Here is a 112,762-nt window from a genome sequence, read left to right as displayed (position 1 = left end):
ATGCCTGCCAGCCTGATCGAAGCCTAACTGCTCCCCTGCTGGCCCAGTTGCCCCAACTGCCCTCCCCTGCTGGCCTAGTCACCCCTAACTGTACTCCCCTGCAGGCCTGGTCACCCCCAAGTGTCCTCCCCTGCTGGCCTGGTTCCCCTCAACTGCCCTCCCCTGCAGAGCTGGACCCCCAACTGCCCTCCCCTGAAGGCCTGGTCACCCCTAACTGCCCTCCCCTGCTGGCCACCTTGTGTCCACATGGAAGCGGCCATCTTGTGTGTTGGAGTGATGGTCAATTTGCATATTACTCTTTTATTAGATAGGATGTATATTACAAAATAGAAACAGACTCATTGATCAGACTGATGATTGATAGAGGGGAAGGAGAGGTGTTGAAAAAGGTGAAGGGATTAAGAACTACAGGTTGGCAGTCACAAAATAGTTACAGGGATGTAAAGTATAGTATAGAGAATATAGTCAATAATATTGTAATAACTATGTATGGTGTCAGATGGGTACTTGAAATATCAAGAGGTTACTTTGTAAAGTATATAATTGTCTAACCATTATGCTGTACATCTGAAACTACTACTGCAAAAAAAATGTCATCTCATTATTTTGCCTATGTCCAATTAATCAAGGTGTTATTCAGTATCTACTATGGGCTTTACATCCATGAAATAAGTTTTACTAATGTACGAGAACAGATTTAGTTGAGGCTTTGTTGTGACTGTTACTTGTACTTTATGTGCTATTTTTCAGAGATATGCTTTACATATTCACTCAATTAATTTAATATTTCTATCTTACTTGAAACTAAAATTTCCCTCATCAATGAAAAAGAAGAGGCAAAAGTCAAAAATAGAAAAGAGAGATTTAGTGTTGATCCAGGCATGAGTCTAGTAACCTCTTTTTCACAAAGATAGCAGGGGAGATTAGCAAGTGTAGAAATGAAAAATAATAAAGTTAAATCTTCAATGTTAACAGAGTTCTTATAAAGCAAACTAACGAAAGGCAACAACAACATAAAAGGTGGCAAATGGCTTAATACCAAGAATTAGGCCCCATCTCTCAGTGACTCAGCTCCTTCCTACTGGTTCCTACTTAGCCTTCCCAGGAATATTTCATTCTTTCACTTACTCCTTTACCTTCCATTCCCAACTTGCACTTCCTCAGGTGGCTCTTTGTAGGAAAACAATAGGGTTTAGTACTTCACACTAAGTGGTGAATGGTTGATAGGCTTAATCCCTCTTGTGCATTTCACACCAAATTTGGAATTCACTATAAGGAATGGCCCCTCAAACTACATTTCTCCCTCTCCCAGAGAACAGGGTGTTGGGCAGAAAAGGAGCAGGGGCTTAAGAAGTACAAACTTCCAGTTATAATGTAAATCATGGGGATATACTGTAAAGCAGGGGTCCTCAAACTATGGCCCGTGGGCCACATGCGGCCTGCCAAAAGCATTTATCCAGCCCGTCGGGTGTTTTTGCCGCAGCTGCCTGTTGCTTAGCAGCCAACTCATCCTGGGCCCGCAGTGCGCATGTGTGGAATGTGCGCCACACTCTCCGACTCCCCTCCTTCTCTCTGTCTCTCGACTCCTCCTCTCAGTCTCGGGTGTGATCAGACAAGTCACGAGCTTGCCTGTGCAGAGCCTGCTGCTGCTTGAGGACCGAGGTAAGAACAAGTTAGGATTTATTTTTTTTGAAGTTAGGAGGTCTATTTTTTTAAATTTATTTTGCAGTTAGTAGGGCCTTTTTTTTTTTTTTTTTTTTAAGTTAGGAGAGCTTTTTTCCAGAATGAAACATCTGAAATCTCCAACCAGATCTAGACTAACTGATGCACACTTGCATCGCTTGTTACAACTAGCAGTGACAAATATGGAACCGGACATTGACCATCTCATTAGCCAAAAGCAGGCCCATAGTTCCCATTGAAATACTGGTAAGTTTGTTGATTTAACTTTACTCGTTCTTCATTTTAAATATTGTATTTGTTCCCATTTTGTTTTTTTACTTCAAAATAAGATGTGTGTAGTGTGCATAGAAATTTGTTCATAGTTTTTTTTTTAAAACTATAGTCCGGCCCTCCAACGGTCTGAGGGACAGTGAACTGGCCCCCTGTTTAAAAAGTTTGAGGACCCCTGCTGTAAAGCATAGGGAATAAAGTTAGTAATAATCATAATCACTATCTATGGTGACAAATGGTTACTAGGCTTATTGTGTTGATCACTTTGTAAGGTAAGTTAATGTTGAATCACTATGTTGTACACCTGAAGCTAATATTATATTGTATGTCAACTATAATTTAAAAAATAAAGTTGAATGATAGCTTTAGGTCATTCCACTCCAATAAAACTATTATAAAATTTAAAAGAAAAGAACAGGGAACTGAGAAGTCCAGGAAGTTCAGAAAGGCAGTGTGCAGGTGTTCCTCTCAACTCTTCATTGTTCTCTAAAGCAACTTTATCATTGAGCAGAAGAAACTGTGCTGGGCTGTCCTTGCAGACTCAGCAGCACCCCCACCTTCCCCTTGGAAGGGGAAATACACGATGTCCTAAAATCCCTTGCCAGCAGTCCCAGTTATGATTCCCCAGCAAGAGGCACCTGCCTGATGTTTGCCAGGTGGGAGAGAAGCAGGCCCCCATTCATCCCTGGCAGGAGGGCGGGGGATCAGGTAGGTGGCCGTTTCTTGTTAGTCCCACTCTCAAATGTGAGGGGAGCTCTTCCAGGAGAGCTCCTGCCACCCTCACTTCCTTGCTGTTAGCTTCCTGAGATCCTCTCACTCCCAGTTTTCCTGGAAGCCAGTGGGGTTTTGTTGACCTTCACTTCCCTAGCCTTTAGGATGGTTTTGGAAATTCTGACCCCTCCCTGTTTTCTGTTTTCCTGATAGAACTCTAGTTGACATGAACACTTTTGCTGATTTGCTCATTCTTTGCTGTCCTGAAAGTGAGATAGTTTTCCCTGACCAAGAATGTAAACCAGTGATGACCCAGGATGTATTTTAAATTTATAATAAAGCCTATTTCTTGGTCTTCCCTAATCATTTTATATACTCTTCTTGAAATCTCCTGCACCCCCTCCTTAAAAAAAAAATCAATGAAACAAGTGAAAGCACCATTATACTTAGTTAAATTTTTTCATTTATTAGAGCTGCTATTGTTGTTTTGGTGTCTTTCTTTATACTGGAATTGTGACAAAGGGCCATCAGTTTTACAGAAAGTGAAGAAAGGTAGGAAGGTTGCTTTAATTTTCCCCAAACCTGACCAGAGGGAAAATTCACACATCCTTCAAGTTTATGAAACAGGCGTCGAATCCTTATTAAAATGGCCAGTAGAAGAAGGTCATCCCCGTTCACGTATTGGAGAACTGGAATCTCCTCAGGTTTCATCAGCTGTTCAGCAAAGGGAAAGAGAAGGGAAGCTGAGGACCTGGAGTGGGAAGGTGCCTGTGGAACCAAGGAGGTGGGGAGGCTGGTGGCGACACTAATTTGGGGTTGGATTCCCTAGAGTCTAATTATCTATAAACAGGGGCAGGGTGTTATTCTGACCTGGACGAGAAATGGAATGCTGTGGAGTCTTGAGAGACTCAAGAAGTCCAGAGCAAACAGAATTTGGATACTTTCAAATGCTTGCAATTTATTCAAATAATTTGACCAGCATATACCGAGGGGAGCACAAAGATGCTGCAACCCAGTTCCTTCCCTGGGAAACACCAAGTTGGGGAGAGCATTGTGAGCGCTGGCCTGGAGGCTTGGAGGACACTGAGGGCAGCCCTCCTCAGAGGAGGGAGCACCCCAGTGGGGTTTTCAAGAAGGACTGGGATGACTACAACTCCTTTCCTTCTCCTAAAGGTGCCCTTCTTCCAGGAGGCCATTCCACATTAACCTCTCTCTGGCCCTTCCTTGGCCTCTGCTCTCCCCACTCCCCACAGCCTTTGGTGATTCAGGCTGGTGTCTCTGTGCAGCTGCAGGGAAGGCGAATGGGTCTGCTCCACAGCCTTGCAGGAGGAGCTTCCAGGCTGCAGCTCCCCGGGGGTGGGGGTTCAGTGGGCAGGCTAAACAGAAGCTCAATCACTACCCTCTGCCAAATGAGTGACCACTTACCTGCAAAGGCCCCAGAACTCACAGTATTATTCTGCATTTTCATCCCTCCCCCCATGAAATAAAAGGAAGGAGGAGAGGAAGAGAGGGAGGAAGGAGTATGAGGTGGGTGAGTAACAAGAATTGATCAGCGTTTTTAACTTCCCTTCAATTCCAAGTCTCATAGAGAACAAATCAATAATGGTTCTAGAAAATAAGAAAAACTTTTCATCAGCAGAAATAACCATGAGGAATTCCTAAACATAAAAAAGCAGATGGGACCATATCCAGAGTGGTAAATGACCAACTGAAATCACTAACCCAAAACACACCCTTTCTGAGCTCCAAGTCAACAGAAATGAGAAGCAGGAGGGGTCCTGAGGTAAATGTGAGGATGTCAGTCGAGAGGTAGCCCTCGCCCTCTCCTCTGTGTTGAGCCCCACTTGGGGCTGAGAGCCTAGTCTTTGACCCCTCAGCAGCACAAACCACTTATCCACAGTTATCAGAAGCAAACTTCAATGAGCAGAACATGCAGAAAAGCAGGGATTCTCAAACACTGCCAGGAGCTGGTCCATCCTTGCTGTTTCAAAGGACCTGGCATATATGGCATACTGTTCTTAATATGTTTGCTCACCTTCTTGGCACTATGTGTTTTAACCAAGGTCTCTGAGAAAGGTTGTTTCCCCAGGTAGAGATTTTCCCTTGAAGTTAGGGAGGGAATAAAACCCCTTAAATAAGTGCCAGGCGGGTAGTTAATCACTTTAACTATGAACAATAATGCTTAAGCTACATAATCTTTACTCCCTGGAATGGAGATAAGAAACGCCCTAACCTTTGGAATAGAGATTGATAGGATTGGAATCAACTGGTATAAATACAGATGTAACAAGACAACAGGACACAGAACCTAGACACAGAACCTAGAGACAGAACCTAGTGAGAGAACATGGCAAAAGATCCTGGACAGAACCTGGCTACAGAACCTGGCTGAAGAACCTGGCTACAGAACCTGGCGACCAAACCTGGCTGGAGAACATGGCTACAGAACCTGGCTAGAACATGGCAAGAGAACCTGACTAGAACCTGGTGACTGAACCTGGCTGGAGAACCTGGACAGAACTTGGCTGGAGAACCTAGCGAGGGAACATGGCTACAGAACCTTGCTGGAGAACCCAGAGAACCTAGCAAGAGAACATGGACACAGAACTTGGCTGGAGATTGTGGCTAGAGATCCTGGCAAGGCTGCTGATCAACTGAACACTGTCTCCGTGTCATTCCTTCTTCGCCGACTCTGTCCACACCTTTGGGGAACCCTGGACCTGCTGGGGTTGGACCCCAGCAAAACACAAAAATGAACACACACCAAGAATCACCAAACACCTGAGGAAATTCAAGGCCACGACAGAGAGGCTCCAGGTTTACCTGTCAGAGATGCTTGTATTCAAGAACATAGAATTAGGAGCCAGAGGGAGATTATATATAAACTAGAGGCCTGGTGCACAAAAATTTGTGCACTCAGGAAGGGGGGGAGGTCCCCTCAGCCCAGTCTCTACCCTCTTGCAGTCTGGGACCCCTCAGGGAATGTCCACCTGCTGGCTTAGGCCACTCCCCATGGGATTGGGCCTAAGCTGGCAGTTAGACATTCCTCTGGCAGCCCAGGAGCCCTCGGGGGATGTCCAATTGACAGTGGGGAGCAGGCCTAAGCTGCAGTCGAATATCCTTAGCTCTGCTGAGGAGGCAGGAGAGGCTCCCACCACCACTGCTGTACTGGCAGTCATCAGCCTGGCTTGTAGCTAAGCAGAGCTCCCCCTGTGGGAGTGCACTGACCACCAGGGGGCATCTCCTGCATTGAGTGTCTGTCCCCTGGTGGTCAGTGTGTGTCATAGTGACCAGTCATTCCCAGTCATTCTGCTGTTAGGGTCAATTTGCATATCACCCTTTTATTATATAGGATTAGAATATATATATATAGCTAATATTTTCTGAAGGACTTGAGAGTATTGTTATCAAGGAAAATAAATAACTAGAGAACCTGGAAGTTAATTCTATTTATATAAAAAAATATAGTTAACAGTTTTAGAGTAACCATTAAAATAGAATGTATTAAAAGATTGATTTTGTTAGGTTGAGGAAAGCAACAAAATCCATGTCAATGCTATTTACAAGAGACACATCCACCTCAAAACTAGGTTAAAAGGATGAAAGTCTAAGGATGAAAACAATGCACCAAGCAGATGCTAACTAAAGAAAGCAGGTGTAGCAATCTAACATTAGATGGAATAGTGTTTAAGCCAAAGACCACTTAAAGAGAAATTGTGAATAATACTCTGATCTTAAAATATTTGTCAAAAAAGCCCCCTCCAACACCCCTCACTGATACACTGAGTCACATAATGGGCATAGCTGAAGAGCAAATAAGTGATGTGGAAGCTGGCACAAGGGTGAGGGGCACAACTCACCAGGAACAGTGTCAACATCTTTAATTTCATAACCATAAAGTTTCAAGATATACAAAGAAAAATTTGGTAGAAATAGTAGGAAAAATATGCCCTGGCCAGTGTGGCTCAACTGGTTGGGCATTGTTCCATGCATAAAAAGGTTGCTGGTTCAATTCCAGGTCAGGGCACATGCCTAGGTTTCGGGCTCAATCCCTGGTAACATCATTGGTGGAATCATTAATGATGAGAGAGAATCATTGATTGGCTGCTTCCTGCATGCCCCCTACTGGGGATGGAGTTCGCAACCTGGGCATGTGCCCTTGACTAGGATTGAACCTGGGACTCTTCAGGCCACTTTAGAGCACTACATATTAGAACTTGTGGCATAGGGCCAAAGAGGCATTCAGAGTGCCAGGGTGGAGGTGGGGATGGGGAGCTGTTGGTTAGATAGGGTGGGTCAGAAACCTGAAGGAAGTGAGACAGCAGCTATGTGCTAAATGTGGGAGCAACATTTTAGGCTGAAGGAATAGCAAGTGCAAAAGCTCTGTGGCAGGCACATGCCTGGGATTGTCTAGGAACAGCAAAAAGGAGCAGGTGAGTGAGAAGGGGCATCTATCTATATAAAGGCCTAAGCGATCATTACGACTAAATGACTGGAACGACCAGCTGACCAGTCGCTATGACGCTCACTGACCACCAGGGGGCAGACACTCAGTGCAGGAGCTGCCCCCTGGTAGTCAGTGTGCTCCCATAGCCAACTTGCCACAGCCCCTCCCCCTGGTCAGCCCCCCAGTTGGCCCTGATTGGGGGGGGGGCGGCCAGCCAACCTCCTGCAGCCCCTCTCCCTGGCTGGCCAACTTCACATGGTCCTCCCCCCCATGCTGGCTGGCCCTCTGATAGGACTCGATTGCTGAGGGACCCCACCTGTGCATGAATTCGTGCATCGGGCCTCTAGTATTAAAACAAAAAGTCAGGTCAGGTACAGTATTTTATAGGACCTTGGCTTACTCTGAGCAAGATTAGAAGCCACTGGATAGTTTTGACCAGACTTATGTTTTCAAAGTATCACTCCAACTATTGTATTGGAATAGACTTTAGGAAGACCAGAAGCAGGGAGATTCATTAGGAGGCTACTATAATAATCAAAGCAAGAGATAGATTAGATATGAGAGGCAGACAAGAGAGATAGATTGGAGGATGTGAGAAGTCTTAGAGTCTGGACATAGGGTTTATAGGACTTGCAGATAATAGATGTGGGGCTATAAAACAGAAAGGAGGGTAACTAGTTCAAAGTCTTTGACCTGAGTAAATGCGTTGCCTTTTTTTGGAAATGGAGAAGACGGAGGGTAGAGTGAGCTTTCAAGTCTAATTTTGCAAAGTAAAGTATTTAATGTTCTCTTAGGCACCCAAATAGAGGTGCAGGTTTGGAATCAGAGATATGCTAATGTCAAGTTCATGGGAGATCCCCTTGGAGATAAAACAAAAGGGCTATCAGCATGTTGGAGATATTTAAGGACAGCAGACTCAAAGAAATCAAAAGACACTCAAGGCAAACCCTGGAAACCCTCAATATTTGGGGGAAAAGGAAGCAAAGACAGTCAACAAAGAAAAATGAGAAGGAAACAAAATCAAGGGAGAATAGTGACCTGGAAGCAATGGAAGACAAAGTTAGCAACAGTGAATTGCTGAGAGGTCATTAGATTTTGCATAAGTTAACTAGAGTACATAGGAAATATTATAAATACAATTTAAAAATAAAATGGACAAGTATGCCGGGAAATGCAGGCATGGAAAAACCTTTAGTATTTGTTAATTGGAAAACAAAAATGAATTGAAGCCCTAACACTATAATTGTATAGTTTAATCCAATTTTTATTTTAAAAGATGTATGTATGTATGTATAGATCCAAGATAGCAGCTGATGGGATGGCAGGCTGCAAGATAGTGTATGAGTGAGAGAGCAAAAGGAGAGTGTGTGGATCTGCAGGGAGTGTCAATATTTGTGAGTGAGGGGCAGTTATATTCCACAGGACTGTTGGGGACTGGTGGACCAGGCTCCCCTGGCCGGGCAGCCTCTACTACTGCTGAAATCTTTTCCAGAGCAGCCAGCTTTATCACAGAGACTGCGCTATCTTAAAGGAGAGAGTGGCTGTGATCAGAAGCCCAGCCTTGCCTTCAATTGGGGAGACCTCGGATACCTCCCGGCACTCTACAACCACAACGCCCAGGGACTAGCTGCCTCAGCTGTGAACCCACGAACACTGAGCCTCCAGCCTCCCTGGCCACAGGTGCCTAAAATGTTTGTCCAGGGGGAGACAAGGTGATGGCTGAATATGCAGATGGGTCCTGCACCTTCTCACACAGCAGATAGAAGGAACAGTTGAATTGAATAACACCCACCTGGAATTAGTGAATTAAACGCAGCTGGTGAGGCAATCCATGGACAGAAAGGTCAGAGATTGCCTAGAGCAGTGGTTCTCAACCTTGGCTGAACATTAGAATCATCTGGAAATCTTTTTAAAATCCTGATCTCTGGGGCTCATCCTCTGGAAATTCTGTTTCTTTGTTATGGGGTGGGGCCACAACATTAGTAACAACTAATGTAACATTAGAAACATCTGCATAATAGGGGTGCCAGAAGAAGAGGACATGGAGCAATGATTAGAAAAACTACAATGATTAGAAGAAATACAGTGGGGCCTTGACTTACAAGTTTAATTCATTCCGTGATGGAGCTCGTAACTCAAATTACTCATATGTCAAATCAAAAGTGAACAAGTGAGACACGTGATGCTGGGCTGATGTTGTAGCATTCACTGTGATGTTTGCTGTGCCAACTAGTGGTGGGGTATCTGAAGCTGGCTCATAACCCAAATTTTAGCTCGCAACTCAAAGCAAAAAATTGGCCAAGAGATGGCTCGTATCTCAAAAAACTCGTTAGTCGGGACACTTGTAAGTGAAGGCCCCACTGTAATGACAGAAAACTTACCTGATATTGGAAGAAAAAACTCACACAAGTCCAAGAAGCTCACAGAGTCCCAAACAAGACGAACCCAAAAAAGCCAACACTAAGACACATTATAATTAAATTGGCAAGCACCAGCGACAAAGCAAGAATCTTAAAGGCTGCCAGGGAGACACATAGTTACTTACAAGGGATCTCCCATCAGACTACCAACTGATTTCTCAACAGAAACACATCAGGCCAGAAGGGAATGGAATGAAATATACAAAGTGATGCAAAGCAAGGGTCTGAATCCAAGAATACTGTACCCAGCAAGGCTATCAATTAAAGTTGGGGGTGAAATCAGGAGCTTCACAGACAAAAAAGGACTAAGGGAGTTTATTACTACCAAACCAGCAATGCAAGAAATCATAAAGGGTCTGCTGTAAAAAGAAGAAATAGGAAGGGAAGAAGGAACACAGGCATAAAAAAATAAAAATGGCGACAAGCAAGTACTTATCAATAATAACTTTAAATGTAAGTGGATTAAATGCCCCAATCAAAATACATAGGGTAGCTGAATGGGTAAGAAAACATGACCCCAATATCTGCTGTCTACAGAAGACCCACATCAGAACAAAAGACTCACACAGACTGATGGTGAAAGGATAAAAAAAGGTTTTCTGGTGAATGTAAATGAAAAAAAAAAGCTGGGGTAGCAATACTTATACCTGACAAATTAAACCCCAAAGTGAAGGCTATCATAAGAGATAAGGAAGGCCACTTCATAATATTAAAGGGAGCAATTCACCAAGAAGATATAACTCTGGTAAACATATATGCACCCAATACAGGAGCACCCAAATACATAAAAAAACTTCTGGAGATATCAAGGGAGTGATTGACAGCAATACAGTCATAGTAGGGGACTTTAATACCCCACTAACACCATTGAACAAATCCTCTAAACAAAAAATCAGCAAAGAAAAAGAAATCCTAAAAGACTCACTAGATCAGATAGACTTAATTGACATCTTCAGAACATTACACCCCAAAGCCACAGAATATACATTCTTCTCAAGTGCACATCGGACATTTTTCAAAGATAGACCACATGTTGGGACACATGCAAAGTCTCTTCAAATTCAAGAAGACAGAAATCATATCTTCTCAGATCACAATGGCATAAAATTAGAAATCAACTACAATAAAAATAATGGAAAAAATCAAACACCTGGAGGCTAAATAGCATGCTATTAAACAATGATTGGGTTACCAAAGAGATCAAAGAAGAAATAAAAAGCATTGTGGCAACAAATGACAATGAAAACACAACAATCCGAAATCAATGGGACACAGTGAAAGCAGTCTTGAGAGGGAAGTTCATAGCTCTACAGGCCTACCTCAAAAAACAAGGAAAAATGGTAATAAATGATCTAATCCTACAACTCATAGAGTTAGAAAGAGAGCAACAAGAAAAGCCCAGTGTAAGCAGAAGGAAGAAAACAATAAAGATCAGACCAGAAATAAATGACATTGAGACCAAAAAAAACAATACAAAAGATCAACAAAACCAAGAGCTGGTTCTTTGAAAGGATAAACAAGATTGATGAACCTCTAGCCAGGCTCACCAAGAAGCAAAGAGAGAGGACCCAAATAAACAAAATCAGAAATGAAAGAGGTGAAGTAACAACCGATCCCACAGAAATACAAAGGATTATGAAAAAATACTATGAACAACTCTATTCCAACAAAATGGACAACGTAGATGAAATGGACAAATTCTTAGAAAAATACAAGCTCCCAAAACTCAATCAGGAAGAATAAAAATACCTGAGTAGGCCGATAACTACAGAAGAAATTGAATCAGTGATCAAAAATCTTCCAACAAACAAAAGCCCTGGCCCGGACAGCTTTACAGGAGAGTTCTACCAAACATTCAAAGAACTAAAACCTATCCTCCTCAGACTATTCCAAAAAATTAAAGAGGAAGGCACACTTCCAAGTTCTTTCTATGAAGCCAACATTACCCTAATTACAAAACCAGATAAAGACACCACAAAAATAGAGAACTGCAGGCCGATATCTTTGATGAACATAGATGCTAAAATCCTCAACAAAATTCTAGCAAATCGGATTCAGCATTAAATTAGAAAGATCATACATCATGACCAAGTGGGATTTATTTCAGGGATGCAAGGATGGTACAATAGCTACAAATCAATAAATATGATACATCACATAAACTAATTGAGAGACAAAAATCACATAATTATACCAACTGACGCTGAAAAAGCATTTGACAAAATCCAATACCCTTTATGATAAAAACTCTCAGCAAAGTAGGAATAGAGGGATCATATCTCAACATAATAAAAGCCTTATATGACAAATCTACAGCCAACATCATACTCAATGGGAAAAAAATAAACTCATTTCCCCTAAGAATGGGAACAAGACAGGGATGCCCTCTTTCACCATTCCTGTTTGACATAGTACTGGAAGTGCTAGCCATAGCAATCAGACAAGAAGATAAAATAAAAGGCATCCAAATTGCAAAAGAAGAAGTAAAACTGTTCCTTATTTGCAGATGACATGATACTATATATAGAAAACCCCAAAGACTCCATAAAAAAACTACTAGACCTAATAAATGAATTTGGCAATGTAGCAGGATACAAAATTAACACCGAGAAACCTATGGCCTTTTTATACACCAAAAATAAACTCACAGAAAGTGAAATTAAAAAAACAAGCCCATTTACCATTGCACCAGAAAAATTAAGATACGTAGGAATAAACTTAACTAAGGAGGTAAAAGACCTGTACTCGGAAAACTACAGGACATTGAAAACAGAGATAGAGGAAGACATAAACAAATGGAAGAACATACCATGTTCATAGATTGGTAGAATCAACATCATTAAAATGTCCATACTACTCAAAGCAATCTACAGATTCAATGCAATCCCCATTAAGATAGCAATGACACATTTCAAAGAGCAAGAAAAAACTTTCCAAAAATTCATCTAGAATAGAAAAAGACCCCAAATAGCCATAGCAAACTGGAGAAAGAAGAACAAAGTTGGAGGGATCACAGTGCCAGATATCAAGCTATATTACTAAGCCATGGTTCTCAAAACTGCCTGATACTGGCACAAGAACAGATATATAAGACCAATTGAACAGAACAGAGAACCCAGAAATCGACTCAAGCCATTATGCTTAATTAATATTTGACAAAGGAGGCAAGAGCATACAATGGTGTCAAGACAGTCTTTTCAATAAATGGTGCCGGGAAATTAAATCAGATACATGCAAAAAAAAAAAAAAGAAACTAGAACATCAACTTACACCACATACAAAAACAAACTCAAAATGGCTAAAGGACTTAAATGTAAGACTGGAAACTATAAAAATCCCACAAGACTTCATAGGCAGCAAAATAGCAGACATATGTCATAGCAATATCTTTACCGACACATCTCCTAGGGCAATGTAGACGAAGGAGAAAATAAACAAATGGGACTACATCAAAATAAAAAGCTTCTGCACAACAAAAGAAACCAACAACAAAACAGCAAGAAAGCCCACTGTATGGGAGAACATATTTGCCAATGATATTTCAGATAAGGGTTTAATCTCCAAAATTTACAGAGAACTCATACAACTTAACAAAAGGAAGATAAATTCTCTGATCAAAAAATGGGCAAAGGACCTAAATAGACACTTTTTGAAAGAGGACATACAGAAGGCTGAGAGACATATGAAAACTTACTGAAAGTCACTAATCATCTAAGAGATGCAAATCAAAACAATAATGAGATACCATCTCACACCTGTCAGATGATAGTCATTATCATCAACAAATCAACAAATGACAAGTTCTGGTGAGGATGTGGAGAAAAAGGAACCCTCATGCACTGCTGGTGGGAATGCAGAGTGGTGCAGCCACTGTGGAAGACAGTATGGTGTTTCCTCCAAAAGTTAACAATGGAACTCCCATTTGACCCAGTAATCCTACTTCTAGGTCTATATCTCAAGAAACCAGAAACACCAATCAGAAAGGACATATGCACCCCTATGTTCATAGCAGCATAATTTACAATAGCTAAGATTTGGAAACAACCTAAGTGCCCATCAGCAGATGAGTGTATTAAAAAACTGTGGTACATCTACACAATGGAATACTATGCCACTATAAAAAAGAAGGAACTTTTACCATTTGCAACAGCATGGATAGACCTGGAGAGCATTATGCTAAGTGAAATAAGAGATCAACTAAAGGACTTGTATGCATGCATATAAGCATAACCAGTGGACATAAGACATTGGGGGATGGGGGAGACTAGGGGACTGTCTAGGGCGGGGGATAAAATGGACACATATGTAATACCCTTTGTAATACTTTAAGCAATAAATTAAAAAAAAAAGAAAGAAATAAGCAGGTCACAGAAAGATAAATATCACATGATCTCACTTAAATGTGGGATATAATGATCAACATAACATGATGAACAAAAATATACCCAGAGACAAATGGCAGGGTAGGTGGGGGTGTTAGAGACCAACCAAAGGACTTGTATGCATGCATATTAGCATAACCAATGGACACAGATACTAGGGCGGTGGGGACTTGCCTGGGATGGGAATGGCTGGGTGGTGCAGGGGCGGAGGCAGAGGGGGGCCAATCAGGGAAAAAGGAGACATATGTAAAACTTTAGACAATAAATTTTATATATACATATATATGTGTATGTGTGTGTGTGTGTGTGTGTGTGTATGTATGATGTATGTAAGTAATTTGTAAATGCATAGAAAAGAGAAATACACACCAAATTTTGGGTGATGGTTACCTTTGGGAAAGGGATTAGAATAGAAGAAAGGATAAAAGGAAAATCTAATTTTTAAACTTTGATTTTTCTATATTATTTGAATCTTCAAATATGAGAATGTATTCACATATTCCATTTGTATTTTTAAAAAAATCCAAAGAAAAGGTGATCATGAGGACAAAGAGAAAAGTAAAAACTTTAACAGTGAATTCTTTCTTTTGCATCAAAGTGACTGCTTTTCTGATTAAAATTCCTTTCTAAAGAGGGAGAGGAGAGAGAGTGAGCACATTTTGCACATTTTATTTTGGTAAATATAATGTACCGAATGTACAAGGCTATATTGTAAATTTCTATGTCTGGAGCCTGAACAGCTGCTTGCAGTAGCTAGACTGGTTGAATGCAGCTAGAATAATTCACAGCAATTGTAGACGCTCCCTTTATGTTGGATGAATCTGAAGTCTCCCTTCTGTTTGCTTTTATGACATGTTTCTGCCTGTGCTGAATATTGAGGTCATACTTCCACTTAATTAAAAGTATAAACTTTAGCCAAACCAGTTTGGCTCAGTGGATAGAGCGTCGGCCTGCGGACTGAAAGGTCCCAGGTTCGATTCTGGTCAAGAGCATGTACCTTGGTTGCGGGCACATCCCAAGTAGGAGGTGTGCAGGAGGCAGCTGGTCTATGTTTCTCTCTCATCAATGTTTCTAATTCTCTATCCCTCTCCCTTCCTCTCTGTAAAAAATCAATAGAATATATTTTTTAAAAAAAGTATAAACTTTAGAGGTTGAAGACACCTTAGAAGTTGGAGCAGTGTTTTCCTTTAATAATTGATGAAACAAAGGTCAGAGTTAAAGGAACTTTTTCAAAGCCACACAGTATATATGCTACATAAGTATATAGACACACAGATCTGTATCTATTTCTACACCTGTGTATATATTTCAGCTTTATTGAAGTTTAACTGTTAAACTCTACATCTATCTTGAGCTGTCACTGACTGACGCCAAGCACAATGCTTAGTATCTTACATTCTCACTGAATCTTCACAACAATTGATATGGTAGGAATTATTATCCCCATTTTATGGATGAGGTGTGGAGGACAGACTGCCCCATGATGTGACTGCTGCCAGACCCATGAGCTAGATGTGGGCCAGACAGTGATGGCGAACCTATGACACGCAAACTCATTTTTTTGGTTGATTTTTCTTTGTTAAATGGCATTTAAATATATAAAATAAATATCAAAAATATAAGTCTTTGTTTTACTATGGTTGCAAATATCAAAACATTTCTATATGTGACACGGCACCAGAGTTAAGTTAGGGTTTTTCAAAATGCTGACACGCCGAGCTCAAAAGGTTCTCCATCACTGCTCTAAACACTCAGGGAGTGACTGTAATAGACACTTTCCTTCTGACATAAACAGTATCTCTGCCTTAAGCCCCATGGTGTGCGGGTTCTGGAATGACCCTTGTCCTGACCTGGGCACGCAGGTAAGGTATTTCCCTTTACCTGGGATGGGTCTGGGGCCAGTGCCCCATCCCTCCTGCCTTGTTCTGTTAGTTCTTTGGTGCCTGTCAAGCAGTCTGGAGGATACCCACTTCATCTGCCCAAGATGTAAGTTTCCTTTAATAAACTCTGTTAATTGCCAGACTGGAGTGGCCTGCCTCTTTCTTCAGCCTTTCCCTGTCCATCACTTATGAAGGTACTAGTAGATTTCCAGTCTTGGGGCTTTCCCCTGGGACTGTGTGTGCCAATATGAGGGAACTGAAGTTCAAGTTCACCTACTTAGCTAAATGGCAGAGTTGAGTTTTGAAACTACATCAAATGTAACCTGAAGTCCATGTTCTTAACTATTGCACTGTATTGCCAGTTACTGAGAGTGCTTCTGGGCCATGCCCTGGGCGGGATAGAGGAATCAGTAAAATACTAGAGACTCTGCAATTCAGGAGCTCCCCATCCCATAGGAAGTGCAGCCAGGAGGGCAATTAAAGGAGCACAGTTCAGCAAGCATAGAGACAGAGGTGAGTACAGCCCAGAGAAGGACATGACTGACCCTCACTCAGCCAAGGGCTAGGCAGTATGGAAGTGTCTCCAAGGAGAAGGGGCTGATGCTTGGTCTTGAAATTGTTAGAATCCAGGTCTCCTGACTTAGCTCAGGGCTTTTTACTAGAGCAGCGGTTCTCAACCTGTGGGTCGCGACCCCTTTGGCAGTGGAATGACCCTTTCACAGGGGTCGCCTAAGACCATCCTGCATATCAGATATTTACATTACGATTCATAACAGTAGCAACATTACAGTTATGAAGTAGCAACGAAAATAATTTTATGGTTGGTTCACAACAAGAGGAACTGTATTTAAAGGGCCAGAAGATTGAGAGCCACTGTACTAGAGCAAAGAGAGAAGCAAATGCAATCCTAAAACCAAACTCCCAAAGCAGCACTATGCATGCACTCACAGAGGAAATACTCAGTAAAGGTTGCTTGGATCCAAGTCTGAACTAGAAGCAATTTCGGAGGATGAAGAAACAATTAATAAGACTCCCCCAACTCCATTTGAAACTTTCACCTCTTGTTTTTTCATTGAATTCCAAAATTCTTAGTGGACAGTAGATTACACACAAGTATAATCCTATATACTAAAAGGCTAATATGCAAATTATTCCCTTGACCAAGAGTTCAACTGGGAGTTCAAACAGTGGGCGGGGCTGGCCCCCCAACCACCTGCAATCCCTCCCCCTGGCCGGCCCGGCCCAATCGACCTTGATCGGGGCAGGCTGGCCAGACCCCACCCATGCACGAATTCATCCACTGGCTCTCTAGTTTATCAATAATAACACTAACAAAAGTTATTTTACTCTTACGATTTAACTGTTTTTAAAAATGTACCTACCTGTACTTTGGTTCCGACATTGATTCTTGCCTGCTGGCCCATTGCTAGGAAAGTGATTGAAATCTTGTCTTGTTCTAAGATGCGAACTCCAACATAATGGTTCAAAGCCAGAAAGACGGGTTTAAATGAAACAACGGGCGAGGAAGTGACAGAACTTGACCAATTCCAGGCTCTTACTCTATTGCCAGCTTGATCTGAATATTGACCTCCAAAGACATTGATGTAAACCCTGGGCAGGAAGGAAATTAATAATCACAAACAGAAACATTATAATTCAACTCTGAAATTTGACCTGACATTTTCAAACCAAGGGAAGTAGTAGTTTATGCTAGCCAATAGCATATAAATGATGGAAAAATCCCAGGTGATCCTAGGAGTGATAAGACTGTGACTGAATGCTATACTAATATGAAGTACTGGGTTTAATTCAAGACATACTAATATACCAAAATGGGTCAAACGATGGAACCAAGATGGTAAAGAAATCTGGAAAATGATGTGCTGGAAGAAAGATGAAGTAGAAGGTTTAATCTGGACAAGAAGAAATACAGGGGAGCAGGCTATACCTGAAAACCAGGAGAAGACCAGTGCTTAGATTTTCCTCATGGCAAAATGAAGACTGGAGGTGTAAATTTTGAGGACGGCCAAATTGACCTCAGTACAAGAGAGCTGTTTTCTAACAGCATCTGGCACCTGGAAGCCAGGAGTCTGAGGAGGCCTCTCTCCAGGGTTGGGGTGGGCAGGAGAGCTCAGGGGATATCTCTGAGGCACTGTGGAAGAGAAGAGCTCTGTGACAGAGCAGAAGGTGAACTTAGACCAGCCAGGCTCCCCAGTCTCTTAGCGCAATCACTAATGCACATTTTACTACACACATACAAATTTAGCTATGCACAGTCTGAAAGCTAGTGGCACTAATGATGTCCATTCTACTCAGTTAACTCCTTCTCATGCTCTCTCACCTTCTTCCAAATTGGATCTCCATCTCTTCCTTGAGGAGACAGAATATATAGAGTTCTGGGTGCTTAGAAAGTTGGCTTAATTTGATAATGAATTATTTCTTTAAAAACCAGATGAATTGGCCATGAAGGCCCCCCAAGTAAAGTCTCTAACATCTTATTTCCCCAGTATTGATTAGTGGCAGTAATGTAATAGCAAAAGAACAAATGAGAAATTGAGATTATTATCTTATTGTGTCTGGAAAGTAGGATACAAAATTATCCATATAAATTATTTATTTAATAAACATTCTTGAATCTAGACCATGTACAGATACATACTATGTAATGACAAAGATTCAGGGTGTGCCTTCAAGCATCTTCAGTCCAATAGGGGAGATGGGCTTGTTTCACAAGAGGCAGTGAGAAGGGGTTAAGAGTGTATCAAGGAATCATGTCAGAGGGCCCAGGAGTTGAACTGGTGGGTCAGAGGGCTTCACTGGCAAGGGAAAAGTCCTAGAAACTAATGAATACCTGGTGATAATTAATATCGTGCCCCACCAAACATAATATAGAGTTGCTGCTGAACCCTGAAGGATAAGTAGAAATTCCCCAATATACATGAGGATAACGCATTGATTACTGTCTTGGACTGAAAACACAAATAGCTTTCTGTGTCCTAACTCTCTCAAGTTCTGACAGTGTCCAAGCTTTGTCAATTATTGGCAGAATGTCTCAAGATGAGACTGTTATACCTTTAAATAATTTAAAGGGATGGAATATCTCTTTCTGAAAACCTCAAAAAGTTTAAATTGTATTTGATGTTAGAATCTGAATTTCACTTGCTCAGGTTAAATGAAGTAAGATAAAGTCAGAGTATAGAGTACATGAGTTAGTAAATCAAAATGGGATCAGGATCTTAATTGCTCTAGAGATTTTGTTTGCATGCTATTGTTGTTAGTTGTGGCTATAGAAAGCTTACTTAGTTAGAAACATAGGATGTCCCAAAAAATGTATAAACATACTTTGAATAATTATAAAGGTGGTGTTTATTAAAATACATTTAATTTTCAAAATTGAGCTATCAGCTGTTAAAGTGTGTATACATTTTGGGGGACACCCTCTATATCTCAGACAATAACAGTGCATTGTAGCACCTGTCCATTGTAAATTATTTCCATAAGTGAAGCAGTATAATATTATTAGGGCATAAGCTCTAGAGCAGTGGTTCTCAACCTTGGCTGCACATTAGAATCACCTGGGAATCTTTTTAAAATTCTGATTTCTGGGCCTTATCCTCTGGAAATTCTGTTTCTTTGTTACTAATTTTGTGGCCTTACTCCATAACAAAGAAACAGAATTTCCGGAGGATGAGGCCCAGAAATCAGGATTTTAAAAAGATTCCCAGGTGATTCTAATGTGCAGACAAGGTTGAGAACCACTGCTCTAGAGATACTGTCTGAGTTCATATTCCATATCCCTAATGCAATTTATATAGATTTTTTTATAACATTGAAATTGTATACTTAATATTTTCTTTTCATTTATAGAAAGGATATGATGAAAAAAATTAAAAAACAAAATGAAAATAACATTAAAAAAGAAAAAGATATTAAAAGAAGAAAAAAGAAAGGAGCAAACAAAAAGAATATGATGAGCTTTGTTTTACAAAGTTGCCTAAGATTTTTCCAGAGAAGTATATGGAAAGGCATAAATCAAATAGTTCTATGAGTTGAACATTACTATCTAAAGACCATTAACTTAAATAAATTTTCTTAAAGCCATTTTTATCATTTAAAAGAAAAAAATAAAACTTCTAGTTATTAGATGAGTAAGTTCTGGGGTCTAATGTATAGCATAGTAATTATATTGAATAATGCTATGTTATATATTTAAAAGTTGGTAACAAAGTATGTCTTCAGTGTTCTCAACACACACAAAAAAGGTAATTAGGTGGAATGATGCATGTGTTAACTAATGATATGGTGGTAATCATTTTGAAATTTTTAACTATAGCAAACAAATAAGGTTGTACACCTTCAACTTACACAATGTTGTATGTCAATTATATCTCAATAAAGTTGGAAAAAATAAAAGGAAAAATAAAATTTCACAAACCCAGAAAGCACAATGGCAGCAGGAGGAAACTAGAAGCCTACCAGACATTTCCATTGGGATGATAGCAGGAACTTCGGCCAGAAGAGTCCAGTACTGCCAGGATCGCAGGGTTAGTGGGTATGTCTTCTTGGACTATACAAGTGAAACCATGGATCTTGTTGGGCACTCGGATGATGGCTAGGTTTCCAGATGGGTAGCTGAGATCAGATAAGGTAATTGTTTTAATGGTCCCTGGCTATACTGTGAATAAATTCAATTTATGAGAAAGACCTTTAAAATGGAAAGCATTCCCCAAAACAGGAGACACTGTTTTCATTTAAAAATGTTATGCGTTTTATGTGAATCAAATCTATATATATAAAAGCCTAAGCGACCTTTATGACAGAACAACCTGAACAACCAGAACGACCAGAATGACTGGTCACTATGATACGTACTGGCCACCAGGGGGCAGACGCTCAATGCAGGGGTGGGTGGTGGCAGACGCGGCCCCCCTTTCCCAGGGGGGCAGAGGGCCAGCTCCCTCCTTGGGGCTGGCAGCCAACCTCCCACATCCCTCCCCCTGACCCTCCTTGTCAGGGTTCTTGTTCCAGCATTAAGAAGAGTTCAGAAGGAGAAACCAAGATGGCGGCATAGGTAAACACCGGAAATTGCTGCCTCGCACAACCACTTCTAAAATACAACTAAAAGACAAAACGGACATTATTCAGAACCACAGGAAGGCTCGCTGAGTGGAAATTCTACAACTAGAAGGAAAGAGAAAAGCACACTGAGTCTCAGAGGAAGTGCAGAAGTAAAGTGCAGAGGTACGGAGACGCATGTGGAAAGGGCTGTCAACTGAGGATATGGTTGTCTTTTTCAATTGGGAGGGAGTCTCAAGCTCCTGACTGCTCTGAACTTCAGTTCTGGGCGAGTCTCTGGGGACCCAGACTCATACAGGGAGCAACTGGACTGTCTGGCATCGGTCAGAACTCGAGGGCAGCTTTCTCTCAGAGGTGTTCGCAGCGATTACCGGGACACTGAGATGCAGGGCCTCTTAGGGTAGGACTGAGGAGCAGCCATAGCTGCTTGCTCGGTCCTGTTGATTCCCTGAGACCCCACATCACCCAAGCTGTGGCAGAGGCTTTTGCATATGAAAGGCCTGGCCCTTTACAATCTGAAAATTACCTAACAAACTGCAGCTGGGTCAGAGAGACCCAGAACTTCCAAAAGAAGGCCCAAGGCCCCACAGCAGCTTGCATTGATTCACAGCTGGGCCTCATCTGGGCACCTCCAAACCCCAAACAAAGAAGAAGAATCTGCAGATCTCTTCGTAGCTCCTGCTGGGTAGCCTCAGGCACAGGCTAAATTAGCACCTCTTTAGATCCAAGAGCCAGTGTACTGAGTGGTCAGAGTGGGACCATCCAGATTACAACTCCTCAGAGCCATAAGGGCACACTCAGGGGGCAGACTCAATGAGCACCAAAGCCCCACTGAAGCAAGTCTTGCCCCAGAGGGGTGTCTCCAGCACAGAAGTTCTCCCACTGTAGACACAGCTGATTCTCACTGCCAATTGTCCTGGAGGTCAATTCCTCCCAGTGATTCCTACAACAATCAAGGCATAACTACAACAAGACTGTTCACAAAGACCACAAGGGGGTGCACCAAGAGTGTCCACCTCAGGTAACTGGGGAGGCTGAGCCACTGGGCCCTATAGGGCACCTAGCACACAAAACCACTCTACCAACACAGGGAAGCATAAAAAATGCAGAGACAAAGAAACAGGACACAAATGACAGAAATGGAGGAAAGCAAACTACTGGATATAGAGTTTAAAAACCACACTTTTAAGGTTTTTCAAGAACTTTCTAGAAACTGCCGATAAATTTAGTAAGACCCTCAAAAAGTCTGGTGAGACCGCTGATAAATTTAGTGAGACCCTCAAGAAATCTAGTGAGACCCTTGAGGTTATGAAAAAGGAACAACTAGAAATTAAGCATACACTGACTGAAATAAAGGATATTATGCAGAGTTCCAACAGCAGACTAGAGGATCGCAAGAATCAAGTCAAAGATTTGAAATACGAAGAAGCAAAAAACACCCAACCGGAGAGAAACTAAGATGGCGGCATAGATAAACACTGGGAAATAGTCGCCTCCCACAGCAATTGAAAATTATCCCAAAGGACGGAGCAAACATCGTCCAGAAAAACAGGAAGGCTGGCTGAGTGTAATTTCTACAACTAGAAGACAAGAAAAGCACGCTGAGAGCCAGAGGAGCTGCGGAGGCTGAGTGCAGAGGTACGGCGGCGGCTCGCGCGCGCGGAAAGGGGGTGGCACCTGAGGACGCGGCTGTCTTTTTGAATCACAAGCTCCCGGCTGCTCTGATCTCCGGTTCTGGGAAGTCTCTGGGGACCCAGGACACATACGGGGAGAGGCTGCTCTGTCAGGCGGCAGCGGGCGAACTTGAGGGCGGATTTCCCTCAGAGGTGCTTGCAGCCATTACCGGGACACTGAGACGCGCGACTCCGGGCGCGGAGAATCAGCCATTGCTTCTTTCTGCGCCCTTTGACTCCCTGAGACCCCGCCCCACCCAGGCTGCGGCAGAGGCTTTTACATGTGAATGCCCCGGCCCTTTGCAACCTGATAATTACCTAACTGCAGCCGAGCCAGCCAGACCCGGAACTTCCAAGAGAAGGCCCAAGGCCCCGCAGCGGCTTGCATTGCTTCACAGCTGAGCCTCTTCGTGGCCTGGCTGTGAGGCCTCAGGCAGGGGCTGAATTAGCACCTCCTTAGATCCAGGAGCCACTGTACCCAGTGGTCAGAGGGGGACCATTCTCCCACTTTAGACACAGCTGCTTCCCACAGCCAATTGGCCTGGAGGTCAATTCCTCCCAGTGATCCTACATCAACCAAGGCACCAAGAGTACACCAAGAGTGTCCACCCCAGGTAACTGGGGAGGCTGAGCTACTGGGCCCTACAGGACACCTGGTGCGCAGGGCCACTCTATCAACACAGGGAAGCAGCCAAAATGCGGAGACAAAGAAACAGGTCACAATTGTCAGAAACGGAGGAGGACAGACGACTGGATATAGAGTTCAAGGCCACGTTTATAAGGTTTTTCAAGAATTTTATGGAAACCGCCGATAAATTTAATGAATCCCTCAAGGAGTATAGTGAGACCATGGAGGACATGAAAAAGGACCAACTAGAAATTAAGCATACACTGACTGAAATAAAGAATATTTTACAGAGATCCAACAGCAGACAAGAGGATCCCAAGAATCAAGTCAAAGATTTGAAATACAAAGAAACAAAAAATACCCAACCGAAAAAGAAAAGAGAAAAGAGATTAAAAAAGTATGAAGATAGTGTAAGGAACCTCTGGGACAACTTCAAGCGTACCAACATCAGAATTATAGGGGTACCAGAAGGAGAGAGAGGGCAAGATATTGAAAACCTTTTTGAAGAAATAATGACAGAAAACTTCCCCCACCTGGTGAAAGAAATGGACCTACAAGTCCAAGAAGCGCAGAGAACCCCAAACAAAAGGAATCCAAATAGGACCACACCAAGACACATCATAATTAAAATGCCAAGAGCAAAAGAGAAAGAGAGAATCTTAAAAGCAGCAAGAGAAAGACAGTCAGTTACCTACAAGGGAGTACCCATCCGACTGTCAGCTGATTTCTCAACAGAAACCATGCAGGCCAGAAGAGAGTGGCAAGAAATATTCAAAGTGATGAATACCAAGAACCTACAACCAAGATTACTTTATCCAGCAAAGTTATCATTCAGAATTGAAGGTCAGATAAAGAGCTTCACAGATAAGGAAAAGCTAAAGGAGTTCATCACCACCAAACCAGCATTATATGAAATGCTGAAAGGTATTCTTTAAGAAGAGGAAGAAGAAAAAGGAACTCTTACCATTTGCCACAGCATCGAAGGAACTGGAGAGCGGATAAATACCACAAGATCTCACTTATTTGTGGAATATAATGAACAACATAAACTGATGAACAAGGACTGATCCAGAGATGGAGAGGCTTTGACTGGACTGTGGGGCCTTGGAGGGAAGGTAGGGGAGGGTGGGGGCAAGGGGGAAGGATCAACCAAAGGACTTATATGCAAGCATATAGGACTAACCAATGGACACGGACAACGGGGGGGTGAGGGGATGAGCGGGGGGCGGGGGGGTAGAGGGTACACATATGTAATATCTTAATCAATAAAAAAAAACAAAAAAACAAACAAACAAAAAAAAAACACCCAACCGGAAAAGCAAAATGAAAAAAGAGTCCAAAAATACCAAGATAGTGTAAGGAGCCTCTGGGACAGCTTCAAGCACACCAACATCCGAATTATAGGGGTGCCAGAAGAAGCGAGAGAGCAAGATATTGAAAACCTATTTGAAGAAAGAATGACAGAAAACTTCCCCTACCTGGTGAAAGAAATAGACTTACAAGTCCAGGAAGCGCAGAGAACCCCAAACAAAAGGAACCCAAAGAGGAACACACCAAGACACATCATAATTAAAATGCCAAGAGCAAAAGACAAAGAGAGAATCTTAAAAGCAGCAAGAGAAAGAAACTCAGTTACCTACACAGGAGTACCCATACGTCTGTCAGCTGATTTCTCAACAGAAGCTTTGCAGGCCAGAAGGGAGTGGCAAGAAATATTCAAAGTGATGAATGTCAAGAACCTACAACCAAGATTACTTTATCCAGCAAAGCTATCATTCAGAATTGAAGGTCAGAGAAAGAGCTTCACTGATAATAAAAAGCTAAAGGAGTTCATCACCACCAAACCAGTGTTATATGAAATGCTGAAAGGTATCCTTTAAGAAGAGGAAGAAGAAGAAAAAGGTAAAGATACAAATTATGAACAACAAATACACATCTATCAACAAGTGAATCTAAAAATCAAGTGAATCAGTAATCTGATGAACAGAACAAACTGGTGAATATAATAGAATCAGGGGCATAGGAAGGGAGTGGACTGACTATTCTCGGGGGGGGGGGAGTGGTTTAGGGGGTGCGGGAAGAGACTGGTCAAAAATTGTACACCTATGGATGAGGACCGTGTGTGTGTGGGGTGCGGGGGAAGAGGGGGGTAAGGGCAGAGGGTGGGATGGGAACCGGGTGGAGGGGAGAAATGGGGGAAAAAAGGAGGAACTGTGGGAAACTGTTTATTGCCTTCACTATCTGATAAGCATAGACAGAGAACTCCCCGAAACCCCCCGAAGGTTGGGTGCCTTTGAAGCCCTAGCAAAGGTCTGAGCTAGGCGCCACCTCTGTTTGTCCAGACAGTGGTAGCTGAAACTACTCCCCCATTTATTATTATGTAAATCCTTGCTGATGGGCTAGTCTGCTTGTTACTAGGGGGTCACCTGCCTAAGGGCTATGCTATAGGTGCATCCCAGATCAATAAAAGCTTGGTGAGGCCTGAGCACAGGGGAAGTCCTTTGGGACTTGCTGCCTGGTCCCCCAATATTGCAAAATTATCTCGTGTCTTTTTCTCTCATTTGTTGTGCGGCTCCTCTTTCAGATACCGAACCCTACTCCACGCAGAACGTGGAGGGAGTCTTACTCAACAAGGAACAACTGTAATAATCTGAACAATAAAGAAAAAAAAGAAGAGTTCAGCAATCTGGAGAAGGCTGTGCGTAGATTAAATAGGAGTCCAGAGATGAAGCATAATTTTGAAAGGCATTTGGGGGTCAGAGGAGCCTAGTTTAAAGGAAACTAAGATCTAAGATCTTCTCGTCTCAGACCCCATGCTTTTTATTAATACAAATTGTCCTTAGATGAGGCAGAGATATACACTTCAAAGTGTCAGGGTTTCACATACAGTGGCATTGTCAGAATGGAAGAATTAGCCTATGGCTGTTCAGGTGTTTGGCCAGTAGGAGGCAATAACATGTAGATTAAGATGCCCTGAGCTGTCTGGCAGCCAAAAATCATTTTTATGTATTCTATTCAGGTTTGGGGAAATGTCTTTAGCCATTCCCAGGTTCAGCCCTGCTGTCATGCTGGAATTGGTTCCCAGCACCTCTCCTCCTCCCCTCCCCCCAAGGCCCTGATCAGCCCTCTGTGGTGGCTGTTGGTCCCTCCCCCCAGCCAAAGTCCTGGTCCCTCCCTGGAGTTGGTAGGTCCTGATCACCCCATCAGGCAGGCCCCAGGCTGGGACGGGAACCGGGTGTGAGTGGCAGGGGATATGAGTGGTGAGGGGAACCTAATCAGTCCTGATCGCTGGCCAGGCCTAGGGATCCCACCAGTTCAAGTGTTTCATGCACTAGGCCTCTAGTATATTTATAAGACACAAAAAAACCTCAACATAATACTAGAAAATAGAATCTGGCATCACATAAAAAGGATTATGTACCACGACAAAATGGAGTTTTCCCCAAAATGCAAGGTTGGTTTAATATTTGAAAATCAATTAATGAAATGTACAATATTGATATAATAAAGAGCAAGTAATAAAACCCAATAATGAGTATTTTCCCTTTAAGATCAGGAACTAAAATATCTACTCTCCCCACTTCTACTCAACATTGCAATGGAGGTTTTTTTTGTTTTTGTTTTTTTGCAGAACAAGGCTTCAGCTGGCAAAAGAAGCTGGAAGAGGTTGGGAAGAAACAAGCAATTGCAAATATAAAATCGCGGAGACACTGGAGGGTGGACAGGTCACGTCCAGGAAGGATGTGATGCTGTGGAATGCGCTGAAGGATGGGGCGGGGCGGGGCCCAGCGGGCCTCCACATAGTTGGCCCGAAGCATCCCCGGGTCACCAGTGCGCTCCACGGCCCCCGTACATCCAGCTGTCATGGATCTGCCGCACACTGACGATGCTGTCCCCATCCTGGAAGGAGACCTCATCCTCGTCTGAGGCGCTGTAGTCTTAGAGGGCGCGGTACCGCTTCCCGCCTCACCTGGGGCGCTGGGATGTGTGGAGACTAGGGCTGCAGGCTCCTTGTAGCCACCAAAGAATGGGGCCACCTGCTGCTGCTGGGGCTGCTGGTAAACTGGGGCGCTGGTCGGGATGTGATGAGGCTGCTGCTCCTGGGGTCTCCAGGAGCTGGTGCTGTCCTGGGAATCTCGCTGGGGCTCCAAGCCCTCACCCCCACTGGGGCCCATGCGGCTCTTCTCAAACTTCGTGGTATTTTATATTACTGATCTGGTTCTGGTTCTTCTTGATTCTCTGGAGTCCGGGTGTGCCTGCCACCACGCTGAAGCCCTTGCCCTTGTTCTTCTCGAACTCCTCCTTGTAGCACACCTGACTCTGGAGCTCGCTCTGTTGTTTGAGGCGGAGATTTTCAGGGGTGTCAGCCACCATGGTGAAGGACTGCTTGGGCTAGTGTGCTTTGCAGTAGGACTTCTTGTAGCCCCTGCAGTTCCTTACGTTGAGTGTCATCTTGCAGGTCTCGCAATGGAAGCATGCTTTATGCCAGAACTTATCCAGACAGTTCACCTTCTCCGTGGAGTACACCATCTTGCTGCACCGGGCGCAATTGGAGTTCATGGCTCCGGAAAAGGGTTGGGGCGGGGACGCCAGGAGCTCGTGCGCGCTCTCTCTCCCCGGAGCTAGCTGGCGGGAGACGGGCCGCGGCTGCAAATACACAGGCGGCGATTGCTGCAGGAGCCAGCGAACTGGCCTCCGCCTCCGCCCGCCTTCCCCGAACAAACACAGCAGGGAGGACCGGGGCGGGGGGGGGGGGGGGGGGCGGGTTCCGGGCAGGGGTGTGGGGCGTGGGGGGCATGTCTAGGTGAGTCCTGAGGGCTCCTGGGGCCCGGATGCTCCTAAGCTGGAGGCGCCCTGGAGAGACGCTGGCTGTGCCCAGAGCCCTTCCCGCATGGGAGGCGTCTCGGAGCCGGTGTGGCGGAACATCTGGGGCAGCCTGGCTGCGGGAGGCGGGCAAACCTCTCGCCTCCGTTGATGGTGGGGATGGAACACTCCTGAACCGACTCACCACATTCGGGGACTTTCCTTTGTACCCATCGCTACTTGGCATGAACCTACGGACGGAATGGGAACCCCTTGTCCTACACTTACATTAGCCTCCCTTCCCCCTCATATCCTTTCCCACTTTTGTGGGTGCACTGGAGGTTTTAGGGAAATTTTATCGAAGAGAAGAAATGAAAGGCATTTAAATTGGTAATGGAAGATGTAAAATGATCCCTATATTCAGAAGACATGTTCTTACATAGAGAAAATCCCGAAGAATCTATAAAACAATATAGTAGAATTATTGAGTTCAACAGGGTTGTCGGCTACAAGATCAATATATAAAAATAAATTGTATAATTCTGTTCTAGCAGTGAACATTCTGAAAGTGAAATTAAGAAAATAATTCCAGCCAGTGTGACTCAGTGGTTGAACGTGGATCTATGAACCAGGAGGTTATGGTTTGATTACTGGTCAGGGCATATGCCTGAGTAACAGGATGATCCCCAGTAAGGGGCTTGCAGGAGACAGCCCATCAATGATTCTCTCTCATCACTGATGTTTTTCTCTCTCGCTCTCGCTCTCCCTTCCTCTCTAAAATCAATAAATATGTATTTTAAAAATTCAATTTATAATAGCACCAAAAGGCATCAAATATACTGAGGATAATTCACTAACTGTTGATATTTATTCCTATCTAAACTGACCAGAAGTTCAGAGATGATGTAAATACAAGATTGATACTGAATCATTTTGAAAACCAGCCATAGTCTTTACGAGTTAGCAATTAAAGGCAGGGCATGAAGTGATAATTAATAATAAAAGTTGGGGAAGTTATTTTAAATTTATTGGTACAATTAAATAAAACCTACACTCTTTCTCATAGGGTCTAAGGAACTAAAACTTTATCGCACTTCCTATGCCATGAAAGTAATTTTTCTGGTTTATTATTGAGCTTTGACTAAACATTTAAGAAACTATACTAAAAACTACTTTCTCCTGCAAAGTGAGGCCCTGATTCACCAAAATTCCTCCACATTTCATAGGGCTTTTTTGTTGGTTTGTTTTTGCTTTCCTCAAGATACTAAATAGCCTCTATTTCAAAATACCAAAGGGCCTGGCCATCAGGCAGATGTTCACATGACCAACAACTTACTATTCCATAAAATGAATATTGAATTTTTGTATTAAAAAATAACATGGTGCTCATGGATGTGTAAGCTGCTACACATTTTCTTGGGGGCAAAATCTATCAAAGCTTTAAAATGTCCATAAGTTCTTACCCAGAATTTGTACCACTAGGTATTTAATTCAAGAAAATAAGTGATAAGTATGAAAGGAAATATGCACAAAGCTGTTCATTTAGGTACTGTATATAATAGCAAAAAATTGTGAAACCACCTTTGTTTGGTAATAGGGGACAGGTTAAATGAATTATAGTACATTCTATAATGAAATACCATGTGGTTATAAAATGGTGTTAAAATTCTATATTTATTGCAGTTTATATACTCATAACATTATCTATTGTGTAATATATGTGAAGGGGGAAAGTTATAAAATATGAAATATAGTGGAAGAACTGATTTTTTAAACAGTATATGCCCACAGGGAAAAATATGAAATGAAAAATAAAAAGATGTTAACAGCGTTTCTTTGGTTGGTAGAATTTGGGGGTAATATCTGTTTTAAAAATATTTTTCTATGTACTTTTTCTTTTTTTTTTAATTAAATCTTTATTGTTCAGATTATTACATTTGTTCCTCTTTTTTCCCCCCATAACTCCCCTCCACCCAGTTCCCACCCCACCCTCCTCCCTCTCCCCACCCACTGTCCTCATCCATAGGTGCAAGATTTTTGTCCAGTCTCTTCCTGCAACCCCGACACCCCTTTCCCCCCTTAGAATAGTCAGTCCACTCCCTTTCTATGCCCCTGATTCTATTATAATCACCAGTTTATTCTGTTCATCAGATTATTCACTTGATTTTCAGATTCACTTGTTGATAGATGTGTATTTGTTGTTCAAAATTTGTATCTTTACCTTTTTCTTCTTCTTCCTCTTCTTAAAGGATACCTTTCAGCATTTCATATAATACTGGTGTGGTGGTGATGAACTCCTTTAGCTTTTCCTTATCTGTGAAGCTCTTTATCTGACCTTCAATTCTGAATGATAGCTTTGCTGGATAAAGTAATCTTGGTTGTAGGTTCTTGGCATTCATCACTTTGAATATTTCTTGCCACTCCCTTCTGGCCTGCAAAGTTTCTGTTGAGAAATCAGCTGATATTCGTATGCGTACTCCCATGTAGGTAACTTACTTTCTTTCTCTTGCTGCTTTTAAGATTCTCTCTTTGTCTTTTGCTCTTGGCATTTTAATGATGATGTGTCTTGGTGTGGTCCTCTTTGGATTCCTTTTGTTTGGGGTTCTCTTCGCTTCCTGGACTTGTAAGTCTATTTCTTTGACCAGGTAGGGGAAGTTTTCTGTCATTCTTTCTTCAAATAGGTTTTCAATATCTTGCTCTCTCTCTTCTTCTGGCACCCCTATAATTCGGATGTTGGTACACTTGAAGCTGTCCCAGAGGCTCCTTACGCTATCTTCGTATTTTTGGATTCTTTTTTCATTTTGCTTTTCTGGTTGGGTGTTTTTTGCTTCTTCATATTTCAAATCGTTGACTTGATTCTTGCAATCCTCTAGTCTGCTGTTGCAAGTCTGTATAATATTCTTTATTTCAATCAGTGTATGCTTAATTTCTAGTTGGTTCTTTATCACAACATCAAGGGTCTCATTAGATTTCTGGTAGATCTCATTAAGTTTATCAGCAGTTTCTAGAAAATCCTTGAAAAACCTTGAAAGTGTGGTTTTGAACTCTATATCCAGTAGTTTGCTTTCCTCCATTTCTGTCATTTGTGTACTTTTTCTTTGTCTCCGCATTTTTTATGCTTCCCTGTGTTGATACAGTGGCTTTCTGTGCTAAGTGACCTCTAGGGCCCAGTGGTTCAGCCTCCCCAATTACCTGAGGAGGACACTCTTGGTTCACCCCCTTGTGGTCTTTGTGCACAGTCTTGTTGAAGTTAAGCCTTGATTGTTGTAGGTATCACTGGGAGGAATTGGCCTCCAGGGCAATTGGCTGTGAGAATTAGCAGTGTCTACAGTGGGAGAACTTCTGTGCTGGAGACACCCCTCTGGGGCAAGACTTGGTTCAATGGGGCTTTGGTGCTCACTGAGTCTGAGCCCTGAGTGTGTCCTTTATGTTTCCACAGAGCTGCAAACTGGATGGTCCCACTCTGACCTCTGGGCTTCCTGGCTCCTGGATCTCTAGGGAGGTGCTAATCTAGCCTTTGCCTGAGGCTATCCAGCAAAAGCCTCCCTGCAGGGCTTGGGTGGGGCGGGTCCCACGGGATCAACAGGGTGGGGCTAGCAATTAAGGCTGCTCTCAGTCCTGCCCTCAGAGGCTTTGCTTCTCAATGTCCTGGTAATCACTGCAAGCCCCTCGAAGAGAAAGCTGCCCTCGAGTTCCGACCGCTGCCAGACAGTCCCGCTTCTCCCGTATGAGTTTGGGTCCCTAGAGACTTGCCGGGAACTGGATCTCAGAACCTGAGACTCCCTTCTGATTGAAAATGACAACCGCGCCCTCAGCCGCCAGCCCGCTTCTCATGCACCTCCACACCTTAGTATTTTACTTCCGCACTGCGCCTCCTCTGAGTCTCGGTATGCTTTTCTCTTTCCTTCTAGTTGTAGAATTTCCACTCAGCCAGCCTTCCTGTGGTTCTTGGTGATGTCCGTTCTGTCTTTTAGTTGTATTTTTGAAGTGGTTGTGCGAGATAGCAATCTCTAGTGTTTACCTATGCCGCCATCTTGGTTTCCCCCCCCCATGTACTTTTTCTTTACCTATCTTTTTGTAAAGAAATAAAGCTAATAAAAGTAACTTGTTGCTATACCTTAACCCAGTGGTTGGAAAACAGTGGCTCGCGAGCCACATGCGGCTCTTTGGCCCCTTGAGTGTGGGTCTTTCATAAAATACCACATGCGAGCACGCACATACAGTGCAACTGAAACTTCATGGCCTATTCGCAGAAGTCGGTATTTTGTGGAAGAGCCACACTCAAGGGGCCAAAGAGCCATGGCTCACGAGCTGCAGTTTGCCGAGTCGAAGTTTCCTGACCACTGCCCTAACTGGTTTGACTCAGTGGAAAGAGCGTCAGCCTGTGGACTCAAGGGTCCCAGGTTCGATTCCGGTCAAGAGCATGTACCTTGGTTGCAGGCACATCCCCAGTAGGGAGTGTGCAGGAGGCAGCTGATCGATGTTTCTCTCTCATCGATGTTTCTAACTGTCTATCCCTCTCCCTTCCTCTTTGTAAAAAATCAATAAAATATATTAAAATAAAAATAAAAAGCATCATTCTCCCCTTTTAAAAAAAAAAAAAGTAACTTGTTGCTAAAAAGGATACAATATTTGCGTTGTCCCATCTGGAAATGAAGTTAGAAACTTGCTCCCATGTTTATAGTGCTTCTCCATGAGCTCATTCATCACGATCTATAAACCACAGGAGATAAAACAACACTTAACTGTTAATTGTTTCACATGGAACGCATTTAAGTGTGACATCCTTTGCTTGTTAGAGAATGATACAAACCATTTCTTAATTTAACTTTTTGGTCCTGCATCTGACAAAACACTTGTGGAGTATGGGAAGATGAAGAGAGAAATATGGGGAGGGGGAAAGAAATACAGGGAGCTCTTACTTTATCTCTAAGTTTAACTCTTTTATAGGTAACTAGAGGCCCAGTGCACAAAAATTTGTGCACTCGGGGGGGGGGGGTCCCCTCAGCCCGGCCTGTGCCCTCTCACAGTCTGGGACCCCTCGTTGGATGACCACCTGCTGGCTTAGGCCCACTCTCCGGGGGATTGGGCCTAAGCTGGCAATCAGACATCCCTCTGGCAGCCCGGGAGCCCTTGGGGGATGTCCACTTGCCAGCAGGGAGCAGGCCTAGCCTGCAGTCGGACATCCTTAGCGCTGCTGAGGAGGCAGGAGAGGCTCCCACCACCACCGCTGTACTGGCAGCCATCAGCCTGGCTTGTGGCTGAGCAGAGCTCCCCCTGTGGGAGCGCACTGACCACCAGAGGGCATCTCCTGCATTGAGCATCTGCCCCCTGGTGGTCAGTGTGTGTCATAGTGACCAGTCATTCCCAGTCCTTCTGCTGTTAGTGTCAGTTTGCATATTAATTACCCTTTTACTATATAGGATAGAGGCCTGGTGCACGGATGGGGGCTGGCTGGTTTGCCCTGAAGGGTGTCCCGGATCAGAGTGGGGGTCCTGCTAGGTTGCCTGGCCAGCCTGAGTGAGGGGCTGATGGCTGTTTGCAGGCTGGTCAAGCCCCCCCCAGTGGGGACCCTCACCCCATGGAGGTTTGGCCAGCCTGGGTGGGGGGCTGATGGCTGTTTTCAGGATGGCCACACCCCCTTTAGGGTGGGGGGTTTCCACTGGGTTGCCTGGCCAGTCTGGGTGAGGGGCTAAGGACCGTTTTCAAGCTGGCCAAACTCCCGGGGGACGGAAGCTCCCAGCCTTTCCTTTTTTTCTTTTTTTTTTTAAATTCTGAGATTTATTTACCGTCTATAATTGAAACTTTGTTGCCTTCAGTGGAGCTCAGACACGGCCAGGACGGGCGGGGAGCTTGGCTTCCTCCATCACTGGAGCAACCAAGCCTCCTGCTCGCTCCAGCTTCGTGGCCACAGCCCGGCTGAAAGCAGGTATCTGAGGTTTATTTATCTTCTATAATTGAAGCTTTGTTGCCTTCAGTGGAGCTCAGAGCCAGCTGAGGCAGGTGGGAAGCTTGGCTTCCTCCATCACTGGAGCAACCAAGCCTCCTGCTCACTCCAGCTCCGTGGCTGTCGGTCGCCATCTTGGTTGGGTTAATTTTCATATAGTCGCTCTGATTGGCTGGTGGGTGTGGCTTAAGCTGTAGCAAAGGTATGGTCAATTGCATGTTTTCCTTTTATTAGATTAGATACTTGATAGGGATATAAATTTGTCCCCAAGAATATTTTATAATAAAATAAAAGATTCAAAAAAAATAAATAAAAGATTCAATTTGATTCTACTTATTCCTAATCTTGAACTGTGATAAAATGGATACAGGGATTCCTAGGGGTTCCTGGACAGCGTGGCTCAGTGGTTGAGCTTTGACCCAGCAACCAAGAGATCACTGGTTGGATTCCATCAGAGCACATGCCCAGGTTGTGGGCTCAATCCCAAGTAGGGGGTATGCAGGAGGCAGTTGATTGACATTATTTCTCTATCATCAATGTTTCTCTCTTTCTATCCCTCTCCCTTCCTCTCTCTCTAAAAATCAATAAAAAGCTTTAAAGACAAAGAATTCCTAGGGTAAAACAGTGAAACAACCTAAATTTTATCTAAATATTGCTATTTTTTAGAAGACAATACATTTTTCATTCTTAAAAATATGAAATATATTCATATAGTTGTTAAAAAATGCTATTTTGTTAATCAGTAATTATAAATGCCCCTGTTATCACCGCCTGAGTCAAGAAAGCACAGTGCTGATACCTAGAAGCCCTCAGAGCATCTATCCCAAAGCTAATATCCTTCCTAGACATAATCACGAGTCCTAATTTCTAAACAATATAGTGTAATTTTACCATTTTAAATTTTACAGAAATGGAATCATACATTATATATTTTTATTGTTTTATTTTTTTTGTCAACATTGATACATGTCCCAGTATGTAGCTGTAGTCCAATAACTTTCATTTGTATATTATAAACAATGACACTGTGAATATTCTTATGTATGTATACTGGTACCCAGTTCCTTTCAGAGGAGGAATTGCAAATCCCAAGATATGTCTGTCTTCTAGTTTACTAGATAATGCAAAAATGATTTCCAAGTTGTACCAATTTACATTCTTACCAAAGGCAAATAATAGCATTGTTGCTCTATATATTTTCCAATACAGTATTATCAGACTTAAGTTTTTTAATATATTTTTTTGCCAATATGATAGGTATGCACTGATCCCCAATTGTAGTTTTAATTTTCCTTTCCCATGTTACTAATGAGGTTAAACTCCTTATATATGTTTATAGATCATTTGAATTTTTTCCTTTGAGAAGTATGCAAATTTTTGGGCCCATTTTCTATTAGATGGACTTTTTTCATGTCTTTTTACATTTAGGATATAAACCTTTTGTATGTCACATGTGCTGCAAATAACTATCACTTCTTGGCTTGTCTTTCATAACTTTAATTTTTTAATAAGACTTTTTTAGCATTTTCTTTTTTAAAAATAAATCTTTATTGTTCAGATTATTACAGATGTTTCTCTCCCCCCCCCCCCCCATAGCTCCCCTCCACCTGGTTCCCACTCCACCCCATGCCCTTACCCTCGCCACTGTCCTCATCCTTCGGTGTAAGCTTTTTGTCCAATCTCTTCCTGCACCCCTAACACCCCTTTCCCCCTGAGAATTGTCAGTCCACTGCCTTTCTTTTCTAAAAAAATATATTTTATTGATTTTTTACAGAGAGGAAGGGAGAGAGATAGAGTCAGAAACATTGATGAGAGAGAAACATTGATCAGCTGCCTCCTGCACACTCCCTACTGGGGATATGCCTGCAACCAAGGTACATGCCCTTGACCGGAATCGAACCTGGGACCTTTCAGTCCGTAGGCCGATGCTCTATCCACTGAGCCAAACTGCTTACGGCAGTCCACTCCCTTTCTATGCCCCTGCTTCAATTATATTTACCAGTTTATTCTGTTCATCAGATTTTTTTTTAATTAAATCTTTATTGTTCAGATTATTACATTTGTTCCTCTTTTTTCCCCCCATAACTCCCCTCCTCCCAGTTCCCGCCCCACTATCCGCCCTCACTCCCCACCCACTGTCCTCATCCATAGGTGCACGATTTTTGTCCAGTCTCTTCCCGCATCTCCCACACCCCTTTCCCCCCCAAGAATAGTCAGTCCATTCCCTTTCTATGTCCCTGATTCTATTATAATCACCAGTTCATTCTGTTCATCGAATTATTTATTCACTTGATTCTTAGATTCACTTGTTGATAGATGCATATTTGTTGTTCATAATTTGTATCTTTACCTTTTTCTTCCTCTTCCTCTTCTTAAAGGATACCTTTCAGCATTTCATATAATCCTGTTTTGGTGGTGATGAACTCCTTTAGCTTTTCCTTATCTGTGAAGCTCTTTATCTAACCTTCAATTCTGAATGATAGCTTTGCTGGATAAAGTAATCTTGGTTGTAGGTTCTTGGTATTCATCACTTTGAATATTTCTTGCCACTCCCTTCTGGCCTGCAAAGTTTCTGTTGAGAAATCAGCTGACAGTCGTATGGGTATTCCCTTGTAGGTAACTGAGTTTCTTTCTCTTACTGTTTTTAAGATTCTCTCTTTATCTTTTGCTCTTGGCATTTTAATTATGATGTGTCTTGGTGTGGTCCTCTTTGGGTTCGTTTTGTTCGGGGTTCTCTTCGCTTCTTGGACCTGTAAGTCCATTTCTTTCACCAGGTGAGGGAAGTTTTCTGTCATTCTTTCTTCAAATAGGTTTTCAATATCTTGCTCTCTCTCATCTTCTGGCACCCCTAAAATTCTGATGTTGGTACGCCTGAAGCTGTCCCAGAGGCTCCTTACACTATCCTCGCATTTTTGGATTCTTTTTTCATTTTGCTTTTCCGGTTGGGTGTTTTTTGCTTCCTCGCATTTCAAATCATTGACTTGATTCTTGCGCTCCTCTGGTCTGCTGTCGGGAGTTTGTATAATATTCTTTATTTCAGTCAGTGTATGCTTAATTTCTAGTTGGTTCCCCAATATAACATCGAGGGTCTCATTAGTTTTCTTGTAGATCTCATTAAGTTTATCAGCGGCTTCTAAACAGTTCTTGAGAGACCTTAAAAGTGTGGTTCTGAACTCTAGATCTTCCATTGACAATTTTGTCCTGTTTCTTTGTCTCCGCATTTTGTTATGCTTCCTTGGTGCACCCCCTAGTGGTCTTTGTTCGTGGTTTTATAGTTAAATCTTGATTGTTGTAGCTAATTCCAGGGAGGGTTTGACCTCCAGGCCAAGTGGCTATGAGAATCAGCTGTGTCAGCAGTGAGAGAACTTCTGTCCTCTAGGGAGGTGCTAATCTGGCGTTTGCCTGAGGCTACCCGGCAAATGCCTGTGTGCAGGGCTTGGGCGGGGCGGGTCGCACAGGATCAACAGGGTGGACCGGAGAGAGCAGTTATGGCGGCTCTCAGTCCTGTCCCCAGGGGCTCTGCCTCTCTGAGTCCCAGCACCCGCTGCAAAGCTCGGAGAGAAAGCTGCACTCGCTCTGACCGAAACCAGGCAGTCCCGCTTCTCCCGTTTGAGTCTGGGTCCCTAAAGACTCGCCCGGATCTGGAGCTCAGAGTCTGCGACTCCCTCCTGATTGAAAACGCCAACCGCGCCCTCCGCCGCCAGCCCGCTCCGCGCACTCCGCACCTCAGAATTTGACTTCAGCACTGCGCCTCCTCTGAGTGTCCGTATGCATTTCTCTTTCCTCCTAGTTGTAGGACTTCCACTCAGCCAGCATTCCAGTGGTTCTGGGTGATGTCCGTTCCTTCTTTTAGTTTCACTTTTGAAGTAGTTGTTCAAAGCAGCAAACTCCAGCGTTAACCTATGCCGCCATCTTGGTTCTCCCAGATTTTTTTATTGACTTAATTTTTAGATTCACTTGTTGATAGATATGTATTTGTTATCACTTTGTTGTTCATAATTTTTATCTTTACCTTTTTCTTCTTCTTCCTCTTCTTAAAGAATACCCCTCAGCATTTCATATAATCCTGGTTGGGTGGTGATGAACTCCTTTAGCTTTTTCTTGTCTGTGAAGCTCTTTTTCTGACCTTCAATTCTACATGATAGCTTTTCTGGGTAGAGTAATCTTGGTTGTAGGTTCTTGCTATTCATCACTTTGAATATTTCTTGCCACTCCCTTCTGGCCTGCATAGTTTCTGTTGAGAAATCAGCTGACAGTCGTATGGGTACTCCCTTATAGGTAACTAACTGTTTTTCTCTTGCTGCTTTTAAGATTCTCTCTTTGTCTTTTGCTCTTGGCATTTTAATTATGATGTGTCTTGGTGTGGTCCTATTTGGATTCCTCTTATTTGGGGTCCTCTTCGCTTCCTGGGTTTGTAAGTCTATTTCTTTCATCAGGTAGGGGAAGTTTTCTGTCATTATTTCTTCTAATAGGCTTTCAATATCTTGCTCTCTCTCTTCTTCTGGCACCCCTATAATTCGGATGTTGGTACGTTTGAAGTTGTCCCAGAGGCTCCTTACACTATCTTCATATTTTGGATTCTTTTTTCTTTTTTCTTTTCCAGTTGGGTGTTTTTTGCTTCTTCGTATTTCAAATCTTTGACTTGATTCTTGGGAGTCTCTAGTCTGCTGTTGGATCTCTGTATATTATTCTTTTTTAAAAATTAAATCTTTATTGTTCAGATTATTACAGTTGTTCCTCTTTTTTCCCCCCATAGCTCCCCTCCACCCGGTTCCCCCATCTCCCCTCGGCACTCACCCTGACTTCACTGTCCTCATCCATAGGCGCACGGTTTTTGTCTAGTCTCTTCCCTCATCCCCCACACCGCTTTTCCCCCCAAGAATAGTCAGTCCACTCCCTTTCTATGCCCCTGATTCTATTATAATCACCAGTTTATTCTGTTCCTCAGATTATTTATTCACTTGATTTTTAGATTCACTTGTTAATAGATGTGTATTTGCTGTACATAATTTTTATCTTTACCTTTTACTTCTTCTTCCTCTTCTTAAAGGATACCTTTCAGCATTTCATATAATACTGGTGTGGTGGTGATGAACCCCTTTAGCTTTTCTTACCTGTGAAGCTCTTCATCTGACCTTCAATTCTGAATGACAGCTTTGCTGAATAAAGTAATCTTGGTTGTAGGTTCTTGGCATTCATCACTTTGAATATTTCTTGCCACTCCCTTCTGGCCTGCAAAGTTTCTGTTGAGAAATCAGCTGACAGTCATATGGGTACTCCCTTGTAGGTAACTGACTGTCTTTCTCTTGCTGCTTTTAAGATTCTCTCTTTGTCTTTTGCTCTTGGCATTTTAATTATGATGTGTCTTGGTGTGGTCCTCTTTGGGTTCGTTTTGTTCGGGGTTCTCTTCGCTTCCTGGATTTGTAAGTCTATTTCTTTTTTTTTTTATTGCTTAAAGTATTACAAAGGGTATTACATATGTGTCCATTTTATCCCCCCGCCCTAGACAGTCCCCCAGCCTCCCCTATCCCCCAGTGTCTTATGTCCATTGGTTATGCTTATATGCATGCATACAAGTCCTTAGGTTCATCTCTTACCCCCCTACCTCCTGCCCCCCAACCCTCCCCGGCCTTCCCGCTGCAGTTTGACAATCTGTTTGAGGCAGCTCTGCCTCTGTATCTATTATTGTTCAAAAGTTTATAATGGTCTCTATTATCCATGAATGAGTGAGATCATGTGGTATTTTTCCTTCATTGACTGGCTTATTTCACTTAGCATAATGCTCTCCAGTTCCATCCATGACGTTGCAAATGGTAAGAGTTCCTTCCTTTTTAGAGCAGCATAGTATTCCATCGTGTAGATGTACCACAGCTTTCTAATCCATTCATCTACTGATGGGCACTTAGGCTGTTTCCAGATCTTAGCTATGGTGAATTGTGCTGCTATGAACATAGGGGTGCATATATCCTTTCTGATAGGTGTTTCTGGTTTCTTGGGATATATTCCTAGAAGTGGGATCACAGGGTCAAATGGGAGTTCCATTTTCAGTTTTTTAAGGAAACGCCATACTGTCTTCCATAGTGGCTGCACCAGTCTGCATTCCCACCAGCAGTGCACAAGTGTTCCTTTTTCTCCACATCCTCTCCAGCACTTGTCGTTTGTTGATTTGTTGATGATAGCCAGTCTGACAGGTGTGAGATGGTACCTCATTGTTGTTTTGATTTGCATCTCTCGGATGATTAGTGACTTTGAGCATGTTTTCATATGTCTCTTGGCTTTCTGAATGTCCTCTTTTGAAAGGTGTCTATTTAGGTCCTTTGCCCATTTTTTGATTGGATTGTTTATCTTCCTTTTGTTAAGTTGTATGAGTTCCCTATAAATTTTGGAGATTAGGCCCTTATCAGATATGACATTGGCAAATATGTTTTCCCACATAGTGGGTTTTCTCGTTGTTTTGTTGATGGTTTCTTTTGCTGTGCAGAAGCTTTTTATTTTGATGTAGTCCCATTTGTTCATTTTCTCTTTAGTTTCAAGTGCCCTAGGAGCTGTATCAGTGAAGAAATTGCTTCGGCATATGTCTGAGATTTTGTTGTCTTTGGATTCTTCTAGAATTTTTATGGTTTCCTGTCGTACATTTAAGTCCTTTATCCATTTTGAGTTTATTTTTGTGTATGGTGTAAGTTGGTGGTCTAGTTTCATTTTCTTGCATATATCTGTCCAATTTTCCCAACACCATTTATTAAAGAGACTATCTTGGCTCCATTGAATGTTCTTGCCTCCTTTGTCAAATATTAATTGAGCATATTGGTTCGGGCCAATTTCTGGGCTCTCTATTCTATTCCATTGATCTATATGCCTATTCTTGTGCCAGTACCAGGCTGTTTTGAGAACAGTGGCTTTGTAATACAACTTGATATCTGGTATTGAGATCCCACCTACTTTGTTCTTTTTCAGGATTGCTGCAGCTATTCGGGGTCTTTTTTTATTCCAGATGAATTTTTGGAGAGTTCGTTCTAGATCTCTGAAGTATGCCGTTGGTATTTTAATGGGAAGTGCGTTGAATTTATAGATTGCTTTGGGTAGTATGGACATTTTAATGATGTTGATTCTACCAATCCATGAACACGGTATGTTCTTCCATCTGTTTATGTCTTCCTCTATATCTTTTTTCAACGTCCTGTAGTTTTCTGAGTAGAGGTCTTTTACCTCTTTAGTTAAGTTTATTCCTAGGTAGCTTAATTTTTTTGGTGCGATGGTAAATGGGATTGTTTTTATAATCTCTCTTTCTGAAAGTTCACTATTGGTGTATAGAAATGCCTCAGATTTCTTGGGGTTAATTTTGTATCCTGCTACATTGCCAAATTCATGTATTAAGTCTAGTAGCTTTTTGATGGAGTCTCTAGGGTTTTGTATGTATAATATCATGTCGTCTGCAAATAAGGACAGTTTTACTTCCTCTTTTCCAATTTGGATGCCTTTTATTTCTTCTTCTTGCCTTATTGCAATGGCTAACACTTCCAGTACTATGTTGAACAGGAGTGGTGAGAGGGGGCATCCCTGTCTTGTTCCTGTTCTTAGGGGAAATGGTGTTAGTTTTTGTCCATTGAGTATGATGTTGGCTGTGGGCCTGTCATATATGGCTTTTATTATGTTAAGGTATGATCCATCTACTCCCACCTTGCTGAGAGTTTTTATCAAAAATGGGTGTTGAATTTTGTCAAATGCTTTTTCTGCATCAATTGATATGACCATGTGGTTTTTTTCTTTCAGTTTGTTTATGTGATGTATCACGTTTATTGATTTGCGGATATTGTACCATCCTTGCATCCCTGGGATAAATCCTACTTGGTCATGGTGTATGATCTTTCTGATGTACTGCTGGATCCGATTTGCTAAGATTTTGTTGAGGATTTTGGCATCTATGTTCATGAGGGATATTGGCCTGTAATTCTCTTTCATTGTGTTGTCTTTACCTGGTTTTGGTATTAGGGTGATGCTGGCTTCATAGAATGAGCTTGGAAGTGTTCCTTCCTCTTGAATTTTTTGTAGTAGTCTGAGGAGGATAGGTTTTAGTTCTTCCTTGAATGTTTGGTAAAACTCCCCTGTGAAGCCGTCTGGTCCTGGGCTTTTGTTTGCTGGAAGCTTTTTGATGACTGCTTCAATTTCTTCCATAGTTATTGGCCTGTTGAGATTTTTAGATTCTTCCTGATTGAGTTTTGGAATGTTGTATTTTTCTAGGAATTTGTCCATTTCCTCCAGGTTGTCTAGTTTGCTGGAGTAGAGCTGACCATAGTATTTTTTAACAATCATTTGTATTTCTGTGGGGTCTGTTGTTATTTCGCCTCTATCGTTTCTGATTTTGTTTATTTGGGTCCTCTCTCTTTGCTTCTTGGTGAGTCTGGCTAGAGGTTTGTCAATTTTGTTTATCCTTTCAAAGAACCAGCTCTTGGTTTCATTGATTTTCTGTATTGTTTTTTTGGTCTCTATGTCATTTATTTCTGCTTTAATCTTTATTATCTCCTTCCTTCTGCTCACTCTGGGGTTTTCTTGTTGCTCTCTTTCTAATTCTTTGAGTTGTAGAGTTAGCTGATTTACTACGATTTTTTCTTGTTTTTTGAGATAGGCCTGTAGAGCTATAAACTTCCCTCTCAGGACTGCTTTCATTGTGTCCCATAGGTTTTGGATTGTTGTGTTTTCATTGTCATTAGTTTCCAGGATGTTTTGAATTTCTTCTTTGATTTCATTGGTAATCCAATCAATATTTAATAGCATGCTATTCAGCTTCCAGGTGTTTGAGTATTTTGGGTTGTTTTTATTGTAGTTTATTTCTAAAATTATGCCATCGTGGTCTGAGAAGATGCTTTTTATGATTTCAATCTTCTTGAATTTGGGGATACTTTGCTTGTGACCCAATATATGGTCTATTTTTGAATATGTGTCATGAGCACTGGAGTAGAATGTATATTCCGTGGCACTGGGGTGAAGTGTTCTGAAGATGTCTATTAAGTCCATCTGATCTAGTGAGTCATTTAGGATTGCTGTATCTTTGCTGATTGTTTGTCTAGAGGACTTATCCAGTGCTGTCAGTGGTGTATTAAAGTCCCCTACTATGATTGTATTGTTGTTGATCTCTCCTTTGATATCTTCCAGGAGTTTTTTTATGAATTTGGGTGCTCCTGCATTGGGTGCATATATGTTTACCAGGGTTATATCTTCTTGTTGAATTGATCCCTTTAGTATTATGAAGTGGCCTTCCTTATCTCTTGTTATGGCCTTCACTTTGAGGTCTATTTTGTCCGATATAAGTATTGCTACCCCAGCTTTCTTTTCCTTTCCATTTGCCTGAAAGATATTTTTCCATCCTTTCACTTTCAGTCTGTGTGAGTCCCTTCTAATGATGTGGGTTTCTTGTAGACAGCAGATGTATGGGTCATGTTTTTTTATCCATTCAGCCACTCGATGTCTTTTGTTTGGAGCATTTAGTCCGTTTACGTTTAAAGTTATTATTGAAAGGTACTTATTTGTAGCCATTTCTTTTTTTGTGTGTGTGGCTGTTTTCTTTCTGAGCTTTTTATTATTTTTATACCAGTCCCTTTAGCATTCCTTGCATTGCTGGCTTGGTGGTGATAAACTCCCTTAGCCTTTTTTTGTCTGTGAAGCTTCTTATTTCCCCTTCAAGTTTGAATGATACCCTTGCTGGATAGAGTATTCTTGGATTCAGTCCTTTGCTTTGCATCACTTTGTAAATTTCTGTCCATTCTTTTCTGGCCTGATGTGTTTCTGTTGAGAAATCATTTGACAATCTAATGGGAGATCCCTTGTATGTAACTTTCCGTCTCTCTCTTGCAGCCTGTAAGATTCTCTCTTTGTCCTGAACATTTGCCATGGTAATTATGATGTGTCTTGGTGTGGGTCTTTTCGGGTTCACCTTGTTTGGGACTCTCTGGGCTTGTGTGACTTTTTTCTTCCCCACCTCAGGGAAGTTTTCTGATATTATTTCTTCGAATAGGTTTTCTAATCCTTGTTCATCCTTCTGTTGTTCTGGTACCCCTATTATTCGTATGTTGTTTCGTTTCATGTTGTCCCAAAGCTCCCTTAGGCTCTCCTCCTGTCTTTTAATTTTTTTCTCCAATTGCAGTACATTTTGGGTGTGTTTTGCTTCCTTGTCTTCTAATTCACTAATTCGGTCCTCCGCTTCTCCTAGTCTACTGTTGATACTTTCAATGGAGTTTTTCATTGCAGCTATATCACTCTTCATTTCTTCTTGGGTCTTACTTAAGTTGTTGATTTTTTCATCTGTTTCTTCTAGCTTCTTCCATATGTTATCGATTTTTTCATCTGTTTCTTCTTGCTTCTTGCAGAGGATGTCGATTTTTTCCTCCATCCGGTTTATGCACTCTAGGACCCTTATTCTGAATTCTTTGTCTGTCATGTTGCATGCCTCTGTATTACTTAGCTGCTTTTCTGGAGAGTCCTCCTTCTCTTTCCTTTGGGGGTTTCTTTGTCTACCCATGTTTGATCTCACTGACATATCTAGACGTTGAGTCGTTCAGTGGTTGCTCCCTTGGTGGCAGTGACTCCTTGGTCTGTGGTTGCTCTTCGGGCAGTTGCGGTAGCAGCTGCTCTTCAGTTGGCAGCAGCTCCTCTGGTGTGTGCTGTTCACAGCTGATGTGGCTCTTCTGGCTGGTGGGGCGAGGCTTCACATACAGCTGCTGTTCCTCAGCAGAGGGTGTGGTGCTCTGGAGGTTGCTGTAGCTTTGATCTGCTTTCCAGGGGAGTTCTGCTCTTCCCGGCTGCAAACTGTCTCACCAGCTGAGCAATTTCGCCAATTCAGGGTGGATGCTATTAGTTTCAGCTGCTCTCTCCATTTGCTCCGGGACAGGACCTGGGACGCGTCTGCCTATATCGCCGCCATCTTGTCTCCTCCTGCTGTAAGTCTATTTCTTTGACCAGGTAGGGGAAGTTTTCTGTCATTCTTTCTTCAAATAGGTTTTCAATATCTTGCTCTCTCGCTTCTTCTGGCACCCCTATAATTCGGATGTTGGTACACTTGAAGCTGTCCCAGAGGCTCCTTACACTATCTTCGTATTTTTGGATTCTTTTTTCATTTTGCTTTTCTGGTTGGGTGTTTTTTGCTTCTTCGTATTTCAAATCTTTGACTTGATTCTTGGGATCCTCTAGTCTGCTGTTGGAACTCTGCATAATATCCTTTATTTCAGTCAGTGTATGCTTAATTTCTAGTTGGTCCTTTTTCATAACCTCGAGGGTCTCATTAGATTTTTTGAGGGTCTCACTACATTTATCGGCGGTCTCCTAGACTTTTTGAGGGTCTTACTAAATTTATTGGTGGTTTCTAGAAAGTTCTTGAAAAACCTTAAAAGTGTGGTTTTGAACTCTATATCCAAAATTTTGCTTTCCTCCATTTCTGTCATTTGTGTCCTGTTTCTTTGTCTCTGCATTTTTTTTATACCTCCCTGTGTTGATAGAGTGGCTTTTTGTGCTAGGTGTCCTATAGGGCCCAGTGGCTCAGCCTTCCCAATTACTTGAGGTGAACACTCTTGGTGCACCCCTTTGTGGGCTTTGTGCACAGCCTTTTTGTAGTTAAGCCCTGATTGTTGTAGGTATCACTGGGAGCAATTGACCTCCAGGCCAATTGGCTATGAGAATTAGCTGTGTCTACAGTGGGAGAACTGTGCTGAAGACACCCTTATGGGGCAAGACTTGCTTCAGTGGGGCTTTGGTGCTCATTGAGTCTGCCCCCTGTGTCCCTTATGGATCTGAGGAGTTGTAATCTGGTATCTGACCACTGGGTAAACTGGCTCCTGGATCTCCAAGGAGGTTCAAATTCAGCCACTGCATGAGTCCATCCAGCAGGAGCTACAGCTACATCTGCAGATTTCTCCTCTTTGTTTGGGGTTTGGAAGTTTGGGAGCTCTCTGACCCAGCTGCTGGTTGTTAGGTTAGGCTGTGAAAGGACAGCCGATTCATATGCAAAAGCTGCTGGGCACAGCTTGGGTGGGGTTGTAAATTGGGTGAGGCAGGGTCTCAGGGAATCTCCAGGGCGGAGCAAACAGTGATGGCTATTAGTCAGCTGTCTCCGTGTCTCCTGGTCTCCGGGTCTCTGCGTCCCCGAGTCCTGTGCCCCCAGAATATCAATGATCCCTGGGAGCAGCTCTGTGAGAAAGCCACCCTCGATTTCTGACCCAATGCCAGACAGTCCAGTTTCTCCCTGTAGGAGTCTGGGTCCCCAGAGTCTCGCCGGAAACTGGAGTTCAGAGCAGTCAGGAGGTTGTATCTCCCTTCCGATTGAAAAAAACAGTGCACCCAGTTGCCAGCCTGTTTCACTTGCCCCCATACCTCTGCTCTTGGTGCCTCCGCACCTCCTACCCAGTCTCAATTCACTTTTTTTCTTTCCTTCTAGTTGTAGAAATTCCACTCAGCCAGCTTTCCCATGGTTCTGGATGATAGCCGTTTTGTCTTGTCTTTTAGTTGTAGTTTTAGTGTGGTTGTCCAGGGCAGCACATACTGGTGTATACCTTATGCTGCCATCTTGGTTCTCATTAATAAGATTTTGAGAGAGAGAGAGAGAGAGAGAGAGAGAGAGAGAGAGAGAGAGAGAGAGAAACTCTTATGTGAGAGCAAAAAATTGGTTGGCTGCTTCCTACATGCCCCTCACTGGGTATGGAGCCCACAACCCTGGCCTGTGCCCTGGCCAGGAATCCAACCAACAACTTTTCAGTGCAAGGGACAATGCCCAACCAACTGAGCTATACTGGCCAGGGCCACACCTTTAATTTTAATTTATTAAATCTTTTATGGAGCCCTGACCTGTTTGGCTCAGTGGATAGGGCATCGGCCTGGGGACTAAAGGGTCCTGGGTTTGGTTCCACTCAAGGGCATGTACCTTGGTTGCAGGCACATCCCCAGTAGGGGGTGTGCAGGAGGCAGCTAGTTGATGTTTCTCTCTCATCAGTGTTTCTAACTCTCTATCCCTCTCCCTTCCTCTTTGTAAAAAAATCAATGAAATATATTTTTTAAAATCTTTTATAGATTTTTAGTAAATCTTTCCCTAATATAAGGTAATGTAACTATTCTCCTATATAAAGAAAATCTTTGCAGTTTTGAATTTCACATTTAGGTCTTTAATCCACTTGGAATTGATTTTTACATCTGATGTGAGGTTGTGGTTCCAATTTCACTAAAAAACTATGGATACCTGACTGTCCCAGTGCTGTTTTAAAAACTTTCCTATCTCCATTATTAAGCAGTACCACTGCTGTTATAAATCAGACATTTATGTATGTGTGAGTCTGTTCTGGACTATTTATTCTTTGTTTATCTTGCCATAACATTACACTGTCTTGATCACTATATTTTATAACTAGAGGCCCAATGCATGAAATTTGTGCACAGGGGGCAGGGGCATGTTCCTCAGCCTGGCCTGCACTCTCTAGCAATCCAGGACCCCTCACTCCTAACTGCCTGCCTGCTTGCTCCTTATCACTTGGCTTGCCACTCCTTAGCGCTGCTGCGGAGGCGGGAGAGGCTCCGGTTACCTCCATTGTACCTCCCAGCCTGGCAAGGGTCCTGTCACCGCTGCTGTGGTGGTCAGTGCATGTGATAGTGACCAGTCATTCCACCTTTTGGTTGATTTTTATATTAGCCTTTTAGTATATAGAATAGGTCTTAATTATCTGGTAGACTATGTTTCCATACTTCCCAGCATTCTTCTCAAGAATGTCTTGCCACCGAAACCGGTTTGGCTCAGTGGATAGAGCATCGGCCTGTGGACTGAAAGGTCCCAGGTTCGATTCCGGTCAAGGGCATGTACCTTGGTTGCGGGCACATCCCCAGTAGGAGATGTGCAGGAGGCAGCTGATCGATGTTTCTCTCTCTTCGATGTTTCTAACTCTCTATCTCCCTTCCTCTCTGTAAAACATCAATAAAATATATTTTTTAAAAAATCCATCACCTTAAAAAAAAAAAAAAAGAATGTCTTGCCTATTCTAGATTATTTATATTTCCATGTAAATATTAGAATCAACTTGCCAATACTGCTTTTCCCCCCACATATGCAAATATACCATCCTGTTAGAATTTGAAATTTGGGAAGAATGCCATATTTAAACTATTTAATCTTCCATTCCATGAACAAATTTGTTAAATGGGATGTTCAAATATTCTACTGTATTATTGCTCCTTTTTAGTCTAATAGTCCTCTCAATTATGTGAGTAATAGGTTAAAGCATCCCATTAGATTATGAATTAAAATATTTTTATTTCTATGAAATTTTCTTTTATATATTTTGAAACTATATTAATATGGGAAAATATTTTGTAATGTTATATCTTCATGGTAGATTAAAATTATTATGATTCTTAAGTGATCCTCTTTATCTCTAGTAATGCTCATTAGTATTTTCACAATATATTAATTTTACTTATTTATATTTAATCTTTTTCTATCCTTATATGTTAAATATATTTTTTACTGATTTCAGAGAGGAAGGGAGAGGGAGAGAGATAGAAACATCAATAATGAGAGAGAATTATTGATCAACTGCCTCCTACATGCCCCCTACTGGGGACTGAGTCTGCAACCCGAGCATGTGCTCTGACTAGAAAACGAACAGTGACCTCCTGGTTCATAGGTTGTTGCTCAACCACTGAGCCACACCAGCTGGGCTGTATTCATATATTTTAAATGTGTCTTTTATAAACAGTATATGGTTGACTTTTTATTTTTTAACTAGAGGCCCAGTGCACGAAATTTGTGCACAGATAGGGTCCCTAGGCCTGGCTGGCAATCAGGGCCGATCTGTGGGGTGACTGGCAGGATGATTGGGGGGCCCCTGCTGGCACCCACCTTGATCAGCCTGGCACCATTTTTGGGGCCACTGCTCACACCTGCCTTGGCTGGCCTGGGGCCTGCAGGCTGGGGGCAGCTCCTCCGTTGAGCATTTGCCCCCTGGTGATCAGTGCACATCATAGCAACCAGTCATTCTGCAGTTCCTTCCATTGTTCAGTCAATTAAGATATTAGGCTTTTATTATATAGATTGGCAGTCTTTGTCTATTAACTGGGATATTTAGTCTATTTACATATAATATAATTGCTGACATTCCTTGATGTTTTCCACCTGCTTTTTTCTTCTCTTATTCTTTCTTGTTTTTTGGGGTATTTCAAATAAATTGTTCTATTTTTTGTTCAACCTCTACTAGCTGGGAGGTTATACTCTCTGCTTTTGTTGTTTTTTAAATGTCTGGCAACTCTAGACATTTCATCAAGCAAACTTAAATTTATCAAAGTCTGAAAGTTGAGCTATGTATTTGTCACTGCAAAGTGTGTAGTATTTACAAAAAAAAAAATCACCTTGCTTGGGATTTATTTGGTTTCTTAATTCTGTGGGTCAGTCTCTTTTATCAGTTCTGAAAAGATTGCCTATTATCTTTTCAAATACTACCTCTGCCTGATTATCTTTCTCCTCTCCTTCTGGGATTTTGAATAAATACATTTTAGGCCCCTCATTTTATTTTCACATCGTACACTCTCTTCTGTTTTCCTTACTTTTTTTGTCCCCATGATGAATTTTGTTATTATCTTTAACTCTCTTTTAAGTTTTCAATTTCAGTTGTTTTGTTTTCATCTCTGTAAGTTTATTTTTTCTTTTCAAACTTGTTATGTCACTTTATAGTATTCTGTTCCCTTCAAATATCTTGAAGTCAATCTTTTATTTTTATAATCATAGATTATTTCAATTTCCAAAGTCTTTGCAGGCCTTTTCTTATTAGATATTATTTCTCTGGATTTTTTAAAAAATTAAATCTTTATTGTTCAGATTATTACAGTTGTTCCTCTTTTTCCCCCCCATAGCTCCCCTCCGCCTGGTTCCCACCCCACCCTCTGCCCTTACTCCCCCTCCCCTACTGTCCTCATCCATAGGTATACAATTTTTGTCTAGTCTCTTCCTGCACCCCCACAACCCTTTCTTCCCTGAGAATAGTCAGTCCACTCCCTTTCTATGACCCTGATTCTATTATATTCACCACTTTATTCTGGTCATCAGATTATTTATTCACTTGATTTTTAGATTCACTTGTTGATAGATGTTTATTTGTTGTTCATAATTTGTATCTTTACCTTTTCCTTCTTTCTATTCTTAAAGGATACCTTTCAGCATTTCATATAATACTGGTGTGGTGGTGATAAACTCCTTTAGCTTTTCCTTATCTGTGAAGCTCTTTATCTGACCTTCAGTTCTGAATGATAGCTTTGCTGGGTAAAGTAATCTTGGTTGTAGGTTCTTGGCATTCATCACTTTGAATATTTCTTGCCACTCCCTTCTGGCCTGCAAAGTTCCTGTTGAGAAATCAGCTGACAGTCCTATGGGTACTCCCTTGTAGGTAACAAACTGTTTTTCTCTTGCTGCTTTTAAGATTCTCTCTTCGTCTTTTACTCTTGGCATTTTAATGATGATGTGTCTTGGTGTGGTCCTCTTCGGATTCCTTTTGTTTGGTGTTCTCTGTGCTTCCTGGACTTGTAAGTCTATTTCTTTGATCAGGTAGGGGAAGTTTTCTGTCATTCTTTCTTCAAATAGGTTTTCAATATCTTGCTCTCTCTCTCTTCTTCTGGCACCCCTATAATTCGGATGCTGGTATGCTTGAAGTTGCCCCAGAGGCTCCTTACACTATGTTCATATTTTTGGATTCTTTTTTCTGTTTTTCCAGTTGGGTGTTTTTTGCTTCTTCGTATTTCAAATCTTTGACTTGATTCTTGGGATCCTCTAGTCTGCTGTTGGAACTCTGTATAATATTCTTTATTTCAGTCAGTGTATATTAATTTCTAGTTGGTCCTTTTTCAAAACCTCAAGGGTCTCACTAGATTGCTTGAGGGTTCTCACTGAATTTATTGGTGGTTTCTAGAAAATTCTTGAAAAACCTTATAAATGTGGTTTTGAACTCTATAGCCAGTAGTTTGCTTTCCTCCATTTCTGTCATTTGTGACCTGTTTTTTGTCTCCGCATTTTTTTATGCTTCCCTGTGTTGATAGAGTGGCTTTGTGTGCTAGGTGTCCTATAGGGCCCAGTGGTTCAGCCTCCCCAATTACCTGAGGTGGACACACTTGGTGCACCCATTTGTGGGCTTTGTGCAAAGTCTTGTAGTTAAGCCTTGATTGTTGTAGGTATCACTGGAAGGAATTGACCTCCAGGCCAATTGGCTGTGAGAATCAAGCTGTGTCTACAGTGGGAGAACTTCTGTGCTGGAGACATCCTTCTGGGGCAAGACTTGCTTCAATGGGGCTTCAGTGCTCACTGAGTCTGCCCCCTGAGTGTGTCCCTTATGGATCTGAGGAGTTGTAATCTGGATGGTCCCACTCTGACCACTCGGTACACTGGCTCTTGCATCTCTAAGGAGGTGCTAATTTAGCCTCTGACTGAGGCTACCCAGCAGGAGCAATAGAGAGATCTGCAGATTCATCTTCTTTGTTTGGGGTTTGGAGGTGCCCAGATGAGGCCCAGCTGTGAAGCAATGCAAGCTGCTGTGGGGCCTTGGGCCTTCTTTTGGAAGTTCTGGGTCTCTCTGACCCAGCTGCAGTTTGTTAGGTAATTTTCAGATTGCAAAGGGCCAGGCCTTTCATATGCAAAAGCCTCTGCCACAGCTTGGGTGGGGTGGGGTCTTAGGGGATCAACAGGGCAGAGCAAGCAGCTATGGCTGCTCCTCAGTCCTACCCTAAGAGGCCCCGCATCTCAGTGTCCCGGTAATCACTGCAAGTACCTTTGAGAGAAAGCCGCCCTCGAGTTCCACCCACTGCCAGACAGTCCTGTTTCCCCCCTTATGAATCTGGGTCCCCAGAGACTCGCCCGGAACTGGAGTTCAGAGCAGTCAGGAGCTTGAGACTCCCTCCCAATTGAAAAAGACAACAGTGTCCTCAGTTGCCAGCCCTTTCCACATGCGGCTCCGTACCTCTGCACTTTGCTTCCGCACCTCCTCTGAGTCTCAGTGTGCTTTTCTCTTTCCTTCTGGTTGTAAAATTTCCACTCAGCCAGCCTTCCTGTGGTTCTGGATGATGTCCGTTTTGTCTTTTAGTTGTATTTTTGAAGTGATTGTGTGAGGCAGCAATTTCCTGTGTTTACCTATGCCGCCATCTTGGTTTCTGGTCTGGATTTTTTTTATTGTGGTGTTGTTTTCTAGTGTCCTTGTTTCTTTCACATGTGTGCTTGTAATTAAACTTGAAAGATAATTTATAGGAGTAATTTGATGGCTGGATGAGTAATATTCCTCCAGATAGTTTTTGTATTTGATTTTGTCAGCTACTTCAGTTCACTGCCACCCCTTCAATTCTATGTCACCCAAGAGAAACAAACCTCATCTCATAATTTAATTTCTAGGAATCTATTCTTAGGAATTATACTTACATAAGAAACAAATGTAGCCCTAACCAGTTTGGCCCAGTGGATAGAGCATCAGCCTGTGGATTCAAGGGTCCCAGGTTCGATTCTGGTCAAGGGCATGTACCTTGGTTGTGGGCACATCCCCAGTAGGGAGTGTGCAGGAGGCAGCTGATCAATGTTTCTCTCTCATCGATGTTTCTAACTCTCTATCCCTCTCCCTTCCTCTCTGTTAAAAAAAATCAATAAAATATATTAAAAAAATAAATAAACGTATACACAAAGATATTCAAAGCAATGTTATTTTGTATAACAAAAAACTGTTGATAATCTGTATGTCCAATGCGAGGGGAATGTTTAGATAAATTATATGAAAAAGCACATAGATATTAAAAAATAATGTTAATATAAGTCACACAATATCATGGTAAATATTTTTTATAATTGAGTTTAAAAGGAGGTAAAAATTACATATCTCTCTATATAAAAGCCTAAGTGACCGAATGACCAGTTGACTGGTCACTATAACGTGCAGTGACCACCAGGGGGGCAGACACTCAATGCAGGAGCTGCCCCTGGTGGTCAGTGTGCTCCCACAGCCATCCTACTGTGGCCAGCCAACCTCCCACAGTCCCTCCTCTTAGCTGGCCAGCCCCTATTGGCCCCTATCAGGACTGGGTGAGATGGCCCCAATCGGCTCTGATCACCAGCCAGGCTGAGGGACCCCACCCATGCACGAAATTGTGCACTGGGCCTCTAGTATAATATAATTATAAGTATGTTAACAAACACCAATGCATAAAATTGTCCACAATGGGTATTGTCTAACAGAACTTTTGGTGACCATAAAAATGTTCTATATCTGCCCTGCAATTTGGTAGCAATTAGTTACACACAGCTATTTAATACTTGACATGTGGCTAGTATAACTAAAGAACTACAGTTTAGCCCTGGCTGGATGCTCAGTGGTTACAGCGTCAGCCTACAGACTGAAGGGTCCAGGGAGCACCTATAGGAGGCAACCAATCAATGTATCTCTCTTACATCAATGTTCCTCTCTCTCTCTGTCTCTCCTCTATTTTCCATTCTCTCTAAAAAAATCAATGGAAAAAATATCCTCAGGTGAGGATTAACAACAGTAACAAAAGAGAATAACAGCTTAAATTCTATTTAATTTTAATTATTTTAAATTTAGCTGTATGTAATAGTATGCAATATAGGCTATTGCAGGTCTAGAAAATATTGAAATATTAATGATCTCTTTTGGAAGTGGTTGAGAGTTTTAGTGTCTTTTCCCCTTTCTATTTAGTCTTCAAAGGGTTCCAAATGTTCCTTAATGTACAATTTACATTTACATTTTAAAGTAAAAAGGTTTCAACCAAACTAGTCCCCCATAAAACATATATAAAGTATTGTTGTAAAGTCTAGTAGAAGTTAAAATGTCAAGGCTATACCAATTACTTTTTTACAAAAATACATTTTTTTTTATTGAGAGGGGAAGGGAGAGCGAGAGAGAGATAGAAATGTCAATGATGAGAGAGAATTATTGATCAGCTGCCTCCTGCATACACCCACTGGGGATCCAGCCCAAAACATGGGCATGTACCCTGACCAGGAATCAAATCATCACCTTCTATTTCATAGATTGATGCTCAACCATTGAGCCATGCCAGCCAGGCTATACCAATTCTTTTTGACACATAATTAAATGTGCCATGTACATAAGCTGCCATATTCATCATGATAGCTTTTATACTTTTAGGTAAAACTATTTTTTAAAGAGTAGCAAGAAAAAATTACAAGCTAATTACCTTTCCACATGCTGTCCTAGAATCACAACTAGTGATGGACATGTTTCTTTTATCTAGTTCAAAATCAAATAGTTTGTCATCAACTATCTTTTTTTCTGGAATATCCACAGAAAGTTGATAAGAAATTGTTTTACAGTGCTTTGGCTCTAAAAGGAAAAGAATAAAAAAGAAAAAGAATCACATGAAGTACATATATGTTTTAAATTTTCCAAAACCTGTATACTAAAATGAATTTTAAACTATTGCAAATGCATTGCTTCATCAGGCATATTTTAATGGAATAAAAATGAGAACCTTAAATAAATTAAAGTGAGGAACCTTCCTTTGTTAAAAAAAAAAATGAGACCATTTATTCCTTTGTTAAAAAAAGAAAAATGAGAATTGCTTTGGGATCCAGCACCTTGATCTGGAAGCAAAAATGGTGGCCGAACAGGCAGCAGTGTCCTGCACCTCCTCCTAGGGACAGGCCAGGAAAGCAATTAAATCATAGAATATCCACCCTGAATTAACAAATTAGACACAGCTGAGTAGACAGTTTTCAATAAGGAAGGGGAGAGGATGACTAAAGAACACCACTTGCCAGCCATGACCCATGTGGAACCACCACTGTGCCCAGGCAGTAAATGGTGCAGTACCTCCTGGCAGTTCCCCAAATCTCTGCAGGGAGTGCGGGCTGTCAGAGTGAGCTCCCACACCAGGCCTCCTCACCAGCTTCCTGGGACTGAGTATCCTAGGATCTGGCTTCAAGATCCTGCAGTGAGTGCAAGCCAGAGGGAATCCTATGTCTCACCCCTTCCCTAGACCCCAGAATCATGCCGCTAGCCTGAACCATAGCCACCTGGCACCCGCTCCACCCCCAGCCCCGGGACCTGCTGTTGGGGTGACCCGGAGGAACACAGAGCATGACCCAGTCCAGACCACAGGGGAGTTATGTCTCTCCGACCCAGAGAAATCTGCCCCCACTCCAACCAGTCCTTCCAGGGACATCCAGAGCAACCCAATGCACATCTCGCCCTGGGTGACAGGGGAGAATGGACTGAGCAACCCAGGGCAACCCAACCTCCTTCTACACTGAGGAGGGGTGAACTGGAGCAACCTAGCATGCACCCCACTCAGACCATACAGGAGCTCAGACTGTGTGACCCAGAGGAGCCCATACCGATTTCCCCCCAGTCCCTGGGACAGTTATGCAGGGACTACCTGGAGCAACCAAGCACATGCCTCACTCTGAGCCATAGGAAAGCACTGCAGAAGCAACTTGGAGCAAGCCAGTGTGCCTACTCAGGAGCCACAGGACAGCGCTGCAAGTGTGCCACCTGAGGGACCTAGGATGCCACCACGCCATGGGTGCTGGAGCCACACAGCAAATTGCATGCCAGAAAGCTCTAGGTCTTCACAGGGAGTTGCACATCAGAGGAACTGTGCACATGCTCCCACTACCCCAAGCATCTAAAGCAGACAACTGAGCCCTAGCCAGTTTGGATCATTGGATAGGGTGTCAGCCTATGGACCAAAGGGTCCTGGGTTTGATTCCAGTAAAGGGCACATACCTCAGTTGCAAGCTCCTCCCTGGCCTGGGCCCTGGCTGGAGCTCGTGCAGGAGGAAACAAATAGATGTGTTTCTCTCACATCAGTATTTCTCTCTGTCTTTCCCTCTCTCTTCTGTTCTCTAAAGATCAATGGAAAAATATCCTCAGGTGAGGATTTAAAAAAAAAACCCAAAGCAGACAACTGAGGAACCAGACCCGTGGGAGAAGGGAATACAACTCAGAGCAGAGACAATAAAGGTGTGAAATTCAAGGCAGACCCAGCCTCTGGGTTAACGATTTCTGGACCATTGCCCTAATAAGATCTTTAACCTCTCAAATCCAAAGCAGAATTCCTAGGACCCGAGATGGCGGCATAGGTTAATGCCGGAGATTGCTGCCTTGAACAATCAAATCAAAACACACCTAAAAGACGGAACGGACATCATCCAGAACCACAGGAAGGCTGGCTGAGTGGAAATACTACAACTAGGAGGAAAGAGAATATCATACCCAGACTCAGAGGAGGCGCAGTGCTGAAGTGAAATACTCAGGTACAGAGTGCGCGCAGAGCGGGCTGGCAGCGGAGGGCGCGGTTGGTGCTTTCAATCGGGAGGGAGTCTCAGATTCTGAGCTCCAGATCCAGGCAAGTCTCTAGGGACCCAGACTCAAATGGGAGAAGCGGGACTGTCTGGCTTCAGTCGGAACTCGAAGGCAGCTTTCTCTCTGAGGTTTGCAGCGGTTGCTGGGACTCTGTGAGGCAGAGCCCCTAGGGACGGAACTGAGAGCCGCCGTAACTGCTCTCTCCAGCCCACCCTGTTGATCCTGAGCCCGAGCGACCCACCCGCCCCGTCCAAGCCCAGCACAGAGCCATTTGCCAGATAGCCTCAGGCAAAGGCTAGATTAGCACCTCCCTAGAGGACAGAAGTTTTCCCACTGCAGACACAGCTGATTCTCACAGCCAGCTGGCCTGGAGGTCAAATACCCCTTGTATTAACTACAAAAATCAAGGCTTAACTACAGGAAGACTGCACACAAAGACCACTAGGGGGGGCACCAAGAAAGCATAAAAAAAGGGGAGACAAAGAAACAGGACAAAACTGTCAATGGAGGATATTGAGTTCAGAACCACACTTTTAAGGTCTCTCAAGAGCTGTCTAGAAGCCGCTGATAAACTTAATGAGATCCTCAACAAATCTAATGAGACCCTCGATGTTAAGATAAAGAACCAACTAGAAATTAAACATACACGGACTGAAATAACGAATATTATACAGACTCCCAACAGCAGACCAGAGGAGTGCAAGAATCAAGGCAAAGATTTGGAATGCGAAGAAGCTAAAAACACCCAACTGGAAAAGCAAAATGAAAAAATCCGAAAATACGAATATAGTGTAAGGAGTCTCTTGGACAGCTTCAAGCGTACCAACATCAGAATTATAGGGGTGCCAGAAGATGAGAGAGAGCAAGATATTGAAAACCTATTTGAAGAAAGAATGACAGAAAACTTCCCCCACCTGGTGAAAGAAATAGACTTACAAGTCCAGGAAGCACAGAGAACCCCAAACAAAAGGAATCCAAAGAGGACCACACCAAGACACATCATCATTAAAATGCCAAGAGCAAAAGAAAAAGAGAGACTCCTAAGAGCAGCAAGAGAAAGAAAGTCAGTTACCTACACAGGAGTACCCATACGACTGTCAGCTGATTTCTCAACAGAAACTTTGCAGGCCAGAAGGGAATGGCAAGAAATATTCAAAGTGATGAATAACAAGAACCTACAACCAAGATTACTTTATCCAGCAAAGCTATCATTCAGAACTGAAGGTCAGATAAAGAGCTTCACAGATAAGGAAAAGCTAAAGGAGTTCATCACCACCACACCAGTATTATATGAAATGCTGAAAGGTATCCTTTAAGAAGAGGAGGAAGAAGAAAAAGGTAAAGATACAAATTATGAAGAACAAACATGCATCTATCAACAAGTGAATCTAAGAACCAAGTGAATAAATAATCTGGTGATCATAATAGAATCAGGGACATAGAAAGGGAATGGACTGACTATTCTTGCGGGGGGTGGGGGGGCGGAGAAGTGGTGTGGGAGATGCGGGAAGAGACTGGACAAAAATCGTGCACCTATGGATGAGGACAGTGGGTGGGGAGTGAGGGCGGAGGGTGGGGCGGGAACTGGGAGGAGGAGAGTTATGGGGGGGGAAAAGAGGAACAAATGTAATAATCTGAACAATAAAGATTTAATTAAGAATCTTAAAAAAACCCCACAAAAACAAAGCAGGGTTCCCAGGGCCAAAAAGAGACAGCAAAAATGGGGAGGCAAAGAAACAACCCCCTAGGGAAAAAAAGGACTTGCCAGAAAAAGAAATGAAACAGAGGCATGCAATATGTCAGAAAAAGAATTCAGAGTAAGGGTCATAGTTCATAAACCGGAAGGATGAAAGGATCAACAACTTATGTAAGAATCAGGAGGAAATCAAAACTGATATAGTTACAATAAAAAACATGATGGAGGTTTCAACAATAGATAGAAGAAACAGAAGACCGAATTTGTGAGTTAAAAGATAGGGCAACAAAACACACCCAATCTGAACAGCAATTGGAGAAAAACATTAGAAAGCAGGAGGAGAGCGTAAGAAAGCTTTGGGACAACATGAAACTAAGTAACATACATATAAAAGGGGTACCAGCAGTACAAGAGGAGGAGCAAGGATTAGAAAACGTATTTGAAGAAATAATGACAAAAAATTTCCCTGAACCCTAACCAGTTTGGCTCAATGGATAGAGCATCGGCCTGCAGACTCAAGGGTCCCAGGTTCGATTCTGGTCAAGGGCATGTACCTTGGTTGCAGACACATACCAAGTAGGGAGTGTGCAGGAGGCAGCTGATCAATGTTTCCCTATCATTGATGTTTCTAACTGTCTATCCCTCTCCCATCCTCTCTGTAAGAAATCAATAAAATATATTTAAAAAAAACAACAAAGAAACTTCCCTGATTTGGGGAAGAAAAAAGGTACACAATCACAATAAGTCCCAAACAAAATGAACACCAAAAGACCCACACCAAGACACATAGTACTTACAATGGCAAACGTAAATGACAAAGAGCGAATCTTAAAGGCTGCCAGAGAGAGACAGAAAGTTATTTATAAGGGATCTCCCATTAGACTATCAACTGATTTCTCAACAGAAACACTTCAGGCCAAAAGGGAATGGAATAAAATATATAAAGTGATGCAAAGCAAGGGACTGAATTCAAGAATACTATACCCAGCAAGGCTATCATTCAAAACTGAAGGTGAAATAAGGAGATTCATAGACAAAACAAGGCTAAGGGAGTTTATTACCACCAAGCCAGAAATGCAAGAAATGCTAAAGGGACTGCTGTAAAAAGAAGAAATAGGAAGGGAAGAAGGAACACAGGCATAAAGAATAAAAATGGCAACAAACAAGTATCTATCAATAATAACCTTAAATGTAAATAGATTAAATGGTCCAATCAATAGACATAGGGTAGCTGAATGGATAAGAAAACATGACCCATATATATGCTGTCTATAAGAGACCTACCTCAGAACAAAGAACTCACACAGTTAGTGAAGGGATGGAAAACATTTTTTCAGGCGAATGGACATGAAAAAGAAGCTGGGGTAGCAATACTTATATCTGACAAAATAGAATTCAACGTTAAGGCCATAACAAGAGATAAGGAAGGCTACTTCATAATACTAAAGGGATCAATACAACAAGAGGATATATCTCTGGTAAACATATATGCACCCAATGCAGGAGCACCCAAATACATTAAAAAAAAAAAAAAACTTCTGGAAGATATCAAGGGAGAGATCAACAGCAATACAGTCATAGTAGGGGAATTTAATACCCTGTTGACATCACTGGATAAATCCTCTAGACAAAAAATCAGCAAAGAAACAGCAATCCTAAATGACTCACTAGATCAGATGGACTAAACCGACATCTTCAGAACATTTCACCCTGAAGCTACAGAATATGCATTCTTCTCAAGTGCACATGGGACATTTTCAAAAATAGACCACATATTGGGACACAGGCAAATTCTCTTCAAATTCAAGGAGATAGAAATCATATCAAGCATCTTATCAGATCTCAATGGCATAATATTAGAAATAAACTATAATAAAAACAATAAAAAAATTCAAACACTTGGAGGCTAAATATCATGCTATTAAACAATGATTGCATTACCAAAGAGATCAAAGAAGAAATAAAAAAAAACAGCCTGGAAACAAATGACAATGAAAACAAAACTATCCAAAATATGGAACATAATGAAAGCAGTCCCAAAAGGGAAGTTCATAGCATTACTGGCCTACCTCAAAAAACAAGAAAAACTGGTAATAAATTATCTAACTCTACAACTTAAAGAATAAGAAAGAGCAACAAGAAAAGCCCAGAGTGAGCAGAAGGAAGGAAATAAAGATCAGAGTGGAAATAAATGACATAGAGACCAAAAACAAACAAACAAACAAAAAGCCCCAAAACAAAAAAAAAACACACAACAATACAAAAGATCAATGAAACCAAGAGATGCTTCTTTGAAAATATAAACAAGATTGATGAATCTCTAGTGAGTCTCACCAAGAAGTAAAGAGAGAGGATCCAAATAAACAAAATCAGAAATGAAAGAGGCAAAATAACAACAGATCCCACAGAAATACAAAGGATTTTAAACAAAAATAATATGAACAACTCTATTCCAACAAACTGGTCAACCTAGAAGAAATGGACATATTCCTAGAAAAATATTACCTCGAAAACTCAATCAGGAAGAATAAAAAAATCTGAATAGGTCGATAACTATGTAGGAAGTTGAATCAGTCATCAAAAAATGTTCAGTGAACAAAAGCCCTGGGCCAAAGGGCTTCACAGGGGAGTTTTACCAAATATTCAAAGAAGAACTGAAACCTATCCTCCTCAGACTAGTCCAGAAAATTCAAAAGAAAGGAAGACTTCCAAGCTCTTTCTATGAAGGCAGTAATAAATACCCTAATCACAAAACCAGATAAAGACACTACAAAGAAAGAGAATTACAGGCCAATATCTCTGATGAACATAGATGCTAAAATCCTAGCAAACCAGATCCAGCATTACATTAGAAAGATCATATACCATGACCAAGTGGGATTTATTCCATGGATGCAAGGCTGATACAATACCTATAAATCAATAAACGTGATACATCACATAAAAAATTAGAGATAAAAATCACATAATCACATCAATTGATGCAGAAAAAGCATTTGACATAATCTAATACCCTTTATGATAAAAACTCTCAGCAAAGTGGGAATAGAGGGATCATACCTCAACATAATAAAAGCCTTATATGACCAACCTACAGCCAACATCATACTCAATGGGCAAAAATTAAAACCATTTCCCCTAAGAATGGGAACAAGACAGGGATGCCCACTTTCACCATTCCTGTTTGACATAGTACTGGAAGTGCTAGCCATAGCAATCAGACAAGAAGAAGAAATAAAATGCACCCACATTGGAAAAGAAGAAGTAAAACTCTCATTATTTGCAGATGACATGATATTATACATAGAAAACCCCCAAAGACTCCATAAAAAAAAAAAACTACTAGATTTAATATATGAATTTGGCATTGTAGCATGATACAAAATTAACATTGAGAAATTTATAGCCTTTTTATACACCAATAATGAACTCATGGAAAGAGAAACAAACAAAGAAAAAATCCCATTTACCATTCCAACAAAAAAATTATGATACCCTGGAATACACTTAACTAAGGTGGTAAAAGACCTCTACTTAGAAAACTACAGGACATTAAAAAAGATATAAAAGAAGACATTAACAAATGGAAGAATATACTGTGTTGGGGAGAAACTAAGATGGCGGCATAGATAAACACTGGGAAATTGCCGCCTCCCACAACAATTGAAAAATACCGCAAAGGACAGAGCAGACATCATCCAGAACAACAGGAAGGCTGGCTGAGTGTAAATTCTACAACTAGAAGGAAAGAAAAGCACGCTGAGAGCCAGAGGAGCTGCGAAGGTGAAGTGCAGAGGTACGGCAGCTTGCGCGCGCGTGGAAAGGGGGTGGCACCTGAGGATGCGGCTGTCTTTTTGAATCACAAGCTCCCAACTGCTCTGAACTCTGGTTCCGGCAAGTCTCTGGGGACCCAGGACTCATACGGGGAGAAGCTGGTCTGTCGGGCAGCGGGCGAACTTGAGGGCGGCTTTCCCTCAGAGGTGCTTGCAGCCGTTACTGGACACTGAGACGCGCGACTCCGGGTGGAGAATCAGCCATAGCTGCTTTCTCCACCCTTTGATTCCCTGAGACTGCGCCCCACCCAGGCTGCGGCAGAGGTTTTTGCATGTGAATGTACCTAACTGCAGCCGAGCCAGGCAGACCCGGAACTTCCAAGAGAAGGCCCAAGGCCCCGCAGCAGCTTGCATTGCTTCACAGCTGAGCCTCTTCGTGGCTCCTGCTGTGTGGCCTCAGGCAGAGGCTGAATTAGCACCTCCTTAGATCCAGGAGCCACTGTACTCAGTGGTCAGAGGGGGACCATCCAGATTGCAACTCCTCAGATCCATAAGGGACACACTCAGGATGCAGACTCAGTGAGCACCAAAGCCCCACTGAAGCAAGTCTTGCCCCAGAAGGGTGTCTTCAGCACAGAAGTTCTCCCACTGTAGACACAGCTGATTCTCATAGCCAGTTGGCCTGGAGGTCAATTCCTCCCAGTGATCCTACAACAACCAAGGCACCAAGAGTGCACCAAGAGTGTCCACCCCAGGTAACTGGGGAGGCTGAGACACTGGGCCCTACAGGACACCTGGCGCGCAGGGCCACTCTATCAACACAGGGAAACAGCCAAAATGCGGAGACAAAGAAACAGGTCACAAATGGCAGAAATGGAGAAAAGCAAACAACTGGATATAGAGTTCAAGGCCACGTTTATAAGGTTTTTCAAGAATTTTATGGAAACCGCCGATAAATTTAATGAATCCCTCAATAAGTATAGTGAGACCATGGAGGACATGCAAAAGGACCAACTAGAAATTAAGCATACACTGACTGAAATAAAGAATAATTTACAGAGATCCAACAGCAGACAAGAGGATCCCAAGAATCAAGTCAAAGATTTGAAATACAAAGAAACAAAAAATACCCAACCGAAAAAGAAAAAAGAAAAGAGATTCCAAAAATATGAAGATAGTGTAAGGAACCTCTGGGACAACTTCAAGCGTACCAACATCAGAATTATAGGGGTACCAGAAGGAGAGAGAGGGCAAGATATTGAAAACCTTTTTGAAGAAATAATGACAGAAAACTTCCCCTACCTGGTGAAAGAAATGGACTTACAAGTCCAGGAAGAGCAGAGGATCCCAAACAAAAGGAATCCAAAGAGGACCACACCAAGACACATCATAATTAAAATGCCAAGAGCAAAAGATAAAGAGAGAATCTTAAAAGCAGCAAGAGAAAGACAATCAGTTACCTACAAGGGAGTACCCTTCCGACTGTCAGCTGATTTCTCAACAGAAACCATGCAGGCCAGAAGAGAGTGGCAAGAAATATTCAAAGTGATGAATAGCAAGAACCTGCAACCAAGATTACTTTATCCAGCAAAGCTATCATTCAGAATAGAAGGTCAGATAAAGAGCTTCACGGATAAGAAAAAGCTAAAGGAGTTCATCGCCACCAAACCAGCATTATATGAAATGGTGAAAGGTATTCTGTAAGAAGAGGAAGAAGAAAAAGGAACTCTTACCATTTGCCACAGCATGGATGGAACTGGAGAGCGGATAAATACCACAGGATCTCACTCATTTGTGGAATATAATGAACAACATAAACTGATGAACAAGGACTGATCCAGAGACGGAGAGGCATTGACTGGACTGTTGGGCCTTTGAGGGAAGGTAGGGGAGGGTGGGGGTAAGGGGGAAGGATCAACCAAAGGACTTATATGCAAGCATATAGGCCTAACCAATGGACATGGACAACGGGGAGGGGGGGTGGGTTGAGGGCATTAGCGGGGGGCTGGGGGGGTAGAGGGTAACGTGGGGACAAGGACACATATGTAATATCTTAATCAATAAAAAATATATATATATAAAAAAGAATATACTGTGTTCATGGATTGGTAGAATCAACATGATTAAAATGTCCATACTACCCAAAGCAATCTATAGATTCAACGCAGCCCCAACTAAGATACCAATGGTATATTTTACAGACCTGGAACAAACTCTCCAAAAATTCATAGGAATAAAAAAAGACCTCAATTAGCTGCAGCAATCCTGAGAAAGAAGGACAAAGTTGTCGGGATCACAATCCAGATATCAAGCTATATTACAGAGCCACTGTTCTCTAAACTGCCTGCTACTGGCACAAGAATAGAAATATAGACCAATGGAACTGAATACAGAACCCAGAAATTGACCCAAGCCATTATGCTTGATTAATATTTGACAAAGGAGGCAAGAGCATACAATGGAGTTAAGACAGTCTCTTCAATAAATGATGTTGGGAAAATTGGACAGATACATGCAAAAATGAAATTAGACCACCAACTAACACCATACACAAAAATAAGCTCAAAATGGATAAAGGACTTAAACGTAAGGCAGTAAACCATAAAAATCTTAGAAGAATACATATGCAGCCAAATATCAGACATATGTCGTAGCAACATCTATACCGATACAGCTCCTAGAGCAGTTATGGTGAACCTATGACATGCATGTCAGAGGTGACATGCAAACTCATTTTTTTGGTTGATTTTTCTTTGTTAAATGGCATTTAAATATATAAAATAAATATCAAAAATATAAATCTTTGTTTTACTATGGTTGCAAAGATCAAAAAATTTCTATATGTGACATGGCACCAGAGTTAAGTTAGGGTTTTTCAAAATGCTGACACACCGAGCTCAAAAGGTTCGCCATCACTGTCCCAGGGGTGGGCAAACTTTTTGACTTGAGGGCCACAATGGGTTCTTAAACTGGACCGGAGGGCCGGAACAAAAGCATGGATGGAGTGTTTGTGTGAACTAATATAAATTCAAAGTAAACATCATTCGGCCCGTTTGAAATGAATAAAACTAAAAAAAAAAAAAAAAGACTGTACCTTTTTATGTAATGATGCTTACTTTGAATTTATATTAGTTCACACAAACACTCCATCCATGCTTTTGTTCCGGCCCTCTGGTCCAGTTTAAGAACCCATTGTGGCCCTCGAGTCAAAAAGTTTGCCCACCCCTGCTCTAGAGCAATGGGAACTAAGGAGAAAATAAACAAATGGGGCTACATTGAAATAAAAAGCTTCTGCACAGCAACAGAAACCATCAACAAAACAATAAGAAAGTCCACTGTATGGGAGAACATATTTGCCAATGTTATCTCTGATAAAAGCCTAAACTTCAAAATTTCTAGGGAATGCATACATCTTGACAAAAAGAAGATAAACAATCCAATAAAAAAAAATGGGCAAAGGACTTAAATAGACACTTTTCGATAGTGGACATACAGAAGGCCAAGAGACATAAGAAAATATGCTCAAAGTCACTAATCATCTGAGAGATGCAAATCAAAATGGCAATGAGATACCATCTCCCACTTGTTAGAATGGCTATCATCAACAAATTGACGAAAGACAAGTGCTGGTGAGGATGTGGAAAACAAGAAACACTCACGCACTGCTAATGGAAATGCAGACTCATGCAGCCACTGTGGAAAACAGTATGGAGTTTCCTCAAAAAATTAAAAATGGAACTTCCAATTGACCCCGTAATCCTACTTCTAGGAATATATGCCAAGAAATCAGAAACACCAATCAGAAAGGACATATACATCTGTTCATAGCAGCACAATTTATAATAGCTAAGATTTGGAAACACCCTAAGTGCCCATCAGCAGATGAGTGGATCGAAAAACTGTGGTACATCTACACAATGGAATACTACACTGCTATAAAAAGGAAGGAACTCCTACCATGTGCAATAGCATGGATGGTCCTGGAGAGCATTATGCTAAGCGAAATAAGTTAGTCAGAGAAAGATAAATATCACATAATCTCACTCATTTGTGGATTATAATGAACAATATAAACTGATGAACAAAAACAGATCCAGAGACAAAGAAGCATCGATCAGATGCTCAAACCTCAGTGGGAAGATAGGGTAAGGTGGGGGTAAGGGGGAGAGATCAACCAAAGGACTTGTATGCATTCATGTAAGCATAACCAATAGACATAGACACCGGGGGGCGGGGGATGAGGGCATGAATGGGAGTGGGGTGGGGGGGGGCAATCGGGAGATAAGGATACATATGTAATACCTTAATCAATAAAGAAAAAAAGTATTGAATTGTACATTTAAAACAGGTGAATTTTATGTATATAACTTATACCTCAAATAAATATGTAATATAATGTTGAATATTTCAGTTATGAAAGTCTTTGTATTAGAAAAAATAGATTCCATTTATTAAACATTGTCTTTCTGTGTTTGAAAGCCAAAATAAATAAATAAATAACAGTTTTAAATCTACACAATGAAATATTACGCTGCTTTAAAAAAGAAAACACTCTTACCATTGGCAACAGCATGAATGAACCATTATTCTAAGTGAAATAAGCCAGCCAGAGAAAGATAAATATCACATGACCTCACTCATTTGTAGAATATAATAAACAACATAAACTGATGAATAAAAATAGATCCAGAGGCAGAGAAGCATCAAACAGACAGTCAAACTTCAGAGGAAGGCAGGGGTGGTGTGTGTGTGTGTGTGTGTGTGTGTGTGTAAGAGATCAACCAAAGGACTTGTATACATGCATATGAGCATAAGCAATGGGCACAGACACTAAGGGGGGTGAGGGCATGTGCTGGGGGGGGTGGGAGTGGTCCGGGAGAGGTCAATGAAGGAAGTAAATAAATAAATAAATAAATAATAAATTAAAAAGACAGAAAAATGTTCATTTTCATTAAGTGCAATTTTCTGGCCTTAGACTCAGTAGAAACCAGTTGACTATCAAGGAACTTTATACTAGAGATTTAGTTTAAAAAACAAAAACAAAAATATATTTTCTCTATCTTCTCAATAGCACTGAGTGGTAGAGGAGGAGCCTAATGCTTGTAAAGATTAAGTGATTTACCCCAAAGCAGACAGCCTCTAAGTAGAAAAGCAAGGATATAAATTCAGAGCTTGTGATTCTAACATCAGTACTCCTTCAACAGTCCCGGCTCTTTAACTATACTGGCCAAGTGACTGATGGAACCTATGAAGAAATAAATCTGTTTTATTTTTGACAGATTTTCCATACCCCAGCTTGAAAACAAAATGGAATATGTGCTTAATAAAACAAAAGACACTGAACCCAAAAGCTCTTTGCAGTTATCTGTAACATGCTCTATAGATGTTGCTAATTCACTTCAATCAATAACAACTAGATGAAGACTAAAAACTTCAAAAGCCGGATGACTTGAAACACCAGCTTTTCTGAGCCATTTTGACTAATGCATCGACTGAACTGAAAACTTTAAATACGGTTTTTTAAGTATGCCAGTTTTGCCCTGGATAGTTTGGCTCAGTGGATAGAGCATCAGCCTGTGGACTTAAGGGCCCCTGCTTAGATTCTGGTCAAGGGCACATACCTCGGTTGCAGGCTCAATTCCTGGCCCTGGGAGGGACACATGTAGGAGGCAACCAATTGATGTGACACACATCAATGTTTCTCTTCCTGTCTATCTCTCCCACTCCTTTCCACTATCTCTAAAAAAAAAGTCAATGGAAAAATATCCTTGGGTGAGGATTAATAAAATAAAAAAAATATGCCAGTTTTAGCTTTTGGTCAAACATATGAGCTTTCTGATGTACGATTGATCTATAATAGGAGCACTGATGAACTCACCTTCTTCAGAGAAACTAGTACGTTCATTTGTTTTTATTTCCCAATTTTTGGCTACTTGTTGCTCCTGTTTTCTGCAAACAAACAAACAAAAATCCATAAATCTAATGTTTCAAGCTGTAAAAAGCACATGACAAATTGTAACTGTTTCAATGTCATCCCTTGTAATTTTAATCTGTTATTACTTGTGAGTCTATATATTTAATCAAAGCACATGGACCTCCATTTTGTTTAGTGGACCAATTTCTCCAAAATAGGAATTCTGAATTGTCCTGAGAATCTGGGTAAGGTTTTATTTTTAAAATCAGTGAGTTCACTGAGTTTCTGGGAGCTCCTGAATCTCATAACATCCACCAGGTTTTGTAATAGGTTTGCTTTGGCCAATTTTATTTCTTCATTGGGAATATATCTTCAAACTTCCGTATTTTGAAAAACAAGGTTCATTTTACAAAGAGCTCTCTAAGTGGACTTATCTGAGTTTCAATATCCAAGGCTCAATGTTACCTCTGCAGGGCCTTTTCCTTTGCTCTGAATTTCTCCATCTCAGTGCCGTGGGATGCATGAGGGTCGATACAGATGAATTCTTCTTTAGAGCTTTGGATTTTTTGTTTTTCCTCATAAATGTAATCAACCAGATTTTGGAAAGAACTACAACAGATGGCCTAAAAACAAAGAGGTCATTTTCTTCTCTTTAGTTCTGGGTGAAGATAATTAGAGAGGGTAAAAACCAAAAATGGCTAATGGAGTTTGAATTACAATCTATCATAACACTTTCTGGTAAAAATTTTATTGAGATATAATTCATATACCAGACAATTGACCCATTTAAAGTGTGCAATTCAATGGTTTTTAGTGTATACAGAGTTGTGTAACTATCACCACCATCAAATTTAGGACATGAAACCTGTACCCATTGACACTTTACTTCCTATCCTCCTCTCCTCTCAGCCTATGGCAACCACTGATCTATTTTCTGTCTCTATTATTGCCTGTTCTGTACAATTCATATACATGGAATCATATAATATGCAGTACTTTCTGTCTGGCTTCTTTCACTGAGCATAATGTTTTCATCTATGTTGTAGCACGTATTAGTACTTCAATTCTTATGACTGGATAATATTTGATTTTATGAATACACCACATTTATTTGCCCATTCATCAGTTGAAGGGCATTGGATTATTTTCACCTTTTGGCTGTTATAAATAATGCTGTTATGAACATTTGTGTACAAGTTTTTGTGTGGACATGTATTGTCAATTTTCTTGGGTATGTACCTAGGAATGGATTTGTATGTTATATGGTAAATGTGTGTGTAACTTTTGAGAAACTACCCAACTTTTTCCCAACACAGATGCACCATTTTATATTCCCCTTTAATAGTGTATGAGGGTTCAAGTTACTCTACCTCCTTGCCAGCACTTGTTATTATCTGTCTTTTTTATTAATGCCATCCTAGTGGATGTGGAATGGTATCCCATTGTGTTTATGATTTGTATTTCCCCGACTGGTAACACATAATTTTAAAGAATGGCAATGCAAGGGGAAAATGCAGGAGAAAATACTACATATATTTAAAAATGGTATTTAAAATAACACCATTTCCTTAGTAAACCTGCTTTAGAACTTACTTGTTTTATTGGTTCAGAGCTACCGTTGTCAGAATAAATATCCACAGCAGAAAGAAATGTTCTTAGGTCACTCCCACAAAATTCACACGTCAGCAATATCTCATCCTCTTCTCCCTTGAGAGAGGGGAAAAATGAAGACCTGCCCACAAGCAGCAGCAGGGGCCAGGGCTCTGGGCAGGCCAGCAAGTGCCCATTAGAACGGCAGGAGTATGGAGATGTGCAAAGCTACCTGAGAGCTCCTGTCAGACACCCTGGAGTCTCTCAGGAATAGCTGGGGGGAAACTTTCAAGAGCCTGAGATTCTATACTAGAAGGCACCCAGCCAGAAGATCTGTATATTCCAGAATGAGACATCACTTCTGCTAATGAGCTGGTGAGGACTGAGGATGCTGAGGGGGTGCTGAGGACCTCTCTGTGATGCAGCTCACCAGAGTACAGCTGAGCCCATCAGGAACTGTGTTGGTCCTTTGGATGGCTCCTTGGTGTAAGAACAAAGTTGCAGAAATGACTGTTGACATCACAGTTTCTTGTTGGGGAGGGGCTATATAGTGTGTAACTAGATGCAAGAGACAGGACATAACATACAGTAGTTCCTTGGGTTACGTCGGAGATCTGTTCCTATGGTGTGACATAACATGATTTTCACGGTAAGTCGGAACCCACCTACATAAGCACCTACGTCACTCAATGGAGCACATACACAGCAGTAATGAAGTGAAACAGTAAAAAAAAATTTAAAAGAAAGATAACAATTCCTGACCTTTACTTGTGGTAAATAATAAAAAACATAAAGCACATATGTACATATGTCGAAATGACAGAACTTTTTTTTTATTTATTTTTTATTTTTTTTATTTTTTTAAATTTATTGCTTAAAGTATTACAAAGGGTATTACATATGTGTCCATTTTATCCCCACGCCCAGAACTTTTTTTAAAAAAATAAATAAATGGGAGATGGCGATGTAACCACCAAATGATGTAACCTGAGGACTGCCTGTGTATCAAATTGTAGGCAAATGGTCTAAGATTTTGAATAGCATCAACTCAAGAAGTGTCAGGTTAAAAAAAAAGTCTTGACATTACTATGCAGGCCACCATTCACAATGATCACCGTTCTAAATTAGAGTCCTTTCTCAAGGGGAAGCCCAGATTGGGGCTCTGAATTCTCCTGTCTGGGCTATAAAGGTAATTCAGGAGGGGGAAGGAGAGAGAAGGGGAAGCAAGAAGGAGATCTGGAGTTAGGAGTTCAGGTGGCTCCGTGTGGGGTTGATACATTATGGCATGTTGGTGATTTGAGGTCATGATGGCGAGCAGGCAAGCCTCAGCACAGGTCTCAGGAAAAGACCGAGATTATGGCTCACAGGTCATGAATACCACAAGGGCATCTGTATTTTCCATAGAAACCATTCTGTCGGACTGGCAAGATGGCCATCCTGGGGCCAAAGTGTAACTGAGATGGCCACTACCGTCCGGGATTCATCACCCTGGAGTACTGTTCAATACCTTTAGCCATTGAAACTACACAATAATGTAGCTGAAAGCAGAGGACTTAGGGGATGGGTAGAGTGGTAAAGCCTTGTAATAGAGAAATGGTGGAGTAAATCAGGTGATGGAGCAGGGCTGAAGGAGAGCTTGACAATGCCAGGACATCTGCAACCTGTTCCATTCAAGGATCTTGGTAGTGAGCTCCTCAGCCTGAGGTCCCTTTATCCCTTTACCTGCGGTGAAGCAAGGTGGAGATGCTTCAAAAGACCATGAGTGGAGTTGTAATCTGCATTTGAAGAGGATATGACTGGAGGGGAAAGTGGGCAAGCCAGCTGCTCTGCTCCCGAACTAGAGGATCTGGAAGGTCTGTCCAAAGAGCAGGAGGAGCCATCCCTGCCCAGTTGCTAGAGCAGGGACAGTTCCCTGAAAGAAAGGACCTTCCTATTGTTCAGGCGCATCTTTGGGTGTCAGAGGAAGAAAGCTTGAAAAACTTCCCTGGATACGAGCCTTTGTGGTTCAGAAGAAGGAAGGTGTTATGTTTGAATAAAGAATTTCACCTGAGGAGTCTATAGGGTGACTAAAAATTTAGAGACCTGGGCTAAATATAAACAGTAAATGTTGGTTGACATTAAATGACATGATATATTCAATGTGTTGCCCCTCACCAGATCGGCAATGAACACCACCTCAGAGCATCCATGCAGCATTCCCACCAACTTCTGCAATGCACTGACTGACACAGGCTGTCTCACATGATCGGTATCTTGTTTTCAGTGAATAAGTCTGCACCTTAGTGCACCCAGAAGAAATAATCAAAGGGGTTGCCATATGGGGGCTGTGCAGCTCTCTCCACATGGCCATAACACCCAAGTTTGGAAATAATCATTCCACCAGGCTGCCCCTCACCACTCAGGTGAAGCGGGTGCTATGCCATCCTGTTGGAATTACTAAGTTGACCTTTTCCTTGCCCACCAAGCAAAGGCATTGGTCATTTAACATGATCAAATGTGGCAAACCTATGTCTTATCTATGTTTCCAGGCATTATGGCCACTCTCACAGGTTGAATTGTTTCCCCCCAAAGACACTGAGGTCATAACTCCTGGAACCTGTGAATGTGGTCTTATCTAGAAATGGGATCTTTGCAGATGTCATCAAGTTTAGATGAGGTCATTAGGGTGGGCCCCTAATCCAACATGGCTGGTGTCCTTGGAGAAGACACTTGGACACAGACCCCCAGATCTCCAGGGCAACTGACACAGAAACTGAAGTGATGGCGCTGCCAGCCAAGGATAAGAACTGACAACCACAACCAGGAGCCGGGAAGAGGCAAGAAAGCCTGTTCTCCTACACGCTGCACTTACTGACTTTGGACCTCTCACCTTGAGAACTAGGAGACAACACGTGTTTGTCATTTTTAGGCACCTAGTCTGTGGCCCCTTTTGGCAGCAGCCCTAGGAAACTACTATAGCTAGCTATCCTGTCCAAATGCTGTTTCAAGTAAATGGGTTCTTTGCCTATGTTTTTTTAAAAAGTATGTTCACTGTCTTTTGTGCAAATCATCATGTGTCTTTTCACTTCACTTATTAGAGTAAAAAAAGAAATAATTAAAAATCACCTTGAAGTCAGTGCCTAAAGTGGAATGCTCCTGTTTGAATGCCAGAAAGGTTGGTGGCCCGACACTGGGTAATGTTCTCAGAGAAGGCTCAAACAATGTCATAAAGTCTTCCTCAAACTAAATTTTAAAGGAAGACACAGAAAAAGAAAATGAAGGTGAATGATCGATTTTATCATGAGCATGGTTTACTAGTTGGACTGAAATATTTCTTACCTCCAGCTCACATAAAATATTTAGTTTTAGCTCTTCTGGATTAATTACCCATTTTTCTGAAGAGAAAAGAATAGATTTAGAAGGAAAGTTTAAAGTCTTTGTGCAGTGTATCCCATTTTCTCTAGTTTGGAGATCCTACCCCATCACACACCCACACACATGCACACACACATGCACTCATATACACACGCAAACTTATGCAAATGCACACACTCCCCTCCCCTCACGCACATACTGTTTAAATGCCCTGAAACCCTCCCTTTTCACCACCTTATTGCATGTATTCTTAGGGGAGGGCTTTTCTAAAGGACATGAGAACCATCCAGGTTATGTAGGTTCCCTAATAGCAGTTTGCCTTTGCCACACAGGGGATGACCCCAAATATCCATTCACCTCTTAATATAGCAGCTATATTTTCAGATTCAGATTCCTTTATAGGTCGTGTTTTCTTCCCTGTCAAAAGAATATATATGTGTCATTAATTCTGACAAAATAGGAAAGAAGTTTAATATAAAAGAAAACATGAGCCCAGCTGGAGTGTGTCAGTGGTTGAGCATGGACCTATGAACCAAGAGGTCACTGTTCAATTCACAGTCAGGCTATATGCTCAGGTTGTGGGCTCAGTACCTGGTTTGGGGCACATGGGAAGCAGCAGATTGATGATTCTCTCTCATCATTGATGTCTCTATCTCTCTCTCTCTCTTCTTCCCTGAAGTCAATTATATATAAACTAGAGGCCCGGTGCACAAAAATTTGTGCACTCGGGCAGAGGGGGTACCTCAGCCTGGCCTGTGCCCATTCACAGTCCAGGACCCCTTCGGGGATGTCCACCTGTCGACTTAGGCCCACTCCCCAGGGGATCAGGCCTAAGCTTGCAGTCAAACATCCTTCTGGCAGCCAGGGAGCCCTTGGGGGATGTCCAACTAAAGGCTTAGGCCCCCAAGGGATCAGGTCTAAACCGTTAGTTGGACATTCTTAGTGCTGCTACAGAGGTGGGAGAGGCTCCTTCCACCACCACTGCGCTGGCCAGCCATGAGCCAGATTCTGGCTGAGTGGCATTCCCCATATGGAAGTGCACTGACCACCAGGGGGCAGCTCCTGCATTGAGCGTCTGCCCCCTGGTGGCCAGTGCGCATCATAGCAACCAGTCATTCTGCCGTTCAGTCAATGTGCATATGAGCCTTTTATTATTATTATATAGGATGTCCCTCTTTCCCCCCTTTTGTCCCCTCTACCCAGCTCTTGCCCCCCACTTCTCTCTGGCCAACACCACACTGTTGTCTGTGACAATGGGTTGTGCATATATTTTCTTTGGCTGATCCCTTCTTTAAATTCACTTCTTTAAATTTGTATTTTCAGATAAGTGCTTATAACTGCACTATTATACATTTTCTATTATATCATTTAGAATTAAGATATTTTTTAATTGAACCCTTGTAAATTTTAGCACAATTTAATAAATTATGCTAGAAGCAATTAGGACATTTTTCATGTAATGCAGATACATTTCAATTAATATTTTATTAATATTTAATTTTTTAATACTTTAATTTGAAATAACCTCATACATGTAAAAAAAAACTATAAAATACTACAGCATATTATATGTACCCTTCACCCAATTTCTTAGGTGTTAATAATTTAAACATAACCATTATACAACTAACAGAATTTGGAATATATTTTTCTTATAATCTCTTTAATGTTATCTAATCCATTTACTTTGTTTTTGTTAATTTTCACCCAAGGATATTTTTCCATTGAATTTTAGAGAGAGTGAAGGGAAAGGGAGAGACACATTGATTGGTTGCCTCTTGCACATGCTCTGATAGGGACTGGGGATCAAGCCAGCAACTGAGGTACATGCCCTTGACTGGAATCGAACCTGGAACCCTTCAGTCCATGGGCTAATGCTCTATCCACTGGGCAAAACAGGCTGCAGCTTAATTCATTTATTTTTAATCTATATGTGTCTTTATATTTAAAGTGGGTTTTGTTTTTGATTCACCCTCATAATCTGTCTTTTAATTGGTGCATTTATGCCACTGACTTTCAGAGTGCTTACTGATAGAGTTACTGCCATATCAGGTGGCTTCGGGGTCTTCTGGGGCCGGGCTGCCTTGCTGCCCGGGGTCTTAAGAGCATTTTTTTTTTTTTTTTTTTTTTTTTTTTTTACAAATGAACACAGTGAGGAGTCATGCACCTTTTTTTTTTTTAACTTTTTAACATGAGGCACAAAAAAAGATTCTCTTTGCATGCGCTGTTTTACAGCTACAGGCTGAGGGGAGAATGGCTTCCAGGGAGCAGCCTCAAGGCAGTCACGGCCCTCACCACCTGGGACGGAGGAAGGGGAGGCTGCAAAATGGCCTCGTCCGAGCTCAGCTGGACGCCTGCTCCGGGGGCTGCCCTGGACGTTCCCTGTGCCTACAGCCTGAAAGCAGGCTGAGCCCTCGAGGGAACCGTCTGCCCCAAGCCTTCTGTCTTTTCAGGGCTAAAGTCTCACTCTTCCTATTGACCAAGTGTAGCAGCCACTTAAAATCTAAGGGGTGACCCCAGAACCAAACCTTGTCTGTGCCATGAACGTGAGGCCTGGCTGCCCAGGGGGTGGGCATGACTTTAACAGCCAAGATGAGGGAAAGGGAATAAAGTACGTGCAACTACAACATCTCAAGTAATATTTACATTTGAAAACCTGGGCCGGGAAGCTTGGAACGGCTGGGCGACCCGCCCTTTTCCTTCACTTGCCTGAAGCCACACCTCCTCTACCTTGCGCTCCTCTCCGCTGCTCATGTCTTGAGGCGAGCACCCGGCCTCAGCATGGTTCTCTCTGAACGTAGCACCGCCCCACTCTGAGCCATGCCCCCGCCTCTCCCTATGTGGGACCGCCCCACTCTGAGCCACGCCCCCTCTCTGTATGCAAACATGGCGCCGCCTTGTGCTTAGCCATGCCCCCTGCCTTTCCGTACAGAAAATGGTGCCTCCCAACCTGGGCTTAAGCCTCCGACCTTGGACTTAAGCCGCCAGGTGAAGAGCTGCCTCCCACTTCCTGACGCAGGGCTGGATCGGGTCCCAGGCTATGATGCAGGCCGGCTACTGGGTCTACTCCGATCACTGATCACCGGCCAGTGACCGGTGATTGGAGAAGCTGGGCGGGGCAGGGAAGAGGCCGCTGCTGGTGTCCACCTCTTCCCTACTCCACCTGGCTTCTCCAATCACTGGCTGGGTGGGGGGGGGGGGGGGCAGGCAAAGGCGGCTGGGCTCTCCAATCACAGGCTCTTGGCTGCCGCCTGGGTTTCCGATCACTGTCAGCAGCAGGCGGCTTCTTCCATCCTTCCCCTTTCACTTCCCAGCATTGCGCCTACATATGCAAATTAACCGTCATCTTTGTTGGCAGTTAATTTGCATATCACCCTGCTTAGCCAATGGGAAGCGTAGCGAAGGTACAGTCAATTACCATGTTTGTCTATTATTAGATTAGAAGCCTGAGCCAATGACCAACCAAATGACTGAACCACCAGACAACCAGTTGCATGATGTGCACTGACCACCAGAGGGCAGACGCTCAACACTGGAGCTGCCCCCTGGTGGTCAGTGCACTCCCATAGCCAACCTCCCATGCCCTGATTAGCCCCAATAGCCAGCCAGGCCAAGGGACTCCACCAGTGTATGAATTCGTGCACTGGGCCTCTAGTTAAGTGTAATATGCTAATTAGGCTGGACAGCCGAATGACCTTCCAGACTTCATTCTGGATGTCCTTCTGGATGAAGTCGTGGTGGTGGGGGCTGAGGCAGAGGTGGTTAGGGGCAATCAGTCAGGCAGGCAGAGGGGTTAGGGGCAATCAGGCAGGCAGGCAGAGGGGTTAGGGGTGATTGGCAGGCAGGCAAGTGGTTAGAAGCCAGTGGTCCCAGATTGTGAGAGGCATGTCTGCGGGATTGGGCCTAAACTGGCAGTCGGACATCCCCTGAAGGGTCCTGGATTGCGAGAGGGTGCAGGCTGGGCTGAGGCCCACGCCTCCATGCACAAATTTTGTGCACCAGGCCTCTAGTGTGTGTGTATGTATATGTGTGTGTGTATATATATATATATATATATATATATATATATATATATATATCTTTGAAAAATATATACCCTTATTATATATTATATATATGTTATATATATATATTATATACCCTTATTTTGTTTGTCTTTTTTATTCTTCTGGCTTTTTCTAAATAACATTTTTAAAATTGATCTTTTAGAAAGAGAGGAAGAGAGAGGGAGAGATAGAAACATTAATGATGAGAGAGAAACATCATCAATTGGCTGCCTCCTGCACACCCCCTACTGGGTATCAAACCCACAACCGGATATGTGCTTTGACCGGGAATAGAACCAGTGGCCTTTTGGCTCCTGGTGGATTTTTTTTTTTTGAAAAAAATTTTTTATTGATTAAGATATTGCATATATGTCCTTATCCTCACGTTACCCCATACCCCCCCCACCCCATTCCCCCGCTCATGCCCTCACCCTCCCATTGTCCATGTCCATTGGTTAGGCCTATATGCTTGCATATAAGTCCTTTGGTTGATCTTTCCCCCTTACCTCCACCCTCCCCTACCTTCCCTCCAAGGCCCGACAGTCCAATCAATGACTCTCCGTCTCTGGATCAGTCCTTGTTCATCAGTTTATGTTGTTCATTATATTCCACAAATGAGTGAGATCATGTGGTATTAATCCTTCTCTGACTGGCTTATTTCACTTAGCATAATGCTCTCCAGTACCATCCATGTTGTGGCAAATGGTAAGAGTTCCTTTTTCCTCTTCCTCTTCTTAAAGAATACCTTTCAGCATTTCATATAATGCTGGTTTGGTGGTGATGAACTCCTTTAGCTTTTTCTTATCTGTGAAGCTCTTTATCTGACCTTCTATTCTGAATGATAGCTTTGCTGGATAAAGTAATCTTGGTTGTAGGTTCTTGGCATTCATCACTTTGAATATTTCTTGCCACTCTCTTCTGGCCTGCATGGTTTCTGTTGAGAAATCAGCTGACAGTCGTATGGGTACTCCTGTGTAGGTAACTGACTTTCTTTCTCTTGCTGCTTTTAAGATTCTCTCTTTGTCTTTTGCTCTTGGCATTTTAATTATGATGTGTCTTGGTGTGGTCCTCTTTGGATTCCTTTTGTTTGGGGTTCTCTGTGCTTCCTGGACTTGAGAGTCTATTTCTTTCACCAGGTAGGGGAAGTTTTCTGTCATTATTTATTCAATAGGTTTTCAATATCTTGCCCTCTCTCTTCTTCTGGCACCCCTATAATTCTGATGTTGGTATGCTTGAAGTTGTCCCAGAGGCTCCTTACACTATGTTCATATTTTTGGATTCTTTTTTCTTTTTGCTTCTTTGGTTGGATATTTTTTGTTTCTTCGTATTTCAAATCTTTGACTTGATTCTTGGGATCCTCTTGTCTGCTGTTGGATCTCTGCATATTATTATTTATTTCAGTCAGTGTATGCTTAATTTCTAGTTGGTCTTTTTTCATATCCTCCAGGGTCTCATTAAATTTATTGGCGATTTCCATAAAATTCTTGAAAAACCTTATAAACGTGGTTTTGAACTCTATATTCAGTTGTTTGCTTTCCTCCATTTCTGTCATTTGTGACCTGTTTCTTTGTCTCCGCATTTTTTATGCTTCCCTGTGTTGATACAGTGGTTTTGTGTGCTAGGTGTCCTATAGGGCCCAGTGGCTCAGCCTCCCCAGTTACCTGAGGTGGACACTCTTGGTGCACCCCCTTGTGGGCCTTGTGCACAGTCTTGTTGTAGTTATGCCTTGATTGTTGTAGGTATCACTGGAAGGAATTGACCTCCAGGCCAATTGGCAGTGAGAATCAGCTGTGTCTACAGTGGGAGAACTTCTGTGCTGAAGACACCCTTCTGGGGCAAGACTTGCTTCAGTGGGGCTTTGGTGCTCACTGAGTCTGCACCCTGAGTGTGTCCCTTATGGATCTGAGGAGTTGTAATCTGGATGGTCCCACTCTGACCACTGGGTACACTGGCTCTTGGATCTAAGGAGGTGCTAATTTAGCCTGTGCCTGAGGCTACCCAGCAGGAGCTACGAAAAGATCTGCAGATTCCCCTTCCTTTTTTGGAGTTTGGAGGTGCCCAGATGAGGCCCAGCTGTGAAGCAATGCAAGCTGCTGTGAGGCCTTGGGTCTTCTCTTGGAAGTTCTGGGTCTGACTGGCCCAGCTGTAATTTGTTAGGTAATTTTCAGGTTGCAAAGGGCCAGGGCATTCATATGCAAAAGCCTCTGCTGCAGCCTGGGTGGGGCGGGGTCTCAAGGAATCAAAGGGCGGAGCAAGCAGCTATGGCAGATTCTTAGCCCTGCCCTAAGGGGCCGCGGGTCTCAGTGTCCCGATAATTGCTGCAAGCACCTCTGAGGGAAAGCCGCCCTCAAGTTCAGAGTTCTTCCCACTTCCAGACAGTCCAGTTTCTCCCCGTATGAGTCCTGGGTCCCCAGAGACTTCCTGGAACCAGAGTTCAGAGCAGTCAGGAGCTTGTGACTCCCTCCTGATTCAAAAAGACAGCCGTGTCCTCAGGTACCAGCCCCTTTCCACGTGCTCGAGCCTCCGTAGTTTTGCACTTTACTTCCGCAGCTCCTGACTCTCAGTGTGCTGTTCTCTTTCCTTCTAGTTGTAGAATTTCCACTCAGCCAGCCTTCCTGTAGTTCTGGATGATGTCCGTTTTGTCTTTTTGTTGTATTTGTGAAGTTGTTGTAGGAGGCAGCAAGTTCGGTGTTTACCTATGCCACCATCTTGGTTTTTCCGGTAGTCGGCTCCTGGTGGATGTTAAGCCATTGAGCTGTACCCAGCCAGGCTAAATAACATTTTATCAACAATAAGGAACAAAGAGAGAAAATCCACCACTCCAAAGCCTCACTTTTAAAAATGTGTCTACTCCAGATTTTCCAAAATGGCAGTGGAGTAAATGGAAGCTACACTGATACTCTCCCAGGACAAACTGGAAATACAACTAAAATACAGAAGAACCACCCAGAAAAATCAACTGAGGACTAGCTGGAAAGAATTCAGATAACCAAGGATGGAAAGTGGAGACCGCTTAGAGACTGGTAGAAAGTGCAGAGGCATGAAAAGGCTGGCCGGGCTCCCACAGACAGTAGCTGAAGTCCCAGAGGGATACCTCAGCTGGGGGTGGGGGGGGGGAGGGGAGCAGTGTTTCTAACTGAAAAGTCTGGGTTCTAAACCCCAAGTTGGCTCCATTGCCCAGAGCACCAAAAGCAACAGAGTTGCTGTCTGCCAGGGAGAGATGGCTTGAAATGCAGCTACCTTTTTAAAGGACCAATGAAAAATTTTGTGTGCAGCCACTCACATTGGGCTCCAACAGAGGGAGGGCAGAGTGGACTGGAGCTGTATGAGGAGAGTCCAAGGGTGAGGGCTCTGGGTTTGGAGCTTGGAGGGCAGCTACCTTGGATTCCTGTGTGAGTCATTCCCTCACATAGTAGAGGATATCTTTCTCCCATGTACATGTGCTATTCAGGCAGTTTTTGCTTGGGGGAAGGCAGTTGCCCCACCCTGTTGGAAGACCTCTCCCCCCACCCTATGGTTGATAGCCTTAGGTTAATCAAGGGTGATAATAATTAGACTACAGGTAGAGGAGAATCTCTGGAGGCTTTGAGTCTTTGCCTTATCTTCTGGGCCCAGGGCTAGAAAAAGCAGACCTTGGTGGACATCTTGGTCCTTTCAAAGGCACCCTGACTCAGCAGAGGGAGCCAGAAGCTGTGGATTGCTGATAGCTCCAAACAGAGGGCTCAGGGCCAGTCACAAACAGTGTCTGAAATTGTCCTGCACTAGAGATTGGGAGTCATAGCAGATCTACCTAATATACAAACACAAATACAAACAGTTAGCCAAAATGGGGACACAATAAAACCCCCAAATGAAAGAACAAGAGAATTCTCCAGAAGAAGAGATAAGAAATTATACAAGACATAGTGTAATGACATATATGATGGTAAAGATGCTCAATGGAATGAGAAAAGATGTAGTAATTATGAAGAATGACATAGCACTAATAAAGAACACAGTGAAAGGAATACACAGAAGATTAGGAGAAGCCAAGGATCAGATTCAGTGAATTAGAAGACAGGGTAGAAATAAAAATCACTCAATCAGAGAACCAAAAAGAAAAAAACAATTAAAAAACAGGAGGACAGTTTTAAATGAGCTGTGGGACAACATGAAACATAACAATATTTGCATAATAGGTGTGCCAGAAGGGGGGGAAGAGAGCAATGGATAGAGAACATGTTTGCAGAAATAATGGTAGAAAACTTCGCTAACCTGATGAAGGTTACACAAGTTCAGGAGGCACAGAGAATCCCAAGCAAGAACCCAAACAGGCCCATGCTGAGACACATCTTAACTAAAATGCCAAAAATTAAAGACAAAGAGAGACCCTTCACAGCAGCAAGAGAAAAGCTATGTGTTAACTATAAGGGAGCTCCCATAGGCTGTCAGCTGATTTATCATCAGAGACTCTACAGGCCCGAAGGGAATGGCATGAAGTACTCAAGGTAATGAAAAGCAAGGATCTAAAGCTAAGATTACTATATCCAGCGAGGCTATCATTCAAAATAGATCCTGAAATAAAGAGCTCCCCAGACCAAAAAAAAAAAAAAAAAAAAGGCTGAAGGAATTTATCACCACCAAATTAGTACTGCAAAAAATGCTAAAGGGACTGCTGTAAGGAGAAGAAGAACTATAGAAACAAACCTAGGAATAAAGAATTAAAATGAAAATAAATAAGTTACTATCAATAATAACCTTAAGTGTAAATGGTTTAAATGTTCCAATCAAAAGACATAGTGTAGCTGAATGGATACAAAAACATGACCCAATTATATGCTGTCTACAAGAGATCCACTTCAGACAAAGACTCACACAGGATGAGAGTGAAGGAATAGAAAATATTTTCCATGAAAATGGAAACAAAAAGAAAATCTGGGGTAGCAATACTCATATCTGACAAAATAGACTTCACAATGAAGGCCATTACAATAGAGAATAATGGTCGCTATATAATACGAAAGGGATTGATCCGACAAGAGGATATAACATTGGTAAACATATATGCAGTCAATATAGAAGCACCTAAATACATTAAAAAAATTTGGGTTTTTTAAGGGAGAGATCGACAGCAATACAGTCATAGTAGGGGACTTTAACACCCCTCTGACTTCACTGGATATATCTTCCAGACAAAATCTCAACAAGGAAACAGTGACTCTAAAGGACACACTGGATCAGATGGATTTAATTGATCTAAACATTATAGAACATTTCACTCAAAGCTGCAGAGTATATATTCTTCTCAACTACACATGCGTCATTTTCAAAGAGGTCATATGTTAGGACATAAAACAAATCTACAAGTTCAAGAAGACTGAAATCATACCAAGCATCTTCTCAGATCACAATGGAATGAAATTAGAAATCACCTATAATAAAACACTCAAAAACATTCAAACACATAGAGGCTAAATAGCATGTTTTTTTTAAATTTATTTTTTCTTTTTTAAAAAAATTCTTTATTAGTTAAGGTATTACAAGTGTGTCCTTAACCCCCCCCCCCCCCATGTTCTCATCCCCCTGTTGTCCATGTCCATTGGTTTGGCTTATATGCATGCATACAAGTCCTTTGGTTGATCTCTTCCCCTTACCCCCTCCCTCCCCTACTTTCCCTCTGGGGAGTGATAGTCTAATCGCTGTTTCTCTGTCTTTGGATCAGTCCCTGTTTATCAGTCTATGTTGTTCTCTACAATCCACAAATGAGTGAGATCATGTAGTATTTATCTTTCTCTGACTGGCTTATTTCACTTAGCATAATTCTCTCCAGTTCCATCCATGCTGTTGCAAAATGCAAGAGTTCCTTCTTTTTTTACCGCCGCGTAGTATTCCATTGTGTAGATGTACCACATTTTTCTAATCCACTCATCTGCTGATGGGCACTTAGGCTGTTTCCAAATCTTAGCTATGGTGAATTGTGCTGCTATGAACATAGGGGTGCATATATCCTTTCTGACTGGTGTTTCTGGTTTCTTGGGATATATTCCTAGAAGTGGGGTCACTGGGTCAAATGGGAGTTCCATTTTTAGTTTTTTGAGGAAACTCCACACTGTTCTCCTCAGTGGCTGCACCTGTCTGCATTCCCACCAGCAGTGCAGAAGGGTTCCTTTTTCTCCACATCCTCTCCAACACTTGTTATTTGTTGATTTGTTGATGATAGCCATTCTGACAAGTGTGAGATGATACTGCATTGTCGTTTTGATTTGCATCTCTCGTATAATTAGTGACTTTGAACATGTTTTCATATGTCTTTTGGCCTTCTGTATGTCCTCTTTTGAAAAGTGTCTATCTAGGTCCCTTGCCCATTTTTTGATTGGATTGTTTAACTTCCTATTGTTAAGTTTCATGAGTTCCCTGTAAATGTTGGAGATTAAACCCTTATTGGTGATATCATTGGCAAATATGTTCTCTTGTTGTCAGTGGGTCTTCTTATTGTTTTGTTGATGGTTTCATTTGCTGTGCAAAAGCTTTTTATTTTGATGTAGTCCCATTTGTTTATTTTCTCTTTAGTTTCCATTGCCCTAGGAGCTTTATCAGAGAAGAAATTCCTTCCGCATAATTTTGCGATTTTGCCGCCTATGGATTCCTCTAGTATTTTTATGGTTCCCCGTCTTATGTTTAAGTCTTTTATCCATTTTGAGTTTATTTTTGTGTATAGTGTGAGTTGGTGGTCTAGTTTCATCTTTTTGCATGTATCTGTCCAATTTTCCTAACATCATTATTGAAGAGACTGTCTTGACTCCATTGTATGCTCTTGCCTCCTTTGTCAAATATTAATTGGGCATAGTGGTTTGGGTCAATTTCTGGGTTCTCTATTCTATTCCATTGATCTATATGTCTGTTCTTGTGCCAGTACCAAGCTGTTTTAAAAACAGTGGCTTTGTAATACAGCTTGATATCTGGTATTGAGATTCCACCTACTTTGTTCTTCTTTCTCAGGATTGCTGCAGCTATTCAAGGTCTTTTTTTATTCCAGATGAATTTTTGGAACGTTCGTTTTATATCTGTGAAATATGCCGTTGGTAATTTAATGGGGATTGCATTGAATATATAGTTTGCTTTGGGTAGTATGGACATTTTGATGATGTTGATTCTACCAATCCATGAACACGGTATGTTCTTCCATCTGTTTATGTCTTCCTCTATCTCTTTTTTCAGTGTCCTGTAGTTTTTTGCATATAAGTCTTCTACCTCCTTAGTTAAGTTTATTCCTAGGTATCTTAATATTTTTGGTGTGATGGTAAATGGGATTGCTTTTTTAGTCTCACTTTGTGTAAGTTCACTATTGGTGTAAAGAAATGCCATGGATTTCTTGGCATTAATTTTGTATCCTGCTACATTGCCGAATTCATTTATTAAGACTAATAATTTTTTGATGGAGTCTTTAGGATTCTCTATGTACAGTATCATGTCATCTGCAAATAAGGACAGGTTTACTTCTTTTCCAATTTGTATGCCTTTTATTTCTTCTTCTTGTCTGATTGCAACAGCTAGTACTTCCAGTACTATGTTGAACAGGAGTGGTGAGAGGGGGCATCCCTGTCTTGTCCTGTTTTTAGGGGGAATGGTTTTAGTTTTTGCCCATTGATTATGATGTTGGCTGCGGGTTTGTCATATATGGCTTTTATTATGTTGAGGTATGATCCTTCTATTGCTACCTTGCTGAGAGTTTTTATCAAGAAAGGGTGTTGGATTTTTTCGAAAGCTTTTTCTGCATCAATTGATATGATTATGTGGTTTTTTTCTCTCAATTTGTTGATGTGATGTATTACGTTTATTGATTTGCGGATATTGTACCATCCTTGCATCCCTGGAATAAATCCTGCTTGGTCATGGTGTATGATCTTTCTGATGTATTGCTGGATCCAATTTGCTAGGATTTTGTTGAGGATTTTGGCATTTATGTTCATGAGGGATATTGGCCTGTAATTCTCTTTCATTGTGTTGTCTTTATCTGGTTTTGGTATTAGGGTGATGCTGTCTTCATAGAATGAGCTTGGAAGTGTTCCTTCTTCTTGAATTTTTTGGAATAGTCTGAGGAGGATAGGTTTTAGTTCTTCCTTGAATGTTTGGTAAAACTCCCTTGTGAAGCCTTCTGGCCCCGGGCTTTTGTTTGCTGGTAGCTTTTTGATTACTGCTTCAATTTCCTACATAGTTATTGGCCTACTGAGATTTTTAGCTTCTTCCTGATTACGTTTTGGAAGGTTGTATTTTTATAGGAATATGTCCATTTCCTCCAGGTTGTCTATTTTGTTGGAGTAGAGTTGTTCATAAATAGCATGTTATTAAACAATGAATAGGTTACCAATGAGATCAAACAAGAAATCAAAAACTTCCTGGAAACTAATGATAATGAACACACAACAACCCAAAATCTCTGGGACACAGCAAAAGTAGTCTTGAGAAGGAAGTTCATAGCACTACAGGCCTACCTCAAAAAAATACAGAAATTATCAATAAGCTATTTAACCCCACAATTTAAAGAGAATATCAAGAAAAGCCCAGAGTAAGTACAAGTAAAGAAATAATAAAGATTAGAGCAGGCTAAAAAATACAATACAAAAATCAATGAAACCAAGAGCTAGTTCTTTGAAAAGATAAACAAGACTGATGAACCTTCAGCCAGACTCATCAAGAAACAAAGAGAGAGAGGACCCAAATAAATAAAATCATAAATGAAAGCAGTAAAGTAACTACTGATAGCACAGAAATACAAAGAATTGTAAGAAAATACTATGAACAACAATATGCCAACAAGCTGGACAATGTGGATGAAATGGACAAATTCCTAAAAAAATACAATGTTCCAAAACTGAATCAGGAAGAATTAGAAAACCTGAATAGGCCAATAACAATTGATGAAATTGAACCAGTAATAAAAAAATAAACAAAACAAAACAAACAAAACAACAACAACAACAAAAAAACTCCCAGCAAACAAAAGCTCTGGTCTGGAGGGCTTCACAGGGGAGTTTTACCAAACCTTCAAAGAACAACTAGCACCTATTATCCTCAAACTATTACAAAAAATACAAGAGGAAGGAACACTTCCAAGCTCTTTTAATGAGGCTAGCATTATCCTAATTCCAAAAGCAGATAAAGACACGACAAGGAGAAAGAATTATAGGCCAATATCCCTGATGAACATAGATGCTAAAATCCTCAAGAAAATATTAGCAAATTGGAACCAGCAATATACAAAAAAGATCATACACCATGACCAAGTGGGATTCATTCCAGGGATGCAAGGTTGGTACAATATTTCAAATCAATAAACATGATACATCACATAAATTAAAATACAAGAATCACATGATCATATCAATAGATGCAGAAAAAGCATTTGACAAAATCCAACACTCATTTTTGGTAAAAACTCTTAGCAAAGTGGGAATAGAGGGATCATACCTCCACATAATAAGGCCATATATGACAAACCTACAGCCAACATCATAATCAATGGGCAAAAACTAAAACCATTTTCTCTAAGAACAGGAACAAGACAGGATGTCACTTTCAACCACTCTTATTCAACATAGTACTGGAAGTCTTAACCAAGGAGGTAAAAGACTTATACTCAGAAAACTACAGGACACTGAAAAAAGAGATAGAGGAAGACATAAACAGATGGAAGAACATACCGTGTTCATGGATTGGTAGAATCAACATCATCAAAATGTCCATAGTACCCAAAGCAAAATGTAGATTCCATGCAATCCCTATTAAATTACCAGTGGCATATTTCACAGATCTAGAACAAATACTCCAAATATTTATATGGAACCAAAAAAGACCCCGAATAGCCGTAGCAATCTTGAGAAAGAAGAACAAAATTGGAGGAATCACAATATCAGATATCAAGTTATATTACAAAGCCATGGTAATCAATACAGCCTGGTACTGGCACAAGAACAAGCATATAGATGGAACAGATGAAAGACTGTAGATATCAACCCAAGCCAGTACACCCAATTAATATTTGACAATGGAGGCAAGAGCATACAATGGAGTCAAGACAGTCTCTTCAATAAATGGTGTTGGGAGAATTGGACAGATACATGCAAAAAAAATGAAACTAGACTACCAACTTACACCATACAAATGAATAAACTCAAAATGAATCAAAGACTTAAATGTAAGACATGAAACCATAAAAATCCTAGAAGAAACCATAGGCAGCAAAATTCTAGACATCTCTCATAGCAATATGTTTATGGATACATCTCCCAGGGCAAAGGAAACTAAATAGAAAATAAACAAATAGGACTACATCAAAATAAAAGGCTTCTACACAACAAAATAAACCATCAACAAAATAAAAAGGGAGTCTACTTTATATGAGAGAATATATTTGACAATGATACATCTGCTAAAGAATTATTATCCAAAATATATAAGGAACTCACACAACTTAACAAAAGGAAGACAAACAACTGAATTAAAAAATGGGCAAAGGACCTAAATAGACACTTCTTCAAAGTGGACATACAGATGGCCAAAAGACATGAAAAAATGCTCAAAATTACTAATCATCAGAGAGATACAAATTCACCTCACACCTGTCAGAATGGCTACCATCAATAAATTAACAAATGACAAGCGCTGGTGAGGATGTGGATAAAGAGAACCTAGTACACTGCTGGTGAGAATGCAGACTAGTGCAGCCATCACGGAAAACAGTATGGCGTTTCCTCAAAAAATTAAATATAGAACTGCAATTTGACCCAGTGACTCCACTTCTAGGAATATACCATAAGAGTTCCAAAACACCAACCAGAAAGAATATATGCACCCCTATGTTCATAGCAGTGTTACTTACAATAGCTAAGATCTAGAAACAGCTCAAGTGCCCATCAGTAGATGAGTGGATAAAAATGCTGTGATAGTGTAAAAAAAAAAAAGTTGTACATTTACACCATGGAATACTATGGAGCCGTAAAAAAGAAGGATCTCTTATCCTTTGAGATAGCCTGGAGGTACCTGGAGAATATTATGCTAAGTGAAATAAGCCAGTCAGAGAAAGATAAGTATCACATGATCTCACTCATATGTGGAATCTAATGAACAAAGTAAACTGATGAAGAAAATAGATCTAGAGCAGTGGTTCTCAACCTTGTGGCCTTTTAAATACAGTTCCTCATGTTGTGACCCAACCATAAAATTATTTTTGTTGCTACTTCATAACTGTAATGTTGCTACTGTTATGAATCATAATGCAAATATCTGATATGCAGGATGGTCTTAGGCGACCCCTGTGAAAGGGTCGTTCAGGTTGAGAACCGCTGATCTAGAGACATAGAAGCATGGAACAGACTGTGGAACCTCAGAGGGAAGGTGGGGGTGGGTGGGTGGGAGGGAAGAGAACTTGTATGCATATGTGCATAGCTCATTGACACAGACAATAGGGGTGAACACCTGGGTCACGGGACGGGACATGGTAGAAGGCGTCATGGAGGAAAAGGGGGGACATATGCAATACTTTCAACAATAAATATTTAATTAAAACACAAAATGTTTCTGCTCCTTTCTACTAATAGAATACTGTATGGATGCATATTTTATTTGATTATAATCATATTTTGCAGATGTCGTTTTTTTTTCTGCATCTCTTAAGTACTATTTGTCTACTTGATGTCTGCTATTCTATAAAAGATTTTTCAGGTAGACAGGTGCTCGGGGAGGGGTGTTAAATTTCAAAACAATGAACTAATCCACTAGTATCATTTCCTCCACCTACTCCAGGGCAGTACTGGAAATGGGGAAAGCCGCTATCAACACAACAGCAACATGGAGTAAATCTAGAAGTTTAAACACACAGGATGCACTGATGAGAAGCCAATCAGAACAATCTACAACTGCTCGGCGGAGGAGGCTTTTCAGTCTCCCAGTGGAGCTAGAGATGGAAGGACTGCTGCTGGGGAGAGAATAAGCTTCAGAGGTAACACACTTTTTATGTGGAGCATCTGAAATAATTTTAAATATATTTTAGGCATTTTGTCCAATAGAAATACAAACACTGGTACAGTATAAATCCTCATTTAAGTCACCAAAAGGTACTGTGACTTTAAGTGAAATGACCTATAACAAAATTGATTTTACCACTGGCTATTGATATGCAAGAAGTAAGTTCTTACATATGTAATACTTTCAACAATAAAGATTTAATATCATCAACATTATAATGAAATGACATTATTCAAGGACCTGCTGTATAAAAACATCAGTGCACAAAAATTTTCATTAAGGCATTATTTGCTGTTGGGAAGAACTCAAGGAACCAAACCAAACCAAACCAAACCAACCAAACCAAACAACCTTGAAATACCTAGCAATCAGATTTGTTACATAAGTCACAATAACTGTACATATGGGAATACTGTGCAGTCATTCAGATGATTAGAGCAATCTTCCCTAACATGGGAAGATGTTCAATAAAAAAATTAAAGAAGAAATAAAATTGCTGTTATTTACAGGAAATATAATTGTCTAATAGGCTTTCAAGTGACAAACTGATAGCATGAATAAGAGGGTCAGAGATAGAAGATTAACACATAGAAATAAACAGTTTTCATATGCAGTGACATAACCAATTAGAAAATATAATAGGAAAAAAAATGCCAATTGTTATGTTGATAAAAAGACTAAAAAGTACCTAGGAATAAACTAATAAGAGCTGCATATGAGCCCTAACCGGTTTGACTCAGTGGATAGAGTGTTGGCCTGCGGACTGAAGGGTCCCAGGTCTGATTCCAGTCTAGGGCATATACCTTGGTTGCGGGCACATCCCCAGTAGGGAGTGTGCAGGAGGCAGCTGATCAATGTTTCTAACTCCCTATCCCTCCCCCTTGCTCTCTGTAAAAAAATCAATAAAAAATATATATATATTTTAAAAGCTGCATGTGAGTCCTTTATGAAAAAAAAAAAAACTACAAAAGAAGATTCATTTTAAAAATGGACAGGTACACTAATCAAACACTGTTAATCAAACAAGGAGAAATTAGAGGTGGCTGCAGTGTCTTGTCCGATGTAAGCAAACTGAAACCTAAGCCACAGTCAATTCCTGTAAGAAGAACAGCCAATCACAAACAGCCAACTTGGCTTCCCCAAATACTGTAAGCACTGTTGCTGTAGCCAATCAAATAATTTCCTTGCTTTGCTCCTGTGTCTCCTCTATAAAAACCTCTCCCATAGCTCTTGTCAATGTAGGGTTCCTAAACACTTCTGGTCTGATGCTGCACAATCTGAGTGAACATTTACTCAAATAAACACTTAAACATTTGAAAATGCCTCAATTTATCTTTTAACATGCCAACCCAGATCAAAGGATCAACTTTTCAAATTCCAATGAAAAATCTAATCAAAATTACATTGACCACATAGATTAATTTGGTAATAATTAATGTTTTTAAAATATTTTTACGCTAGGTTGTGTCACTCTTTTGTTCAAACCCTCTAGTGATTTCCCACTTCATTCCCACTGAAAAAGATTTGGTCCTCATTATCTCTTTGACCTTGTCCCCTAAGATTCTCCTCCTTACTTGTTCTACTGCAGCCACACAGGATGCCTCTTTATTCTAGAAGGAGGCACTTCCTATTTCCTGTGCCTGGAACACTCTCCCCCCAGAGATCAAGATGGCTCATGCTATCACCTATTTGAGGTCTTTTTTTTTTTTTTTTTTTTTTTTTTAAATAGGTCTTTGAACAAATATTTCAGCTTCTCAGTGAAGATTTCCCTGAACACCCTGTATACTGTAAGATTGCATCCTTCCTGCCCAACATTTTCCATCCCTTTACGTGCTTAATTTTTCTCCTTAGCACTTACCTAATGTATTATATATTTACTTATTTTATTATTATTTATCTCACCATTACCTCCACCTCCCACACTCTAAGAGAAGATCACTGAGACAAGGGTTTTGCTTGTTTTGTTCACTGTTGTTTCCCTGGAACAGGGTTGGGCCTATGATGGGTGCTTTGGCATATGGCAGGTGCTCAAAAAGCACCTGATGAATAAGTGATATTACACAAAACAAATATAAAACTTGGAAGGAAAGACTATTAATAAAGATTACTACTTTTTAAAAAATGTATTTTTATTGATTTCAGAGAGGAAGGAAGAGGGAGAGAAATAGAAATGTCAATGATGAGAGAGATTCATTGATAGGCTGCCTTCTGCACACCCCCTACTGGGGATCAAGCCTGCAACCCAGGCATGTGCCCTGACTGGGAATTGAAATGTGACCTCCTGGTTCCTAGGTCAATGCTCAATCACTGAGCCACACCAGCTGGGCAAAAGGATTAATTCTGAGGAGTATATTGGGATAACTTTAAATTTCATTTAAAAAAAAAAAAAATTTTATTGATTTTCCACAGAGAGGAAGGGAGAGAGATAGTTAGAAACATCGATGAGAGAGAAACATCGATCAGCTGCCTCCTGCACATCTCCTACTGGGGATATGCCCGCAACCCAGGTACATGCCCTTGACCGGAATCGAACCTGGGACCTTTCAGTCCGCAGGCCGACGCTCTATCCACTGAGGCAAACTGGTTTCGGCTAAAATTTCAATTTTTACATTATATATTTAATGGTTTGACATTTAAAAAACAGTATGTATATGTTCTATATTAAAAATAAAGATATGTATCAAAATATAATGGCAGATTATTACTTGCTGTGAACATAAACACTACTGATAGGGGGATTTATAATCTGGTAGATAGAGCACCTGAATTAATCTGAAAAATAATCATATTTTAAATCTTAAAATACATATACATATGTGAATAGGGGGTTAAGTTTCTCATATATGAATAGGGGATTAAGTTTTACTTAAGTTTCCTTTTCAAGGTCTATGCGAAGCGATTGAAGGAGGTGACTCAGCTGTGAATCCAGCAAGTAGAACCAATAAGCAGGGTCAGACTGACCCACCAGGAGTCAAAACATCATCTCATCACCTGGTAACTAAGGACAATAGCTGACGTCTGCGGACCTTCAGGGCATTCCATTCTCAGTCTCATACTAGCCCAGTGGTTCCCAACCTTTTTTAGATATGCCCCATCTAAGCATCTCTAAAATCCTGATGCCCCCGTTTCATGTAATTCTTACTAGAGGCCTGGTGCCTGAAATTCATGCATGGGTGCGGCCCCTAGGCCTGGCTGGCTATTGAAGCGTGAGTGTCTGGCATGGAAGGGCAGGTCCCAGCTGACCTCTGGGCCCTAAGCAGCACCTGGGCCCCTTGGCCACCGACAAGTCATGGTGCCCAAGTCCTCACGTGGAGAAGCGGTGATCACAGCTGGACCGGGGAGCAGCATGGGCCTCTGGGCCGCCCAGTGGCACTGCATGGAAGCCAGGAGGGCACCGTGAACCCACGGGTAGCTGACCAGCCCCTGCAGTTCCTGTGGCTGTGGCCCGGCTCACCCAAAAGAGGCTGTGTAGAAGTGGGGCGGGCTCCTCCCGGGCACCTGGCACCTGAGCAACTGCTGCCAGTGCCTTGTTGCTGATGCCCACCATGTTCTGTGCCACCCATTAGTGTTCAGCGCATGTCATAGTGAGTAGTCAAACTTTCGGTTTCTTGGTCGAACAACCACCCGAGGGGACAATTTGCATATTATGCTTTTATTATATAGGATTATTAAAAAAGTGAACTCCTATTCATGTGGAGGAAGCCTAAAAGGCCATTAACTTGGTCTAAACAACCTTCCAAAGAATGTGGCATCCATGAAAGAGAAAAATAAAAGAAGGAAAGGACAGTTGAAATACTGAGGAAGAAATCACTAAGAAATTGTTAAAAAAAATAATATGAAGTGATATGAAAAAAAAGCAAATAAAGTTCAAAACATATAAGAGAACTGAAGTGCATAAATATGTGACAATATATATCTATACACTATATATGAGGCCTCTAGGTCCATAAGAAATGCAAAAACATCACTGTTAATAACTTATTCTTGAATTGCTCCCCCTTAAAAATCAATTTGTCCCCTTGTGCAATTTGGGAGTGTGCCCCACATTGGAACCACTGCTCTAACCCCTTCCCCTTTATAATCCTGTCCCCTGAACTTTGTGTAAGACAGGATGTGAATGCTTATAAGCACCGTTTTCTTGGTTGGCTGGCCTTCTCAATAAATGCCTTATATGATTCAACCCTGCCTTTGTTATTGGACATAGTGACAGGCAGCCAGAGCCCAACAGGGGGTTTACTAGTAACACTACTATTTCTTAAAGACTAAGTGCCAAGGAATGTAAACATTTAACCTCATTTTGATCTACATAACAGCCCTGTGACAGGAGCAGTATTATTGCCAGCATGTGAGGAAACTGAGACTGAATGATGTGAAGCAGCTTGCCCAGCTATCACAATGTTAGTGCTGAGGCTGGGGTTCAAACCTGGACTTACCAATTGCCTATACTGCTCTTCCCAATGTGCCATCTATCACCCAGGAAAAGCTAAAAAATCAAACTACTCACTAGGCTTCTTTTTGCTGGACATCTCTTGAAGCCAACTTTCTTCTGTTTGGACGGACATTGGGATTCCTGGATATAAACCATAATAACTCGTCCTGAAATTTAGACAAAACATTATTTTTGAGTATACCTATATAGTCATTACCAGTTCTTATAAGTATAGTGCATTTAACAATCAAATAACAAGTGTACTAGTACATAGAAGATCCTAAATTCTATTTTCTTTGAAATATTTTCTTCCATTTTTATCTCTACAGTAAGTCAGGCACAGTGTGTTTGCATGGTATCTGCTCTTTAGCAAGTACTCCTTTCTAAATCCTAGAGGTTCCCATATTACCTTCCTTAGGGACTAAATTACTACCATTCTGTGAGTGTGTGCTGATGGTGGTGGCAGTGATGGTGAGTGTGCTTAAACATTTCCTTGAATTTAAATGAGAACTCTTTTTAGAAGGCTGAAGCTATATGCATTGTAATAAAAAAAATCTGCATTCTTTCTACAAGTAGTTTAATCAGTTACTTGAGTTATTGACATGATAGAAAGGCAGGAATTTATTGACTTTTACTAGTTAAGATGACTGTTACTGGTAACAAGTACATGATAACTTGTTTTTCAAGTTCCTTTGCATCTTTGAATTTCATTTTCTTGTAATCATTTCTGGCATCTTCCCAAATTATCAAACAAAATTTTTCCAAATAATTTAGTCAATTTCAGAACTGTCCCTTTTTCCATGTTTCTCTGTTTTCCTGTGTCTCCACCTTCTTGTTTTGATGCTTTGTTCATTGGTACATTGTAGCAGTGGGTGTTTTGTTTTAATTCTGAAATGACTGCACCTTGCAATGAGCAAAGAACTCCTCTGCTGAAGCTACCTGTGCAAGTCTGTTTATCTAACTTCCTGGAGAAACAAGTTATAGGGACCAAGAGTACAGGCACATTGAAGAGCAATCCCTAGACAACATTTAAAGTTTGCCCCCCCCCCCACCAAAATGCAATGGTTAACAAAAGCAGTGTATTATTTATTTAGGTCTCTTTGTTTTCCTTAAACCAACACCAAAGATTGTTTCTGAAATCCTGTGTCAAGATGGCAGATGACCAAGGATAATAACAAAATCAACATTTTCTGAGAACTTACTACAGTATGTAGTAGTACATACATAGTATTGCTTTCTCACATTATTTATCTTTGCAAAAAACAATCAAGGCAGATATCCCTTTCTACAGGCAAGCAATTGAGGCTATAGGGAACCTCTCAGAAATTATGTGTGGCAAAGGCAGGTGGGGGCCCAGACCTGTTTGGCTCCCAAACCTGTGTTACTCCACATTTACCTACTTCAAAGTTTGCCTCATTTTCAACCTGAATAGTAATAGGGCCATTAAACATAGAACTTGAGCCAATATTGGTGGCATTTTTATGGCTTTTTAGGATTTCCTTAAAAACATACCTCACAAAATTCACCAGAGAATGCTTTGAAATATGAAGAAGCATTTTCTCAGGAATATTTATGAGAGGAAATTAAGATTTGATCTGGGAAAGAGCTTCCCATGTAGAGAGTCCAGGTCAAGAGGGCATCTGAGCACATGGTTTGTCCCTTCCTTTCTGAGATACCAAACACCTAAAAGCAAATAAGAAATAGCCCTGGAAAACAAGAAAGCTGTCATCAAGGAGATAATATTGAAGAAGTCCTTATAAAAAAGAAAGTAAGTCCTAACTGGTTTGGCTCAGTGGATAGAGCATCGGCCTGCGGACTCAAGGGTCCCAGGTTCGATTCCAGTCAAGGGCATGTACCTTGGTTGTGGGCATATCCCCAGTAGGGAGTGTGCAGGAGGCAGCTGATCGATGTTTCTCTCTCATCGATGTTTCTAACTCTCTATCCCTCTCCATTCCTCTCTGTGGAAAATCAATAAAATATATTTTTAAAAAAAGAAAGTAAGTGGCCTCAGGTTGATGGAAAAGCAGAACAGGGAGCACCACAGCTCAAGACAAGAGAGTTTTGTTCTGAAGGGAATTTCCAAGGAGCTCCCAGCTCTGACTCAACAAAATGCGGACATAGGGCTGGGGCCTGTCATTCAAGTTCAAGGAGTGAACTTGGAAGAGCTGTCAGACAGACTCCTTCTTTCCCCTTGTACACAGCATTTGGCAGGAGTCGCTTTTATTCCAGATGAAGCCCAAAAAACTGCTTTCTAGAAAATGTGAGCAGCTTGCCTGAGGGATTTAGGTCTAAAAGAGAAGCAGAGCACAGTAAGAGGTTCTTGAGGATCTGCTCAGCAGGCCATAGTGAAGGGAAGGCACATTCTATCTACAGAGAACTGCAGCCACACAGTCAACTGTCCTTATCCTAACTCTAGCAATAGCAGGGTTGCCCACCTTGCCTGCTCCCTGCTGACACTTCCTGGAAACTGGCTCTGGCATATGTCACCCACCTACATGGGACTCATAGTCAAACTCCCCTCTGCATACCTTGTCAGAAAACAGAACTACTCAGGCCCTGGAAGGGTAGCTCAGTTGGTTGGAGCATCACCAAGATGTGCCAGGGTTGTAGGTTTAATCCCTGGTCAGAGCATGTACAGGAATCAGCCAATGAATGCATAAATAGGTGGAATTACAAATCAATGATTCTCTCTCTCTCTCTCTCTCTCTCTCTCTCTCTCTCTCTATATATATATATATATATATATATATATATATATATATATATATCCTATCTAATAAAAGAGAAACATGGTAATTGGCGTACGACTGCTACCCTTCCCATTGGCTAATCAGGGTGATATGAAAATTTACTGCCAGCCAAGATGGCAGCAGGCAGCCAGGCAGCTTGAAGCGAACATGAGGCTTGCTTGCTTCAGTGACGGAGGAAACCAACGTTCCCCGCCTGCCTTGCTGGCCTCTGAGCTTGCAGTTTGAAACATTGTTACAAATATAGAAGCTAAACAAAACCCCAGAAACCTGCTTTCAGCCCGCTGGGATCTCAGAGCTGGAGTTGATACAGTGTTTCGATTATAGAATCCAAACAAACCAGATACCTGCTTTCAGCAGCAGAGGCCTCAGAACTGGAGCCAGAGCTAAAGCTGGCCCAGAATTTTAAAAAAAAGAAAAAAAAGAAGCAGTTGGGAGCTTCAGTCACCCGCCAACCTGAAAACAGCCCTCAGCCCCTCACCCAGACTGGCCAGGCACCCCAGTGGGGACCCCCACCCTGAAGGGTGTGTGACCAGCTGCAAACAGCCATAATCCCCTCATCCAGGCTGGCCAGGCACCCCAGTGGGGACCCCCACCCTGAAGGGTTGTGGCCAGCTGCAAACAGCCATCATCCCCTCACCCAGGCTGGCCAGGCACCCCAGTGGAGACCCCCACCCTGAGGGATGTGTGACCAGCTGCAAACAGCCATCATCCCCTCACCCAGGCTGGCCAGGCACCCCAGTGGGGACCCCCACTCTGATCCAGGACACCCTTCAGGGCACACCAGCCGGCACCCACCCGTGCACCAGGCCTCTACCCTATATAGTAAAAGAGTAATATGCCTCCCAGCACCGGGATCAGTGTGACAGGGGGCAGCGCCCAAACCCCCTGATCGCCTTGCGGCTCTGTGTGTGACAGGGTCGGGGCCACAACGTCCCTATCTGCCCTGCTCTGTTCGGGACAGGGGAAGGTGCCCCAACCTCCTGATCAGCCATGCTCTGTGCCTGATAGAGGGGAGCTCCCAACCCCCTCATCGGCCCTGCTCTGTGTGTGACAGGGTGCGGCGCCCCAACCCCCACCCCTCCCATGGGCCCTGCTCTGTGTGTGATGGGGTAGAGCCATAACCTCCCCATCGGCCCTGCCCTGAGTGTGAGAGTGGCAGCGCCCCAAACCCCTGATCGTCCCTGCTCTGTGGGTGATAGAGGGCGGCGCCCCAACCCCCTGATCCGCCCTGCTCTGTGCGTGACAGGGGGCAGTGCCCCAACCCCCTGATTGGCCCTGCTCTGTGCATGACAGGGGGTGGCGCAACCTCCCCATCGACCCTGCCTTGAGTGTGACAGGGGGTGTTGCCCCAACCCCCCAATCGGCCCTACCCTGAGCGTGACTGAAGGTGGCATTGAAACCTCCCAATCTGCCCTGCTCTGTGCATGACAGGGGGCGGCGCCCCAACTCCCCAATTGGTCCTGCTCTGATCCCTACCAGGGGCTGCACCTAGGGATTGGGACTGCCCTCTGCCACCCGGGAGCAGGCCTAAGCCAGCAGGTCATTATCTTCCGAGGGGTCCTAGACTGCGAGAGGGCACAGGCTGGGCTGAGGGACCCCCCTCTCCCCTCCGAGTGCACAAATTTTTGTGCACCGGGCCTCTAGTATATATATATATATATATATATATATATATATATATATATATATATATATATATAAAATCATAATATGCAAATCAACCAGATGGTGGAACGACCGGTCGTTATGACATGCACTGACCACCAGGGGGCAGATTGCTCAATGCAGGAGCTGTCCCCAGCCTGCAGACCCCAATTGGGGCCTACCAGCCAACCTGTTGGTCCTTCCCCCCAGCCAGCAGGCTCTGATTGCCCAATGGAGAATGGGGAACCCGGGGTGGGTGGTGGCAGGTGGCGCCAGGCCAAGGTGGGTGCAAGCGAGCGGGGCTCTGATCTCCCCACCAGTTGCCCCACACACAGAGGGCGACTGGCGTTGGTGGTGGGGGTGGGGCCAGCTGTCGGCAGCTGGGGAAGATCGGCCCTGATCATAGGCCAGGCCTAGGGACCCTACACGTGCACAAATTTCATGCGCTGGCCTCTAGTCAATGAATAAAAAATTAAAAAACAACAACACACACACACAACAGAACTACTCAGCATAGGACTCCATCTTAGCTAACAGTCACTAGGTAACCAAGGCTTATCAAATGCTTAAGGACAATCAGTAGCGTGGAAGAGGAAGGACCAATATAAACAAACCAGAACAACTGATCCTGAAAGAAAAAAGAAGCAATACAAAGAATAAAGAACTTTAGTATGTTGTAAGAATACCCCCAAAGACATTTAAAAAGACCCCACACAACTATTTGAACATCAGCAGAGAACAAAAACTGGTTCTTGGAAGCTACAAACATGAATCCTGAAATAAAATCTGTACAAGGGCTGCACAGTAGCGTGTAAACACCTAAAATCTTAGATATCCAGAAACCCAATAGCCATCCTTCAGATACCTGCAGGATGGAAAGAACAGAGGCAGTGAAGGGCGGAAATAAGCAAGTATCAGAAGGGTTTGAAAGTCAGTGATCAGCAATACCAGATACTAGAATGCAATAAAGCAATCAATGTATCAGAGCACAAGGGAAAGTGGTTTTAAATCTATTGTTTTATGCCAGGTTATATGATTAATAAAGTATGAGGCAAAATGAAGAAATTTCAAGACAGGCAAGGATTCTAAAATTCCTCTGAGATCTATATGAAATAATTACCTGAGGAGTTTCTCCAGCAAAAAGAAAAAGAATAAAAGAAAGCAAGCAATATGGGAATCAAGAAAGTATGGCTATTGAGCCCAACTCAGAAAAGTTGAAGACAATTAAAAACAACTGAGAGTTGAAAAATTCATCTTTTAGGAGTTAAGCTTTATGAACATAGGATTTCATTTTCCTGTGCATAAACCCAGTAACATTATTTGCTGTTAGCATGAAATTATGAGTATTGTTGATTGGTTTTTAATTTTTAGAATCAACCTGTACCCAAAGTACTAGAGTTAATTATAATTACAACATATAATATAAACATAATAAAGCTTGGCAAAGCAATATGACTTTATATATATATATATATATATATATATATATATATATGTTTTAATATAGTTTGTTATATAATTTGTTGTTAACTGGGAGAGAGGAAAGGGTGAGAGAAGAGATAGAAGGGAGTAGAAGTATATTAATGTGTAATTTTTCATAAGTTAATAGCTGCTAAAATCAAGTACAAGTTTAGCCCTGGCTAAATGGTTAGAGTGTTGGCCCTAGCACAGAAGGGTGTCGGGTTTGATTCCTGGTCAAGGGCAGGCAGCTTGGTTGCAGGTTTGATCCCCAGCCCTAGAGATCAAGTTATGTCCTCTCCACAGGTAGGTGAATGCAGGAGGCAACGAATCTATGTGTCTCTCTCACATCGATGCTTCTCTCTTTCTCCCTTCCTCTCTCTCTTTTCCATTCTCTCTCTGTAAAAACAGTAGTGATTTAAATATACTAATGTCCTAAAAGTTAGAAAAACTAAAAATAATGTAACTACCAAAAATGGAGAGGAGGGAAGTTACATTTGTTATGTTTCATGGTGGGAAGTCATTAGTTATATCAAAAATTGGTAAGTCAAGAAATGAAAATATGCCACTTAAAATTGTACCGGAAGCAAAACAAACTGTTAACTGCCGGGACTGACCAGCAGACCCTGAGCGATGGATGAATGGATTACTCTGATACACGTTTCTGTGAAAGAGAGGGCTAAGGGGCTGCTTAGCTATCAGAACCAAACAGTCCTGTTTGCCTGCCTCTTTAGGTTTTTATTATAACAACAGCTTGAACCAAAATTAACTATTAGATACTATCAGCAGGGTAAGCATCCTTGAGAATACATGTGTGTCTGTAGTGTTCTTTAAGCAAGGATGTCGAAGGACTAAACATAAAGATTCCAGTAAAACACCTGGGGGCTCAGACTTGTTTGGAAAAGTGAAGGCAGGTTCTGCCGCCTTTGGCAAGGTCCCCCTAAAGGCCCCCAACCTTTCAGAGAATCCTCCTTAAAGACTTTCTGACCAAGTCCTGTGCTTCCCCACAGTTAACAGTATGTTAATTCTGATGACTGGGAGTGGGTGGTGGTGAAGGAAAGTATGGAGATTTAAAATTTGCCCAGCTGGCATGGCTCGGTGGTTGAGTGCTGACCCATGAACCAGGAGGTCACCTTTTGATTCCAGGTTAGGGCACATCCTGGGGTTGTGGGCTCGGTCCCCAGTGGGGGGCATGCAGGAGGTAGCTGATGAATGATTCTCTCTCTCTCTCTCTCTCTCTCTCTCTCTCTCTCTCTCTCTCCTCCCCCTTCCTCTCTGAAATCAATAAAAATTTATTAAAAATAAAATGTTATACTATTGTATACTTTAATATTTTAACCATGTACATATATTATCTTTTATTAAAATGTTGAAATAAGAGGGATACATAGAAACATATAAGTGGAACAGAACTATTGTCCTTATGCTTAATAATTTAAAAGTTGCTTGTAAAAGCAAAACTTAGGTGAATAGTAATTCAAGATTGTAGACTCAGGTTTGGTGTAGATTTCAGGGAAGATTTATAAAGATTTTTCAAAAGGGATTTCTCTGGTTTCTTCTTATTACAAAGTACTCAAAGGCTAATAGCAACAACAGGAAGAAGAAAAAGAGAAGAAAAGGATCATAATTTCTACTCTCCTCCACAAGTGTCCCTGATCGCTCTTGAATTTAGCCAATAGAGACATATGTGCTAAATGTTCATAGCGCTTACACATGCCATACAGTTGTTATTGAGTTACATTAAGTGCACATGTCCTCTCTACAGGTAGGTGATGAGTTGGAAATGGGCAGGGGTCTCTTCCAAATTGTCTAACAGTGTAGATTTGTAAAAAACCCAAAACTTTAAAAAATTAATTAGTTGTAAATGTCCTGGGTTATTTTACTCCAATTCCTGACATGTTTATCCAAAAAGTAAATGCAATCAGCTTCAAAAATAACACGAAAACATTCTCTTACCTATCTAAATTTTCTTCAGGCATGCCTTTCCTAAATGTCTGGAATATCGTAGGAAAACCTGTTAAATGTAACATTAAAAATTTTAGCCATTGCCTCTAAATCAGTGGTTCTCAAGAAGACAATTTTGCCATCCAGGAGGCATTTGGCAACATCTGAAGACATTTTTGATTGTCACAGAGTGGGGTAGGGGCTAATGGCATAGCCAGGGCTAGAGGCTAGGGATGCTGCTAAAAATCCTATAATGCAGGGGACAGCCTTTCCCTCCTCCCTCCCCAACAAAGAAATATACTGACAAAATATTTCTAAGGAAGTGACTGGAGTAGTTTTAGCACAGGAAATTTAACAGAAAGGGGAGTTGCCTTTTGCAAGACTGTTTTTAGTAGCACAGCACCCTTAAGGCACTACTTCTCCAAGAGTTGAGAGATACTGAGAGAGATAGGAGAGAGGGGAGAGAGACAGGGGAGAGAGACTGGAGAGAGGGAGAGAAAAGGGAGAGATCCCTGTATGCTGGGTGTTCACCTATATCCTAAATTGTAAACCATCACACCTGCTCAGCCAGGATTTCAGTCCTTTTACAGAAGGGACTGAGATAGAGGTGTGTCTGGTGGTGGTGGTGCCCGTATTTAGAAATCAGTCACCCACGTGGACAAAGACTCTGGAGCCTTTGGGTCAGCTGCCCCCTAGGGCCCCGAAGCTTCCAGGGAAGGGTGGGCAGGGGCAGTACTTTTCTGGGAGGAGAGGCTGGAGGGCGAGCTGGAGCTGAGGTTCTCGGGGCTCACGGGCTGGCTGAACGTCAGAGTCTCGCTGGATATCGAGCTCAGGCTGGGGCTCACGACGCTGGCTAAGCGGAGGCGAGCGGCTGGCAGGTCTTCCTCGCTGTCATCGTCGATGTTCATAATTTTCCAGAAGTACGCATCGTCCAACGTCCTGCGGACCTCCGCCTCCTCCTCCTGCTCCTCTGCCTCCACCTTCTCCTCCACTTCTACCTCCTCTTCCTCCTCTACTCCCATGTGCACCTCCTCCTCATTCTCCTCCTCATCCTCCTCCTCCTCCTCTTCCTGGCCCTCCTCCTCGGGCTTCCTGAAGTTGCCCTGCCATTGCAAGCTAGCCATGGCGGAAGAGGGATGCGGTTGGTCCCGCGGCCGGGGCGCGCCCCGTTGTTTGTCCATCTCCCTGGGCAACCGCCAGCTGCTTGCAACTCGGGGCATTTAAAGCCCCAGTGCCCAGGGGCGGGTGGCTCAGTTGGTTGGAGTGTCCCCTGGTGACCAAAAGGGTAGCCATTTGGATTCCCAGTCAGGGCACACACGGAAAGAAACAATGGATGTTTCGCTCTCTCTCAAATCAATAAAAATATCCTCAGGTGAGGATTATAAAAAATATAAATAAATAAATAAATAAATAAATAAATAAATAAAGCCCCAGGAACCCCTTAGCTGGGTGGAATGGTGGACAGAGATAGAGAGGTGGTGAGGCCAGGAGCTGCTAAGGGGAGCTGGGCCACTGCAAACTTCTTTTGCACAAGCTCTCCGTGGTCTCAGAGACACCTTGGCAGCCTGGGGCCAGATGATCTCCCTTTCTTCTATCAGCTCCTTTGGAGCAAGTCTTTTTTTTTTTTTTTAGTGTGGTAGGGGTAGCGATGGAGACCCATAAGGCCACTTGTTATTGCAGATGCTGGAGTGTATGTGTGTATAGACAGATGCTTGTTGGAACTTAGGATAAAACTTTATAAAACTATAAATAAACTTGGGTCCTAGTTTGCTGATTTGACTTTCTGTTGTGTATAAGCTACCCAGTTTATGGTACTTTGTTCTAGCAGCCCAAATAGAATAAGAAACAAGGTTACTCTGAAACCATGATAAAAAGAAACAAAAGCAAGGCCAGGTCATAATTTTGTCTAAGCACAGATATAAATAAGGTGACTGTGCTACCACAAAACAACCCCATCATAGAATTGCCCCCACTTTCTAACAGCATCCAATTCAGAGCAAAACCTCGCTTCCTTAGTTTCTTCTTAGTCCTTCTCCCAAGTCATCTAACTAAATCCTAAATCCTATAGGTTCTTTCTAACATCCTCTTACTAAGACATCTTACTGCTATGAGTAACAAACCAACGTATTTAACTGTATCCTGTTCCTAATAGTCTTTGGCTGAAATGCACCTTATTGATATCTGTGCTTACACAAAGCAAGTGCACTGTCAATTGTAGGTAGTCATTTCACATTCATTGATATGTTAACATTAGAAACATTCAAAGCTGTAAAGAATTTTTGTGAGTTTATTTGAACCAAACTGTCGACAATTGCAGGGAAACAGAATTTCAATGCATTGAGACAATGTTCCAGGGAATGGTGTTTTTTCACCTATTTTTATAAAATAGGAGACATAAGTGGGTTACATGAAATCTATTGATGATAGATTAGGGAGGTGGGAGAAAGCAAAGGGGGGAAACCTCTGGGATTGGATAAAAAGTAAAATGATAGACACAAGCTTCTTTTACATAGGATAGTTAACAGTCAAAAATTAACATGACAATAGCAATGAGAAAATTTGTGGTCTCTGCCTTGGCACGCTGGCACATAGGTTGTGCCCTGAGGGGTCCTGAAGAGGGGATGTTACAAGTTACCCTGATATTCCAAAGGAATGTTACCTAGATGCAAAAAGAAAATAGGCTCTGTTAAGATCAAAATTGATCTTTATTAGGGAAGATACCGGCCTAGGATATGACTAATCACTATAGACTGCTTTTTAATTAAAAAGTTTTAATTTTAGACCATCTTTTGTGGTTACTTTAGGTTTCTGAATTTGCAAGGCCACCATGCAGGCCTTTCCTGAGTTACTCAGGTTAGCATGTGGCTCCTTTTTGGCCACAGATATCTGTTGGTGGCTGCTTTGAGAACTGGCACCAGGAGTCAGATCAGACCTAGGTTTAGCAACCTTGGTACTTGGATCTTGGCTAAGAAAGAATACAGAGCCAGGGCTGAAACTATAAGAGAACATTTATTAGAAAACTAGAGGCCCGGTGCAGGAATTTATGTACCAGTGAGGTCCCTCAGCCCGGCTTGCAGGATCGGGCCAAAACTGGCTCTCTGACATCCCCCGAGGGGGCCCGGATTGCAAGAGGGTGCAGACCAAGCCAAGGGACTCCACCAATGCACAATCGAGGCCAGGGAAGGATATGGGAGGTTGGCCAGCCAGGAAGGGACCATGGGAAGGCTCCAGCATGTATCTGGCCCATCTTGCTCAGTCCTGATTGGCCGGACCCCAGCAGCAAGCTAACCTACCAGTTGGAGTGTCTGCCCCCTGGTGGTCAGTGCACATCACAGTGAGTGGTTGAGTGGCCTTAGCATATCATTAGCATAGTATGCTTTGTTTGGTTGAATGGCTGACCAGACAACCGGACACTTAGTATATTAGGCTTTTATTATATACTAAAGGCCCGGTGCACAAGAATTTGTGCACTCGGGGGAAAGGGGGGGTCCCTCAGCCCGGCCTGTACCCTCTCGCAGTCTGGGACCCCTCGGGAGATAACAACCTGCTGGCTTAGGCCTGCTCCCGGGTGGCAGAGGGCAGGCCCAATCCCTAGGTGCAGCCCCTGGTTGGGCTCAGAGCAGGGCCGATTGGGGAGTTGGGGCGCCACCCCCTGTCATGCACAGAGCAGGGCAGATTGGGAGGTTGTGATGCCACCCTCAGTCACGCTCAGGGTAGGGCCGATTGGGAGGTTGGGGCACCGCCCCCTGTCACACTCAAGGCAGGGTCGATGGGGAGGTTGCGGCGCCACCCCCTGTCACACATAGAGCAGGGCCAATCAGGGGGTTGGGGCGCTGCCCCCTGTCACTCACAGAGCAGGGCCCATCAGGTGGGTTGGGGCTCTTTACCCTGTCACGCACAGAGCAGGGCTGATCAGGGGGTTGGGAGCTCCCTCCGTCACTCACAGAGTAGGGCCGATAGGGGAGTTGGGGAACCGCCCCCTGTCACACACAGAGCAAGGCGAATCAGGGGGTTGGGGTGCTGCACCCTGTCACACTCAGGGCAGGGCCAATGGGGAGGTTATGGCTCTACCCTGTCACACACAGAGCAGGGCCTGTGGGGGGGGGGGGTGGAGAGGGGGTTGGGGCGCCGCACTCTGTTACACACAGAGCAGGGCCGATCAGGGGGTTTGGGCGCTGCCCCCTGTCATGCTGATCCCGGTGCTGGGAGGCCTCGCGGCTCCGCTGATCCCCATGCTGGGAGGCATATTACCCTTTTACTATATAGGGTAGAGGCCTGGTGCACGGGTGGGGGCCGGCTGGTTTGCCCTGAAGGGTGTCCTGGATCAGGGTGGGGGTCCCCACTGGGGTGCCTGACCAGCCTGGATGAGGGGATGATGGCTGTTTGCAGCTGGTCACACACCCTTCAGGGTGGGGGTCCCCACTGGGGTGCCTGGCCAGTCTGGGTGAGGGGCTGAGGGCTGTTTTCAGGTTGGCGGGTTACAGAAGCTCCCAACTGCTCCTTTTTTTCTTTTTTTTTTTAATTCTGTGCCAGCTTTAGCTCTGAGGCTCCAGCTCTTAGGTCTCGGCTGCTGAAAGCAGGTTTCTGGTTTGTTTCGGTTCTATAATCGAAACAATGTATAACTCCAGCTCTGAGATCCCGGCTCGCTGAAAGCAGGCTTCTGCGGTTTTGTTTAGCTTCTATATTTGTTACAGTGTTTTAAACTGCAGGCTCAGAGGCTGGCAAGGCAGGTGGGGAACGTTGGTTTCCTCCGTCACTGAAGCAAGCAAGCCTCATGTTAGTTTCAAGCTGCCTGGCTGCCTGCCGCCATCTTGGCTGGCAGTTAATTTGCATATCGCCCTGATTAGCCAATGGAAAGGGTAACGGTTGTACGCTAATTACCATGTTTTCCTTTTATTAGATAGTATCAGAGGCCTGATGTATGAAATTCGTGCAAGAGTAGGCCTTTTGCAGCTGTGGTGTCTGCCTGGATCTCTCCCTTGCAACCGTGGTGGCTGCCTGGATCCTTTGCAGCCGCGGCAACTTCCTCAATCCCATGGCTGCATCCCCAGCTTCATCCGGAAGGTTGTACGGAAGGATGCCTGGTCTAATTAGCATATTACGCTTTTATTATTACAGAAGATCACAGAGGTGGAAAAAATGAGTGGTAGAAGAAATGGCTCAGGAAACAAGTTGCAGAGGCAAAAGAAGGGTCCTTGGAGCTTGCAGGTGAGGAAGGTAAAAGTAATGCACTTGGGGGGAAGAAGAGGACAAGGAGGAAGGGAAAGAAATGGGCCTGGGTCCTCTATCCTAAGGGTTTTAAGGGTGTAGTTTTCAGAGGAGGTCCAGGGGAAGATCTCAGTAGAATATTCAGCAGCTTTCCAGTTGTGTCCTTTCAGGGTCTAGGTCTCCAGTGGTTCATTGGTTGGTGCCAGGGCCAGGAGTCATTAGGCAATGAAGCGGGTCCCGAGGGCAACTGGAGCATCACTTGTCTGGTTTTGCTACTTTTTCTGCTTTTCTGGGTCTGGAGCTGAAGTACAACTGAGGCCGAGATGTTATCTCTAGGAATGAAAGGTCACCCTGGAGGTGAGGTCCCACCCTACAGTTGTCCATTGCTAGGCACCTGGGCTTTCCACCATGGTGACCTTCTGTACCTGGCCCATCATCCTTGCTCTGCTCAAGTTTAACTGCCTACCACATATCCACAAACATCTCAGGGGTAAGTCATATTTCCAATTTATACTGTTCCTCCCTTTGGGGACACAGCTTTAGATGCGAATCCCATTTCCTTTACTTGCTCCAAGTAAATAAAACTACCTTGGGACAACCTTGTCTTGTTCTTGAATAGAACACCCCAAGTGGCAAAAACCTTGAGTTGGGTAACAATCCTATATAATAAAGAGGTAATATTTGACCCTCACACCCTCACATCATCACAAGATGGCCACCCCCACATCATCACAAGATGGCCACCCCCATGTCGTCACAAGATGGCCACCCCCATGTCATCACGAGATGGCCACCCCCATGTCATCACAAGATGGCCACCCCCATGTCATCACAAGATGGCCACCCCCACGTCATCACAAGATGGCCAGCAGGGGAAGGCAGTTGGAGGCAATTGGGCTGGCAGGGGAGGGCAGTTGGGGGGGACCAGGCCTGTAGGGGAGGGCAGTCGGGGGCCATCGGGCCGGCAAGGGAGGGCAGCTGGGGGCAATTGGGCCAGCAGGGGAGCAGTTAGGTGTCAATCAGGCTGGAAGGGGAGTGGTTAGGGGATGATCAGGCTGGCAGGTAGGTGAGTGGTTAGGAGCCAGCAGTCCCGGATTGTGAGAGGGATGTCCGACTGCTGGTTTAGGCCTGGGATCAGACATCCCCTGAGGGGTCCGAGATTGGAGAGGGTGCAGGCTGGGCTTAGGGACACCCCCCCCCCCACCCCAGTGCACGAATTTTGTGCACGGGCCTCTAGTCTATATATATAAAAGCCTAAGCAACTGGTCGACCAGCCAGTAGCTATGATGCACACTGACCACCAGGGGGCAGACACTCAACGCAGGAGCTGCCAAGCTGTGGTGACTTGGTAGCTGCAGTTCTCGGGTGATACATCTGGAACCAGAGAGGAGGGAGCCCGATTCCGGGGTGCATCACCTGAGTACTGCCCTTTCACAATCTAGGACCCCTTGGGGAATGTCAGAGTGCCAGTTTCAGCCTGATCCCCGCAGGCCAGGCCAAGGGACCCCACCAGTGCATGAATCCATGCACTGGACCTCTAGTTAGATAATAAGGACAGAGCCCTTATGAATGGGAATAGTACCCTTATAAAAGAGACCCCAGAGAACTCCTTGGCTCCTTCTGCCATGTGCACAGCCAAAAGACAGAGGTCTATGAACCAGGAAGTGGGTTCTCACCACAACCTTGATCTTGGACTTCCTAGCCTCCAGAACTATGATTTTTTAAGGCATTGCCTTAAATATTATTTACCTTGGTTAGTGAATCTGGGGCCTATTTGTTGCTTTTTTCATCCATTCAATCAGGAGGTGGAAAAGGCTTGAGGCATCTGGCCACCTAGGCACCACCTGAGTTTTGGGGGGGCTTTATTTTCATTTCATTGTACTTACTAAAATTTTTGTAAAATATTTATGTACACACAAATAGATATACAGCTATAATAGACACCTGTCTACCTACTACCCAGATTTGGAGCATACACCTTCACTGAAGAGTTCAGCTTCCTTTTAAAAACTTCTCAAAACAAATGTTCCTGGTGGGAGGGATTTTGTGAGAGCGGAACGTCTATTGATTGCCACCCACATATGCCTGGACCAGGATTGAGCCTGCAATCTAGGCATGTGCCCTGACTGGGAATCAAGCCCACCACCTACTGCTGTAGGGGATGACGCCCAACCAACTGAGCCATACCAGCCGGGGAAAACTAATATTTTTTGTACCTGTTTTATAGGCTGATCATGAGGGTTCAATGAGTTAATATGTTATATAATGACTTGGCACATTATAAATATTGCATTATCTATTTACACTTTTGTTTTGTTAATCCTCACCTGAGAACCTGAGGATATTTTTTCCCATTGATTTTTTAGAGAGAGTGGAAAGGAGGGAGAGAGAGAGAGAGAGAGAGAGAGAGAGAGAGAGAGAGAGAGAGAGAGACATTGATTGGTTGCCTTCTGCACGCACCCGAACCTGGCCTGGGGGAACAAACCTGCAACCCAGGTACATGCCCTGTACCAGGAATTGAACCCACTGGCCAGGGCTAGCTATACTTTTGATTGTCTGTTACCTTGCAATTAGAATGTAATAACAGTTTGTGAATGGAGGCAGCCATGGAGATACTCCTTTCAAATCTTGTCAGTAACCCAAAAAATAAGTGAGATGGTTCAGAGAGATGGCTGCAAAGGAAGTGACAGCTTAATTGCACTCTCCTGTGCTTGTTAGCTCCCTACTGTCCCAGCAGTTTTGTAGCAAATAAGCAACTTAATAAATGACAGCTGGCTCTACATAAATGTGTGTGGGGAAACTATACAGGCACATCCATGAGGTGGGGGAAAAGCACTGGTTTTCTCTCTACTCTATTTTCTGGATTATAGTTTTTATTTCACCCTTTGACTCAAGTAATTATTAATAATGTACCAGCCTTGGACATGCAAGAGCAGCTTGCCATGGGGTTAAAAATCTGGCTTTATTTCCTAACGTGGTTTTAATGAGGAGAGTAGGGCACATGGCCTGTTAGTATAAGAGAGGCCTTTTGAGTGTGTTTCAGGAGCCTGATGGTGTTTAAATGTTTGCCCTGTCCCATTAATGATTCCTTTTGGTGAACTGGTCAGCCAGGGTTCAGGTGTAAGTCATTTAATAAGCTATTGGCCTCCACTTCTCCAGCTGTGTCTCAAAAGACTTACCACCCCTGTGTCCAGGTCAACCTTGGAGCTGGCAGTCAACCTTGGAATGCGGTCCATTCTCATTCAAGAATTGCCTATTAACATGGAAAGATTAACAAAATTTTTTCTTGAGATAGTATTTAAAAAACAAACAAACAAGTAAAAAACCCTTGTTGCCCAAACAATGGAGTCCCGCCCCAGCCTACTTCCCATGACTGTAATCCTTACTTCCCCATGTAATCTTTGTCCTACCCAGTATAAACTGGTTTATGGGGATTTTTGTGGATGACTTGCTGCCCTCCCATACTGCCTGCAGTATTGGAATAAACAGTCATATATGATTCAACACTGTCTCTGCTTAATTGGCTCAAGTAGTGACAGGTAGCCTAGACCCACTGGTTGTCTGGTTTCAACAACACCACAAAAATTCCATGTCCTTGGCACTATTGAGAGAAATTAGAAACGGGATTAGGCAGATAGGATAAGGGGTGAAAGGAAGAAGGAAATATGGACATGACAGTTGGAGCCAGCTAAAACCACAGGAATTCTGGTCTTGCAGAAAAACAGGATGTCACAAGACAAGAATGCTTATCTTTCACACGCAGAAGGTTACAAGAGATGGGGAGGAAGAGGAAAAAGAGGAGGGGTAGCAGCAGGTGGATTTTAAAATTGTTGCTGGACAAAAGAGGTAGAAGGAGCCAATCAGAGAGTGACATGGGATGAAAGGGCGAGGGCTACACCCTCCATCTTACCCTATCAGCCATGTGCTCGGCAGGGCTTCTTTCTGGAAGCCCAGGCCTCTGCTAGCCACACCCAGGATTTCTTTGAACTAGACAGTGACGGTCAAGGGAGGTGCGCGCCATGGATATGACCACATCCTGTGTGGCGGGACCCGACTTGCACCTGACCAATCAGCAGGGCCCACGGTCACCTCTCCTCCCCTTACTCCACCCCCCTATAAAACTCCTTCCCACCAGGTTAGCCCTCTCTCTGCCACTTGGCTTACCGTTGGGTCAGTGAGTGTGGTCGGGGAGCCAAACTAGTTCGAATAAAAGACTCTCTGCTTTTGCATCAGACTCTCTGGCTCCCTGGTGGTCTATTGGGGATCTTGAAATCTGGGCATAACATTTGGGGGCTCATCCAGGATCCCCAAGACCCTCGAGGGACCCCTGATCCAGAGAGTCTGCCTGGCTGTGGTAGGTGTCTGTGTTGTTGTATGTTCTGTTCTGTGTGAGCTTGTTTCTGAAATCTGTAAATGCCCGTAATGATCTAAGTGGATGCACTGGGGAATCACGGGCGAGGAGTCAGGGGACGTCCCGATCCTCCATCCGGAGGGGTGTAGTTTTGCTTCCACGGAGTTGGAAGGTCTTTAGAAACCCCTCAATCTGAGATGAGGCGGGTCTCTCCTGCTGGTTGGCGCGCAGCCATCGTCTAGCTTTCGGTTTTTGCTTTTATGGAGTTGGGAGATTATTTTGGTTTTGCTTCCATGGAGTTGGAAGGCTGTATTTTCAGGCCCTCTTAGTTTTCTGTGTTTGTATGTTTTTTTCTGTGGACTTACTGGACAGACGTTATGGGACGGACTCAGAGTGCTCCTTTGGGTATTGTGATTGATCATTTCAAGGAGATTGGGGGAGGCTGTAGAGCTCCCTCAGGAGTTGGGAAATTGTTAGGAATTGAATGGATTGTTTAAACTCTGAATGAATGTCTGGTGAAAGTGTGTGAGTGTGGAGGGAGGGGGCCTGCCCTCTCCCCTCCTTTGTGTGGCTATCTGAGTATGCCTAGTATGAAGTCTAGATGATAGAAGTTAATATATTAATTGAAAATGCCTTATATTTTATTTGAAATGTATCCTTAAATGTAAAAGTATTGATTTGAAAAATGCTAAGTATTTAATTTGCTACCTAAGATTTAAAGCTCTGAAAGTTTAAGGTCTCTTTTCTTGCCATTAAAAAGTTTATTTTAGTAGAGGGAGGGGTAGACACGCCCTTCCCCTAGCATGCAGGTAATCTCTTAAGCATGACTTTGGGAAAAATACGCCATCTGAGTCATTTGCTGAAACTTCCCCCAAAGCAGAATGTGGGGGAAGGGAAGAAAGAAGCCCACATGGCCATCCAATATGGACGTCACTCCCCAAGAAAGCCACTTCTTAGCCTCATCTTCGCCATCTTTATCTTTTTTTCCAGCTAATGACTTAATGCATCCGGGATTTCTGTGCACATGTAAAGGGAAAAGGCCAGTTTAAAAATGAGTGCACATAGTTTTGAGCTGGACTTGACCTTTTGCTGTGTACAGAATAAAAACCCAAGATTGTTTTGGCCTTAAAAATGGCGGAGATGAACCTGACAAAGACATCCAACCTCCTCAGTTGCCACAGTTCAGGGTGACCTTGAGGGCTATTTGGTGAGAGCTCTTTTGAAATTTCCCGCCCTGAGGCAAGTACCATCAGGAAGTTGATAGTCAAGTTTACATGTGACTAGCTATGGGTTTGCTTCTTGACTTACCCAGAGGGAAAATTGTGACCATTTTGAAATTTAGCAGCTATTCCAGGCCTATTGGCTGGAAACTTAAAACTTTTAAGTTAAAATCATCTATGGGGTAGGAAGTGTGCTTTCCTCGTGGATTTATTTTTATGTCAAAGTCTTTAAAAGGGACTGATAGCAGTAATCCAATTTCTAAAGTAAAGTACGATTATTTCAGGTAGAAACTGGTTTCATACTGATCTTAGAGGGCTCCAGTTCAGTGTTCTGGAGACCCAGGACATGCCTAAGTATAACCTATGTTACCCAAGGACTCTAGATAATGTGTTTACCCAAGGCTGTGGTTTAAATTGTATGCTGTCTCTGCTTCTGTAAATTGATCTGTCCTTATTGCTTAAATATGTATCTTTGTTGTTTAAAATTGCTTAACTAGTGGAATTTCTGTGTCTCTTAAAAAATTTTTTTTGAATGTATTGCTAATCTGAGGAATGTTAATTATTTACATGTCACCTAAAAATTAAGGCTAAGAGTTCTGACTAACTGGAAAGCATGGCTTTGGTGTGATGGGAGGAAAGAGAAATGTTAAATGGGTGGTAGACCAGTGAGCTGGGACTGGTCACTGGTGGTGGATTGTGAGAAGGGCTGGACGTGGCCTAACTTCTCCTTCCTTGGTACCCCTGAAACGTCAGAGGGTACTTCTGGCCTTGGTTTTCTTGGTTTTTGTTTTTTGGTTTTGGATTTGTTTGTTTGTTTGTGATGAGTAGTGTTTCTATCTGGATGAGACATAGGTCAAGAATCCTGTCCTGGGATGTGGGAAAGGGAGGCCCCTACATCTGTTCTTGTCAGGCCCCCATCAGGGGACTTGGGCGGTGTTCCTGTTATCTGCTCAAGATCCCAAGACTGTAAAAGTACTTGTTCATTGAAAGGGTGTAAGTGTAAATGTTTATTTAATGTTTGTATGTCTACTTGGGTTTAATTATTTGTTCATGTAAGTGTGGAAGTCTGTGGGGGAAAAAAAAAGCACACACTTGATTTCTTTAAGGCTGAGTGCTCTGACCGATAGCAAAAGA

General features: G+C 42.5%; 1 protein-coding gene and 1 pseudogene across 2 annotated transcripts; both read right to left on the bottom strand.

The window, feature by feature from the left end:
* Nucleotides 1-1,427: 1,427 nt before the first annotated feature.
* On the bottom strand, nucleotides 1,428-101,973 carry ERICH6 (glutamate rich 6; the record flags this gene model as incomplete). Its single annotated transcript, XM_081086022.1, has 13 exons — nucleotides 1,428-3,378; nucleotides 17,176-17,404; nucleotides 20,270-20,425; nucleotides 32,601-32,686; nucleotides 54,120-54,265; nucleotides 67,596-67,666; nucleotides 68,097-68,254; nucleotides 69,225-69,338; nucleotides 72,327-72,443; nucleotides 72,540-72,595; nucleotides 93,129-93,220; nucleotides 100,862-100,919; nucleotides 101,586-101,973. The coding sequence occupies 13 exons, from the start codon at nucleotides 101,971-101,973 to the stop codon at nucleotides 3,115-3,117; spliced, it is 1,935 nt and encodes a 644-aa protein (XP_080942148.1). The 3' UTR covers nucleotides 1,428-3,114.
* Nucleotides 26,758-27,730, bottom strand: LOC308516890 (LIM and SH3 domain protein 1-like; annotated as a pseudogene). The gene has a single exon. The product of its transcript is annotated as an LIM and SH3 domain protein 1-like (transcript).
* Nucleotides 101,974-112,762: the final 10,789 nt, after the last annotated feature.

Source organism: Myotis nattereri, assembly GCF_964212035.1.
Source record: "Myotis nattereri genome assembly, chromosome: 3".
Lineage (NCBI taxonomy): Eukaryota > Metazoa > Chordata > Mammalia > Chiroptera > Vespertilionidae > Myotis > Myotis nattereri.
Note: the sequence above shows the minus strand (reverse complement) of the source record. Positions and strands in the feature narration are given on the sequence as shown.